Below are 143,876 nucleotides of genomic sequence, written 5' to 3'. Positions count from 1 at the left end.
TACCCACTCACCCATCCACCAACTCATCTACCATCTACCAATCAACCATCCATCCATCCATCCATCTACTCATTCATTGCCATAGTGAATTTCCACTAAGCCAGTGTTGATACCCCTGGTAATGTTCTAATCACTGATAACAGGTGGAGAGCATTCATATGTTTTTCTCCTCCTTAAAGAGGTCCCTGTGGGTTTTAATGAGACTGGAGTCACACAGAGCTAAGGCAAGCTCCGGATCAGCTAAATGCCATCTTGTGACCTTGAAGCTCATCCGGGTGGACTTATCTCCAGTTGTGGGGAGTTCATAGCCTATTCCTGGGGAGGTGTCAGTCAGATGTGTTGACATGAGAACACTGGTCCGGGTGGCTGACACTACATCTTTCTCCTGTCTGTGCAAGAACCCCCTCTTTTCCTCCTCCAACCTCAAACTCTTGCCCAAGTCGATCCCTTCTGCCTGAGGAAAACCGAGCAGTAGACAGATCCAATCTCCACCATTTTCCTGGACTTCAAGTGAAGGGCCATTATGATGAGCTGGGTTCCATGTTGGAGTCTCCTTTTATTCACCAGATGAGCTGGCAAAGACACAATGGGTGATGGATTGTTGAATGTCAGATGGTTCTCATCAAAAGTTCTTTCAGGGGTTGGGGATTTAGCTCAGTGGTAGAGCGCTTGCCTAGTAAGCGCAAGGCCCTGGTTCGGTCCTCAGCTCTTGCAAATCACCTGAAACGTTCTTCTTTATCTTCCTTCTGTTCACAGTCCTATGTCACTAGGAAGAGCTTGTCAGGGATACTGGGATCTCCTCATGGGTACAGTCTTGATATTATGAGCCTCCCTGGACTAAGGTCTGTGACAAAGATGAAGGAGGGGGTCATTAATACATGACCTGAACCCATTCACATAATGAATGTCAGGGGATAATCCGGGCCTGTCCAATCAGCACACCCCAGGAGAGAGGGTATAAAACACATGTCATAAAAGGAAGGGCCTCCAGGAGGATGGGTCCTTCATGAATAGGGGGCCCTGGGAGGAATGATTCCCTAGGAAGAGGAGTCCTTTGTGTAGGGAATCCCTAGGAGGAGAAGCATCCAGGATTCCACTCTTTCCTTACCCAATGAGAGACAAATCAGTACACAGCCCATGCTTGGGCTCCACTACAGCAATGTGCCCTCTACCACGTAACTCTGTAGTCAGTTCCCTCCCAAGATCCCTTTGTTCTGAAAGCATGCCTTGTCAGGACAGGTTGCCCATACTAAACTCACTCCTAGAAGCCTAGGAAGGCAAGGCTCCCCATATACACAGAGCCCAGCTCTCCAGACCCCAGGCCTAGGGTCCTCTCCAGAGTTCTCAACTCAGTACCACACACATTTTGTGCCACCAACTCTCCTTTCTTATTTGGCATGAAGCTACAAGGCAGACAATGCCACCTAGCCACCATCAGTCCCTCATGTGGCTCAGACCCTACCACATGCCCGTGCCGAGCACGGACCATGGCAGAAGGGTGTCCGGCCAGCCTCTGACATGGCCCACCAGCTTAGGTCTCTACCCCACCGCATTCCTTTCCCGAGCTGCACCATCTGCGTCCTCCTGCAGTCTGCAAACATAGTTTGATTTCATTGAGAAACAAATACACAGGCTGTAATGCGGGCCAGGCCCTGAGAGGCATTCTTCCCGCCCAACCCCACAGCCCTACGTGCGCTCCCGAAGCTGGGTTCCAGCCAGCCTTCAGCTCAAAGGTCCTTGGTGGGACAGCTGCCTCTGGGCCTCCATCTGAAGTCTTCCCTCCCGACCCCAGGCCGGTGAGTCATCCGTCTCTGACAACCTGGTTCTATCTTCCCTAAGATATGTAGGTTGCATGATAACGGGTTCGCCATATGGTTCCACATGGGGAGAAACAACCCAAGCTGGGGCCTCTAAAACAATCCAGATGGCTTCTCACTCTGAGTCTCCCCTCAGGCCTTCCCAGACCCGTCATTATTAAGACCAGGCTTCAGGAGGCTGCCTGCCCACTCACAGTGAGGGGGCCTCTCCTGAGCCTTTGGGCAGAAGCCTAATTGGCCTTAATCCCAGGGGGCCATCTCTCCAGAGGTGCAGTCTTTCACCTCCTTTCTATGCTATCAAACCGTTTTTATCATTCCAGCGTAAGTCTGGTCAAAAGAGTTTATGATCAATATGAGTAAATTATGGATAGCTCCCTCTCTGGTCGCCTCTCTCTTTTCCCCCTTCAAAGAGGAAAAATACTGTTTTAATAACACAAGCTATAGAACAGACCTCCCCATCCTGTCTCCCAGGATGGAGAAATCTGCAGATAATCAGGCTCTCAACTGGAGGTGCAGCCCGGGGGTCCCACCCACTCAGCCTACAGGAAAATGGTCTGGTTTTTCAAACCAAGTTGGCTCCTGCAGGGAAGTGAGGTTTATGATGGTGTGGTTTACTAAGCTGCTGCCCTGTGCTCTGGCGTCTGGGGATGCTGGTATGACAAACACATCAGGGGCGTTCTAGCTCCTGGCTTAGCTTTTGTGAAAGTCAATTCACTTCCGCTTGGGCTGTAAATCTGAGTGTTGAGCTCCAGACTCTGACCTGGAGTCACCTGGACCCACGCAAGACACCTTGAGCCGAGGAAAATCCCTGCTATTTCCCAGACATAGTTGTGACCAAGATGGATTTTTTTTTTTTTTTAGGTTTGTCGTTGTTGTTTTTAATCTGTGCATGTGTGTCTCTGTGTTTGGACATCCTCATCTGTATGCAGATGCCTGAGGAAGCCAGAAGCCTAGCACAGGGTGTTAGAAACCTCAAACATAGGGTTGGGATTTAGCTCAGTGGTAGAGCACTTGCCTAGCAAGCGCAAGGCCCTGGGTTGGTCCCCAGCTCCGAAAAAAAAAAAAAAAGGCTAGAAACCTCAAACGTGGGTGTTAGGAACTGAACTCCAATCCTCTGCAAGAACAGCAAGAACTCTTAACTATTGAGCCATCTCTCCAGCCCTGTGTCAATGCTGCTCAATGTCACTCTATCGGTGACTCTGGGATAGCTTCACCCCGGAATGAACATATAACCCCAACATTGAAGGCTTCAGTCTTGGGAAAGCCTTTTCTAACACCCAAGCCTTTGCATGCATGCATTTCTCTTTCTTTTTAGGGAGTTCTCATGATATAACTTCCCAATACCAAAAAGAGCTTCCAGGCCCCTAATCACAGAAACAGTGATGGAGCGTCTGGTGAGGATCCGCAAACAGGTCCAGAGCTGGGCGTGTGTGATGGCTATTCTAGGCTGTTGATTTGACCAGATCCAATCTGGATCTTTGCGATAGGAAACCACTCCTTCCATCAGACCTCCTGAGCTGGGAAAAGACACACCTTCAATCCAGAGCTAACCTGGACCACATCTTCTGCTGGAAGCCCATATAAGGACATAGAAGAAGGAAGCTCTTGTTCTTTGCCTGCTTGCTCTCACCCCGTTAATAAGTCCATTCCTTCGCTGGCATTAGAGCCTACTTCTTTAGGATTCTAGCATCAATGGAAGACCAGCCGAGCCATCCAGGTTCATGGACTAAGCAACTACTGGACCCCTGCACTTTGTGTTCATAGCCAGACATTGTTAGAACAGCTGGACCACAGCCATAAAGTCATCCTAATAAATCCCTGACAGACAGATAGACAGACAGAGATTCTATAAGCTCTGTTACTCTAGAGAATCCTAACTTACACAGCATGGGTGGCAGAATTAGAACCCCACGAAGACAATGATACTGTAAGTGTGTTTTAGGGTTTTACTGCTGTGAACAGACATCATGACCAAGGGAACTCTTAAAAGGACAACATTTAATCGGGGCTGGCTTATAGGTTCAGAGGTTCAATCCATTATCATCTGAGGCAGGAGCATGGCAGTGTCCAGGTAGACATGGTGCAGGAGGAGCTGGGATCTCTACATCTTGTTCTGAAGGCCAACAAGAGACTGACTCTCCCACGTGACTAGGAGGACGGTCTCATTGACCACCCCCAACAGTGACACACTTCCTCCAACAAGACCACACCTACTCCAACAAGGCCACACCTATTCCAACAAGACCACACCTACTCCAAGAAGACCACACCTACTCCAACAAGGCCACACCTCCTAACAGTGCCACTCCCTGTGCCAAGCATATTCAAACCACCACAAAGCGTTGAAGGAAAGGTAATACTAGAGCAGACCCCCAGCCTTGGCCATTACTAATCACAATACTGTGTCTCAGGACAATTAGTTCTTGAGATTTTGGTCATATCAACCTTTGAAGCGGGATTTTGTTCATTTTAGCTACTGGTATTGTGTGTTCAAACTAGCTAGGCATGTGATTCCATCACAAAGTCCTGACTTGTATCCTCAACCCTCTGATCTCCATACACCACGTCCTTTGGCACACGCGTGCAACACACACGCATTAAATACATCCATCCAGCAGGCCTGGGGTTGAAGCTCAATGGTAGAGCCACTGTGTGATATCCATAGGTTCAATTTCCAGCACCACAAACTAAAAAACAAAAATCGACAAAATGAAATGTTGATTCTTTCTTTCTCTCCTCTAACTTTGTTTGGGGACAATTCACAAATAAAAATTATGTGTATTGATGGTACACAGAAGGATGCTTCCATAAATGCAGCTTGTAGGAAAACAGTTGGCCGTTTGAAAAGATCAATGAATTTGACGGACTCCAGCAAAGGCTTTCAAAAAAGTTAAATAAATAATAACCAACAAAAACAGAGGAGAAACCGTTTATCAATATAAAGACAAAAATCAGGAAATATTTTACAGACTGTGCCCTTACTGAAAGGACCAGGTGAGAACAGGAAAGCTAGCTACACAGATGTCACCTCACCACGGAACACGCCAAAGTATGAAGAAGCACAAATTGGGGCCTGTAGAGATGACTCAGACAATAAGAGCATTTGTTCCTCTGAAAAGGACATGGTTTCAGTTCCCAGTCAACACGGTGGCTGAAGTGTCTCTAACTCCAGTACCAGGGGATCCTGTGCCCTCTCCTGACTTCCACAGGCACCAGGCATAAATGTGAGGTACATACAGAAAGCAAGCCGAATGCTCAACACGCATAAAGTAAAATTAATAAGTATTCTAAATTTTTGTCATTATGAGAATCACAAGTTACCACAACTTATCCCTTGTGAATTAGGTGATTTGGTTATCTCTGTAACCGCTGAAGATTGAATATATAATCAAATATTGCTACAAATGAAATTTCCAGGAACCCTCTGGAGTATTCTGCCAAAGGTTTAATAAGAATTGGCATCAACTTTAAACAAAGTTTCCAGAAAATGCAAGAGGGAGAACACGTTATCAGGTCAGTGTTACCCTGGCATTGGGTCATGAAAAAGAACAAAAAATTAACAGCATATGCATGCACGCACACACACACACACATACACACACACATACACACACATACACACCACACACACACATACACACACATACACACACACAACACACATACACACACACACACACACACACACACACACACACACACACACTGAAAAATTCCAACATCCACTGGGGATATAAAGACATCATTCGGCAAAAGAATTCAGTAACATCACACAGTATGACCAAGGGGAGATCATAGAAGGGATATGAGACCCTGGGGACATGTAGAAACCTGCAATGGGTCCATCCCTTCTAGTGACTAAAGAGTGGCAGGAGTGATTGCTCAAGTCAGAGGACGTTCCATCATATCACTAAGGGCCAAATGAGAGTACCCCAAAATCCATTTGTTGGTTCCTCACTCTCAAGGAAGTGTGTGTGTGTGTGTGTGTGTGTGTGTGTGTGTGTGTGTTACTAGACAGAACAACTCAAGGGCAGGAAATTTTTTTTATTTGACTCATGGTAGTGACTTGAATGAAAATGGTCCCCATAGGGTCATAGGGAGTGGAACTATTGGGAGGTTTTGGGAGGTGTGGCCTCCTTGGAGCATACATGGCATTGTTTGAGGAAGTGTGTCACTGGTCGCCGGCTTTGAGGTCTCAGATGCTCAAGCCTACCCAGTGCGTCACAGTCTTTCCCTGCTGCCTGCAGATCCAGACGTAGAGTTCTCTGTCCATTCCTTCTCCAGGACCATGTCTGCCTGGAGGCTGCCATGCTTCCCGCCATGATGATAATGGACTGAACCTCTGAAACTGTAAGCCAGCTCCAATTAACTGTTGTCCTTATAAGAGTTGCTACAGTCATGGTGTCTCCTTACAGCAATAGAAACCCCAAAGATACTCAATGTTTAAGAGGACGTGGGAGAGTGGGGTGGCTCGCAGAGAGCAAAGGGGAAAGGCACAGTGGTCCACAGGCTTTCTCCTCAGCTTTTATCTTCCCTGGGGGGCATCCTCACAGGTATACCCACAGCTACATGCTGCCAATACTGCAAACTTCTCAGTCCATTTGACGCCAGGACACATAACGAGAATGGTATTAGACTGTGATTGGGTTGTGAGGGAAGAGTCTTCATGATGTGCAATCCGTGTTCTGATGAGAGATACTCAGGGCAACCCCCACCCCTTCTGCCATGTGAAGATATGGAGGCAGCGTCCTCTTTTTGAACCAGGAAGCAAGTCTGACCCAGAACCCAGAATCTACCGATATTAGGGAGCTATTCCTTTCTCCCAACTGGACAAGGTCTCCCTGGTTTATAGGCATGGTGTTCACGTATGTTGCTACAGCAACCTAAGAGAACTGAGGCAGGTGGAATGGATGAGGTGGAGTAGGGGACCCTTACGAGGAAACCTTGGTGACGTCCCATCTGTCTGCCAAACACATTGAACTTCTCTCCCATGTCTGACTTGGTATGGTCTCTCCCTTGGCATCACCCTGACCACAGCCCATGAGCTACCCTGTCAGTACCTGTCGAAGCAACATCGTGAGGTAGTCATTCAGAGTCAGACAAGAGCATATGTTCTCTGGGTGAGACCATCAGCATCCACAGTACCAATCAAATGGCCATCCCCACCCACTGACAAGTGAACAAGTCTTTTTTTTTTTTTTAAAGATTTATTTATTTATTTATTTATATGAGTACACTGTAGCTGTCTTCAGACACACCAGAAGAGGGCATCGGATCCTATTACAGATGGTTGTGAGCCACCATGTGGTTGCTGGGATTTGAACTCAGGACCTCTGGGAAAGCACTCAGTGCTCTTAACCACTGAGCCATCTCTCCAGCCCAGTGAACAAGTCTTAATGTTAGGGTGCTCCCAACAGGGATGTGGTATAGCTCAGAGATGGGATGCTAGTCTTAAATGTGCCAGGCTTAGGCTTTGGTCCATGGTGTGATGGGTAGTTTTGATTGTTCACTTGACACAATGTACAATCACCTGGGAAGAAAGTCTATGAGAAATTGTCTAGATCAGATTGGCCTGTGGTTATATCCGTGAGGGATGTTCCCAATTGGTTTGAGGTGGAAAAACGCATCCTGGATATGGGTGGCACCATTCCCTAGGCTGGGTCCTGAATTGAATGTATAGGAGGGCCTGAGCTGAGGCTCTGGCAAGTGTGCCCTCATCCATTTCTGTCTGTGGCTATCCCGTGACCCGCTCTTTCAAGTTCCTGCTGCCTTGGCTTCCTAGAAATGAGGAACCATGACCTGAAATTGCTATCACGCATAAACACTTTCTCCCCTAGTTTTCTTTGATTACAATAGTCAAAAAGACAACTAAGGAATCTAACCTCTGTAAGTGATCCGCCTCTATCCCCTGAGAAAGCAACACCCACCCCCTACACTGAACATGCTCTTACACTCAAAGGCGTAGTTTGGCCTGCTACACACACTGTCTGATACCAACTGGCATGAGAGCCCAGTCCACCCAACCTCTAGGGCAGAAAGTGGTTCTCTTTCTAATGCCAAGATCTTTTTTTGAAAAATTAATCATTTATTTACATCCCAAATGTTGACTTCCTCCCGGTCCTCCCTCCCAGAGTTTATTCCATATCCCTTCTCCCCTTCACCTCTGAAAGGATGCTGCCCTCTCCCCTGTATCCTCCTTCCCTGGGGCGTCAAGTCTCTATAGTATTAGGTGCGTCCTCTCCCGCTGAGACCAGATAAGGCCGTCCTCTGCCACATATGTGCCAAGACCTTTTACTACAGTTCCTCATGTTGTGGTGACCTCCCGAACTTACTTCTGTTGCTACTTCGTAACTGTAATACTGCCTCATAACTGCTCCTGCTATGAATCATATTGTAAATATCTGTGTTTTCTGATGGTCTTAGGTGACCCCCGTGAAAGGGTCATTCGACCCTTCAAAGGGTCGTGACCCACACCTTGAGAACCTCTCCAGGTCCAGGGACAGGAAGACCATGGCCAAGAGGACCATGCTACCTCTACTAGTAAAGATTCTTCTTACAGAAGCCTGACCCGGACGAGTAGCATTCTTCAGGTAGGTGCTGAGTCAGGGGGAAGCAGTCCAGTATCCCGTGTGCCGAGGGAGCCAATAGGAGGGGTGATCCTGGCAGGGAAATGAGGGGGCTGGCCACAAGCAGTATGCTTGCACAATTCTCTCCCTCAGCAATCCTTGGGAACTGGGGAAGGTTATCACAAAATGCAAAGGAGGTCAGCCAGCCAGAAGCCAGGCTTTCGGCTTAATATTGAAGTTAAAATTGTGGAGACGGCGATCCTTCGGGAACGAGATTTTCAATTCCTTATTGAATCTCCTTCCTGTTTAAGCCTGGTTTCTGGCATCTGTCAGGGAGAGCAAAAGAGCTGAGAGATAATCCCCAGCCTCAGACTGCAGACAATCCAGGTGAGGTTCAGCAGCATGGCCCCAGGGCTCTACCCAAGCCCAGAAAGACTCACAACAAAGACTTCTTCCTAGTCTTGGCATCTGCCCCAGCCTGGCTATGTGGCCTCAGTTACCTCAGTAGCCCTGTCTGAAACCTCACTTTCTCTGATTAAACAACCCTGTGGTCAGTATGGGACCTGTCTCATCTCTCCATGCTCGTTCCTTTCCTTACAGCGGTGCTTCAGTTTCTTACAGTTCCCTCAGCTGGCCGTCCCTCCCCTCAATCAACCATGGATTAAGTTGACTCTATGACTGTTGAACAAGCCCTGCATCATCCGGGGCTGCGTCTCACAATGCTCAGGCCTGTAACAGCTCAGGGATAAGTCATAACACAAGGACCTCCAAAGAGCCATGGTGAGATTCGGGCAGAGAGTGTTGGGCATGGGCCCTGAAGACAAGGACCCGCCCCCACCCCCGGGCTTAAAAAACAATATAGGGAGAGCATAACTATGAAGGGAAACCCACCCTGGAAAGGGCCTTCAAGCTAAAGTGGTGACGACCCAGCATATTACAGATGGGACAGAGGACATTACGTACCTCCTAGCTCTGTGATTTGGACCACAGGTTAGCTACTCTCTGGACTGGCATCCAACACTTTTGACTCTGACCACCATCTTCCCTCTCAGGTAGCTGTTATCTCCCCAAGTTGGCTTGGACAGGACATCTAGAGACTCTGGGTTAGGGTGAGGCATTGTCAGCTGGGTAGTGACCTTTGACCCATGGCCACAGTTCTCTGTGCCTCACCTTGCTCCTGCCTGCCTTTCTTGCACACTGCACTCTGAGAACGATGTTGATGCCTGAGAGAGGAGACTAAGACCTGGGTCCCGGTGCGAGCTGCGGCCTGGATACGCACACATCTGTATCCCCCTTTAGCCAAGGCCAGCATCAGAACATTCCTGAAGAACAGCATCGTATACACTGAAAATCAAGCCGCTTGGACAAGCTGGTTCTACCCAGCACACCAAAGCAAACCAAAGGGTGGCCACACTTCTCCAAAAGGAATAATGACAGATGCATAACTGACCACTTATTGCGTATCTGGTCCTGTCCTTACAGTACCTATGGTAGGTACTACATATTAGTCAACCACAGGAGTCAGGCTGCACTGGTATCACCATCCACAAGGACAGCAGCAACCATGGTTTCAGGGAGACTTGACCTAGCTCTGGAGGCCACATATTGGCATGGGGCCATCAAAGGAAAATTGACCTGGTTGCGTAAGGGATCATATGGGTGCACCCCACTAACTATAGATGCTGGCTCAATGTGCTGGCTAGTTTTATGTCAACTTGATACAAGCTAAAGTCATCTGAGAGGAAGTAACCTCAATTAAGAAAATGCCTCCCTGAGATAAGGCTGCAGGCAAGCCTGTAAGGCATTTTCTTAATTAGTGATTGATGGAGAGGGCCCAGCCCATTGTGGGTGGAGCTATCCCTGGGCAGGTGGTCCTGTGTTCTATAAGAAAGCAGGCTGAGCAAGCCATGGGGAGCAAGGCTGTAAGCAGCACCCCTCCATGGCCTCTGCATCAGTGCCTGCTTCCAGATTCCTGCCCTGCTTGAGTTCCTGTCCTAACGTCCTTCCTTGAAGAACAGTGATATGGAAGTATAAGCCAAATAAACCCTTTCCTCCTCAACTTGCTTTTTGGTCAGGGTGTTTCATCTCAGCAAAAGGAAGCCCTAACACCTTAGTACATACTGACCTTAATATGCACCTGACCCTGTAGAGCGATGGTTCTTATATTTTTGGTTGTGAGCCTAGCCATCTCTCCAGCCCAGAGCAATGGTTCTTAACCTGTGGGTGGAGACTCCCATAGGGGTCACCTCACAGATATTTACATTACAGTTCATAACAATAGTAAAACTACAGCTATGAAGTAGCAGTGAGATAATTTTGTGGTTGTGGGGGTCACCGCAACATGAGGAACTATATTAAAGGGTTGCAGCATTACAAAGGTTAAGAAACACGACTGTAGAAAGACCTAGAGATCTCCAGCCAGGAGAAATTTGTTTCCTTGTAGAATGTTGCACTCCAACATGGACATCCCTTGGGGAACCCCACTCCAAAGTGAGCCCTGGAGAAGAGCCTAGATTTGGGCCTGGTAGCATCACCCAGCTTCTTGATCAAGCCGCTCCTGAAGTCATTGCGTTAGCCTTGCCAGGGGTGTGGCAGAGACCTCCTTTTGCTTCGGGCACGTTAGGTAGGGTGTTGCTGTTTTATTTTCTTTTGGATATATCCATTATCAAATGGATATATGAATATATCAAAATACCTGTCTGGAAAGATGGATGAGCAGTAAAGAGCACTTGCCACTCTTGTTGAGGCCCCGGGTTCAAGTCCCAGCACCAATACCAGGCAGTTCACAACTACACACACCTCCAGTTGCAGGGAATCTGACACACATTTCCGACCTTCTCGGACACCTGGTGCACATACACATAGACACACATGCACGTTAATAAACAAATACTCTCTTTTAAAGATTTATAAGAAGTCTACCTTCTGTCTCCCAGACATCCGGAAACCCACACCCAGCTTGGTTGAACAGTGTAGGTATCCCTGGTGAATCAGAACCCCAAAACCCATGTGTTCTAGATCCGGGATCGCCCATCCAAGTTGCTTTCGATTGCCTGCGTGGGAAATCTAGTAGGCGTTTCCATCTCCTTTGACCTCCCAGAGTGTCGCCATCCAATGAACTAGAGGTTCGTCACAGTTCCTTGGATCTCTCTACAAGAGGAAGACAGAAGAAAACCCCTCAGTGCAATTGCTCATGTGGCAGACACCATTGTGTACCTTTATATTAGGGTCCCATTCAGCCATGGGCACACCATGTGCTTTGGGATTGTAGTGTGCAATGGTTAATATCGATGTCAGCTTGGTAGGATCTATAATCATCCAGAAGGAAGGTTGCTGCTGGGGTTCCTAGATTAGGTTAATTGTGTAGTGGTTTAAATATAATTGGCCCAGGAGAGGCACTATTTGGAGGCATGGCCTTGTTAGAGTAGGTGTGGCCATGTTGGAGGAAGTGTGTCACTGTGGGGCGGGCTTTGAAGCTCCACCCACCCAGTGCCTAAGAGTCAGTTTTCACCTAGCAGCCTTCAAATAAAGAACTCTCAGCTCCTCTTATACCATGCCTGCCTGGATGCTGCCATGCTCCTATCTTGATGATAATAGACTGAACCTGTAAATCAGTCCTAATTAAATGACCTTATCAGAGTTGTCTTGGTCATGGGGTCTGTTCACAGCAGTAAAACCCTAACTAAGATAAGGAAGGAAATGAGGTTGGGGATTTAGCTCAGTGGTAGAGTGCTTGCCTAGCAAGCGCAAGGCCCTGGGTTCGGTCCCCAGCTCCGAAAAAAAAGAAAAAAAAAAAAAAAGACAAGGAAGGAAAAATCACTGACTGTCCCCATGGGCTGATGCCTGGGACTGAATGAAAAAGAGAAAGTGGGACTGGCAAGTTGGCCAGAGCTGGGTAAGAGCACTGACTGCTCTTCCAGAGGTCCTGAGTTCAATTCCCAGCAACCACATGGTGGCTCACAACCATCTGTAATGGGATCCGATGCCCTCTTCTGGTGTGTCTGAAGACAGCAACAGTGTACTCAGATACATAAAATGAATAAATGTTTTAAAAAAATCTAAAAAGAGAAAGTGAATCGCACACCAGCTTCCATTTCTCTGCTTGGATCCTGACTGTGGATGTGATGTGCTCCTGCTTTTGTCCCCAGGACAGCCCCACCATGGTGGACTATACCTCTGAACTGTGAGGCACAATAAAACTTAAGTCACTTTTCTTGGCTATTTTGTCGCAGCCACAAAGCAGGTATTAACACATCTGTCTATCCCGGCATAGAAAAGAGACAGGCATGTGCTCTGTGGTTTCGCACGAGTTATCAGACAGCTCTCCACGTCCCCCAAGCAGCAGACATGATCCTCATAAAGGGCACACAGCAAGAGGGATGCCATTCCTAAATCACTGAGCTTTGCCAAGGCAATTGGCGCTGTGTTCTCAAGCCCAGGGCGGCCCTGGGGATAAGGGTTTGTTGTGACAGTTACAAGTATCAGAAACAGTGACACCGCTCCCCTGTGTCACTAAAACCATAAGCTGTCAGGAAGGTAGATTCTTCTGAGATACAAACGACCGCTTTGGTCTCAAAATGACACGTCTCTGACTTCTAGATAGTAAAAGGCAGCGGGTTGAGACCATGTTTCCTGCTACTGGACACCAAGGGGGACATTTTGTCACTTGTGGGAGAGTGAGTGAATCTGTGTTCCCTGCCTTGAGCTTGTTCAGCATAGTAACATTTGGAGAGATTGTTGTATATGGAGATTAATAAGCAGTAAGAGTTATTTTAAAAGAACATGCAGGCCTACAATCTTAGCGCTTGGAAGAGGGAGGCAGAAGAATTAGGAGTGCAAGTTAGGCTGGACTAAGTCAGATCCCATCTCAAAATAAGAGAAAAAGACATTGGGGTGGGGGAGCTGGGTAAATGACTCTTAGGATAAGGGTGCTTGCTGCCAAGCCTGACGGACTGAGTTCAATTCCTCTGGGACCCACAAAGTAGAAAGGAGAGAATCAATTCCTACTGTTATCACCTCTTTACTCTCTTGAGCGTGTGTGTGTGTGTGTGTGTGTGTGTGTGTGTGTGTGTGTGTACGTGTGTGTGCATGCACACACACATGTACACACACACATACACATACACATATATACACATATACATATATACCCATACTTACACAGAAACAGATGTGTGCATGCACACACACATATATACACACACATGCACACACATGCACATGTGCACACACACATACCTTTTGGATAGAGAGAGAGAATAAGCCAAGTAGCAGTGGTGCACACCTTTAATCCCAGTACTCAGGAGACAGAGGCAGGTGGATTTCTGAGCTTGAGGCCAGCCTGGTCTACAGAATGAGTTCCAGGGTAGCTAGCGCTGCACAGAAAAACCGTGTCTCAAAAACAAAACAAAAAGAGGGGGTAAATAAGTAGAAAACCAATATATATTTACTTGCTGGCAAATTCAAAATATAGCTGTGACCTGGGAGTGGTAGTGTCTGCCGTTATTATTCCCAGCACTGGAGAGGTAGAGAGAAACAGGAGAGCTCTGTGAGTCTGAGGCCAGCCTAGTCTATAGAGCAAAATGTAACTGCAGAAGCAGAGACTGAATCACGAAACAATAGACTCCTGGTAAGATCTGCAGGGCTGTGCTAGAGAGTCTTGAACTCTAAGAGACTTCACCTTAAGACAGTCCTGCAGCCCCAGAAGACCCATTAATTAGTGGGGGTATAAGAGGTGACAATGACTTTCATGCGCCATCCCCCACTCCAGAGTATTCTGGCAGGACTGAGATTTGAACCCAAGGCCACTGACCCACAGGCTGTGGCTCAGAGCAACCACTCTATGCTGAGCAAGAAGAGGCCTCCAGGACCTACAGGGATCTGGTGAGCATGCAGGAAGCATAGAGTAAGCTATGACCAAATGCAAAAAGAAACATGATTGGCAACCCAACACCTCCAAGGATCACCCATTACCTACTTCTTATTGGACTTCTACAAGGAGGAGGGCCTTCTAGGTCCATCTCTGGCATCTGGGGACACTTGTTTCAGAACAAGTGTGTCTGAAGGATCATGGGGACACTTCACACATCACACTAATGATCATCAGGACGGTGGGAGAAACACTGGGGGCAGGGGACAGGAACTCATCCAAGTTACATACCCCAGGCCCACACCCTCATTGACGGGAATGCCAATGTATCATGACTTCCTCTAGAGCTGGGATTCCTCCTGGGCAGCAAACTCTCAGATGTTTCTATGATTCTTGGCAGGGTCCTGCTTAGGTCACATATCCAGGGGACATGGGGCTCCTGTCAGGGTTAGATGTTTCCTGCTAGGGCCAGGGGAACTCAAGACACAGGCTCTCAGATCCTTCTTGAATGTCTACCTGAACAGAACATATGTCTAGAGAGAAGACTAGGAGACAGCCAAGAACAGCATATGAGGGATATGGGAACATGCTGATGTGCCTGGGTTTAAACATATTTCCTTTGTAAATAGCGTGGATCACTGTGACCCCTGGCACGCCCCGATGCAGGTTTGACTTTCTCTTGCCCATAGGACACTAGAATTAGATCAACCTTTAGGCACAACCCCTTAAACAGTTTAGAACGGGTGTCTATTATTGCTGTGCTAACACAGAATCGCGACCTCAAACGTAATAAGCCAAGGTGATGCTCAGAATAGTTCAGAACTCAGGGCACGAACAGCAACCAATCAGATCTGATCAACACATCTGCTTTCCAATGCCCAGAGCATGAACCAGGGGACCAGCATGAAGGAGGTAAACATCAAGATGCGGTTTCCATGGCAATGGCAATGCTGAAGAGCACTTGGCCGAGAGGAGGGGCAGGCAGGATTTCACAATGTCTAGGCCAAGGGGAGATCGGGGACAGGCAAATGCCAGGATGCAGTTTCTACAGCGACCATGGTGCTGAATCAGGCATCACTACCAGAAGGATAGGGAGGACTCAGCCACCTGCAGTCACCAAGGAAGATAAACACAAGTGGAAGGTTGCTGGGGTCCCAAGAGAAGCTAAAAACTCCTGACTCTTCTGTGGGATTTTCCAACACGTCACCACTAACTCGATGTGTAGGAAACAGGAGAGAACCAGGTCCAGATCTCTCAATCTCAGAGTGTGATATGTGCATAGGGCATACTCTTGACCATACCTAAGGAGCTAGAAGAGATTACCAACCCAGGAGCCTCCATCAGTCTCCTCGAGCTACACTTGACACAGGGCAAGTCCATCCCACCCCCTCAGCAGCTCCCACAATAAAGGGTCCAAGTGAAAGGGCTATGGTGGTCCTCACATTTGCCTGAAGGAAAGACTTGGAGGCCATTTCGGCCACTCCAGGACAGATGTTTATGTATTTCCCATAGAAATTGAGTGACACCCCCTACTCCAATCCCTGACGCTACCCAGTCACCTGACAGAAGGTTGGCAAGTCAGCTAGACTGATGGGTCAGGGAAATTTGGGATCCTCTTTCTCTGTGACCCTCAAAGTGTGCCCCCACCTTACCTGGATTTTCATATGAGGGCCAGGGATTAGAACTCGGGTCTTCACACTTTTACAGGGAGTATTTTCACCTACTGAACCTTCTCCCCTGCCTCCTGCCCTTGATTTTTGAAAGTTGAAACTCCCACAGTAGCAGGGAGATGCGGAAGGTAAGAACATCCCAGTGGCTGATGGTTACACACCTTGTTTCTGAGCCTGGAATATTCTAGAAATAATGAAGTGAGAGATGGCAAGATGCAGTTACAATGGGGCTGGATCCCACAGGCCAGAGGGGCCCATGTGGCTAGAGGACAGTGATTCTCAGACTTATCTACCAGTGGGATCTGACACCACATACGTTCTTATGAGATGTCAGGAGTGTGGTGTGTAGAGGGTCCCCATTTCTATTTTATCGGGGATGGACTAGGACGGGTTCCCCAAGGCAAGCACCATTTCTCCTAGCTCAGCTATAAGCTTCTTCCTTCATTCGTATTAAGTATGCACATGTATTAAATCCGTGCAACCCGCAAGCCTCAAAGCCCCTCAGTTCCCCGATAGAAACAATTTAGGAATCTCAGGCCATGCACAAAGATGAGCTGACATTGAACTTGGACCACTTCTGGGAGGAGCAAATGCCCCCGTAGCTCGGGAGAAGGATAGCACGCACTCAAAGGTGGCGTCCTGCTCACTTGCCATTATAACTTAATCATACTACTCACATTCAAAGCTTAATGCCTCTTGCTGGATGCTAGGCTCTCTGGCTCTGACAGTGCCAGGCATGCATGGTACACAGGGTCCAGGAAGGAGTGCCAGGCATGGTACAGAAGAGATCAGGATGGCGTGCCCGGCATCATGCACAGGCGAATCTGAAAATGCAGTGGAGGCTGTAGACCTTTTTCTCTGAGTCTCCCAAGAATTTTCTCTGCAAACCTGCACTGTGGGTGGTGTGCCTCTGATTAAGGTTGTTTGCTCTTTGATCATTTCTCCCAGAACTTTCCCTAGTATTTCTGTCCTTTCTCAGGGGTCCCCTGGTTAAGAAGTGGTGGGGGGTGGTGTTTAGAAGCAGGGGTAGGCTGTGTTTTCTGGATTTTGTCCCCACCCCAGGGCTGGCACAGATGTGCAGCTGAAAGCCTGTGTCTGCCAAGGGGCGAGAAGAGAAGACGCCACACTTCATGTGAGTCCCCATGCACAAGCCCCTGGCTTTCCAAAACAATTTTCCCATCAGCAAATTATCCCTGGCTGTCATCTCGAACTCGCCAGTTGGCATTAAACTCCACTTGACTCTGGAGTGTGTCCAAGGAGCAGCTGACCTAGATGGAGACCCTGGGGTGCTTTTGCCGAGTAATGAAGAGGCAGGGTAGACCATGCATACATTTTATGTTCAAACATGTCATAAGCTGGTTGAAGACAAGGCTTTATCTGAGATTCCTTCCGGTCCTGAAAAGGCTATGATTTTAATGGATATTAAATAGACCAAGGGCAAGAATGATGGATTTAAATAAACTGTGAAATGCAAACAATGAGATTAACTCCACATCTCAGTGACTTGTCCATTCACATAGGATATGTGTGCTCCGGGGACGCTGGGTCATATCCAAAACTACAGACACACAGGACAGCAAGTACCAGATCTTAACCGTACACATTGTGGCTACCCAGCACCAGCATCAGAACCACATTAGCCCAGAGATGTTCTTGGAAAGGGTATCCAGACCTTGAAAAGTACCACCTCCTCCTCCTCCTCCTCTTCTTCCTCCTCCCCCTCCTCCTCTTCCTCTCCTCATCTTCTTCCTCCTCTCCCTCCTATTCCTCTTCTTCTTCTTCCTTCTTCTCCTCCTCCTCTTCTTCTTCCTCTCTCCTCCTCCTTCTCCTCTTCCTCCTCCTCTTCCTCCTCCTTCCTCCTCCTCTTCCTCCTCCCCCTCCTCCTCTTCCTCCTCCTCCTCTTCCTTCTCCTCCTCCTCCTCTTCTTCCTTCTCCTTCTCCTCCTCCTCCTCTTCCCTCCTCCCCCTTCTTCCTCATCTTGTCCTCCTGCTTCTCTTTCTCTTCATTTTCTCCTTCTTATCTTCCTCCTCCTGCCCCTTCTTCTTCATTATGAATGACACCAGCAGGGGTGGGGGGTAAGTCACTTCTCCATCTTGGCATCAGAGAGTAGGGATGCAAACTGTCCTTCACAGAACTTCCAAGGATTTCAGACATCTCTCATCAGCAGTAATTTTTTTTGGTTGCTGTTTATTTGTTTGTTAATTTTCATTATGCATGTATGTATGTATGTATGTATGTATGTATGTATGTATGCATGCATGTATGTATGTATGTATGTATGTATGTATGCATGTATGTATTGTGTGTGCTTGGGAGAGGCAGGCTCCTGAAGACCATGAGACACCTTGCAGAATTCATTCTCTCCTTTCCCCATGTGGGTCCCAGGGACTTGAACTCAGGTTATCACGTTCAATGATGGGCACCTTTACTTTTTAAGCCATCTCATTTCCCTCTTTCCAGAAGGCTTTGGGGGACATTATCACTGTGCTTTCTCCTATGTCCACACATCGTGACCTTTTGATTTCATTTCTAGCACTGAGCAACGGAGACTACACCCAGAGAATCAGACAACTACATGCTCTCTACAAAGATCATCGTCATAGATTAATAAATGCAGGCTGTGGCTGGCAGCCACAGCGGATGAGAAGTCACCTGAATTAATATTCCAGATGCATTTGTTCTAAATAAAAATGCCACCAGGACCTAGAGCCTTTCTTCCTTGTCAGTCACATGAGCTCTGGGGCTTTGGGAGGGGAGGGGTTGTTATTTTTTTATTTTATTATTCCATCAGCGTTTTTGCAGAAAAGAGTCCAATGGACAAATGGGATACAACTAAAAAGACATTAGAGATAGCTGTTTTATGCCATGTGGTCATGTTAAATAATCCTGGGGAAAACAATTTAAAACCTATTTATTACTGTTTAGCTTTGAACAAATGCTTCGTATCCAGTGTTTACTGCCTCGGTTTAATTTCTGTGTTGTTTCTATGGAAATACAATATTGCATGTAATTTGTTGATTCTTTAAGCCTCATTTTGGAGGCTCCTTCAAGTGTCTTAAATTGCCTTTGATGTTTGCTTTGCGTAGGGCCCAGGTTGCTAGTGCTGAACCATGTATCTGTTGAGACAGGGTCTCACTGTGTTGCCCCAGCTGGTCTAGGACTTGCTATGAATATCAGGACAGCCTCGAACAGCCTGCCCCTGTCTCCCTGAGTGCTGGGATTAAAGGTATGATAGTGGTGCACCACTATTCCTAGCAAGAACTTTGGTTCCTTTGTTTCTTGGTTGGTTAGTTACTTGCTTGCTCTTTTTCAAGACGATATTATTTTATCCACCTTAGGCTGGCTTTGAACACCAGATCCTCCTGAATTTACCTTCCAAATGCTAGGATTACAGGTCCACCATACTCAAGAAACTTCATTAAGATGGCTTCCCTTCCTAATTGGTATGGAGGCTTGAAGGCTTATTCATTTATGATATTGTACACATGTGTATGTGCACGTACACACATCCATGTGGCAAAGGCCAAAAGAGGGTGTCAGACTCACTGGATCAGGAGTTACAGGCAATTGGGAGCTGCCCAATGTGGGTGCTGGAAATTGAATTCTGGAAGACAGCTTTTAACCATGGAAATATCTCTCTCTATCTTTTCTTTATGTGGTGGAGGGGGGTTGTTTTACATTTGTTTACTTAGGGTGTGTGTGTGTGTGTGTGTGTGTGTGTGTGTGTGTGTACCATAGAGGTCAGAGAACATCTTGTGATAGCGGCTTTCACCTTGTGGCTCCCCAGCACCAAACTCAGGACATGCAACTTGGTGGCAAATACCTATAAAGGCACTGAACTGTCTCTCAGAACCAATAAGGAGGTTTTGCATAGGTCTTTCTGCTTGTAGAACCTTTAGAAAATCCCCACAGGACAAGGTGGTTTGGTCTGGACATAGTCTGTGGGTGTTTGGAGAGAACAGAATGTCTGTTCAGGAGACAGCCTCCACATGGAAGCCTGAGAGTTCCAGCTGTCATTCAGCCTACAGAAATCACTTCAGTGTCAGTGAACAAGGTCAGGATGAGAGGGCTAGTCATCAGAGAAGCTCAGGAAACCAAATCAACTTTCATCCCTTTTTTTTAGCCGGGGTGGCATACCATTAATACATCTGAAACCTGATTTGCACTCTACTCCCTCAAAGTTGGGGCAGCTCAAGAAGGACAGCTCTGGAATCCTCCTCCATTGTCAGGGGTGCTTGAGGGAGGGTGTGCCTGAGACTCTACAGCCCGGGTTCTGCAGTCCATGCCTCCTCAGGCAAGCAGCTGGTTAAACTGATATAAGATAACGGGAGATCCAGATTCTTCACCCCAAGGAACCTAACATCACAGGGAAGAAAGGTTCTTTTCTCGCCTAACACCCCGCATGGGTCTTGTCTAGCCCTGGATCTCAATAAGAGACCTTTTCTGATTCGTCCTCCCAAGAGAACTCTCTCCTGATCCGTCATCCCAGCAGAAATAACCTTCTGCTGATCCATCACCCCCGTGGAGTCCCTTGCTAATCCATCATGCCAGCACACGATAACCTTCCTATGATCCATTACCTTAGCAAGTCCTTCTAATGATCCATCGTGCCAACGGAACCCTCTTGTGATCTATCATGCCGGCAGAACCTTCCTGTGATCTATCATGCCAGCAGAACCCTCTGCTGATCCATCACCCGAGTAGGGCCTTGTCTTAGTTAGAGTTCTATTGCTATGAAGAGATGTCGTGACCACAGCAACTCTTAAAAAAGGAAAACATTTAACTGGGGCTGGCTTACTGTTTCAGAGGATTAGCCCATTATCATCATGGTGGTGTCCAGGCAGACATGGTACTGGAGAAAGAACTGAGAGTTCTACATCTTGGTCAGCAGACAACAAAAGGAGACTGTGTTTCATACGGTACATAGCTTGAGCAGAGGAGACCTCAAAGCCACCTCCACAGTGACACACTTCCTCCAACAAGGCCACACCTCCTAATAATACCACTCCCTATGGCATTATTAGCATTCGAGCATTCAAACATGAGTCTATGGGGGGCCTTCAAACCACCACAGGCCTTCAAACTCCATATCCCACCAGAACCCTGTACTGATCCAAATCCTAGCAGGAAGTCCTTTTTCTTCTTCCCTGAGTATCTCTGATCCTGGAGGTGGCCAGGCCCCTTGTTTTCTAGTCCTGTTGCCCTTCAGACCCTGACTACCTCAGCACTCGTCCGCCTGGACCTCTGTCACATGGTCCACATCTCTCCACTGAACAGGAGTCCCACCTATGACCCATCAATGATCCAATTCTGGTCCTCCAGGTCCTGGGACACACAGTACTGAATTACACCAGGGTGAGCCTCAGAGGCTACTTAGATCATAGGTAATATTTCCTCTGTACTCCAACCTAATGCTGATATTACTGGGGTTCTACCCGTCTCGTTTCTTCTGCACTGGGAAGAACCCCGCCCCCCAGCCCCTGTCAGCTGCCTGGGTCTTGAGTTATGACACTTTTAATTAAATTACTCTGCCAGAGGCTCTTCGCTCAAAAAGCAATCGTTCTAATTGCTCATTTTGAGATCTGATCTGTTACTTCCTTGACAGAAAGGCCTGTGGCTATGACGTTGGCAGAAATTAAATGTCTACATCTATATATCCTATCTGTACCCAAGGGTGCTTGTGCACACGTGGGTGTACACACACACACACACACACACACACACACACACACAAACACTGTTTAGAAGAAATTGTCCTATCTACCTGCCACATTCCACAAACCTCCAAGAAGCCACACCTCTCTAACTGTGACCAGTCTCTGGTTCTTCCACAGGAAGCCGCCATGAAACATCTCAGCACTGTGCTGCTCAGCTCCTGGAGTCCCCGACTCCCCTGCTAAGGGAAAAGACCCACCTCAGACTACAGAGCAGTCCTCCATCAAGGCCGTGGTCCCTGTAGCGTGGGCACCTCTCTACCTGCCTTTGCGTGTATTCCTCAAGGCTCCGTGAGCAGAACAGAGACCATGAGGCTGGATTCAGGTATACCCTGACCTCGGGCAGGAAGCAGCTTGGCGGCCAGAACGAGGACCACACCAATTTCATGTGTGCGAATCTGCACTGACATGCTGTGTCACTTTGGCATGTGCCAAACCCCTGTGGGCCGGTTTTCCTATCTGTGATAGACAGCTGATCCCACAGTGAGACCAGAAGGCTGCAATAAGTAGTTGAAAGCATGCCTGTGTTGTCTGTCCAGCTCACAGACCCTCCTTCATCCCCATCGTCTGGGTCCAGGTCTTTGTCAGCACGTGACCGGGCCAACCTCGCTACGGGTGGAAGAGTAGATGCAGGTGCACTGTGGCATCCAGGGGCCTGAGGTCCAGGAGTTCTTCCTTCATAAAGCAAGTTTGCAAATTACAGCTTGTGGCTGGTGCGAACAGGAATCAATCAATGTTATATTTTTTAAAAAAATGCTTCCTTTGGCCCAAGAGCTCATTTTTCTTCCAATTTTATGAGAACCTAAAGCACTTTAGTCATCCCCAAATCCTCAGCCTGGACATACTCCAGTAAGATCTGCATCCAGCCGGCACCTGCCTGCTAAGACTCTTCCCTCCCTGGGGCGGAAAGAAACCGAGGACGAATTGCAACTGGACACCTAGGTCACACGGCCATCCCTTTACCCAATGCCAGGAGCGTGGGCTGGAATATGCTGATTAGTGGGCGTGGTTTACTCTTCCCAAGAGCTGTAGCCCACTTCCTGAACAAGGGCACTCCAGCCCGGACAAACAAACAAATGAACAAAGCTGGTGACTGCCAGACACGACAGCTGACCTCCCACCTTGGAGCCCACATGACAGGATAGGACTTGTTGGAGAGCCACAGCCCAGAGACTCTTTCAAGGGCTTGCAAAGCTAACTCTAGGAAGGTGTGAAGATCCAAGCAGACACACAGACGTTGGCTTCTCAGTGTGGGGTTGTCCCCAGCAGTGCCTACAGCTCAGCGGAGACTATTGTGGTCCACCCCAGAGCCAGAATCTACTCCACCGGGTGCTGTGCCCTCAGGGCATGCGGACACTGGATCCCTTTGATCCTGAGAGGAGGAGAAAATAGTAACAACAACAGAGGCTTTGTGCTATGGGCTGAACCTCTTCTTCTTAGCTAGACCCTCCCAAGCCTGAACCCTCTCTGGGAGGGAGATGATTGGACTCCAAATAGAAGATTCCCCCAAGAGGGCATCCCTACTGTTCCTTGTATGATTCTCCCATTGGTTGAACACTGGCAGGCTTTACCCAGTGATGGAGCCTCTGTGGGCACCCAATAGTAGCTTCTGAGCACACATAGGCATGTCCTTGGGGCCAGGAGTGGTACACACACAGCTCCTGGGATGCTGATGAGACATCGTCCCAGATCCCAGAAATCACATCCAGGTGTCCCCAGAGCTCTGTCACACACACAACGCTGTGCACACACACTGTTTCCCTAGCCATACCACACACCTTGCACACAGCTTGCTTTCCTAAGCTATTACCTGGCTTCACTTGAATCTTGGAGGAAGGGAAGGAGAGAGATCAGAGCTCATAGGTCCTCTCCCACCTGCCCTGGATAGAAGAGACCAGCGGTCGGTGGAGAGAAGGAGGCCATAGTTGTACTATCAGGGGCAGAGGAAGATGGTCCAAACATGAAAGACCTTCAGAGAGCCACACAATGCCGCCTTTTATAGGCAGCATCCTCTCCCAAGCTGGGGTTTTCACACAGGAGGGGATAGGGATAAAGGTCAGCCAGCTGCAATATGTGACTTTAGGGGGGAGGGGTCACCCAGGTCTTTTTCTAGCTTCACCCATAAATGGGAAGGGGGCAGACACCAGGCCACAATGTGGGCAAGGGTGGCATTACCCGGGTCTATTTCTAGCTCTGCCCGCAAGCCACTGAATGAGACAGTTTGCTGGATGAGGCATTAGACCCCTGCAGCTGTGACCTAAGAGCAAAAGCCACAGTTCTCAGAATGGGAGGGAGGCCAAGGGCCGAGTTATGAGACAGAAAGGGGCTGAGGTTTCTTTCTGCACTGGCAAAGAGGCTCTCTCTAGGGACCGGAAGGAAGGAGCTACCTTCTCCACACTTCTTCCAGCACTCCCAGTTGCATGGCCTCCTTTCAGCCAAGTGCTTGCCTTCCTTGTGACTACCCTCAGTCCTTTCCCTCCTGTGGCCCTGCTGCTAAGGTCGAAGTCTGATGTTACCAGACAGCCCTGAGCTCGGTGCAAAATGACAAACTCCCTTCGTCAGTGGGGCTTTCTCTTCTCTGGGGGATCCAGGAGCCCACCTGAGGAATGTCGCTAGTCCTTCACCTGAGGTTCCTGGAATGCCTCCCCAAGCTAAGGAGGCATCTCAGGACCTCAAGCCTTCAGCCAATGACCTTTGCCCACCCTGGATAGTCTTGCTCCCTTCCCCAAAACCATATAACCCTCGGTTCACCCCAAATAAAGGGTGTGCATACAAGTCCACTCCAAATAAAGAAATATGCACAAGTTAATATCATCTCAGAGAGCTGTTTCATTGAAGATTGCTGGACAAGGCCTTCTCCTAAAAGGGCTGTAACACTAAGATCCTCAGAGAAGGCCCTCTGTCTGCTGCCCCCCACATTCATTCTCAGCCAGACCCAGATCCTGCAAATCTGTTCTGAACTCCGCTTCATTGTGGACACACTGAGGAGCAGGAAGGAGGGTATCCGGATCCCTCTCAAAACTATAGACCACCCTATGTCATTGTCTAAACCAGCAGCCTCCCACAGCAGGGCACAAGTGCTATCCTCTGAGCCCCAGTGCCCTGACAGTGACTGGACAGTGTCCACACTTCACAAAGACATTCGGTGAGTGCATAGAGCGGTAAGATTCATGGTGAAGACCAAGGGTGCTGTGAACAGCAAACACTGCCAGGCTGGGAAGGGCTAGTCAAGAGCCTGAGGCTGGGGAGGATGCGGTGGATGTCAGCCCTGAAAGGGATGCACAACCAGGGCCACTGTGCTCCCCTGTGTCTGTCTCCACAGAGAGAGCAGGAGAGAGAATAATGACAGGAGTCTTGAGGGGGTTTCTGGGAGAAGATGAAGGACCGCCGTGTATGCAAATCTGAGGTCAATCTCCCACACTACGCACCAGCCAGACCCTGTCACCAGGGTCCATGGTTCCCTGAGTCACAGAGGAATAGGAAAGAGGGATGCAGTTGTGTTACGGGGAAATGTCCCTCTGTCACTCTTTGAAACACTGTTTGAAACAGTGACCGGGGAAATAGGCAGTTTTTGTTCTCGTACCAGTCATGATGCCTGCGGGCTCAGTGGACCTCAGGAGGGCTTCTCAGCCTCAGTGGCTGAGCCACAGACCCTATACTACCTTGGAAAGGTTTCCCGCATGGGGACTGTTGAGATGGCTTAGCAGACAAAAGCAGCCTGCCGTTCAACCTGAGTACCCAAATCCAATCCACAGAACCCACGTAGTAGAAGACCAACTCCTGTGAGCTGTCCTCTGAACTCACGCTGTCCTGCACACACGTATACACTATAAATAAAAATCATCTTTAATCATCCCATGACGAACAGCGGAAGACAAGAGCACTTTCTACCCACCCAAGTCTCAGATAAAGGGCATTCCTGCACAGGCTATCAGCAGAAGGTCCCCGACATGTCATGTCCCTCCTGCCTTCCTGGTTAAGGGACAAGCTGGAGTTCAGGATGGGAGGCGGGGCCAGGTCTCCTGACTGACCCTGTACCCACTGAGACTGTCTACCTCCGTTGTCATGGCAACCTTAGAACCGCCATGTCTATTGAGTGTCACTGCAGGAACACAGCAGGTGCAAAGTCTCCCTGAAGCAAAGTGACCTTTAGGGAGTTTAGACCTCGACTAGAGTCCCAGGCCAGAGCCAGTTCAGAGCAACAGGGTTGAATTCATGAGTCCTTAAAAAATATATATGTCAAAGTGTCCCCAGACCACTTGAGGTGAGTGTGTTTGGGAAAGGGGGGGAGGGGGACAAGCTTCTGTGAGAGAATAGGATCCAAGCACACAGTTAGCCTAATGAGCCATGTCTTTGTTCCTCAGAGTGACCCCAGGCTACTGTGTCCCAGAATGTACTGATACTCACCCCACGCTCTTCTACAGGCTGAGCTCAGGACTCCTAACACACGAGGGAAGGGCCAGCCAGCTTCAAGTCCAGGACAATGCTGCAGCTCATATCCCAGGCTTCCTGCCTGCCCTGAACTGCCAGCTCACCTGCCGGTGTCTATGTCCTCCACAGTCCAAGGCCCATCAATGCAGCACCTCAGAGATGGAGTCTCCTCCAAGCAGGTCCAGCCCTGCCCAGCCCTGAGAAAACGGGCTCCAATCACATGAGTACAGTGAGCTATGGCAGCGTAAAGAAAATCAGCCCCAGGTCTCAGACCCAGGGTGGGGAAAGGGGGAGGGGGCTGCAGGTCAACCTGGAGCTTTACCTGAGATCACAGAGTTTCCCCATAGATGCCCCTCCAGTGTTGAGAGGAGCTTTACTCTGGGCAAATACCTAGCGATTGTTTATATATTTAACACTAGCAGGCGAAGCATATTAATAGCAAGAATCTGCCTTAGGCAGGCAGAAGGCTGCCTCTTCCCGTATCTAAGACAATCCTCCAACTTTCCCTCAAGAGAGGCCTGCAGGGGTTGGGGATTTAGCTCAGTGGTAGAGCGCTTGCCTAGCAAGCGCAAGGCCCTGGGTTCGCACCCAGCTCCGGAAAAAAAAAAAAAAAAAAAAAAAAGAAAAAAGAGGCCTGCAGGTGTCCTAGGGAAAGAAATGGCAGATCGTAGGAAGTAAGGAGCCCCCACAGGTGCCCACCGTGGAAGAGAGTTGGTGTACTCTGCTTCTCTATGGCTGGGATATCCTCCCCCAAGTCCCAGGTGCCACCTCCCTGGGATGCCGTCCCAAGCTGCCAACCTACTTTTGTGGCCCAAGCCTTATTTTCTGAGTGACCGCTCCCTTCCACTAAGCCACGAGGCTGAGACACAGCCACAGGCCTCTCGCTAATTAATGAGAGGCAGCAATTAGCCCTTTACAGCAGAGCGAGCGCTGGTAATGGGATTTCTAATTCTGGAAGGGAATAAAGATTTAAACTGTGTTCAGAGCAAACGCAAGTTTGGTGTCGAAGATGTTCTCAATTCTGGGTTCCGTTCCGGTAATTAATCACAAGGAAGTTGCTAAGCTCTACAGGAGAGACCAGAGAGAACGCCCCTCTCACAAAACATCTGAGAGATGGAGTAACTTTCTCTCCCGGAAGCACCAGGGCTGAACGCATGAACGCAGCCCCAGAGGGCACATGGCAAAAGTATAGACATCCGTCTCACCTCCCATGACCAGGGCCGCTGAACCTGCTCAGAACTGGGCTCTACATACATAGTAGAGTCCCGCCTTCATACTGGCCATCTCGGGGCAGCTCCGAGCCTCAGTTTCCATGGTGAGGTTGGGATGAGGACTCTGCTCTGTGGTTTCAGAAACACGAGCGTGGGACCTGGCACCGGTGACGCTCTCAGAGTGTTCCGGATATCCCTGTTGCCCTGTCTGCCTTCTTCCTGGGAGGAAATCAGCTGGTGGGTCTGCTCACCACCATCCTGAAAAGGCCAAACATCATGGTGCAAGGGAGCAGTCCCCAAAAGACAACTGGGGAAAGTTGTCACCTGCACCTGAGAATGTGCCCCTCCCCCACTGTATCTGCGTCTGTGCCCCTCCCCCACTGCATCTGAGTCTGTGCCCCTCCCCCACTGCATCTGCGTCTGTGCCCCTCCCCCACTGCATCTGCGTCTGTGCCCCTCCCCCACTGCATCTGCGTCTGTGCCCCTCCCCTGCCTCTGAGTCTGGTCAGAAGAGAGGTGTCCGGTCCTCCCACAGACCCACCCTCCCTCCTTTCTCCCATCCTTGCTCAGGCTCCCGGGGAGCACATCAGGTTAGCCAGGAAGCACGCTGGCCCAGTCTAGACTAGCAGGCTTCACTCCTGCTCTGCAGAACCTCTCCCAGCCTGTCGAAAGGTATCTCTGCTCAGCCTTTTGAGCTGACATTTAATATTCTTGTTTTCAATCCGGAGACTGGATGCACGGGACACAAGCCCTCCGGTTTGTCAACACTGACATTTCACACTGTTAATGGTGTCTCCTTTCCCTAGGAGCAGTGTTCCGCCCACGCCACTTTCCCTGTGGACTCCAGTCTCAGGCTCCCCTGTCAGGAAAGCCAGAGGGAAAGTTCACAGCCCTGCCTCAGACTCTCCTTCTCAGGCTGCCCCCTGTAGCCCAGGCTGTGCTGAGAGGCTGACAGGTGCTACTCATCTGTGGCACTGACTCCCCAGAGCAGGAGCTTGGCCTCCCTGGCCGATTTCTCCCTCTCCCTCCACACCTGCAGGGTTAAAGCCCCAATACAAAATAGTTCTTGTGTCTGAAAAGCTCCAAGGGTTAGCATGTTCTTCTGGATCAGGTTTCCCTGTGTTGTTATCAACACAGCACCGGCAACTGTGTTTATCTAATCACATGAATACCCGCCTCCACCGTGAGATATGTAATTTATAACACAGCCTCAGCACTCTGTGTTTATCTTATTACATGAACTCCCACCCCCGCCATGTGATATGTAATTTATGACACACCCTGCAGAGTGAGCATCATAGGTTCACGTATTTAACACTGGCGACAAACATGCCTTCCATTAGGAAGAGATTTGCAGACTTACCTCATGTGTGGGAATTTCCTATCCCTTTGGTGTGTCTGGACTTCTCGACCCAAGAGAGTTGGACCAAGTGACTTAGGGATAGGCGACCTCATCTCTTGTGCAATGCCACTGTCCCTGCAGGTCTGCTCCCTGCCTGCCCCCATATGGTGGGAGGCCTGGGTTCTCTCTCCTCTTGTTCACAGCCCGACCTGCACCTAGGGAGGGACCTGCACGTGGCACTCGAGATTCCACAGCGAGCGTGTTCATGGAAGGACGTGCTGTGGACATGTTTCCTGTAGACACGCGGAGGCCAGCATCTTCTCCGCTCTGTGGTGGGATGCTGCAGCCATGCATGCTGCCTTGCTGGTCTGTTTCACCGGTGCCAAAGCATTAGATTAGAGGCCATCACACATGGGCCCTGGGGGAATCGCTTCTTAGCCTGACTAGTGGAAGACAAAGCCCACTCTCACCTCCATCTTTAACTCCGTGCTCTGCAGCTCTTGGCTTTCTGTAAGTATAGGAGCCGTGTCCCCCACAGCCCCACATCCCTCTCCCTGCCCTGTCTCACATCCCGCAGCCCTGGTACCTGCACTCTGCCCACCGTTCCCAGCTGTCCATGTCATCAGGATTGGAACAGAGCTTTGTGAGTCTGACCTCTCTCCTTCCCTTGGCTGCTCTGACTCACTGCAGGCTCGTCCACCCTGTCCTGCCTCCACCATCAGTCCTACTCAGTGCTCAGCCTTGCCTGCTGAGTGGATGGGCCATGAGTCCACATGTAGCCACAGCCCAAGGGACATTCAGGTTGATGCCAGGGTCCGTGGCCATAAATGAAGCAGAAGCATTTTTTTTAGTTGTTCCTATGTTTATTTTGGATATTTTATTTATTTACAGTTCAACTGTTATCCGCTTTCCTGGTTTCCCCTCCACAAACCCCCTATCCCACCCCCTCCCTCTGCTTCTACAAGGGTGATCCCCCACCCACCCTCCCACCTCACCGCTTTCTCCACTCAGAGGCCGGTGTAGTCATCCATCTTTATTCCTTTTGAGTGGGGGCCTGGGGCTATGACTCTCGAGAGGTATTTAATCCATCAGAAACAGCAGGGCTTGCACCAAATGAACACCCGTGTAGAGACTTCTTATTGTCCCACAACCACAGCCCTATCGGACACTGGCATTTCCTTTTCTCTCATTTTTTAAAAAATATCCAGTAAGATGGTTCAAGCAACCCAAGAAAGAAAGGGGCTTGGGGGAAGAGGGACACAGCCCTTTGTGGTGAGGAAGCCTTGAACACAAGCAGGGAAAGTACAGTGTCGGAGCAGGAGGATGACCTGTTACATTTTATCCATGCTCAACACACAGAGAGGGATTAATTCATGCTGCTGACCATCTTCCCTCACCTATTCGGAGTCCAGGGTTTCAGGCAAGTCTTTCCACATCAACTAATGTACTCTAAGCAATGCCCATGCATGCCCAGAGATCTACCAGGTGGTATGAGATCCTACCAGGTTGACCTTTAACCCTATCAATGTGTGTGCCACCGCCGGCAGCTTCCCCCTCAGTTTCTTCCTAACTCGTGAGTCTGAGCACTTCTTCCCGTGTGCGGTTGCCACTTGTACCCGGCGGCGGAGGAAAACGTCTATGCGAAACACTTGGCAGTTAAAGAACACTGGGGTCTTTGTTTGGTTGCTATCGCGCCCGAGGTTATTTTTATGTTCTGCACACAAGTGCATTGTCACATATGAATTGCAGATGCTTCCTGCCCAGCTGTGGCTGGCCTGTCACTCTCTTAATAGAGTCTTCTGCAGAGCGAAGGATTTTAACTTTGATTTTCCTCTACGGCTCTCGCGATCAGCATCCCCCTATGCCAAGGTCGAAGAAATGGCTCCCTTTCTCCTCTGAGAAATTACAGTCTTGCATTCCACACAATGCCCTTGACGCATTTGGAGGCAGTGTATGCAGAAGGTCTCAGGTCATTTTTGCTCAACAACTAAGACGACGCAGGGTGCAAAGTCTCTTTCCTCCGACCAATGGCATGAGAGCAAACACGTGATCAATATTAATAGTTGACTACAGGAATCCTCTCAGTCGCTCCCGCTTGATGAAGGAATGAAGGGTGACTGATCCAGGAGAGACCTTGCTGTCCTTGATGCTGATCAGCATGGGCGATGGACTCTCTCTGTCTCAGTGTGGCACTGGCATCTGTGTTTCTGGTCCTAGGCAGGACCCACCAGCCCCAACACAGTTTTCCCTTGCAGTCTGAGTCATCCCTATGACCACATCTCAGATGGCCTTCGGTTTCTAGCACTTTCCATGATCCTATAGTCCCAGAGTGTTTCGGGATTGATCTGGGTGCTGACTTGGCTAAGGTCAGATCCAGGTCCTCTGCGTTGGAGCCGCAACTCCTCCCTCTTAGGCTTAGAGACCCAGTGCTGTTCCAGCATGCCTCCATGTTAATTGGACCTTTTTGGGGGGAGGGGAGGATGTTGGAAATGGCATTCTCACAATATTGAACTCTTTCTCCTCCTCTCCTCCTCCCCCTCCTCCTCTTCCTCCTCCTCTCCCTCTTCCTCCTCCTCTCCCTCCTCCTCCTCCTCCTCCTCCTTCTTCTTCTTCTTCTTCTTCTTTCTCTCTCTCTCTCTCTCTCTCTCTCTCTCTCTCTCTCCAGTCACAGAGTTGGTCTGAGATGGGACTTGAGGTTAATAGAACTCACTGCCCTGTGTATCAAGGGCATGGGTCAGGTTTGTGTATAAAAAAAATCCACACTCTTCCTCTGGGCCAAGGCTTTGACCACACGCCAGTTTGCTCCTCAAAGCCTTACCCATGAAAGGTGCTGGGTGCTGAGGAAGCACTTACACTATGCCAAGAGAGGGAAGCCAGCTGCATACACGGGTCAGTGCCCAGTGGCCTGAGTCATCCAGGACCTGGAGCACAGGATCACAATGTGAGTGTGGACACCTGAGAGAGCAGAGAACTGACAAGTCCCATGAAGTCGGGTCTGGTGTGAATTCGATGCCCCTGGGTCACAAGTCAAAAGTTACTTCTCAAATCATAGTGAGTACATATGGCAGACTCTGTCTGACAGCAAGCAGCCGGTCTGGGAGGGAACCCGGATGCTAGGTTTCTGTATCTGGGCAGATGTGTGTTCTGCCACTGGTGTAAATGACTGCGGGTGGCACCAGCAGGCACTGTGGTTGCTGCCTATTCCCCGTGCCACGTCCTGGCACAGGATTCTAATCACCGTCTATGTGAGTCCCCAGGACCGCAATCCCATGCTCCCCACAGCACAGATGCCATCACCATTGGCCTGTGTTACAGATAATAGAACCAAGCGGCTCTGAGGCTGCTGGGTCCTGAGCCTGGGCTGACTGGGAACTCTCCATGCTCAGTTCTTTTTCTCACCTAGAGAACAGCTGCTGCTTGGGGGTTTCGGGCGCTGTGCAGCTGGAGTGGACACATGTGAGGCCCTGCTCTCCTGTCCCACTCCTGGACAGCTGACTTGCGAGGTTCTATGAAGCAGCCAGCCTCTCCAGGGAGACTCTGGAAGGCTCCATCTTGGGTGGAGCATGGGAAAGAGATCTCAGCCTCAGAGGACAGTCAGGGAACATGCCCACCTGGTTTTTATAAATCAAGTTCAGGGTGAGATTCCAGGACTGAACAGTCTGTCCCTGGATGGCAACAGCAAGGAGCGACTCCTGGAACAGAGTCCTGCCCTCGATGAAGGAGATGGCAGGCCACGGGCAGGACTGTGTCAGTGCAGGGAGCTTCAGGCTTGAAGAGACCATGAACTTCCCCTCAGATCCTAGCCTGACCCTCAGGAGTCCTTTCTCCCTGGAGAGAGTTGAGGAAAAGCTTCCACTGACTTAAGGAGGCCACACTCCTGCTCTGCCCTAGAGTCTCTCCTCTAGGGATGTACTGCAAAGAGGTGAGGGGTGGGAGGATTCCCAACTCCTTCCAGGTCTGTGATACCTGCTGTTAGCATTTCTTCTAGGCTCTGCCCCTATAGTTACCTGGCAACAGCCTGGTGGGCCTGACTCACTATAGGAGGGGCCGTTTGCCCCTTCCTCTCTCTCTTGTTCTTCTTATTCCCTTCCTCTCTTCCCTCTCTGCTGCTTCTCTCCCCATTCCCCTCCCCCCTCTCTCCATGTGTTCATAGCCAGCCTCTACTCCTCCTCTGTCTGTCTGTCTGTCTGTCTGTCTGTCTCTCTCTCTCTCTCTCTCTCTCTCTCTCTCTCTCTCTCTCTCTCTCTGTGTGTGTGTGTGTGTGTGTGTGTGTGTGTGTGTGTGTGTGTGTGTGTGCTCCTTCCCCAACTCCCTCCCCATGCCCTGAATACATCCATCATATGGCTGGTACCTCAGGGGAAAGGAATGCCTTCGCATAGCGCCGCAGAGGCACCCCCTTCCCCCGAACCATACTGCACCTCTACTAAACATATCCTTGGCTTCCCTTTCTTTCTTTTTTTTATAAAACAGAAAACATGTTGTTTGGGACAACACACCTCAGGATCCTGGATTGTCAAATACAGCATGGACCAAATAGAATGAAAGGGATGGGCAAGCAGGATAGACCTGGGCCAATCAAGATGGGCCATGGGAAATACAGACTGGAGTGTGGGCCAGGCTAATCAGGATGGAGCATGGGCCCCTCAGAGGAGAGTGAACCAGTCAGCATCAATCATAGCACTCACAGGATGGAGAGTAGTCCAGTCACAGAATTCATGCCAACAGACCAAGGGCAGGGGGAGTGTCACAGGGGCTGAGCATCTTCCATGGGGCCTCATCATACTCTCTTGTCCCTCTGTCCCAGGCAAAGGATCTGAGATAAGAACCTGGAGGGTCTGAGCCCAGTCTCCCTTTATGCTTGCCCAAAAAACACCCTTTTAAGAGAGGATTATGTTAGAGAGAGGAGCAAGAACACTGAGCTATATTGGTATGTCTGTCTGTCTACCTGTCTCTATGTCTGTCTCTGAAGACCCCGTGGACTGTAGACAGCCCCAGCACCACAGCTGCCAAGACCAGATCTTCCCTGTGCTGATGAGGATGGAGTCCTAGATTAGCAGATCCTTATGGCTCAGATGATTTAGATGTGTCCCCAGGAGCTGACTGTAACTTGGTGAATTAATTTTTAATAGTCAGATGACACTTATTGTAAAGGATGAATGTCCTCACCGGTCCTCATCCATCCCATCCTTGGGACCAAACGCAGGACGTCACTTTAATTGCTTTACTGTGTGTGTTTCCCGAAGACTTTACAGTTGCGCATTTCAGTTTATCATCGGGGACACTTTTACAACACTGTCTGCTGCTCCATGGAGATCCTCAGCTCCTGGCAGGCTCTGGTAGGAAGGAAAGAGCCCTCGCAAGCATCCTTCACACCCCAGGTGTCTCCTTCCTCAGCTGACTTGTGACCCAGAGACTGGCACCTTCAAGGGCAATTGAGCAGGTGGTTACAGATTGAGGGATTCCATTGCCTGCACATTGTACGCTGTGTAGCCTGGAGATCTCTCCCCTGCCAGACTGTGCTTCTCCACAGCAAAGCAGTCAGCTTTGGGGGTGAATTCCACCCATAAGCCTTTACCCTGATGCCTATTCCAGCACCCTAAGAATGCACCCTTCCTAGAGATTGAGATCCTTCCCAGTCCAGGGGCAGACCACAGGGCCAGTTCTCAGACAGTCAGCTCCCGGCTCCTCCCCCAGTCTCATTTCACCAGGACCAATCACACGCCAGGACCAATTCCTATTGTACAGAATGCATGGTAGGTGTGCACACAGGACAGCCAGTGGGAACCCAGACAGGAGATACCTAAGAGTAACATTACCCCGGAGGCACGGCCCAGAGAAGAAAATAAATCAGAATTCTCAGTTCCTGGCCACCTACTGCTCCCCTTGGGGTTGAATAAGGGTGCTGAATTAGGGTGTTGAATTAGGGTGTGTTGCTGTTATCAGTAACAAATGATGAAATAGTCCCACTTTGGGAGATCACTGGGAACTGTGAGAAGTTCTTGGGATCACCAGAAAATGCCCAGAGCCCTGGACAGGGTAACTTAAAGATGAGGGGCTTGTTAGTGAGAGATGGTGCCTACCATTGCCTCAACTCCATGTCTGCAAAATGGAACTGGGGGAGTCCAGCAACAGAAAGCCTGACCAGACTCATCAAACGATTTTTTTATTGTGCTGATGCATGCCTTCATCCCTGTCATCATCACTGCACCCCACCCTGCATCCCGCCCTGCACCCCACCCTGCACCCCACCCCACCCTGCACCCCACTCTGCATCCCACCCTGCCCTGTACCCCACCCTGCCCTGCACCCCACCCTGCACCCCACCCTGCAGCCTGCCCTGCACCCCATCCTGCCCTGCACCCCACCCTGCAGCCTGCCCTGCACTCCATCCTGCCCTGCACCCCACACTGCAGCCTGCCCTGCACCCCACCCTGCACCCCACCCTGCACCCCACCCTGCACCCCATCCTGCACCCCACTCTGCATCACTCTGCTACTACCCCTATGCATTCCACAGACCTCAGCCTAGCTGTGATCTCTGCCATGTCCCCTTTAGTCTCCTGGTTTGCTCCTGTCTTGTCCCCCTAAGTTTGGTCCAGCTCAGCCCCTGTACTAATTCTCATCCTTCCTGCTTTCCCTTGCTAGAGGTCAGTCAGTACCATGGTTAAGACCCTTGGAGGCATTGTTGACCACACATCCAGAGGTTATCTGCTTCCTTTTGTCTCAAATATCACCAACTGGCACGCCGATGTGTTGTCTTGGTGACTGTCTTGGTTGGGGTTCCTATTTCTGTGATAAAACACCATGACTATAAGCAACTTGGGGGTGAGGGAGAGTTTATCTTGATTATACTTCCACATCACAATCCAGCATTGAAGGAAGTCAGAGCAGGAACTCAAGCAGGACAGGAACCTAGAGGCAGGAACTGATATAGAGGCCACAGGAGATCATTGGTTACTACCTTGTTCCTCATGGTTTGCTCAGCCTGCCTTCTAATAGTACCTGGGACCACCTGCCCAGGGATGGCACCACCCACCATGAGTTGGGCCCTCCCACACCAGTCACTAATTAAGAAAATGCTCCCATGGTCTTGTCTACAGGAAAAATCTTATGAAGATTTTCTTTGAGAATCCTTCTTACCAAATAACTAATTTGTGCCACCTTGACAATAAACTAGCCAGGTCAGTGACACTGTACCAAGAAGCGCAGGGAGGGACAAGGATGTGTGTTCTCTTCCCCACTTGTTTTATGGTTACATGGATGTAAATCAACGGAACTCAGGTTTCCCCGTGATCTTTAGACTCCTGCCCAATGTCCTATCTGCTGTGTCCCTCAGTGAGTCTCTTGTGTCCTGCACTGGTCAATGGAGGCATCCAGTCATGCAAGAGTAGCATGACTATGAGATGCATACTGAAGATTGGGGAATAGGGATACACGTTCCACCCCCAGCAAGCACTTGGGGGCGCCCAGCCTCAATCTGCAGGACCCAAGACAGCTCTGGCTGCTGAGCTGCTTTTCCCAGAAACCGAACGAGCATTGGAAATTACTGCAGGTTCACTGCCCAGTGGGAAGGTAGCCAGGGATAACAAGCCATCCAGATCCAACATAGCCTGCTCATTTGCATCTAATTTGCATAGAGCCCTCAGTGGTCTCTCCTCCCCTCCCTTCTCTGAGCCCAGCTAAAGGGGGAATAGTCGTGTCTCATCTGAGTCCAGATAGGCTAGAGACTATACCACAAACAAAATGGTTCCAGGGACTGTGGCATCTAGAAGGGAACTACTTCCTGCCTTAGGGCTGTCCCTAAGGATTGGGACAGAGGGATATCCTGGGCTGTGGATATCCAGACATTGCTGTGTGCTCTGCTAGGACCTGGCCTTAGAATCTGCCTGCTGAGCTCACTATTACCAAGACTTACCATGCCCACCCAGTATTGGTTAAGCCCAAGGGTATCTGAGTAAGCAATATGAGAGATTCAAAGGGCTCCTTCTTCCAGGGCCCTTGAGGATGCCTAGGGAGCTCAAAGACACCACAAAGCCCACATGTACCAGATGGAGTCCGTGAGTCCTAAAGGCTTGGAGCCCTGATAAGCCACAGGTTTCCACTGTGTAGCTGTCTGATTTCCATTCATGGATTCCTACTGATCCATCTCTGAGGGATCAGCAGCTTCCCGGGGACCTGTGAGATTCAAATCTCACCTTGAGCTGCTAAACCTGCAAGACCTGAGGAGTCACTGGTGACCAGATGAGAGACTGAAGCTAGGGAGTTGCCCACAGAACAGGCCATAGCCATGGGAGACCTCTAGGATTGCAGAGGATGGGGAGGCGCTGATGGGCATCCCAGACAGCTGGACGAGTAAGACAGTGAGAGTCAAAGGCAGGATCCCTTGAGCTCCCGATGGGCTCAAGGGTTGGATGTCAGCTAAAGTCACATCTGGAACCTGAGCGACGAGAAGGAACACAGCCCGGGGACAAGCGTGCAGGTCCACGGCAGGCTGCAAAGCACACAGAGACCACTCCGAGCCTCCATTTGTCTATTTGCAGAATGGTAGAGATTCCTGAAGGCACTTCCCGGGAGGCAATGGGTGAGTGCGAGAGTTAATAATGCCAACAGAGGGGCTGGAGAGACGGCTCAGCGGTTGAGAGCACTGACTGCTCTTCCAGAGGTCCTGAGTTCAAATCCCATCACCAATTTGGTGGCTCACAACCATCTGTGATGAGATCCGATGCCCTCTTCTGGTGCATGTGAAGACAGAACACTCATAAGTGTTTAATAATTAATTAATTAATTAATATGTAGACATAGGATGACACAGACAGATGTGGTAGCTGGGTCATGTCCCTCTTCGTGTGACACTTCCTGTGACAAAGGTGTCCACTGCAAGGCTGGGAGAGAAGGGAGATAGAGCCTACCCAGTGACATCATTCACAGCTTGGCGTGGAGGCCCATCTCAGATGGACCACGGTTCTGAGCATTCTGCTGGTCCCGGGGAACCAGGGCCAAGCAGAGGAGTGGAACAGGAGGCAAGAACTTGGTCTGCATGGCCCTGAGTCGGTTCAGCCTTTGCGAGTCAGCCAGGCCATTTGCTTCTTCTAGAGAGAACTGACCGTCCCTGTCACTGCTGAGACCCCAGGGTTTGGAATCATCCTTCCATTTGTTTGCTTCTGACGTTACCCTGGGGCTTGAGCGCCAGTGCCCTTACGGAGTCCTGGTAGCTATAAAGTCTTTGTGGGAGGTGTTTTCAATGTTGTCAAAAACGAAGGCGTATTGACCAGTCATGCATCAGCCTGGCTTTTTTATTTTCAGTTATTTTATTATAAAATGTAGCTATTCTGTTCTATTCATTCGTTCGGTCATTCATTCATTCGTTCATTCACTTTACATCCCCACCCCACCCCCAGCCTCCTTCCAATCCCATCCCACCCTTACTAACCTCTCTTCCTACTATCTCCCTCCTCCCCAGAGAAGGGGAAGCCACCTTGGGTACTGCCTGACCCTGGGACATCCAGTCCCAGTAAGCAAATCCTCTCCCACTGAGGTCCAAACAGGCAGCCCACTTAGGGTAAGGGGATCCGATGGCTGGCAACAGAGTCAGAGACAGCCCCCTGCTCCAATTGTTAGGGGATCCACATGAAGACCAAGTGGCACATCCGTTACAAACATGTAGGGGGCCTGGGTCTAGCCCCTGTGTGCTCCTTGATTGGTGGCTCAGAAGAGTGGGGGATAGAGATGAGCGAACAGGAGGGGTCGAGAAGACCACAAGAAGACACAGAGTCAGCTGGTTTTTTAGTTTGAAGAGACAGCAGTTGGATCCCTAAATAGATGTAAATCAGTAGAGTGGTGAGTATCCGTCAGCAAACATGTTCTTCAGGAAGAGAAGAGGGACCAACATGGGATGCTGTCGTAGAACGTGTAGAATGTCCAGGGAGCAGAGGTGGGAATGGAGCTGGGAAGAAGTCGTTGCATGCGGGGGACTGAGAAATGCAAGTGAGAGAGGTCTGGACCTAGAACCTTCCTGAGAGGTAGGTCTTCATTTCAGGACCTTCTCTGAAAGCTCGTCCTATAACACCCAGCTGATCTTCCTTGTAGCAACACTCACCCCTTCCTCAGGATCTTCTCTGTCCTTCCACACCACTTCCAAGTCCAATACACACACACACACACACACACACACACACACACACACCATACAAATACCACATACACAAACATATCACACAATACGCATATCATATACACCACACATATCACACACACAAACATACACATGTACACCACACACATCATACACACCACACCACACATACACACACAACACACATACCATACACACCACACATACACATATCACATACATATCATACAAACACTCTACACACAAACACACACAAGTGTACACACACAACACATATCACAAATACACACACATATCATACACTGTACATACAGACACACAAACACACCACACATCACACACACCAGACCACACATACACACACACCACAACACATATACCATACATACCACACATACACATATCACACGCACGCATAATACAAACACTGCATAAACAAACACACACAAACATATATACACACACCACTCACACTACACACACACAAACACACACAACACACATGCCATATACACCACACATACACATATCATACACACACATCATACAAACCCCACATACACACACACACACAAACATACACACATACACCAAACATAGCACACACACTATACATACATACACAACACACATACCATACACACCACACAAACACTCTACACACAAACATATACACACACTACATATCACACACACATCATTCAAACATCACATACACAAATATACACAAACACACACACACACACACACACACACACACACTCCTCTCTCTTCCTCTCCTCTTCCTCTTAGATGGGCATTGGGATTCTGCCCCTGGTGAGCAGTGCCTGGGACACTCAAGATGCACAATCACAGTGGTGCCCACCTAGAAGATGCTTCCAGTCAGAGGCTGGGAAACTTGACTTCACCCTGAGTGTGTGACACCTCCACAATCCGCAAACCTGAGGCCATTGAGATCCACAGACTGAGGGGTTGGGGATTTAGCTCAGTGGTAGAGCGCTTGCCTAGGAAGCACAAGGCGCTGGGTTCGGTCCCCAGCTCCAAAAAAAAAGAAAAAGAAAAAGAAAAAAAAAAAGGGATCCACAGACTGAGGCTGGTCACAGGAGATCATAGATAAGTTTACCACACGTCCATCAAACCTGTATGAGCATGACCCTGCACAGGGCCCTGGGGTCCTCAGAGGACCTGGAGAGTGGGTCTAACATGCTATAGAGGCTGAGAAGCTAACATGATGTACAAGGAAGTGGAGAGACATTCTAAACCTACTCACCCAGTTCTGGGTGAATCTGTCCAGCCTTCTTTCCTTATCACCAGAAATTGGGTGTGACTTTTTGTGACAATATGTGTGAATGAAATCCGAGGCCTCGTCAGTGTGTGATGTCCCACAGCCGGGAGAGAGAATCAGTCACACAGCAGGCCGTCAGAAGCAGGTTGTCAGAAGTCGGGGGGTACAGTAAAGATGCCAGGTGTTGTGGTCAGGGACATTTGGTGAAAGTTCTGGAAACTGCAGAAGACTAGAAGTAAATAACACAAACCCCAACTGGAAGAAACCCATTCACCAGCATTTGCATTTGCAGAAGACAGGGCTTTCGATATATAGATAGATAGATAGATAGATAGATATAGATATAGATATATATTGATATATATATTGATATATATTGATATATATTGATATATTGATATATATATTGATATATATTGATATATATATATTGATATATATATTGATATATATATTGATATGTATATATGTATATGTATAACTGAATTAACCAGCATCACACACAGTCACAGAGGCAAAAGTATCTTTCTTATTAGAAATAGCCAATTCAAGAATTAACTAAGATTTGACTTAAAAGAGCAGCAAGACGTGCATGTGAGCAAGCGAGCCTTGCTCCACTGTGGGGTGTGTGTGCACAGCTCACCGGAGAGAGACAAAGATGCCGGACAAAAGGGAGGAGGGACCAGCCACAAGCTTTAGCAGGAAGCCTAGCACGAAACAACGATCCGCTCTCCTCGGTGCAACATAGACCTCATTTTGAGAAATTCATACATGGATTGTGAAAGTCACTACAAAGCCATGTTCCAAGAATAAGGGGAAGGGGGGCGGATCTCAGTGACCCAGTTTCGGCTGTGTAGGGAGTGGAGAGTCTGAGAACAGGCAGGGCTACAATGGTCCTGATGTTGATGATGGCAGTGACAGCAGTGATGATGGTGATGATGATGTTGATGATGATGGTGGTGATGATGTTGATAATGATGGTGATGATGTTGATTCTAACAATAATGGGCTGCTGGTGATGGTGATTCTAGTGATGGTGGTGGTGATGATGGTGATGGTGGTGACCATGTTGACAGCTAAGATGGCGATGGTGGTGATAATATTGACACAGAGGATAATCGTGCCTCATTCCACGAACAAGAGACTTGGTGACATGACAGGGTTCGAAACTAGGCAGGGCCCACCATAAATACTTCTTGTAATGTACCAATTACTGCTATTCCTGCACCCCCACATTTAGTTCCTGTGATTGACTACTTTCCACCCCAAGGAAATATACCTCCAAGGCTAAGTCTCCTTTGCTCATGGATTCTTGTCCAGCAATAGTCAACTTGGTCACAGGGGGCCATGAAGAAGACTGGTGTGATGACTAATCTCAATTTCCAATGTTTGGTGATTGGAGATCATCTGGGAGCTGGGTGTCTGGGCATGCCTGTGATAAATTATCTATACTGGGCTAAGATAGGAAGGCCCGACCATTATGGGCAGCACCAATCCTTTGGCCTGGGGAACCTGGGTTATACAAAAAGGACAATACAAGCATTTGTCACTCTGCTTCTTGACTATGCCTCAAGCCCCCCCGCCGCCTTTCCTCTGTCACCTCCCCACCATGATGAGCAGTGTCCTTGAACTGTGAGACAAAATAGAGACTCCTTCTCCCTTAAGTTGCTTTTGTCACAGCGTTCTACCACAGCAACTGGAGATGGTACCCAGACAGTTGGGAACATCGTCCTCTCTCTAGGAATCCATGTGTCCTCCTCCCATCCCATTTCGAGTCCTAACCACCATGGCTCCCTTTGATCTCTTGCAGTGGGGGAGCTGATCTTCAACAGAGCCTCTGTGTTTTCTCCCAAGTGCCCCTCCACACTCCACGCCACCACCCAGCTGCATCTAAGCCCTCAAACCTCACTGTGCATTTGGGTGTTAAAAAGCGCTTGGTCTCCAGTTAACATATTTGCCAGTTTAATTCACACGTCTCCAGACACTGAACTTGAGAGGGTGGAATAAAGGCTTTTCTTCCCACGGTGCTTAGAAATGAGTTCTCTCACCTGTGTCTCCTTCTGCCCACCCACAACCAGTGGAGATTTCTCCACTAACAGAGTTCCAGGCGTGGGCTTGTTAAAGCAAATGCAGAGAGGCAATCTAAGTAAGCCATTGTGGTAGCAATTTCCATTTTAATGCCTTTCCCCCAGACTGCTTTGAGCTGGAGTGTTTTGGGCTCTGGGGATCTGGGGTCAAGAGGAGCTTCTCTGGCTGGGATTCAGCGGAGCTCTGCAGGTGAGGTCACAGATGGGAGGAGACACAGCCCAGCCACCTCCTGAAAATGAGCTCTGCACACTGGCAGCTTCTGAGAGTGGTATGTGGGCTCCAGCTGGCGTCTACTTGCCTTATACTTCCTGGAGCTTGCTGGATTCATTGGGAGCAGACTTAGCCCATGATGGCGCTGGAGATGCTGCCCACCAGTTCCTGGACTCCTGCACCCCAGATCACAGCCTCCTGTTTTCCCAGCCTGGGTCACCATCTTCTCCTCTGACAAGGCAGCCTCCAGAGTGATGTCTGTGACAGCAGCTCACGTGCTGGTGACGTGTGGACTGATAGCCACGTATTCAACAGCAACCCTCACTGGCTTGCTGGGGTGCTGGGAAGGTAGGAAGGCAGAAGTCCAGGGCTTAGAGAGGAGGCTGAGGTTTTGAGGTGGCTTTACTATGTTCAAAGCCTCGCTCTCTCCTTTTATATGGCTTTCCTCACCTCACTCACCTCAGACCCTGAGAGCTCCTTCCCCCAGGCATTCTAAGTCACAGTCTGTCTGCCTAGCTCCAGACTCCCGCCCCCAGGAGAACCGGGTGTCTCTGAGGTGACTTATCACATGAGGGAAATGATCTTACATCTGCATTTAGACTGCATTTGTCAAGTATAGCTAGGCAGTGGTGGCACACGCCTTTAATCTCAGCACCGGGGTGGCAGAGGCAGATGGATCTAGTTCCAAGACAGCCAGGGCTGCACCAGAAAAACCCCATCACAAAAAAAGGAAAACAAATACTGTTCTAGGGGGTCAGGTGCCATGGACGAAGATGACGAAGTTCTTGAAACCTGGATTTAGGGTGTCTCAGAGTATCTGCCCCCTCTCTGCTTCAGCCTCTACACCCCAGGACTATGACCTCAAACCAGTGAGACCCTACAGGAGGCTAGAGAAGCACCTACGTCCTTAATGGGTGGACCTTCCCCCTGCAAAAACCACCTCTTCCCCAAGGCCATGACAGCCAAGGGCAGTGCAGGGCCGAGCTCTGAAGACCCGGGTGATCAGAGACACTGGCCCACCCTGCTGGCTCTGTGTAGGGTAGGGCCTTCCAATTGCAGGACAGAAGCACAGGATCTCCAATGCTCATCTCAGAAATGTCATCCTCTCTGTTCTCTCTGTCAATCACATGTATCCCGGAAACAAGTTCATGAATCAAAGCTCTCTGACGAGGAGAGGAAAGATGTACAAGAGGCCTCATGAATTAGAGCAACCCCGTGGAAACGCCGCACCCGATTTCATCCAGTTACAAAATGAACAAGCTTCTCGGGCTTGTGGCTTCTGAGGGAGGAAGTTTTTTTTGTTTGTTTGTTTTTGTTTTTGTTTTGTTTTGTTTTAAAGAGATCAAGAGCTTCAGAAATGTCCTGTCTCCTGCCTGGGAAACAAAGCACACTCTCCTTAAACCAGGACCAAGCCAGCCCTGCCTCCCCAGACCCTCTTGTCATCCACTGGGCAGTGAAGCCCTTGCTCACACGGAACTTCAGGATATGCTGACCCTTACACCCACAGTCATTTCAGAGGAACCACTGACCCCACTGTTGTGTGTGGTGATGTAAATGAGCGCCCTGTGCTGTCCCCCTGTCTGTTCCCACAGTTCATCTGACAACTGAGACCATTGCCTCAGGGGAAGGTGGTATATATCAGTCAGGGTGGGCTGTGCTGTGCTGTAGTAACAAGGAAGCCTGTGACTCAGCTGTGTCTCCTAAGCAAGGTCTCACTGATTCCCCACATAGCGACTCAGGACCCCAGGCCAGACACTCTGCTGTCTACTCACACGGGACCCTGACAACAGCATCAGGAGAGGGGAGAGCTGGGTTCAACCCTGACTCTAACCCTAAAGTCTAACTCTCACCACAACTGCACTTTACAATCTGAAACTCTTAATGGGATGGTGATGGTGTCTCCTCTCAGCCCCCTCAGAGCTGGTTATGACCTTTGGGGACATGTAGCCTGAGGGATAGTTACAGGTGACCAGTCCCCTACAGGGAAGAACAGGGTACTGTGGAGCCACATAGGGTTGGGCCAGCCTTGCTAGAGAGGGACAAAGAAAGAAGCAACAGAAGCCCTGCCCTCCTTTGCTGTAGGAGCAGCTCCTCTCCCAGATGGCAGGACCCAAGAGAGCAGGGACAGCCATGCGGGAACATGGAACGGAGCCCCTGGGCCCAGCACCCCATGAAAGATTCATCCCAGAGCCCCAGGGCCTCTGCGCCAGCTGTGCAGCCTTCTTGGTTCAGAATCGGGTGACTAAATGGAACACAGAAGTGTCTCCCTGAAACTGTGTCCTCGTTCCTAGCATAGCAGAGGCGGCTCCAACCGGGGTCAAATGAGGGCAACCTGTGCACCATGTCAACTTCTGCCAAGCCTAAGCCACGTGACTTTTCTGTTCTCTACCGACAAGCTTGCCTCGTGGAATCCAACATTTGGAGTCAGGACAGGCCTGAGCCAGATCTAAGTAGAGCATCCAGTCTCCTGCAAGGGACTCAGAGACAGAGACAGCCGGGAAGGGGGAGAGCAAGGGCAGCAGAGTGACCCACACTGACACCAATGCTCAGCGTGCAGCTGAGCTCACCTGACTTCAGGCTGACCCAGGTCCCCAATGCAGAGGAGAGGGAGTCACACAATAGTGGGTCTTCTTGAAGGCATATTGCCTTCAAGACATCCTAGGTCAACTTGGTCCAGACTCCTAACCTGCCTGTGCCTAAGATTCCTCAACTCTAAACCAGGAGGGACTGTCCCATCCTGAGACACGTTCCTGACTGAGCACAAAAGATGAAAGGGCTCAACTGACACTTGGTCCGACATGGTGGTCAGCTCAGAAGGCTCCACCTGGAGCCCATAAATGTCATCTTCAAATTGTCTATGACTCAGAACTCCTGTGACATGGAATTCAGTATACGCACTCACAGCCCAGAAGCCAGTAAAGAAAGTAGTATGATTGCTACTCCTGGTTGTCAACTTGACCATATCTGCAATGAACTGCAATTGAGAAATGGATGGCACACCCCTGAGAGATTTTCTGCTTGGTTTGAAATGGATGAATCCATAGTCGGGACCTCAGAGGTAGGAAGACACACCTCTGACCTGGATCTTGGGAGGGGAAGACACACCTTTAATTAGGTTCACACCTGCTGGAAGCCTACATAACAACATGAAGAAGGAAGGTTTTGCTCTTTGATTGTCTTTGTCTTGCTAGCACATCCATTCATTTACTGGCATTGGAACCTACTTCTTTGGGATTCCAGCAAAAGACAGAGGACTAGCTGAGATACCCAGCCTTGTGGGACTGAGAAACTACTGGATTCTTAGACTTTCCGTTCACAGGCAGCCATTGTTGGATTAGTTGGACTGCAGCTTATGAGTCATTCCCTTTGTGTGTGTGTGTGTGTGTGTGTGTGTGTGTGTGTGTGTGTGTGTGTGTGTACACATTCCATATATATTCATTCCATAAGTCCTGTGAGTATAGAAAACCCTGACTAATACTAGCAAGGATACCCTTTGTCCCATGTGCCTAAGCTACAGCCATGTCCACTCCGCTTGGTCGTCACGTCCTCTCCTCCATCCATCACCCTTCCTGAGCAGACATAGAAAAGAAGCTGGCAGGGCCCCTCACTGGTAAGGTGGAACCCTGAAACATCTTTCTGAGGGAGGGTCCAGATGGAATTCAGAAGTACCTCTCTCTCCAGACTGCTCCTTAGGAATTCATCTCACTGAGCTGGAACTAAGACCCCCACATATCATATTCTGGGCATTCCTGACACTGCCCACCCATCATTTTAGGGTAATCTGGTACTTTGGGTTTTATGAGGCACTATATCAGAGTATTTTAGAGCAGAACAGTTCAGGGGCTGGCAAGATGGCTTAGTGGATAAAGATGTTTGCTGCTAAGCCTGATGGTGCGAGTTTGATCCCTGGAACCTACAGGGTAGACAGAACTCTCTGACCTCCACTGGTCAGACCTCCACTGACCTCCACTGGTGGGTTGCATGTGCACAGATACACGGGAGAAGGGCTTGAAAAACTTTAAAGCTGAATAATTCAAAAAGCATTACCGATGTGGAAATTAAGGTAATCACCCCTTACGATGAGGAGATGGTAATTTAAAATTGGCTCTAATCACCCAGGGAATGAGCAAGGACTGACATGATTTGTAACAAGGACACATGAGAACATCCCAGTGTCCATGACAGTTGTTCTACAGGCTCTATGGCAGTTTGCCTCCCCGTGGCTGCCGAAGTTGCTCAGACACGTGACTTCTGAGTCTGAAAGTCACGTGTGGGGATGGCAGGGATGATGTGTATGCACTGAAGTGTTAGGAAGCTCTCAGTAGTTGTAGGGTCCCTGTCACTGCGATGATCAGTGCTGCATCTCAGGCTTTGTGACATGCATTGTGTAGGTGAGAACAGGGAGGAGACAGGATGCCTGCCTCCCCACCTCCTGCCGAACAACTACTAGGTAACCTTCAGTCTTGAATCTGGAACTGCTGAATGAGGAGGGACAAAGTTCTTAGGTATGCAGGGTGGAGTAAATGCCTGGCACCCCCTCTGCTGCCTCCTCTCTTGTGCTGGCTGAGGACCCTGAGTCTCCACCCTTCCTTGTAGCCATGGTGTCCCATTTTGATCTTTTGCTCTTCCTATAGAGGTACACACAGAGCTGGACCATGTGGTTCCAACCTCCAGCCGATGTTGCCATCCACTCTATTTCTGCCTCCTGATGACCCTGGAACTCTAAATCTTCCTCATTTCTTCATTCGTATGTACAATGGCCTATGTTTCTTCTCCCACAAAGGGGAGCTCCAGGAGGAGGGAATGATAGGGAAGGGAGATTTTTTTTTATAGACTTTAGAGCTCAGAGCAGCTCCTAGAATGTAGAAGCAACTCAAGCCTTGTTGAATGAATGGATGGTTGGGTGGATGGATGAATAGAAGGTTGGATGTGTAGATGGATAGATGGATGGATGGTTGGTTGGATGAATGATTGGATGGATAGATGGTTGGGTAGAGGGATGAATAGAAGGTTGGATGTGTGGATGGATAGATGGATGGATGGTTGGTTGGATGAATGGTTGAATAGATAGATGGTTGGATGGATAGATGGATGGATGGGTGAATGGATGGATGGATGGTTGGCTAAATAGATGGATAAGTGAGAAATGATGGATGGGGTGATGATGGATGACTAAAAGCCATAGAGGTCTGAGGTAGGACTGTGACCCTGAAAACAAAGCCAAGCTAGGAACCAGGAAGAACATGGAAGAGGGCCAAGTTAGTGATGAGTACTAGGAATGCAGATATTGTGCAGCTGGACAAGCTGATGGAATTGTACAGCAAGTAGTGTATAGTGCGCTCAGGTAGTGATCCTGAGTGTGTAGCTGAATCATCCTTATGCAAAGCCAAGTGATCAGCCTTAGTGGCCACCATCCTCAGAACCTCCATATTTCAAGTCCCATCAGAAGGGCTCTAGGGAAGCCAGAGCCCAGATCTCAACTCACCCCTGTCCATTCCCCAAATCTATTACATTCTGCTGATCCTTGAGAAGGTCAACCAGTCAGGGACCTAAGGTGGGCAAGACATGAGATCCCTGTGTCCTGCTATCCTCTGGGTCCTGACTTTATTTGTTTGCATGTAGCCAGTGGACTCCCCTGAGAAATACCCTGTGTCAGTAAGCATCATGCTAACCCGTACTGACTGCATTGCTCATCACAACAGGCTGCCAGGGTGTGAGCTGCAGCTGGCACAGCCCTGCTGGGCACAGGTGAGCTCTTGTCCTATCTGGACCTTAAACCCTAGTTGCCACGGAGACTGTGATGCTTGAGGAAGGTTCTTATGCCTGAGCTGACTATCATCTTCTCGATGTTCAACAGGATAGTTTTAGGAGAGCTTCTCTGTACTGAGCAACATCTAGATTTGGCAGCCAATGTGACTTAGGGAAGACCCACCTTCCCTGGGAACACTGGGTGCTTGGCTTACTACTACAGGGGCTGCTGCCAACATCCTGACTCTTATATCTGTTGGGCTCTTGTCCTTGAGATGCAGCCCTCTCTGTTGCTCACATCTAGGCATCTGCTACGCCCAGCATTTTGATGGTCCCTAGTGACATTTGAGCCCAACAGTCCCAGTCTGAAGGGATCTGAAGGATGAGCACTGGGGCTGAATGAAAACTACAGAGATGAATGTATGGATGAGTGAGTGAATGAATGAATGAATGAGTGGATGAATGAATGACCAGTTTCCCACAACCATCATTCTGAGCCTCAAGCTTCTTGCTGATCTATCCACTATGAGATATTACCTCTAGAGACAGGACAGGGACAGAAATGCTACCAGGCACAGCTTGCAAGACATGAGTGAGTAAGGCGTCCCATCAATATGTAAAGAATTCACAGGTGCTGAAGGATGCTAGCGACAATCAAGTGTCAAAGTGTGGGGTTGAATGGATACTAGGTCTATAAACAGTGAGTGATTGAGGGTCAGCACAGTCTCCCAAGGAGGAAAACTCAATCTCCTCACCTCATCCAGTGGCTCCTCATCAACTAGTTCCTCAAGTGACCTGGGGACCTTGTGACTGCATCAGAACCCTGGAGGGTCTGTTCACTGTATAAAGTATTGTCCTGTAAGAATGGGGACTGGTGGGGTTGGGGATTTAGCTCAGTGGTAGAGCGCTTGCCTAGGAAGCACAAGGCCCTGGGTTCGGTCCCCAGCTCCGAAAAAAAGAACCAAAAAAAAAAATAATAATGGGGACTGGTGTTGGGATCCCCAGGACTCTCATGAAAGCTGAGCGGACAGGACAGGCACCTGTAATCCCATCCCTCAGGAGGCAGAGACTGGAGACATCTAAAGCAAGCCAGCTATCTAAGACCAGCGGGAATAGCAAGTTCTCGGCTAGGAGAGACCCTACCTCAGAGAATAGAATGGAGAGTGACCAAAAAAGATGCTCCAAAAGAGAGTGACATCAATGTCACTCCGCATGCACTTGTAGACATGGCATCTATACTTGCACACATCTATGTACCCATACATACATGAGCATGAATTTGTCCATGTATAAAACACACACACACACACACACATATAGAGAGAGAGAGAGAGAGAGAGAGAGAGAGAGAGAGAGAGAGAGAGAGAGAGAGAGAGAGAGAGAGAGAGAAGAATAAAAGAAAGGTCACTTGTCCTGCCTTTGAGAGGCCACCGTGCCTCTGTGTTAATGGACATAAAGAACAAAGAGTTGTAACCTGTGATGAGCTGATATAAAGCTGAGGGGACACGAGAGGGCAGAGTGACTGAAGTCGGCTGCTAATGGTTTAAGGCAGGATGTTACAGCTCTAAAGTGCTTTATGAGGTTCCCACAGTAAGTGTGAGAGGTGCTACTGAAGACACAGGGAAGGGATGCCATGGGATGTCCTGCAAAATCAACAGGACAGCAAGGAAGACCTCGAGGGAGGGAAGGAGGGAACAAAGGGACGAGGCAGAAGGTTAAGCAGCCAGGGACTGTGCACAGCTGGTGTGTTTTTGTCCAATTCTTTTGAGACATAAAAGGACCAAACTCCTTAACTAAAGGCAGAGCGGCTGAACAGAAATAAAATAAAACCCAGGCACAGGCTGTCTGGAAAATAACTTATTTATTCATTCTTTTTTTTTCTTCAAAACAGGGTTTCTCTGTGCAACCCTAGCTGTCCTAGAACTCATTCTGTAGACCAGGCTGTCCTCGAACTCAGAGATCCACCTGCCTCTGCCTCCTGAGTGCTGGGATTAAAGGCATGAGTCATGGCTGCCTGGCTTATTTAATTTTTAATTTTAATTTACATTTAGATTTACTTATAATTATTGTCTCGTGTGTGTGTGTGTGTGTGTGTGTGTGTGTGTGTGTGTGTGTGTTTGTATGTGTCCCAGTGCACGTGTGGAGGTCAGAGAACAACTTTGGGTGGAAGTCCTCACTGTCCACCTGTTTGAGGCAGGGTCTTTTACTTGTTGCTGCGTGCTCCAGGCTAGCTGCTCCCTGAGCTTCTAGGGAGTCTCCTGATTCCCATCGTGCTCTGGGAATGCAGGTGTCCTACTGTGTCTGGCTTTGGTATGGATTATGTGGATTCGAACTCAGATCCTCATGCTTGCACAGTAAACCCTTTACCTACTGAGCCATATCCCACCTCTTTTGTTTTGTCTTTTTGAAAAGTCTTTGTGTGGGGAGTATGAATGAAGACACTCACTTTATTTATTTGGGGCGGGAGAAGAAAATGTCTACTTCATCTGGCAGCAGGTGTGGAACGCTGTTGCTTACTGGCTTGACCGACACCATTTGCTCAACCTGCCTTTTATCATCATCATCACCACCATCACCATCATCATCAAATTATTTTATTTATTTACATTCCAAAAGTTGCTCCCCTTCCACTCCACTCCCCAGTTCTTCACCCTATCCCCCCTCCATCCTGCCTCTGAGAGAGTGCTACCACACCTGCCCACCCACCACTACCAGCATCCCTCTTCCCTGGGGCATCAAGTTTCCACTGGAAACACATCCTCTCCCACTAGGGACAACCTCTCCCACTGAAGCTAGACTAGGCAGTCCTCTGCTACACATGTGCCTGGGGCTATGGACCAGCCCATGTATGTTCTTTGGTTTGTAGCTTAGGCTCTGGGAGCACTGAGGGGTCCAGGTTAATTGACACTGTTATTCTTCCTATGGGGTTGCAATCCTCCTCAGCTCCTTCAATCTTTCCCCTAACTTTTACACAGGGGTCCTCGACCTCAATGCAATGGTTGGATATAAGTATCAGCATTTGTCTCAGTCAGTTGTTGGTAGAGCCTCTCAGAGAACAACTATGCCAGGCTCCTGTCTGCAAAACAATATGGCATCAGTAATAGTGTCAAGATTTGGTGTGCACACACGGGATGGATCCCAAGTTGGGCGGGTCACTGGGTGGCCATCCTTTCAGTCTCTGTTCCATTTTTGTCCCTGCATTTCCTTTAAGAAGGGACCAATTCAGGATGAAGACAATCACTTCCGACACAAGGACATTCGCAGATTTAAAAGGGAAAGACAGAAAGATGTATTCCATACAGATGGTGACCAAGAGGACAGCAGAGGTAACCACGGGTGTGTCTGACAAAACAGGCGCCTGGGAAAAACCTGCCATAGGAGGCAGGAAGGACCTGGTGTGAGAGGATTTATCAGGAGGTGCAAAGTGTGACTATGTTGGTACTTAGTACCTGCCAGGTAAGTACTGATGGACGAAGCATCCTTGACATGAGTGAGGGCGTCTCATGACTGCTTACCTCAGCAGCAGATGGAGGCAGCCACCTCCAAGATCAGGTGGGTCAGCCAGAGTGGTCACAGGAAACCCAAGAACAGGAAGAACCTGTTGTCCAGGTGGACACAGTGCCACCCACAGCCCAGGAACAAACCTTCTTCCTGAGGCAACAGACCTTCCCCCAGGACACATCCCAAAATAACCCACAGAACAAAGCCTTGCACAAGAGAGAGGTTTTGCCACTGTTCCCTCTGCCACCGAAGCAGAGGGGGACTGGGAGTGAGATGCATCTGTCCGTGACTCGATCTTACATGGGGAACACCCCAAATACCACCATAAATGTCAGGATGGGTGAAGGAGACAGCAAGGCAGCAGAACGAACAGAATGTGACAACCAGCCTTGTTCTGAGACGACGACATGACCAATCGACAAAGGAAATTAAGCAAGGACCCCACTTTCAATAGCAGCAAAGACGACGACACACCTAGGAAGGGACTTGGCGAGAGAGACTAGGTATTCAACGCTGAAGGCTGCAAGCACCACTGAGAGAAATTATAAACACACGGAAAGATGTCTGGTGTCGGGAGGCTGGTGTTGATAAATGTCTCTCTGTTACCCAACACGATCTGCAGAGCCATCCCTGCCAACATGGAGAGACCTCCTTCTCCCCCCTTGCAGATCTAGAAAATAAAATAAAATTCACACAGAATTTCAAAGGACCCATGAGGCTCTTTTTTGAAGAGAGGGGGATGTAGTCTCAGATTTTTCAAAACCTACTTTAATCAGGGTTCTCAAAGGCTTTACCCTCCCTTCTAGCCCAGCACCCACCAGAGGTAGTGGAGAAGAAGGGTTAACAGGACTTGTGGACCTGTTTAGAAATTGTTCTTTGGGGCTATTCCAATCTTTGTTGTCAGCAATCAAGTCCCCTAGCAAAACGGCGACACAAATCAGCAGCGGTAGTCCAGAACACTCGGCAAGCACCGCTCACAGAATCAGCAACAGCATTTTAATCCAGAAGAAACTGTGAGGCTCCATGAATCGGCCCAAGTCTGTAGAAACAGCAAGAAGCCACCGGAATATCACAAGAAGTTCTTTGGCGAGTTACTCTCTACAAAGTCAGGGCAAGCTAAGATCGGCAGCTCCGATGCAAGGTGAACCGAAGCCAGAGCCTCCTCCCACTGTCTGTGGGGTGGTAATTTTATTTTTTCTAAACATCAGGCATCTTCTTGTGTGTCTGCTTCAGCAAAATATCCTTTCAGCTGTCTGCCACATCAAAACATCATGTGATGGGGTTGGGGATTTAGCTCAGCGGTAGAGCGCTTGCCTAGCGAGCACAAGGCCCTGGGTTCGGTCCCCGGCTCCAAAAAAAAGAAAGAAAAAAAAATCATGTGACATAACTGAGTTTCCAAAGAAACTGTAAATTTCACTTCAGTGACAGCTGACCAATCAGATGACACCATCAAAGCTTCTCTCTCTGTCTCCCCCCCCCCCCGGAGCTGTGCACAGTGTTAAATAACAAACATTTAATATAACCTATGTGTCTTTGGTATACAGAGAGAAAGGTTAGGCAGGAAGGAGTCATGAAATGGAGGCTTCAGCCAATAGCCTGGGGCAGTCACAGTCCCTCACCCCCATCTGAGCAGTAAAAACATGGGGGAGGGGGTCCCATCAGTCAGCCACTGTCTGCAGATGTTCATAGCTACTCCAGATACCTGAGATCAGAGTGTGGGGCATCACCTAGACCTTCTGCTAGGAGCCCTGGGTCCCTGCTGCCTATCAGGCTCTGTCCTTGCAGGACCTGGGACCCATTTCACATAGCACAAGAGGCTAATGTGTGAGGTGATTGGAAGGCAAGGGGTGGGGAGACACCCCCCCCCCATTGAGCATCTCAGAGCCCCACTTCCGTGAACTCAGTACTAATCAGAGCCCTGATTGCTGTGACTGAGCCTCAGCCCGTGGGTCAGGGAGGATCGCGACTGTACTGTGATGATTAGACCCGATATAACCAGAATAGCTCCCTGCCCAGTACCCGTGGGGCAGGCAGCCACGCAAGAGCACAGATTCTCACTGTGCCTGAGCGAGTGCCCTGTGAGCTGTGGGAGGCAGAGGTGTTCAGGGATCCAAAACCCCTGTCCCTTCCTAACCATGACAACCAACCTTATAATCCATGCCAGAGCTTGGTGGCCAAGCTCTTCAAAGACCCCCTGCGCTGTGACCTTGTGATGCTCCCGCTCTTTTTCCTTCCACCAGAAGCCCCAGGGCTTTTGCACGTGCTGTTCCCTCTGCCAGGAAAACCCTCCACACACCCTGCTTCCTTCAGGTGTCTAGGAGCATGTCACATCCATGACCCTGTGGCTACAGCAAGGGGTCACTTCATAGAGGAGCCCTACATGAAAGGCTGGTTTCTCGTTTGTCTTAAAGTCTCTGGAAGTGGAAAGCTGGGTGACGCGTGACCTAGCAACCCAGTCACGCCATTACGCACTGGCTCAGGTAGAGTACTGAGCTCGGCCTGGTTTGATGACACACTTACCACCACTGGGTCACCTTCAACACAAGGCCAGAATGTCGAGGTTTAGAACCAAGAGGCTGGTCCCCAAGGGCTGCAGAGAGACAGGGATTACACAAAGACAAGACACCCTGTCAAGCTCCATCAACATCTGCAGTCATGGGGGAGGGGGGTGGCCAGAGGAGCAGATGTGTGGGAAGTTATGAGTGGACAGGCTGGCACGCTGGGCTGCTCAAATTTAAAACAAACAAACAAACACAGACACATGGGGGCTGACACAGGAGGGAGGGTTGCCATGAGTTCAGGTCCAGCCTGGGCTATAGAGTGAGACACTCCAAAGAGACAGTTCAATAGGCAGAGGACTGGTGTGAACATGAGAACCTATGTTCAGATCCCCAGTACTCATGTCTGGAGTGGGAAAAGGCCAGCATGTACTTGTAACCTCCACCCTGATGTGACAGAGAGACAGACAGATTCCTGGAGTTCACTGAACAGTCAGTCTAGTCAAATCAGTGAGTTTCAGAGGCAATGATGACCCTGCCTCAAAAAATATGGTGTCGAGCAATCAAGGAAGACACCTGACATTGACCTTTTGTCAATGTACACGTGATAAATGCACCAGTGTTTAGGGTACATATCCTGGACACTGTCCCATTAAGCTGACCCAACCCCAGAACAATGTCTCTTCCTCCTGCCCCAACCCAGCTCGACTTGCTCTAGGACAGTGGTTCTCAGCCTGTGGGTCGAGACCCTGCGGGGAGAGGGGTTGGAATGACTCACATGGTTCGCCTAAGGCCATCGGAAAACACGGATGTCTACATCATGATTCAGAACAGCAGCAAAATTACAGTTGTGAGGTAACGATGAGAATGGTTTTATGGTTAGGGGGTCACCACAACATGAGGCACTGTATTAAATGGCCCCAGCGTTAGGAAGGGTGAGGATCGCTGCTCTAGGCTCTCTGGGTGGGTGGATATAGAAGGCAGTGGGGAGAGGGAGAGGTCCCAGACAGCCTCAGACTAAACAACGGCACTGTCATCAAGGGCACAGACAGCCATGTCAGCAGCTTCCTGCCGAGACAGGTCCACAGTGGCTAGCACGGGGCCACCAAACTCCCTCCTAAGAAGCCATAGCGATGCCCTGCTAACTGTCTGTACTTCAAGAGGAAAAACTGAGTCTGAGCAACACAGTAGAGCCCATGCCCTTCTGAGCCCTGAGATTCCTGCAGGCTCTGGAGACGGTGGTTGGGCTCTCTCCTCAGCACTCCGGTATGCAAAGACCAAGGTCCATTTGCTCCAGTCCAGCCAGCCCTAGGACGTTCCCTTCCCACCCCAGAACACGGTTTGACTCCCTTGCTGAAGGAAAGTCATTATTGTGTCGTGAACACATGGCCCCACCGGAAGCCACCTTGCTCGCTGTAAATCAACGAGGAAATGGTGCGGCATCAATCAGGGTGATAATTGCTGCAAACCCTGCTGGGGGAGAAATGCAGGCACCGTTGCAGAGCCTCTGGTCTCAGCCTGAGTGATGGAAGCTGTATTATTCGAGCCTCATCAGGAACCCACAGCCTAAGCTTGCGCTGCGCAGCTGGAGTCTCCACGGCCAGAGGCTTAAAGTGTCACTCAGGTGAAACAGCCCATGGCTTTCCTCATCTCCTCGTGCACACGCGTGGAAGGGAGCCCGTGGTCTCTGAGAAACACATCTCACATAGGCATCTAAAACTCCCAGGACCAGCGGTGGGGATGGTTAACTCTTTCTTCCTCTAACTACCACCCCTTCCCAGCATCCTTCTCCCCTCCCCCAAACCAGGGCAATCATCACTTCCGAATCTCCGTTCCCGTACTCAGATAAAGCAGTGCACTGTCTGGTTAAGGACGTTAGAAACCCAAGGAGGATCTCCTCGTAAGGGAGGGGCTGATGGACCAGTTCCAGAAGTTAGAAGGAGCAAAAACAAAGATGACAAGCCAGTGGCTATTGGGAATAAACCAGGATCTATCAGGGAGAGCTGGCATGATGGCTAATCTCTGTTGTCGATCTGACATGCTTGGGAAAGAGGGAACCTCGACTGAGGAACTGTCGCTGTAGGATTGGCCTGTGGACATGTCTATGTGGCATTTTCTTAATTGTTGTTTAAGTGGGAGGGCCCAGCCCATTATGGGCGTTACCATGCCTGGGCAGGTGGTCCTGGGCAGAAGGTATCTGAGCTTGAGCCTGGAGCAAACCAGTAAGCTGCATTCCTCCGTGCTCTCTGTCTCGGTTCTTGCCTCCACAGCCCTGCCTTCAGTTCCTGCCCTGGCTTCCTTTGGTGATCAATTGTGACATGGTCAAACAAACCCATTCCTTCCCCAAATTGGTTTTGGTCAGAGTCAGGAGACTAATGCACTGTCCAGAGCTGGCCCCTTACTCCTTCCTTTCATCTTATCCTTCTATTTCTAGGGAAATTGGAACATGAAGTATAAAGACAGATCTCTCCTAGCGGGGCTGTCTTTGCATTCGATAAGGAAGGGTCTTCCCCAACGCCTGATGGGTCTCCTTTCTACCCTGGGAGATTCCCAGGTCTCTGAATTTGTCTTATGTCGGTCCTCGAAAGGAAAAAAATAGTAACACAACTTAAGCGGGTTTCCTCCGACAGTACTGCCTAGGCTTTAAACTCTTAGAACAGAAGGAACGCCTCCAGCCACATAGGAACTCGGACACTTCCAGAACATCCCACTGAGTGTTGGAGAGGCTTCAGGATGAGTTACCAGCTTCTCTGCCTCATCTCGGGATTCTGGATCCTGGACTGGGAAGACGGAAATGTCACGCCCTTTCTGGCTGCCACGCCCCTTCTGGCTGCCACGCCCCTTCTGGCTGCCACGCCCCCTCATGCTGTACAGGCAGTGGTGGGATAATGAGAGGGATGGAAACTGGGTTGGGACACGATGCTGATCACTGGTGTCTTCTCAGACTCTAAGCACTGTTCTGGGGGTGAGCTGGGAGTTCTTGAAAGGCTGTTATTAATACCCGCAACTGGTAGCTACTTAGGATGGTGCACTCCAGGCTGCTTTCAGATAAGAGATCAATGAAATGGAATCTAGTAACAAGATCCCTCCTGAGCCATTGCCCCAACTCACCCAGTCTCTCCATTTTGACCTCAACCCTGTTCCCTATCCAACCTCTCCTGGCACAGCACAGACAAGAACATAGCACTGATCACCCCCGCTCCCTCTTGGTTTCTCTAATCTGCCAGAGTCTTTGAGCATCAGGAATGTGGGGACAGTCACAACCAAGAGGCACTCAGGTAGCAGAATCTGCACTGTGCAGGGATCAGTGGGGGACCCTGGGACAGGAAAGAGGCTTAAGAGACTAGTGATGAACTTGGGGTACTGTGTGGCGAGCAGCCAATCTGAAGGGAGTGTTGATGAGTGGCCTCTGTGTGCACACTGCATTCCTGGATCCAGCGAGCCAGGGAACCCACTGTTCTCAACAGCTACAGGTTCCTGAAGATGCCGTGTGTTGATGCTAACTCATGTCTGTAATCCCAAGGCAGGAGGATTACCATGAGTTTGAGGCCAATTTATGCTACATAGTGAGGTCCGAGCCAGACTGGGCTACAGAGGGAGAACTTGTCTCAAAAAACAAACAAACAACAATAACACACTCTCCCCGCCCCCCAAAACAACAAAAACAAAAAAACCCAACAACCTATCCGTGAGAGGACTAAACATTCAGAGATGAAACATTGAGGACCCTGAGCAGCATTCCCACCTTGGGTGTGACACTCAAGGGGACATCTGGGCCCAGAGCTGGTAGCCTTCCACCACAACCAAGGAGCTTGCATGAGCTTCTGGCTCTGCAACTGTTACACTTTTATTTTATTTTTTAAGTAGTTATTATATACATTGTAGCTGTCTTCAGACACACCAGAAGAAGGCATCAGATCTCATTATAGATGGTTGTGAGCCACCCTGTGGTTGCTGGGAATTGAACTCAGGACCTCTGGAAGAGCAGTCAGTGCTCTTAACCACTGAGCCATCTCTCCAGCCCTGTTACACTTTTATTTGTCGCTTTCACTCACCACCCTCACCCCCGAAAGAGAGGCCCAAGGCTCAAAAGAATGAATGGTTATAATAACAAGGAGGGGGAAAAAAAATCCTTCAAGAGGATTTTTTTTTTTATTTCTTTGAGACATGATCTCACATAGCACAGGCTAGCCTCCAACTTACTATGAAGCTGAGGCTCGTCTTGGACTCCAGATGCTCCTGTCCCTACCTCCAAAGTGCTAGGACCACAGGTCTGGCCACCATGCTCACTTGGTACAGTGCTGAGGACTGAACCCCGTGCCTCTGTCAGCTGAGCTACAATTTAAATAAAGTTTTATTTGAATTTATGTGCACGTGTTCATCTATAGGAGTCCTGGGGGTGGTGGTGATGAGGGGATGCCTATGGAGGCTAGAATAGGGGGCCAGATTCCTCAGAACTGAGGATGCAGGTGGTTGTGAGCACCTGCTAGAGGGCTGGGATCCGAACTTGGATCTTCTGGAAGAGCAGTAAGCGCTCTTAATAACCATTAGCCTTCCTGCAGCTCTCTCCTACATTGTTGCTGTTTTGATCTCACAAAACCTTGCTGGCCTATCTGAAGACAGCATTGGCCACCCTGTCCATAAGGTCCGTTCCAGAGAGATTGTTTATGTAGTCAAGTACGTGCAACCTGCCCCTCCCCCATACACACCTATTCACACCTTCCCCTCGCTCCCCCACACATGCACACACAAACGGCGGCGTTTTTAGCACATTTTTTATATATTACATGATCCTAAATGGCTACATTTCGGTGCCCTCATTATTTTTAATGGCTCTGCCTCTCATTGTAAGATGTTTCATAACTTACTTAAGTAATTTCCCATCTCCAAACATTCATCTCGGTCTTTTATCCCGCACAGCACCGTAATGAGTATCTTTGTTCCAGCGTCTCTGTATACATTACAGGGTTTTTGAATGCCTGCTTGGTATGCGGCGAGCATGATGTACACTCTCCTACAAACTGCATCCTCTGTTTCCCACCACACTTACCTTGCCTCCCGAGTTGCCACCATTCTAAATAAATTTTTTATGCCATGTGTCTCTGCGAGCACCTCTTGATCCCTTTGGAGGATGAGTTTCTACAAGGGGAGTGCTGGGAAAACCGTATTTTAACTTTAGCTGGTTTGAACCCGTTTCCTCAGATGTGAGTCAAGGCCACCCTGCATGGTGGCGTAGGTTGAATTTACACTGTCTAAAAGGCAGACAGAGGTGAAAAGGAGCCCATTGTTCCTTCTCAAAGGATGTCACAAACAGTAAGTGGCCTTTCTAGGTTGCACAGAGGCAATGTGGTTGGTAGCAGGGTCCAGGCTGAGTTATCAAAGGAAGAATCTGATCAGAGGAACCCAGGAGAAGCTGAAGACTCATGGGGTGTTTGTCATATGGATAAGGTCAGTGAGTGTCATGTCTGCCTCTCTGTCCTCACCCGGGGCTGCTGGAGAGGGTGGAGCTTGGGGTCTTCCTTCTTGTCGCTTTGGATGGGCTCTGAAACGCTCCCCCAAAACTCATGTGCTGATGTTTTGGTCCCCACTGTGGCAATGGTCTTAGCTAACTAAGGTTCTGGCCCTACTGGTGGATTAATCCATTAATGGATTCATAGCTTAACTGTGGGCTACCGGGAGATGGAGGATGCTTTGGGAAGTGAGACCCAGTTGGAGAAAGTAGGCCATATGGATTAAGGGATATAGTTTGTTTCCACTCCACCCCTCTGTGCCCCACCCCCACCACAATCCCAAACACTATGAGGTGCCGTAGCTCTGCCCCTCCCAGCACCCTCCCTGCTATAATGGTCTCACAAGTGCCAAGAAACAATGGATTAAGTAGCCATGAAACCCCCGAACTATGAGCCCAAATAACCCCCTTCCTACCTGAAGTCCATTTTTTCGGGCATTTTGTCACAGTTACGGAGAGCTGCACATCACAGACAAAATGTCTCTAGAGGAATCTAAAGAACGATCTCTGGAGCTAGGCACGGTGACTCTATGAACCAGCTCTGATCCTAAGTTTGGGGCTGTCTTGTCTGAGGCTGCATTGGGCTATATAGTGAGATGTGGGGGCAGGGCACCCTGGGTCTACTTGGAGACCCAAGTGACAATCTTGATGTTGGCGCTTATGTGGAAGGACAAGCCAATTATAAATTCACTAGGGACCGCAGTCTCAAAGACACATTTGACCCAAGACTTGCAGGTCACAGCATCTCTTTCAGCTTTTCTCCTCCACCTCCGCTATATAAGTAATGGAGCTTCCTTTATGATCTGACATGAATTTAATTCTCTCTATGCTTCCAGCTCTGGTACTGCAGCTAAGTTGGAAAGGGACCAAGGGACTTAGTATAATACTGTCAGCAAAAGCGGAAGATGCAGCCCCACGCAGTACCTGGAAAGTTCCTCAGACAACTTCCTTCAGGTGAAAATGAAGTTCTTGGCTTTGCCCTAGAAAAGGATGTCTGGTATAAAGCAGAGTTGGAATTCATTCAGAAAGGGGTGGCAGGACAGGCGAGTCTCTGAATTCAAGGCCAGCCAGGTCTAGAGAGCGAGTTCTAGGACAGTCAAGGCTACACAGAGAAACCCTGTCTCAAGAAAAAAAAAAGAAAGAAAAAGGAAAAAGGAAAAGAAAAGTCTTTAAGGGGCTGGGGAGATGGTACAGTGGGTAAATTGCTTGTGGTGCAAGCCTGAAGGCCGGAGGCTGGCCCTCCAGAACCCACGTCAAGCCAGTGGTAGTGGCACCTTCACTGGGCTGTAACCCCAGTGCTTCAATGAGGAGATGAGAGGCAGAGGCAGCTGAACTCCCTGAGGTTCATGGCTGGCGTGTGTCCTAGTGAACAAAAGAACCCATGTCAATCAGGACAGAAGCTGAGAGCTTTGACACCCGAGGTTGTCCTCTGACTTTCAGACTCAGGCGTATGCATATATTTATTACACACACACACACACACACACACACACACACACACACACACGGAGTGGAAGGGGGAACCTTTCAGAATGGATTTGAAAAGGAGTGGACCTGTCCTGAGAAAGCTACCCTTGACTTCACACTGGCTGTGTATATGGTCTTACTGACTTCTGGAGTTACATCGTTCAAAGAATCGTTGAAAAACGGTTGTTGTGATTTCCACAAATGAGACCCACGGAGTGGGTTCCGAGGAGCACGGAACAGGATTGCAGGCCGATAGATTAAAAACAAGTCAAAAGAGTCAAGGAAACTTGTCTCATATGTAGGTCGAAAGGAAGTTAAGATGTGTGTTGACTGTGAATGAGCTTCCTGCTCTTGTTCGTGAGATTCTCAGAAGAAAAAAAATTACAGGTTTACAGATGAGGAAGGAGGAAAGCTAAGAGATTTCACACAGTTCCAATAACTTGGCAGACCACCGTGCAGGTCAGCCTGAAGCCAACTAGTTTTGGGGTGGTTATTATTATTATTATTATTTTTGCTTTTAGTTTCTGGAGACAAGGTCTCTTTGTGCAGTCCTGGCTGTTCTGGTACTTATATTGTAGACCAGGCTGGCTTTGAACTCACAGAGATACGAATGCCTCATAGTTCTAGATTAAGGGTGTGTGCCGACATCATCCAGCTAGGACTGCTTAATTATGCATACCTCCTCTTCCCCTCTATTTAGACCTAAACTTCTTGTCGATGGCCCAAAGATGGAGTGCGTGGGTGATAGTTAATACTGACAGACAACTTGGTAGGCTTTTAGTGGCCTAGGAGACAAGTCTCTGCGCATGCCCAGATGACTGACGATACCCCAGCTCACCTGTGGGTGGCACTAACCCCACGGGCTGGGGTCCGGACTTCACAAAAAGGAGAAAATGAGCTGAGCACAGGCTTAAATTTCTACCCGCTCCCCACCCCCACACACATTTTGTCATTCCTGAACGCAAGGAGCAGTATTGGAAGAGCTCTCTTAACAAGTCTGAACCGCAAACATGGCTGCACCTGCATGTCTTGCCCACCCACCTTCCCTCTCCCTTGCTAAAGCATCAGATTACATTTCTGAAACTAGCCACCAAGGTCTGTTCTTTTACTTAGCCACTTCCCCGTGCTTGACTGACCCACCGCAATGAAAATTCATTATTTGACTATCCTGGCTAACATGTTCAATCGGGATTTACCAACTCATCCTACCACAGACTTCTCTCTTTTTTCCTCCCTTTAAAAACCATGCCCGCAGCAACACTTGTTGCTGTCTTGTCTGACCCAGAGCCAATCCCCACCCCGCTCCCATCCCCGCAAACGCGATTGCCCCTCCAGAGTAATAAATGTCCTTTGTGCTAAGAATTTTGTGTCTGGGTGTGTTCTCTGCTGACTCCGAGGCCCCCCCGTACGCTCACTGGGGATGAGGGGGAGGAGGAAAATTTAAACATAATTGTTAGGACCTAAAAATTGTTGTTGTTATTATTCTTTTCCTGAGGCTCGGAGCTCTCAGAAAAGAGAAAGGGGGGAGGGAGGTGAAATTAATTGTGAAGATTTGAGATAAGCTCCTGTCTTTACCTCAGAAATAAAATCCCCCCTTTGCCAGCCAGTGTGCAGCCACTGCATCTGGCATGGTTCCATTTCATTCATCTCCAAACTCAGCTGTCAAAATGCCAAGCTGAGGAAGGGAAGCCTGGGGCATACTGCCACCAAGGCACTTTTATTTTAAGGACACGATGGTGAGTGTTTGTGGTGACATGGGTTTCTGAAGGCTGAGGCTGGAAGGTCAAGGTCATCCTAGGCTACTTTTGTTGAGAACCCTGTATCAACAAAACAGTCAAACAGGATGTTGGGACTTAGCTGGTGAAGTGCTTGCCTAGCACACACAAAGCTCTGGGTAAGAGTCTCCTCCCCGAACGCCATATAAAGGAGTGGTTCTCAGCCTGAGGGTCAAGACCCTTTTGTGGGGGTCGAATGACCCTTTCACGAGGGTCGCCTAGGACCATCAGAAAACAGATAATTCCATTATGATTCATAACTAGCAAGATTACAACTATAAAGCAGCAACAAAAATAATTTCGTACCCAAAAGATGCTCCAAATTAAAACAAGGACACATGCTCCACTATGTTCATAGAAGCCTTATTTATAATAGCCAGAAGCTGGAAAGAACCCAGATGCCCTTCAACAGAGGAATAGATACAGAAAATGTGGTCCATGTACACAGTGGAGTACTACTCAGCTATTAAAAACAATGACTTCATGAAATTCATAGGCAAATGGATGGAACTAGAAAATATCATCCTGAGTGAGGCAGCCCAATCCAAAAAAACAAAACAAAACAAAATAAAAAACCTATACATGGTATGCACTCACTGATAAGTGGATATTAGCCCCAAAGCTCGGATTACCCAAGATACAATCTATAGACCACATGAAGCTCAAGAAGAAGGACGACCAAAGTGCAGATGCTTCAGTCCTTCTTAGAAGGGGGAACAAAAATATTCATAAGAGGAGATACGGAGACAAAGTTTGAAGCAGAGACTGAAGAAAAGACCATTCAGAGACTGCCCCACCCGGGGATTCAGCCCATATACAACCACCAAACCCAGACAATATTGCTGATGCCAAGAAGTGCCTACTAACAGGAGCCCTGATATAGCTGTCTCCTGAGAGGCTCTGCCAGAGCAGGACAAATACGGAGGGGAATGCTCACAGCCAACCATTAAGCTGAGAATGGGGTCCCCATTGGAGGAGTTAGAAAAAGGATTGAAGGAACTGAAGGGGTTTGTAACTCCATAAGAACAACAATACCAACTAACCAGAGCTCCCAGGGACTAAACCACTACCCAAAGAGTACACATGGACAGACCCATAGCTCCAGCTGCATATGTAGCAGAGGATGCCCTTGTTGAGCACTAATAGGAGGAGAAGCCCTTGATCATGCCAAGGCTGGAACCCCCAGTGTAGGGGAATGTCAGGGCAGGAAGGCAGGAAGGGGGTGGGGAATGGGTGGGGGAACACCCTCATAGAAGAAGAGGGAGGAGGGCTGAGATAGGGGGGTTACGGATAGGAAACTGGGAAAGGGGATAACATCTGAAAATGTAAATTAAGAAATCCAATTAAAAACAATAATTTCGTGGTTGGGGGGTCACCACAGTACGAGGAACTGTATTAAAGGACTGAAGAGATAGGAAGGTTTAGGACCACTTGACATAGAGCCAGGCATGATGTGTCCCACTTAGAACTCAGCGCTTTGAGGCAGGAGGATCAGAAGTTAAAGGCCTTTCTTCTCCACAGTTGGAGGCACGCCAGGGAAACACAAGACCATGTAGCTGTAAAATGTTACAACGCCCATTGTTTGGCCTATGTCTCCCTAGCTTGACTCTAAGCCTTGTGAAAACAGAGACAATGAGCTCTGGTTTCTGTGTGGAACATGATCCATGGGGCTTCCTTGGCCACGGCAGAAGGTTCATCCAGCTAGTCGAGATCTGAGGCCTTGAGCAAGCTTCTTAGCCTCTTCCTAGGAAGTCACGTCTGTGTATACCTTCTTTCTAAGTCCACGGTGGAGAACATGTTAAGCAGGAGGACACTCCCACCTGCCCCACCCACGTAGCTTAAGTCTCTGGATATGTGGGTGAAGATGGCAAAGGCAGAAGTTGTTTTCAGGATCTTTGAGCCGTTCAAATCGCCAGGTGAAATCACCATTCCTTCACTGTGTCAGTACTGGTTACTGACCGATGACCCTTTGGTGTCAGAAGGTCACCTATGTATGTATATACCAAACTTCCTTTGAGATAGGTCCCACATTCCCGAGAGCAGCAGCCTCAGAAAGTTCCATGGGTGTGGTTTGACCCAGGGGCCTCTAAAGTTGGCATTAAACCCAAGTGTAGGGCTAGGGATACAGTTCAGTGTGTAAACTGCTTACCTAGCATGTATGAGGTTCTGGAATCCATCCCCAGAACCATATAAACCAGGTGTACCCCTGGTTTAATCATCGGCACTCAGAAAGTAGATGCAGAAAGGTCAGAAGTTCAGGGTAATCCTTGGATACACAACAAGTTTGAGGCCAGCCTAAGCTACATGAGATTCTGTCTCAAAAAAAAAAAAAAAAAAAGCGAAGCTGGAGTTTGCCCACTGACCCTGTAGTTCTCATGCACATATCAACTATGAGCACCACTAGACAGAGTTCCACACGGAAACATTCTAACCTCCTTGAATCAAGATCAATCTATAATTCCAGGTCTTCTTGGTAATTTTACATACCAGAGGTCCGATAAACCCAGCCAGGGTCTCATAAGATAAAAACAGTGCAGTTGTTAAGATTTCTGTATTAGTTTGTAACTTCCCCCAGCCAAACAAACAAACAAACAAACAAACCAACAAAAAAAACAGTTCAAATAAACTGAGGGAGCACAACATAAACTGAACACCCACGAGGGCTTGCCAGCAGTGGCCTCTGAATGCAGCAAGCCACAGAGGTCACACAAGCTCAATGCGAGGTGCATTCAGTACGTGCCTGCTAGCAGTTTGCCTCAACCCTGTGAGGCAGAAAACACTCCTGCAACACGTTACAAGAAAACCATTTACTTCTCACAAATAAAGCCTACAAGACAACACAAGCCTAGATCTCACTGTGAGCCAGTCAGCCAAGGAAGGCTGGGATAGCAAGCCGCCTGGGGCAAGAAGTGATACTATATGCACCAGCTACATCACAGATGTATGTGGTCCCAAACGACAGCCTTCAGTAGGTCTTTACCCAGCAGGTCAGGAGTCACTGACTTACAGTGTAAAAGGGCAGTGGGTTCCTAGGGAAGACTTAGATGAAACTCAAATAGCCTGTGTAGGGGCCCGAGAACACTGGATGCCGTTTCTCAAGTGCCACCTACCTTTTGTAATATAGGGCCTTTCGCTGCCCGGAACTCACCAAGTAAATCAGGTTAGCTGGCCATCAAACCTGACACCTCAACCTCTCTCTGCTTCTAGAGCTCCAGGATTCTAAGCAACCACCATCACACCCAATACTTTTTGCATGGGTTCTGGATATCAAACTCAGGTGCTTCTGTGTGTAAGGCAAACACTTATCAACTTATGCATTTCCCCAGCCCCAACTATTTCCCAAACTGTGGCTCTATGTCCCAAATGAGGTCATGTAATTGAATGTCAGTGTCAGAGACCATAGTAAACGTTTCTGAGTACAAACGATTTTATTTTGAAATTCCAAACCAAGTGTATAATGGGCCCAGGTGTTTCTGGCAGTGCTCAGCTGTGTTATCGTGTGACTTTGCTGCAGCCTTGGTGGCTTCTGAGCACACCGTGCAAACTGCACTTGGGATCATGCCCTACAGCCTAAAATGTCACAACTCACAGCTGAGACTACTATATGGTAAGAACTGCAGTGTTTTTTATACTACATAGAAAGTTTCCTGCTCTTATAGAAACATAGTAATTATGGCAAACAAATATTTTCTTATCATTCCTCATTATGTATCATATTAATGTCTAGATTTTTTATGTTAGATTAACTTTAAAAATTGCTGATGGAGTCGGGGCGCTGGTCAAGCAATGCCTTTAATCCTAGCAGTTGTGAGGGAGAGGCAGGATGATCTCTGAGTTGGAGGCCAGCCTGGTCTACAGAGCAAATTTTAGAACAGTCAAGGCTACAAAGAGACACTGTCTGCTGGTGTGTGTGTGTGTGTGTGTGTGTGTGTGTGTGCATGCTTGTGCGCCCTGAGTTACTTTACTTAAAAATCATTAAATGTGTGCATGCGTGTGTGCCCTGAGTTACTTTACTTAAAAATCATTAAATGAGTTTTGGCTTGAGGTTTAAGACGTCTCTGCAAAGTAACCTTCTCCACATCATAATTGTTTTACTTAGTATACCTTCTAGTGCGTGTACATGTTCATATGTGTGTGCGCAGTGTGTACACAAATGCACATGGAGGCCAAAGGCCAATTGTTTCCCTAAATCACCATCCACTTTTTAAAAACATAGTTATTTATTGGGGGGAGGGGCTCCGTGCTCGAAGTCCTTCTCTCCTTCCATCATGTCGAATTCGATCTAACTCGAGTCGCCTACACACATACACACAAAATAAATAAGTTAAAAAATATTAAAATGTCACCCTGGGAAACTAAGCAAGACCCTATCTCGAAACTAAAACGAAAAGGGCTGCGGATATAACCCAGTGATAGTGAGGCCCTGAGTCTATGTTCAGAACTGAAAGAAATACAGAGATTTTTTTCTTAAGGACCATTGGTGTTCTGTCCGGTCCCACTCTGAACCAATCATCTGGGTCAGACACCAGAAAAACTGCAGCCCATTAGAGTTCACGTCGATAATACTAGCATCTTAACTGAGCTAGGACTGCCAGAGTTCGAGGCCAATTTGGGTCACAATTGACATCCTGTATTTTAAAACAGAAAAAAAGGATCTGCTTCCCAGAAGGAAACACCCCGTCGCGCTGTTTCCTAGCTGGAGTTTTCCTCCGCCACTGAAGCCCCTAGCCATTGAAAGCCCGCCACCTCGAATATTTAGGGCTCACAAGTCTTGGAAGCTTTCTCAGTCAGATGACTAGGGCTAGGCTTCCTAGTTATCTAAAAAACGGGATGTCAGAAATGAGCAAAAGCCCGTTGGTCTCACTAAGAAAGCTGAGACGCGCTCTCAACGAGACCCCACTTTGCCTACACACCTCGCAGCCGCCTTCCAGCTACAACGGAAGTTGGCGCGCGGCCACAAACCGCACTTTCGCCACATCGTAGGAGGTCTCCAAAAAAAAGCATAAGTAAAATTTTCTCATAAACACAAATTACTATCTCAAGATAAAATTGTACAACGAAAACTAAGGTCTACGTATTTTTTAGCTATTCAAACGGCTTGTGATCGTGGCGAATCTACCACTACTACTTCCGGAAAGTGCGGGCTTCCTACCGGAAGTTGCGTTTCCTCCATTTTGTGGCTCGCTATGGCGGCTGTGTTGAAGTTGCGAAGAGGATGCGGCGCCTTTGACTGAGAGGGTAGGCCAGGCGAGGCATCAGGGACGTTGTTCGGCACAGCAGCAGACCGGCCCAGACGTCGTGGACGCTGTCATGTACGGTGCCGGCGGGGGCCGCGCCAAGCCGGAGAGGAAAGGCGGAGTGAAGGAGGAGGCCGGGCCCGGTGGCACCGGCACTGGGGGCAACCGGGTGGAGCTTCTGGTTTTCGGCTATGCCTGCAAGTTGTTCCGCGACGACGAGCGGGCTTTGGCCCAAGAACAGGGACAGCACCTCATCCCCTGGATGGGGGACCACAAGATCCTCATCGACAGGTCGGTTCCTCCCCCCACCCGTCGACCCTCCCCTCCCTCGCCCGCTTGATTTCGCCTGATGTTGACTTGATGGCCAGGACCGAAAAGGGGGTTTTGCGGAGCCCGGGGACTCGGGGGCCTCCCTGCCCCCACGTTCCCCGGCGTCCGGGGGGAGGGGACGGTGAAACCGGCCCTAAGGCTCCGGCCAGAGCTGGCGCCGCGCCGTCGCCGGAGGGATCGACTCTGCTCCCGCAACCCCTCGAGCCCGGGCTGCTGCTGGCGACTCAGCGCGGTGGAAGCTGCCCGGGCCTCCCGCCCGCGCCGTGGGGCGGGTGCCGCTGTCCCTCCGCTGGCTGTGCGGGAGGGAGCCCGGGAGTGCGCTTTTGTTCCTCCGAAACGCCGCACGCCGAGGCCGTGGGTAGAAGCTTCTTTTGGACCCCGTGAGTTAGCCTGAACTGTCTCTGGCCGGCTTGACTTTTGGCGTCCGGCGAGCCCTTCCCCGCGGTTATGCGACCATTTGACCAACCGCGGTAGTGGGTGAAGTTGCTGTCTGTTGGAAACCGGTCGACCCCGTGCGGACCTTGCTCTTAGGGGTAGCGTGCTTAGAGCTGGTTTCACTGTTTTCTAAAGCTGAAGGGTGGAGCTGGGTTTACCTTTGTGTTGTTTCTTTTCAAATCACATCCACTGAAGGGTGCCCTGAGTTGAGGGAAAAGGGGTGGGAATGTGGATTTCTGAAGGTGTTTGATTTGAAAAGAATGGCATTACATGATTGGGTGGTTTGCTCCCCACCTCTCTTCTCATTTTTTCAGTCCCTCTTTCCTCCTCCACCATCCCGGGTTTGGGTATTTGTCCTTCCGTTGGGCAATAGTGCTGGGCCAGGACTGAAAGGTTCACTTGAGCAACCATTAAGCTGTGGAGTGGTTTTCTCCAAGTAAAGGAAACCCATCGTTTGAGACAAGTAAAACTGGATTCTGCAAAGACTTGGAACTTGCATGACTGTAGGGATTACCTCTGAGCTGGCCAGAACGGACAAGTTAATGACCAGTAGGCCTTTATGATCCCTGACATCTCCATTTGGGGAGAGATCTAGGAAGAAAGGACTTGTGAAGGGAGTGTTGCAGATCAGATCGGCTCTAGGTCTGATGGTCCTCTCTGCTGGAATGTGCTATGCCTTTGAACCTCGGTTGATAGCAAGTGATGATCCTTGCCAGGCTCTGGTGGTGACGTGTACTGTTAAAAGTTGGGCAAATGCTGAAACCTCTACTCCGTATGCAGTTCCCGTATCATTCTGTGCATGATTTGAGTTAGATCTCCCAAAACCGGTGGGGAGCAAACACCACACATGTATATGTGTAATATTTGAAAATAATACATTTGTAAGTTAAGGAGGTTTACAATCAAAGATAAACAAATTTTGATAATAAAATGAAACTGTTGGGGTTCCCAGGAATTTTTGGCCTTTTTCCTGTGGTGTACATTTTCCTTCCCTAATTTAGTCTCTATCACAAAAGTCAACATTAATAAATCATGCAAACTTTGGTTTGTCACTCCACATTCACCTATGCAACCTAAATTTGAGATTTAAACTTCACTAACTCATTTATTGTCTGGCAGTTGTACATTGACAGCATCTCCATTGAGTCTTATGTTCAAACATAGCAAAAAGTGCTCTTCTTAATCCTAATTTGGTAAAGTACCCATTGGTCTTCAACAATGCGTCTTCATCCTGGGACTTAAAGGGATATACTGATGCCTTCCGATGGTTTTGCCATGTTTGCAGTGAACCTCCTTAAACTGCATGTATATGTCACTGTTCCTTTGTATGTGTGTCTCTCTACCACATAACCCAGCACTTCTCTCCTCAGCCAAGTGGCTAGGGGCGAGCCTAGCCAAGATTTTACCTCCAATGGACGCAAGTTTCTTTGGTGAAGATCTCTCCTGAGAGTTCGGCACTAGCAGGAAGAAGCGAGGAAATTTCGCCCGTTTGGTTCTGTCGGATAGGTATTTATGGACTCGGTCTGTGTGAATGTAAGCTGTAATATTTAACTACTGAGAACAGATATTTTTTGCAAGTGGCATTGAATGGTTGGCCAAAGCATACATGGTAAGAACTGCTAGCAAGGGGGATACGTTTTCTACCCTAAAGGATTGTCTGTCTGCCTTTAGCTCTAAGTTCTGTTGTGCTGTAGAGAGCTGCTTAGACTTTGTTATGATTACTCCAGTTAAAAGTAGGTGAGAGATGATTAGTCACGTTAAGTATAAATCTGAAGCTTTGCATTTGTTTTTAATATTTTTTATTTTATTATTTTAAGTATTTGGTAAGTATGTGCATAGAGTGTCACACACAACCAGCATGGGTGTAGACTTCCCTCCAGTGACCAGCCTGTTCACATTACAGATACGACGGGCGTGGTCACCTGCATGACCTCTCCGCCTACGATGCTGAGTACGCCACGTGGAACCGAGACTACCAGCTGTCCGAAGAGGAGGCGCGGGTAGAGGCGCTGTGTGATGAAGAGAGGTATTTAGCCTTGCATACGGACTTGCTTGAGGAGGAGGCAAGGCAAGGTACTGCTCAAGAAAGACTTACTTCAGCCACACCTTTTTAAAATTTTAAGTATTTAAAAAGTTACTCCCGTTCATTTTTATACTCACTCTTTCTGATATTATCTTGACAGTACCCAGTGGATTGGAAAAACAGGAGTCTTTGCGTTCTGAGAGGACCTCAGGATAGTTTATATATAGAGCCACAGAGAATTTTCCCAGCTTTTGAGGGCAGACTGGGATTTGAAAAAAAAAAAAACAAACAAAAAAACAAAAACAAAAAAAACCAAAACTCTTTAACTGTTCTTCTTTAACAGTATCGTATGAATTAAAATCGATGTTCTTGTGTTTGCCTTAATGATCTTTAATACAGTTCTTAATCCCAAAATTTCCTCAGCAGGAAGAAATTTTCCATAAAAGAGGTGTATTCTTCTATCTGTGGGTAAACACGTACTGGCAAAAAAGTACATGTCAATAGATACCAAGTGTCGTTTCCAGAAACATTTTCTCAAAAAAAAAAAAAAAATTGAAAAAGTGTATCGTGCGCTTCACTGATAGCTGCACTTTAGAAGTGTATGAAGTTTTCCTCAGTAAACTTCCATTTTTGTTGATAAGATTCTCATTTTTATTCAAGAGGAAGAATACAAAAGATTGAGTGAAGCGCTGGCGGAGGATGGGAACTACAGTGCCGTAGGGTTCACTTACGGCAGTGACTATTACGACCCGTCAGAGCCCACAGAGGAGGAGGAGCCCTCGAAGCAGAGAGGTGAGGGAAAGGAAGGCCCGTCCCTGATGGGCGGTGACATCTGGGACACTAGTGAGGGCCCTTCTCTTGTTGGAGCAAAGCTAGAGACTAGGAGCTGAGCTGTGAGAAGAGTGGAGAGACAGTATCATCACAATGGGGAGCACGTCAGCCTGCGGGCAGGTGCTAGGGCAATGGCTGAGAAGGACATACTGATCCTTAGGCAGGTAGGCAGACAGACACACAGACAGACACACACACATACACAGAGAGAGAGAGCGACAGAGAGACAGAAACAGACTGGACTTAGCAAAGGCTTTTGAAACCTCACACCCTGCCACCAGTGACCCTCTTCCTCCAACAAGATCACACCTCCTGATCCTTTTAATTCTTTCAAATGTTATAGGAGGTGACTTTAAGCCACTTCCTGGTGACTAAGCGTTCAAATACATGAGCCTATAAAGGCCAATCTTACTCTAACCACCACACTTCATAGTGTTGGGTGTCCATTCTGGAGACATCTGAATGCCAGTTTTGCCTAGCAATTATTAGTATTCCTATGTCTCCTATGAATCTTCCTGCAAATCCTTTTTCCAGCAGAAGCATCCAGTGGAAAGACGCCTAAGGGGCTTGTTGACACTAAAGAGAAGACAATAACTGTTAGTATAACATTAAAGCTTGAAGTCAGTGCCCTCCCTAGGCTAACGTGGCACCTTTGAATGTAAAAATCGCGCTGTCAAAACTGCAAGCACTTACTAGAGTGTAAGCAGAGTCCTTCTGTGAGCCCCGAGAGCACCATTGCCACATTAGCTGTTCTCAACTTCAGAACGCATGTGGTGACTCCCACAAGTTGTTCTCTGACCTCCACACGTGTGCAGCCACACACAGAAAAATGAAATTTTAAAAGTCAATAAAGATTCAGTTGGCTATTTAGTACCTTAGAAAAGGTGTAGTGTGTAGGACTTTGTCTAATATATGACAGACAAACGTTAAGTGGGTGCGATAAAAAGAGATTTAAAAATGTGTCTTGGTTACTTTTTTTAAAGAGGGTGGTTTGCTTGGATGGAGAGGACATGATTGGTTTACAATTTTGTGATCAAATTTATTTTTCCAGACTTTAGTTACCTTTGTTGCTATCTGGGATCCACAAAAATAGTTGGAAGCAGTTTTGCCGACAGCTTAATGTAGCTGTCTTAAACATGGGCCTGAGAGAGGCAGATGTGGCTGAGAGGTAGAGAAGATCTAGGCGTTATCCCCAATGTGCTAAGGAAATTACCCAGTTAGCACAGAGCAGACCGAGACTCTGGGTGGATGGTAATATCAGAGGACATTAATGACTTTAAACTCACTCATCAAGGAAGTTGGTAAACAAACACATTAGATGCACATCCATGAGGATCCATGTGAAAACTGGAAAGCGGTAACGGGCATCTATGGGAGGGGGAAGTGGAGGAGAGTAGCCTGAAGACTACAGACACAGCAGAGATGTCTTCTGTCTCAGGGTGGAAGGCAAGAACTGACACCCAAGGTTGTCCCCTGATGGTCACATGTGCACTGTGGCAAGCCCTTGCCTACATTTACTGAATGTCTTTAAGGCTTTAAGCATTGTGCTCTGGGGGAGGTAGCCATGTATATTAGCTCCTGTACACTAGGAAAGTGAGCTGGGTTGCACTAAAGCAGACAGACGGACGGAAGAGAAGCCTGTGTGCTGGGGATGAAGAACACCCAGGCTGGAGTTGAGATTTCCACCTGCCCCAGAAACATGCTCCTGTTGTTGCATCTCCCCCCACCTCTTTGGAGTCTGTGAATGGGTGGAGCAGGAAGCTGGCAGGGGGTAGTTCTACTTGTAGAAGGAGTAGTTCCCCAGTACCGTGTCAGGAAAAGCACACACTGTGTCCTTACCTGCTATTGGTTGATCATCATGCTGACATTCTTCATCTTTTTTTTTTTTTAACAGAAAAAAATGAAGCTGAAAACTTGGAAGAAAATGAGGAGCCTTTCATCGCCCCTTTAGGACTAAGCGTCCCGTCTGACGTGGAGCTGGTACGTGTGCTTCTTCACTGGCCTCCCTGTGGTTGGTTGCTGTTCTCTGTGGTGCATGAGGATGTGGCGTAAAACGCAGCTGCTTTGAGATGCTTTGTGCTACAAGATCATTTGTGAGTTAGAGGGAAGAGAGCACAGCCCACTTAACTGAAGAAAAATGGGTGTCTGGTGTGGCGCACAGCTGTCGTCTTAGGGCTTGGGAGGCTAAGGCAGGAAGATGGCAAGTTCTAAGCCAGCCTGAGTGCTCCAAACTGGGACCCCATCTTTGAAAATGAGGAGGAGTGCTAGAGATTGCTTTCTGCCCTTGCAGAGAACCCTGGTTCAATTCCCAGGGCAACTGTGTTTCAGTTCAGGGACCCCATGCACTCTGCCCCCCTCAAGCTCCTACTCACACGGTACAGGTGACTTCATGAAGATACACACGCACATACATAAGATACGTTTTAAGAACCTACGTTTTAGAACAAGAAAAGGAAGGGCAAGGGAAGAGGAGAAGTGCAGCAGCACGAGCAGCTAGCCAGAGAGTTGTGTTGGACCTGTGTGGAGTTCCATGGGGATCTCGGGTCTCCTAGGCAAGTCAGGGTCTGCCCTGCTGAGGTGCGGAAGCAGTTGTGCTCAGGGCAGTCTTGTGGTCAGCGAAGTTCCTGCTTCTGGCTTTGTCGGCTGTGAGCTGTGGAGGCAAATTCACTGGACACTCTTGGGTCCGTGTGGTGTGTCCTGGCCATCCTCCCACGGATGAGGAGGGCAGAAGGAAGGCTCTGAATTCATCTGCTTGTCTCTGTTGGTGCTCATCTGATGAGCCATCTTACCAGCACCCTTTTAAATTAGGTCTGAAACTGAGCCTCAGGTGACCCCGTCTGCCCTTACACCTAGTGTGTAGCTGAGGTTGGCCTTGAACCTCTGCCCACCCCAGCCCAAGTGCTGAGAGAGCAGGCATGTGTCTCCAGCCCACTGTTTCTAAGTCATGTTTGGAAAGGGTTCCTGGGGGTGCATGTCAGGAAATGTTGTCTTTGCCATTGTTTACACTCAGTGCAAGTGTCAAAGGAATAACTGCTCCAGGCTTTGTGCTTGGCACAGGAGGTCATCAGGTGGGCAGGAGACTGACCGACCCACAGTCCTCTGACACTCTCTGCCCTGTGTGGCCACCCTCAGTTCAGCATGGACTTGAGGTTCTTGTTCTTTTCCTGCATCCTGTGAGGGAAGAAATTTCTGTTATGTTTTCATCCCTGTCTCCTTCTTTTAACCGTTTTGCTTTGGTGAGAGCTGAAAATGTTTACCTGAAGAGTTAATATTGTCAGTTTTACAGTAATACATATTTTAGGTTTGGTTTTGCTTTTTTTTTTTTTAAAGATTCATTTTAAATTCCGCACATCAGTGGGGATTTGTGCACGTGAGTGCAGGTTCCCTCTGAGGCCAAAAGAGGGTGTGAAATTCCCTGGAACTGGGTGTTGGAGATCAAGCCTGGCTCCCTGAAAGAGTTCTTAGTCAATAAGCCATCTTCTCCTTCCATATTTGTTCTGATTTGTACTGTTTCTGCAGTTCCAAAGCAGACTAGTCTATTCTACATTAGAAGTCCATTGACGTTGAGCCTAAAGAACCATTTGCTATATTACCTATATTTAATACTAAGTACATTTAGTTAAGATTAACTATGGAGTCCATGCTCCCGTCCCCATTTTGTTTTATTGGTTTTGGTTTCTTTGAGACAGTCTCTATATAGCCCTGGCTGCATTCCCTATGCAGACCAGGCTGTCTTGGAATTCGCAGACATATGCTTGCCTGTGTCTCCCAATGGGGTTAAAGGTGTATACCTCCACACCTGACAGGTTTTTCATGGTGTGTATGGGGTGGCGGTGGCATTGTTCACATGGATGCAGGTACGTATGGAGGCCAGAAGGAAGAGTTACAGGCAAGTGTGAGCCTGGAGGTGCTGGGACTTAAACCCGGGTCAAGAACAGTATGTGCTCTTGAGCTAAGCCATCTTTCCTGCCTCTGCCACATCTTTTGAGACAGGGTCAACTTATATACCCTATGTCGGCCTCAAACTTGGGGCTTCTTTCTTTTATCTCCCAAGTATGAGGTGGTGTGTGTGCGCGCTCATAGGTGCTTCTGCAGCAGAGACCACAGGTCACCCTCAGGTTCAGGAACCATTCACCTTATTTTTTGAGGCAGTGTCTCTCACTGGGACCTGAGGCTCAGCTCTTGGGCTTGATGGTTAGCCCAAACCCTTGGGATTGGTTCTTCGTCTTCTGTCTTCCCAGGCATTTCAGGCATGTGCCACTGTGCTCAGCTTTTCACGTGAGTGCAGGGGATTGAACTCAGGTCCTCATGCTTGTGCAACAAGCTCATTATCCACTGAGCCTTCTCAGCCCTTTTGTTTTTTGACACAAAATATTTTTTTTACTGTCTGTTCAAATATAAAAACAAAGGGCCTGCCTTAGGGTTTTCCTGCTGTGAACAGACACCATGACCAAGGCAACTCTTATAAGGACAACATGTAATTGGGGCTGGCTTACAGGTTCAGAGATTTAGTCTATTATCATCAAAGCAGGAGCATGGCAGCATCCAGGCAGGCATGATGCAGGAGGAGCTGAGAGTTCTACATCTTCGTCTAAAGCCAACAGAAGACTGGCTTCCAGGCAGCTAGGATGAATGTCCTAAAGCCCGTGCCCACAGTGACAGACCTACTGCAATAAGGCCACACCTACTTCAACAGGGCCACACCTCTTAATAGTTGCTTCTCCCTGGGCCAAGCATATACAAACCATCACAGGTACAATAGAAAGTTGATAGCTAGGCTGGAGAGATGGCTCAGCGGTTAAGAGCACCCAACCCAACTGCTCTTCCAGAGGTCATGAGTTCAATTCCCAGCAACCACATGGTGGCTCACAACCATCTGTAAAGAGATCCGATGCTCTCTTCTGGTTTTTTCTGAAGACAGCTACAGTGTACTTATATATAATAAAAGAATACATCTTTAAAAAAAAAAAAAAAAAGAAAGTTGATAGCTTAGTTCCTGTTGTAGGATCTAACATCTGTGTCCAAGGTAAATATCTCTAAGCTGTTGGACCCACGGACAGTTAAGGGAGCCTTGTTCTGTTCCCACAGTTCTCCAGTATCATGGTTTGAGAGGTCACTGAATAGAGTGTCTGGTCCCGGTCCACCCCTCCTCTCCCCCAGATGGTAAAACTGTGGTGTGTTGATGGCAGTAGACTGAGTACAGCCTTTGTGGTGGCGATGGGGAACCTAAGAGCAGTATTCAGCAGTAGTTCTGGTTGGTGACTAAGCATAGGTGGTGGATTGCTTATATGGGTGAGTGTTGCTGTGGCAGCTGAGGGTGGGAGACCTTGACCTGGAAGGCTGGGTTAAAGGCGGGTAAGGAGGTGTGTGCTCCTGGAGCTCTTGCTTTACTTGAGCTGTTGGGTAGAACCTAGTGAGCACAAGGCACGTGCTGCCTGCTTCCTGCTTTTACCTCCCAGCTCTCGTACCGGCATGACTGACTCTCCAACCCCTGATCCATGCCTGTGACCCTGCAGACCCAGGCCTCTTCAGGTGACCTGACCATGGATTGCACAGGGTGGGGTGTGTTGTTTTTTGTTTGTTTGTTTGTTTCGATTTGGTTTTTGTTTCCCTGGCTGTCCTGGAACTCACTCTGTAGACCAGGCCGGCCTCTACCTTCTGAGAGCAGTATCTACCATTTTAAAGTTATTTGGCTCCTGAATAAAGTAGGTTCCATGTTAAAGGAAATCCAGTGTGTACTGGGACCCAGGCCCTGATACAAATTTTCACCAGCTCTGGCTTAACAAAGATTCATTTGCAAAATAGGCCATTCTCTAAACATGTCAAGGATCAAGGATCCCAGCACTCCTGGCTTTGCTTTTGTTTTTTAATGGTACCTTTATGGATCGGTTTTTCTGCTCCAAAGGAAGAAAATCAGAAAACCTATTCTTTTCTCCAAATATGTATGTATCTTGTGTCCTGACATGGTATAGTTATGTATCTGTCTCTTTCCCAGGTTTCTAAAACCCTGTGTCCTTCCCTGAGTCCCACACATGAGCTAGCCACCTGTTCTGGCTGGCAGTGTTGCCCTGTGGAACCTTGTAAGGTGAACTGCTGGAGTCCTTTGTTCAGCCATCTATTCCCTCTCTCCTCAGTCCCAAGTCACTAGAAATGGCAGACGTGGGTGTCTGCACCTAGTGTGAGAAGTCTTGAGCTGTGAATGATGTCTTCCAGGTACTCATGGACTCATGGGCTTCCCTGGGGGTATTATATTTTACTGGGTTCTGCAACCCACCACTAGCCAGGCCTAGGGGCCCAGAAATTCTGCTGCTTAGCAGGCCTGTTAGAACATGTTTCTGGAAGAATACAGTGGGCAGTGGGAAAGGAGAGAGGGGACTTATTAGACATATGTAGCATTTTAGTCTTTCATGGGGAGCTGGTTCTTCTGTGGACATGCGTGCCCCAGGCCTGTGTGTCTGTGCTTGTTTGTATTCTTCTCTGGAAATCCCAGTCTGTGACGTAGGAGAAACCCTGGGCTTTCTTGTCTATTGTCCATTCAGCTGTGTGAAAAAGAAAGGGCCCTCCTCCCCACCTGTGGGTGCTGCTTTCGCACCAGGTCTTGTGTTTGTGTGTGATTCTCCAGCTAATTTCCACACCCTGCCAAAGTTGTGTGTCTCTCCTCTCCTTTGTGCCACAGGGTCTGAAGCTTGGTTTGGGAGAGTTCGTTTCCACTCCCAATTGATGGGAAAGTTGCCACATTTCCTGCTAGTTCTTCCGTGATTGTGCCTGTCTGTCCTGTGACTGATCTGACATTTATTCCGACCTATGGGCAAAATGTTTCTTTTCTTTCTCACAGTGAAGATGCACCAACTCCTTCCTACTTAGCACCTTCCTACTGATCTGTCCCTTCCGGTTCTCCTATCCAGAACTTCTTACAGCTCTTGGGAAATCTATCTTTGGGGGCTTCCTGTCCTGTGGCTGCCAGTGTCCCACTGCTCAGTTCTTATTCTGAGTTTAGGGCCAGGCTGATAAGAGTTTCCAGGGAAAGGGCTCTCAACATAGGACTCAGGTCTAGATGAGACCAGAACATTTCCCTTCTGCCATGCAGACTTGGTGACATACATACGTGACAGGTTTGTTGGTTTGAGTCTTTTGCTTGTTTGCAGGTGGAGGGAGTTGGGCTTGTATGTGATTATTAGTGCCAGAGCTCAAACCCAGAGCCTTGTGGGTGCTAAGCATGTGCTTTGCCATTGAGTTGTACCCCGTCCTTATTAGCTATCGTTGATGTTGTTTTGGTTTTTTGTGTTGTTGTTGTTATTTTGTTCTGTACTTGAGATAGGGTTTTAATATATGGGCTTGGCTAGCCTGGAATTAAGTGGAAAAGGGCTTAATTCTCACACCCAGTTCAAGGTGCAGTTGATCCTGGCAGGGAAGAGAGGGCAGGAGCGTGAAGCTGCTGGTCACATTGCATCTGCGCTCAGGACAGAGAGGGGTGAATGCTTGCTGCTCATCAGCCCTGCTTGTCTCCTTAGCAATCCGAGGTCCAAGCCAGGGTACGGTGCCACCCACATCAGGCAGACCTTCCACCTCTGTTAACAGTAATCAAGGAAATCCCCAGTAGGCATGCTCAAAGGTCCATCTCTCAGATGACAGTAGGTTCTGTCAAGGTGACAATTGGAATTAACCATTACAAATGGCTTTCTCCGGGAGAAATAGATTTTATTATCGTGGTAGAGGATCATGAGGTATGCTCTACGGTAGTTTGGGGCTGGCAGGTGAAGGCACTTGCCCTCTAGCCTGACAGCCTGACTCTTGCTCCTGGGACCCGTGTGGAAGAGGAGAGCTGACTCTGCAGCGTGTCCTCTGACTTCCTCAGAGCACCCACACTCAAAAGAATGAAGGGTATGCAGAGTGAGGAAAGGACAAGAACGGAGCCAGAGCTAAGATGCTTGGTTGGGCGATGATCGGTGCTGTGTTTGAGCCACTGTAGTCACAGCGCTATCATGGCCTCCGCTTTTAAGACACCTAAGCCAGTTAGCTGACCTGGTCCACCAAGAGCCCGTGGGGTGCACTCACGCCTGCCTCTGGAGGGCATGCTGAAGGGATCCTTGATCCTTAACATGTTTAGAGAATGGCCTATTTTGCAAATGAATCTTTGTTAAGCCAGAGCTGGTGAAAATTTGTATCAGGGCCTGGGTCCCAGTGCACACTGGGTTTTCTTTAACATGGAACCTACTTTATTCAGGAGCCAAATAACTTTAAAATGGTAGATACTGCTCTTCTTTTCAAAAATGCTTTATTACAATTCATTTGTTTGGTGGACACCATGCACCACTGCATCTATGTGGGGGTCAGAGGACAGCCAGCAGGGGTCACTGATTCCACCTTGTGGGTTCCAGGGGTTGAACTCAGGGTATCAAGCTTAGCAGCAGACACCTTTACCCATAAGCCATCTTGCTGGTCTGGACATTTCTTCTTTTCAAGGTGAGGAGGACATTATTTTATTAATTAGCCGAGAAATTAGCCACTTTTATTTTATAAAGGTTGAGGTCCTGAGGTTACAATAGCATTTTTTCCATGCAATTTTCTAGTGTAAACTCTCTTTGTTGATATTATAAATATTGTACATTTGCTTGTTTGGGGACATTGTGAGCACATGTGCCACAATGCACAAATGGAGTTCAGAGATCAGCTCTCAGGAGTCCGCTCTCCTTCTACCACGGAGATTCTGATAATTGAATCCAGGTTGTCAGACCTGGTGATAAGCGTATTCACCTCCTTAGCCATCTTGCTAGCCTTGCAGTATAACCAAGCCGTTTTATTAAATCATGTAACTTATTTGTGTGTGTACGTATGTACGTAGACTGACCACATGACTTTTTCCTCAGCCACCAACAGCCAAAATGCATGCCATCATCGAGCGCACAGCCAACTTCGTATGCAAGCAGGGAGCACAGTTCGAGATCATGCTGAAGGCCAAGCAAGCACGGAACTCGCAGTTCGACTTCCTGCGGTTTGATCACTACCTCAACCCCTACTACAAGTTCATCCAGAAAGCCATGAAGGAAGGACGGTACACGGTGCTAGCTGAGAGCAAGAGCGAGGAGAAGAAAAGTACGTGGACTTGTCTCCGGGTGGGGAGGGCGGTGTGGAAGTGTGAAGGCCCCCATTCTCAGAGGAGCGTGACTGAAATCCAGACTTGAATTCTTGTGCTGCTGGTTGGCTCTGCTGGTTCACTGGTCTCCTTCCTCAGTCCCTATTTCCCAGGTGGTTGGAATATGGTTAAATATCGGTGAGAGCCAAGTGGTCATCTGGGCTGCAAATGCTTCCTCTCAATTGGCTGTTTAACAGTTTGCACTCTCAGGTTTCACTCTCAGGTTATTCTGCAAGTGCCTGCAGCACAGTGCATAGAAGAGAAGTTAGAGCAGACATGTTCACAGGGTGCTTCCTTTATCTTGGATTACCTGTCTGAAACTGTTGCAAGTGTCTCCATTCTAGACTCTTAGGAAGCCAGGTGTCCTTTTTGAGTGCCTCCCAGGGGCAAGCCTCCTGGCCACGTCTTCCCTTGCACTTGCTTCCTACCCCATGGCCTTGCACACCAGCAAGCATCCGCAACAGCTGTGCCTCCACCCGAGCCCGCCCGTGTAATCCTAACTGGACATTGCTTCTACTCCATCTTTGTAGACATTTTGGGGTTTGTGGGTTTTGTTTTGTTTCCTCTTGGTGATGTTTTGCTTTCACGAGTGTAGGTTTTTGCTCATTTTGAAAATAAAACCCATTATAGCATTCCAGTCAATGCCAAAGGGAGGCTGGGAAGTTGAAGAGGAGGCACTCCCTTCTCTCTAGCTTTTTTTCTGAATAACTTGTAGACCCATGAGGGATATTATCCTGTGGGCTTTGTGTACAGATACCCAAGGGAAAAAGCTCTGCCCTTGTTGGCCCTCAAGCTTTTCCACAACTCATTTGTATTCATTTCCCTCCCTCCTTCTCCCTCCTCTTCCTCTCCCCTCTCCCTATGTAGACCCCAGTGCCTCAAACTCAGACAGCTCTCTGTGGGTGCCAGTGCTGGGAGTGAAAGCCTGCACCACGCATCCAGCCCCCATGCTCTTCTTTAATGTTTACTTGTTTGTATGTATGTGGGCCTGTTCTTACCATGGCATACATGTGCGGTCAGAGGATAATCTGCCGGAGCCATTTGTCTGCTTTTACCATGTGGATTCTGGGGATCAAACCCACTGGCTCCCAAAGTTAGTCAGTCTGTCTTTTAATTTAAGATTTATCTGTTTGCTTAAGATTTATTTCTTGGGGTTGGGGATTTAGCTCAGCGGTAGAGCGCTTGCCTAGGAAGCGCAAGGCCCTGGGTTCTGTCCCCAGCTCCGAAAAAAAGAACCAAAAAAAAAGATTTATTTCTTAAGGCAGACAGTAGTGATGCATGCCTTTAATCCCAGCACTTGGGAGGCAGAATCATGGTGATCTCTTAAGTTCAAGTCTAGCTTGGTCCACAGAGCTACACAGAAACCATGAGAAACCTTGTTTTGGAGGAAAAAAACCTTATGTATTTACATGTATGTATGTGTTCGTGTCTTTTTGAGTCTGTGCCACATCTGTTTCAGTACCTATGGAAGCTAAAGTTTTGAGCCCCTGGAGCTAGAGTTACAGGCAATCACGAGCTGCCCAGTATAGGTTCTCTGGAAGAAAAACTAATATTCTTAACTGCTGAGCCATCTCTCTAGCCCTGTTTTTATTTTGGTCTTTGAAACTGTGGCTAATAAGCCCCTGGCTTGCCTTGAACTCTGATCCTTTTGCTTCCACTTCCCAGTTGCTAGGATTAGTTATAAGTATCTGCCACCAAGCATAATCTCTTTAAATATGATCTTGATGAGCATATTTATAAGAATATAGTGGTAATTTAATACATGTTACCAGTTAAACCAAAATGAAAATTTTAGAAGGTAGAGTCTCAGGCTGGCCCACAGACTTGTGGCTCTCCTCCTGCCTCTGCCTCTCAGATGCCTGGATTACAAGTGTATGCCATCAAATATGATAGTCAACATCTTGAATTCAATTCCAGAGTCTGGGCCAACCTCCGACAATGAAGAGGAAGATGATGAGGAAGATGGGAGTTACCTTCACCCATCTCTCTTTGCTTCCAAGAAGAGCAGCCGCCTGGAAGAGCTGATGAAGGTCTTTATCTCCTCCCTCACTAGGCTGTGTTTACACTGTCCCGAAATTGGACACACGAAGCCTGCCGTTTCCTGTGGTACAGCTGTAGCTTTTTCTTATCACTGAGGTGTCGCAGTTTTCTGTTCCATGTGGTGAGGAAGCGTTTGCTTTCCTCCATGCCTACATTGAGGTCTTGCGAGCAGACAGTTGCTGTCATATTATATAATAGGTCGGTGAAGACTTGGAAACTGTTTTGTTGTGTGGATTGGAATTTAGTAGGATGGGATTTTCTAGGTTTTTAAAATGTCTGCTTCTGAAGCCTTGGTTCCCTTCATAACAGTTTCTAACTACTGCTTTTACCTCTCATCTTTATGAGACTGCCATGTGTGATGTAGAAGACAGAGTCTATGAGGGTCTCCATAGTCACAAAGTGTAGTTGATGTCTGGGAGGAATGGCTCTTGATTAAGGGGAGGGTGAGAGCTGTTAATGAGAAGCTCCACTGAGAAAGGAGAGAGTTCAAAGTTTGTGTGAGTTTGTCATGCACACTTTGGTGAGCTGCTTCTGACCTTCTCTTTTCCTAGAAGTTGTTATGGAGATGAAACCCACTTACTTCCTCTGGTACTCATAGCCAGCTGGAGCACTTGTCCCTAATTGGACAGGACCTCTCTGTGTGTCCCCAGCTTAAATAACAGTGGCTCTTGGCAAGAAGGTTGTGTTTGGGTGTGTGCTTTCACAGATGGTGGCATGTTCAAGAGAGGGATTGAGCATGGTAGTTTTCTGAAGCAAGGTGGAGAGTTAGGGGAGCCATACTGGAGCCAGTAGGCCAGCACTGAGCAGGCAGCATCAAAGCAAGTGTGCTTGTGGGAGCGCTCTTGTGCTCAGGCGTGGTTCTGACACTGGACTCGTGCATGGAGTTGTGCCTCCATGGCCTCCCGGCTCCTGTAAGTGATTCTGCTTCTGCAGTGGCAGCTCTGACTAAATCTGAGTGTGGAATGTGCACTGAGGTTTACTAAGGGGCGCCCACAGTGCTGTAAGGTTGAGCCTCTTCTCAACGTGGTTCCGAACGTAGAAAATGCTAAGGCCACGTGTCTTCTCTGTCCTCAGCCCTTGAAGGTGGTGGACCCGGATCACCCTCTAGCAGCCCTTGTCCGGAAAGCACAGGCTGACAGCTCAGCCCCGGCCCCACCCACTGCAGATGGCACTCCTGCTCAGCCCTCCCAGGTGGAGTACACGGCAGACTGTGAGTACCCAGTGTCCTGTTGTATGTCTCGCTTGCAGCCACTGTCTCACTCCTCATGCGCTCCCGCATGGGGTGGAGCCATCACACCCCGACCACCTCTTTGGTCCGGGAGGTAGGGACCTGGAGGGCATGTTTGCCCGGCCTGTGGCTCTGCACTCCTGAAAGGAAGAATCAGGCAATGGCAGAAGAGTAAGCAGCAGCCAACCGCACTTCCCAAAGCCACTATGACACCTCCTTTAGCTCAAGATTGGATAGAGCAGCAGAGACTGGGAAGTGGCAAAACCTTTCTGTGCTAAACAAAAGTCAGACCGGTTAAGACTGGCAAGAGCAGGGACTGGGAAGATAGCACAGCATCGTCTGTGCTGCAGAGTAGTTTGGTGCTCTGAGAATGCCCTGGTGTCAGCACAGGATTAGGCAGACAGTTTTGTGGAGAACGGCAAGGAGGGGTGAGAAAATGTGGGGCTGCTTCTCACAATTGCTGTGCCTGGACAGTCTGTTTCCTCAGGGCTTGGTTTCAGTGATCCACTTGCCCCCAACAAGGGGAAAGTCCAAGGTTTCTCTCACAGACTCAAGAATCCTACATGGGGAACTTGTGATAACACTGTGAACGCTATGTTAATAGTGTAAATGCTGTATTGTTCCAAGATATTGTGATATGGAAAAATTCGTGCCTGATCGATACAAATGCACCCTTTCCTTGAGCTGCTTGAATAGGGTGTGGGACCTAAGAGTAGAGAGATTTGTTTGTAAGATGCAGGGGATTGTGTTTCTTTGGAATCTTGTAGCCGCTGCTCTCTTGTCTTTCTGAGCATTGAAGGGAGCACTCGGGAGAGTGATCAGAGTACCTGGCCTGGGGTCAGTGTCAAGCTTCATTGCTGTCCTTAGGCTATGCAACGGGTGAGTGTTGTGTGAAAGAGAGCCTTCAGCAAAGAAGGGTCAGCCTGTGCTGTGGTGCCCTGCTGCAGACTGCATCCCTCAGGGGAAGTGAGATGCCTGTGGGTGGAGTCCTGTACTGAGAGGGAGCTGCCATTGAGGACAAACAGCCTGTGTCTATGCTAGCTCCTCTGTGTTTCCACACCGGTCAGCACAGATGTGGCATTTTGATGTAATAAAGTGACAAAGTTGTATAAAATCAGTTACTTGCCAGACATGGGGACACAGGCTTTTATAATCTCAGTATTTGGAGGCAGAGGCAGATAGATCTCTGAGTTTAACGGGAGCCTGGGTTACTGTACTGAGACCTTATCTTTTAGAAAAAAAGAGTCATCAATTTTTGAGTGAACCTTGTGAGCATATCCTAGAAAACTGGGCTGGAACTTAGACCGTTTCTTTGCATGATGAAATTAATTGATCATGTTGCTGGCCTTACATGTTCTACGTCCTGCTGCATCTCCCCAGCAGCATTCCTCCTTGCAGCATTCTGGAGCAGCAAGCTGGCTCATGTGCATGCTAGGGAAGGGGTCCAGATGCAGAGCCTGCCCGTCTGTCATGCCCCACGTAGCCCCAGGGAAAGCTCATGAAGGACCTGATCAGTGGCAGCAGGAGGCCTTGCCAAGCAGTCTGATTGTACTCAGAGAGCAAATGCTGTGCTGACACCTACCCCACCTCACGGACACTGCTTTTCTGGGATTTTAAGTGTGCATTCATAGAGTTAGGGAGGTAGGAGTGTCTGTCTGGGAGGTGTGTGTGTCTGTCTGTCTGTCTGTCTGACTATGGCGTGTATATCTGTCTGTCTGTCTCTGTGTGTCTGTCTGTCTGGTGTGTGTGTGTGTGTGTGTGTGTGTGTGTGTGTGTGTGTGTGTGTGTGTGTGTGTGTGTGTGTGTGTGTGCAGGTGTGGACGTTGAGTTCCTTCCTGGATTGGATTACACCTTACCTTTCTTAAGACAGCATGGCTCACCGACTTAACTACACTGGCTGGCCAGCAAACCCTAGGAGTCCTGTATTTACCTCCCAGGCACAAGTCACGTAACCCAGCTTTTACATGGCTACTAGGAATCCAAAGTCAGATCTTTATGCTTTTACAGAGGCCATCCATCTTGTCCACCACCCCGCATTCCTGTTCCAAGACTGTCTTGAATTAGCTTAAAGCAAATGCATTGTCTAGTCATGTTCCTGTATCCTTTTAGAGCCATAGAAGAGAGCAGTAGAAGTTGGGGATAGTGAAACTAATTCCATCATTAAAGGGTGAAGAGGTCAGCTGTGGTACACTGTGCCAAGACCCTGTGGCCCAAGCAGGATGGTGGAGCAGGCCGGCTCATCACAGCTGTGTGGTGGCTCATCATGTCCAGTTCAGTGAGAACAGTGGCCTGAGGCAGACTTGCCAGTGTGGGATATCAGAGGACCACGCAGATTCAAGACAGGGCCCTAGGACCCACAGTTCTTCCTGTGGCTCTGAGGTAATCCCGGGCTTGCTGTGTTCTATTGAGGGCCAGTCCTGCTCACACTGCCCTTGACCAAAAAGGACATCAGGCCATAAGGAAGAGTGGGTTGTTTAGATATCTGGATTTGGTGAGAGCAAACAGATTTACATAGGGTTGGCGGGTTTCAGATATGCTCCTATTACCAGCTATAAGGACCACAGCCCTCAGAACTACACAGCCCTCTGCCCAGATCAAGAAAACCCTGGGTACAACAAGTGGACTGTTTTATAGCAGAGCCAGGCCAGTGGCTAGAGCATAGAATCTGGGTCTCAATGAAACTGCGCAAAATCCATCAGAAAGATCCCAGCATCCTTAGCTGTGGGGCTGCTGCAGATAGAAACAGCCGTGGTCCCTCCAGGGCTCCAGTTCTGCCAGGTACCTGCCCAGAACCCTTTCCTTTCCTCCCTCTGTACTTTGTCTGTTGGGTATCTGCTTCAGCTTGTGTCTCCTGTCTAAGGAGGCTGTTAGAACTGCTTGAGTCCGAATCTCTGGCAAAGGCTTTATCACCTGCTGTGAAGTGGCCAGAATACGGAATTTTTGGTATTTCTTTGGCCCGTTGCTGGTCATTTGCAGCAGCGCTAGCTCTGCTCAATTGGGTGGAAGTTGGTTTGTTGCCAACCATTAGGACAGCACTTAAATGCAGCCAAGTAGAGGAAAACCAATCATGGCTGTTGATTTTAGTTCCTTTGTGGTAAATTCATCCACATACAGAGACTTGGTTGCTTAAGTGTAAACAGAGAAAACTGCTGGGTCCTGTACAGAGGGTCGTCAGCCTTTCCCACTGTTCTTTTCTCTCCCTGTCACTACTGTGTGTATGATGGAGTGATGCATGTGGAGTCTGTTCTCGGCTACCTTTTCTAGGGCTGGGGAGAGAACTCAGGCTATCAAGCTTGTACAGGAAGCACTTACCCACCAGCCCTCATATTCTGTCAAGTGTGTTTTACTGTTAAACTTTCACAGCCGGGTAACTGATTGTAATGTTCAGAACCTTGCCTACAGACAGTGGCCTATGGCTTGTCCCAGTTTGTATTAAGGTCAAATCTAGCAGATTTGTTGGAGTTCCTTTTTTCCCACAGTGTTCCAGAGAGGGGTGGAATGACACTTGGAGAGAGACTCATGCCTATATGTGAATGATCACCATCACCATCATTCGATAAGCTTGCTCCTGCCTTGGCAAGTGGCCTCCAAGCCTTAACCACTTAGCTGACAGGACCAGGGAGCGAGCGCCTGTGACTGTGGGGCCTTGGGTAGCAATGTCAGGACTCGGCACAGAGTGAGTGTGCTGGTTTTTGCTGCAACATGTCTGGCTGATAGAGAGGCTGACAGAGATTTGTTAATGAATATAAAAGATGTGTAAGGCTCTGTGGTCAGAGGGGCAGAGAGGGTCATGATGGCTCTCTAGGCCCATATGTGCCCTGCTTACCAAGCTGGCCCACTTTGTGTTTGCTGTACTGGTGTGTTAAACTGCCATGCATCTGTACATGTGGATCTCCCTATGGATAAAGGTCAGGCCTGACCTGCTCCTGTGCCTTCTTGCTTTACTCTAGGAATGCACAAGTCTCTCGGTTACTACTGAGTAACCTTTAAAACGTTACAAAGAAACCTGAAGAAATGGGCCACATATATAGTTAAGAACACATATACTCTTGAGAGGACCCCAGTTTAGTTCCCAGCACCTACGTCAGGAGGATATAACTCCAACTCCATGGGATCCCACACCCTCTTCTGACTACTGCAGTCACAAACACACATAGACACACCATTCATATACACATACATGAATAAAGCAAATCTTAAAAGACAAGTCTGATGATAGCTTGCACCTTTAATTCCAACACCTGAAGACAGAGATAGGTGGATCTGTGAGTTCAAGCCTGCCTGGTATACACAGTTCCAGGCCACACAGGGGTGCTGCACGGTGAGACCCTGTCTGCATGAGTTGCTGTACTTCTGCAGGCCCTGGTTTTGCCATTTGTACATACAGAATGCTAATTTATTATATTCTGAATGAAACATCGAAAATAGTTATTTCTATTGTATTTTAAGATTGCAATGGTCAAGTAAAACCTAAGGTGACTTGTGGAGGTCTTGTCTTTTCTTCCTTTTCCTAGTTAAAATATTCTCTAGTTATCTAAACAACTGTAAGGTAGAATATGAGAAATTTGAAAAGAAGTCTAATACAGGAGATATTAACAAAATGTGACTTTGCTATTGGAAGCCCATAAAATAGTTGATGCCTTAAACAAAACAAACGTAATGGGGAAAAAAAAAAGATCTATAGATGGTAGTGTGGATCTGACGCCAGTCGTCAGAGAGGAGAGTCACTGTCACCAGGCTGACCAGCCCTGCCTGCTGGGCTTGCTCTTTACCCTTTTAACATTGTTTTATTATCTGTGTGTGTACGTATGCATGCACACACTCATGCACTGTGAGCACACACACATGCCACAGCACACACGTGGCAGTGGGAGAGAAACTGAGTGGAGTTGGTTCTCCTTCCTGGGTCCTGGGACCAGACTCTGGTTGCCAGGCTTGCAGGGAGGGAGAGCGAGGGCGGGGAGCCTTCGCTGTCTCACTGACCCACCTTTGCTCCTGTGCGTGCTCTTCTCCACTTTTTTCAACTGGGCCACAGCTGCTCCTTGGCTTCCAGCAAAGCTTGTCCCCACCTTGCTCATCCTCCATCCCAGTCAGGGTTTCTGTTGTGGGATGCAGGCGCCCTGTGCTCCGCCCTGCAGTGGGAGCTTTTACTTGTTATTTGGAGCCTCAGCAGTTTCCTTTCCTCCTGTATTGCACAGTAGCTCTTTAAAGCACTTGGCTTTTTATCCGATTTTTCCAAAGCATTCAACTTTAAATTCACAGAAACAGCAATTCTCTTCTTATTTAAATTGTGTGTTGGCATAAAATTTAACCAGATACATAATTACAGTGAGTTTAACTGAAAAGAAATTGTTTAAGAGAAAATTTGGTAAAAAGCAAAATCTCAACCTTCCAAAGAGGAGCTCGCTCTACCTGTGTGTTATGGCACAGGCTGCCTGGGTCAGGCGGAACCACTGCCCCTCGGGGAGCTCCCACAGTCTTAGCACAGAGAGCCTGGCATTAGCTGACCCTGCAGAGGAGAGCTTGCAAGCAGGCATAGCCAGGGGTCAAGAGCATTGTCTGGAAAACAGAGCCAGCTAGAGCGCTGTGGCTGTCCAGCAGCTGACTTCCGAGTTTGAGAGCTAGGTGGGGTGGCTCTCCTAAGGAGAGACGATGTCAAGAGGAAGAGCCCTAGTCAACACTTGGTTATGTCTACTGATGCTTTTTTGTTTTTAATGAAACTATTAAGGAAATGAGGGAGATGTTTAATGTACAAATAAGTTTCACAGTTAGATGAGAAATAAGTGAAAGTCCCCTCGGAGCCACTTCAGATAACTGAGGTGAAAATGAGTGTGTGTCGTTTCAAAGGTTTTGCTCCCCAACTGCTGTGCAGGGACCTTACCTAGGGAGGCCCCACAGTGCATCAGGGCAAAGTTGGGTTGGAGGCCGCAGGAATGTCATACACACAGTCGTGGGCATCTTAACCACAGGGCCTGACTGGAGAAAACACATCCTGCAGCAAAGAGGAAGCTGACAGGCAGTGGTTTTATCAATGGGAGTATGGGGTACGCAAGCAGTGTGAATGATATAAGACTCTAACGTGCACATCCAGAGAGTATCCCGTTCGTCTCCAAGGACACCATTCTACGTAAGACTTCAGCAGTAGCCAGAGGCTGAGGTGCCTCTCTCCACTGGAGCATAGTGGCAGCTACGTGGGTGTTTTGCTCCCCTGCCCACCTCTTAAGCACTGGAGCCTGAGTAGAGCTGTGTGTACTGTTGGGGGACCCTAGAGTGTGCGGCTTCTGGAGAAGTGGAGATGCTGGGGCAGAAGGCCAGCATGAGGTGGAAGAGAGGACATCTGTGGAGGGGTCTGAAGATGCACAGCGTGGTTGAGAACTGGGGAAGGAAGCTGAGGTGGAGCAGTGGCTGGTTTCCCTGCCTCTTTGAACAGCTCCTTGCCAACAGACATGCAGTTTTTGTCTTGTTTTTTGAGGCAGGTTCTCATGTAACGCGAGCTTTCCTCAAACTCAGCCTTGTAACAAGGATGGCCTTAAACTTCCTGCTCTCCTGCTTCCATCTCCACAAGCTAGGGTTGCAGACATGCACTGTCACACCTGGTCTTAGGTGGTGTTGGGGACAAATGTGGGGCTTCATGCGTGTTAGAAAAAACACAGTACCTAACTGAGTGTACTCCAGCCTCAGGTGTTCAGTTATATCTGGAGTCCCGCTACTGAGTGAGGTTTTCGCAGCTGTGACATTCGTGTGCAGCTTTAGAACTGCCTCCACAGCCAGCTGCTGTCTAGGCTCACGGCCCCGTAGGTGTCTGCAGCAAAGCTGGGGCCTCTTCTTTCTGTTGGTGTCCACTCAGGAGCTCAGGAGACACCCAGCTCCTGTGGCTTGCTTCTCACTGATTTTCCCAGATTTGGACAGCCTGGGAAAAAGAATATCTTAGTTTTTATTTTATGAAATTTCTTCTAGAAGCTCTTTAAGTGAAGATGTATAAAATTAACATTTTCTTTCATTTCTTAACTTGATGGTGAACCATTTTTCAAGCCTGATTCTTTATTATTTGGCTACTTAGCAATAAATCCTTATAGAAGAGTATAATTAAATTATGTAAGAGGCATTACTGCTGAAATATTGTCCACTGTCAGAGCCAACAATGCTTTGGGTAATATTCTATAAATAACTAAAGTTAAAGTATTCCTTGGGCTAAGTTTTCTGTGTACACACATGATTGCATGTGAGCAAGGATACACATGTGCTACCGTGTTCTTGTGGAAGGTCAGAGGACAATTGTGTGGAGTCAGTTCTTCCCTTCTGCCTTGACCTGGGTTCTCAGAATCAACCTTGGTGCATCAGGCCTGTTCACAAACAGTTCTACCTGTTAGGCCATTTCCTGAGCCCTGTCCTAGTTTAAATTCTGTTACTATATTTTAAATTTTATTTTATGTATGTTACTGCATGTGCTACTCAGCACATGCAGGGCGTTCCAAGGATAACCTGTAGCAGTCAGTTCTGTCCTACCATGTGGGGCTCAGGAATCAAATTCAGTCGTCAGGCTTGGCAGCAAGCCTCTCTACCCACTCAGCCACCACACCGGTCCCTGTCCCAGTGTTTAACAGGTGGGCTGCTGCTGACTGGCATTTTCTTTCGTAGACAGCGTAGTTATTAGTCAAAGAGGTAGGAAGAGGCAAGGAAGGCACAGCATTTCTTGGCATTAGTGAGCTTCCTTGAGGAGGCCCAAGCCCACAGAACTACTTTGCAGCAGAGGAGAGGGATGGCCTGCAGCTGCACAGTAAAACCTAAGCAGCGTGAGTTATGGCGGGAAGATTTTACTGGGGCTCAGTCACAGCCCCTGTGGTCTAACCTCAGTGCTGAACTGCAGGCGTGCTATTCACTGCTCAGGAAGGCAGCCCTGAAAGATCTAGTTCAGGTTGGCGATCAGGGATGTAGCTTAGGGGTGGAGCACTTGCACGGCAGGCACAGGACCCTGGGTTCAGCCCTAGCCCAGTAAGGACAGGAAGTAAGTTATATGCTTTTGTATGAGAGGGAATGAGTGCCCAGAAATCATTTCCTTCCCGGGGTTTTATAGCTCAGTAGTGCAGCCCTTGTCCAGCATGTCCCAAGGCCCTGGGTTCACTTTTCTTTTGCTAACCCCTGACTCGTGGTTTTTTTTAGGAGTATTAGCTTCATGTTGGGAGGAATATGTGCATATGAGGAATGTATGTGTTCTGTCTGTAACTGTAATTCCCTCTTGCCTAGCCTCAGTTCCGGGGCTGACTAGATTGTCTTTTTCCAGCACAATATCCAGTTGAGTTCCATATTTGATTAATCTCTGGGCCATTTTGAGTCTCATAAGCTAGGTTTTTAAAGGGTTCTTCAGAGGTTTAAGTGAAAAACAGATGTGCACTGGTAACTGGTTGAGGATACCTGGCATCTACTGGACTCGGAGAACTCAGGAAGTAGAGGCAGGAAGCTCTTGCATTTAAAGTCAGCCTATATCTATGGAGTCAGTCTCATATATAGAGTGAGACTGTTTCAAACGAAAGAAAAAAGCCAGCCTTCAACCTCTCTATAAAAGAAGACCGTGTCTGGGTCCAGGTGGGCGAGAGGTTTTCAGATAACAGCTTCTGTCCCTTGCAGTCATGTGAGCCAGAACCCAGTGTAACCCCTGACACCACAGAGAACCCTGGGCTGGCAAGTACCGGTGTTACAGTTGACTGGCTTTTGACTGGTATGTCTGATGCTGTTCTCTTAAATTCCTTTATGTTTGACCGCGTTGGCTGCCTTTTGCCATGCATAGCAACACAGCATCTACTGAGCCACATGCACCTACAACTTAGATACTGACTCGGGCCTAGCAGTGTCCAGGAAAGGCTTCAGCATCGTCTTCCTGCCCACTGGCTGTGTGCTGTGGGCACCTGGGGATGCCTCTGCCTTCAATGTCAGTTGCTTATTCAGTCTGCATTTCCCATGTGTGCTCACGGCCCCGTTTCTCTGACACTTTTAGTACCACTTTCTGGCTGTTGGTGTGCGCCTCCCTTCCCTGTGAGTGTCCTATTCCCTGCTTGTGGCTTGCCTCTCTTCGGTGTCAGGCGATTATTTCTGTTTTCTGTGGTCAATCCTGTTCATGCTACATTGGTTCTGTGTTCGTGTCAGTCCTCTTTCTAAGCTGTACAGTAGGGTCAGGGCTAGATCTTCTTAGAACTCAGAAGTAAACATTTTCAAAGATGCCACCACAGACAAGATAGTTGGACAATAATAATATTTTGGTATAAGCCAAGAGATAAAGGCAAGAGGATTACAGGATCTACATGAAACACCATCAGAGAAACAACATCAGGATTTGAGAACCATGTATTTTCCTTATTGTAAAATAACTATTTTCCTTGTTTCCCCACCCCCCTTGTGTTGTTTTAATATATGAATGGGGCTTGGGGCCTGTGAAAAAACAGATGGCAAGCCCACACTGACCCCTGCTTGACTGACTGCTTAGCTTCTGGCATAGCTTGTTTCTGTCACTGTGATAAGATATCCTGGCACAAACCACCTGGAGAGGGAAAGGATTTGTGCTGCTCACTGTTGCAGATCATGATCCATCACAGCAAGGAAGGCACAGTGGGCAGAGCTTAAAGCCGCTAGTCGCGTCCCACCCACCACGGAACGAGCCGGCTACGCTTAGGGAATGAATAGGGCTGCCTGTGAGAAACCCTGTCTCAAACGATACGGGGGAAAGCAGTTGAGGAGGACGTCAACTGAGGAAGGTACATGGTACTGACTTCCGACTTCCACATGTGCTCACATGCTCTCGTTAAGTTTTAACTTAGTTCACAGAGGCTTTTCTGGAGGAAATCCAATCCAAGAAAAGAGATCTTTCTAAACATGTTGGGTACTGAAGATGTATCTGGTGGCCCAGATGTGACCTTCATGCACCACTGCAGAAGTCATTCCAGTTCCCATTTTCAGGCTGATAATGTCAAAACCAGTCTTTTCTTGAAAACACTCTTAAAAAATCACTGTGTGTGTGTGTGTGTGTGTGTGTGTGTGTGTGTGTGTGTGTGTGTGTGTGTGTGTGTGTGTGTGTTTTGTGGGTGGTTCTGTGGTTCTGTGTGTACATGCATTTGTGTGATGGCCAGAGGATTTAGAAATGCCTACACAATCAGCCCCTTTAAGACAGAGTTGCTAATAGCCCAGAGCTCACCAGTTAGGCTAGACAGCCTGGACAGAGTCCCAGGGATCCTTCCTTCTGGTACCACTTTCCCAACCGTGGGCTTATAAATATTCACCACTGCACTATGCATTCTTTCTATAGGTTCTGGGGCTTGAACACAGGTCCCCATGCTTATAGCAAAAGCGCTTCATAACAGAGTCATCTCCCTGGCCATGGAGACATTTTGTAAGACACAGGTTGTCTGGAAGCCTCAACAGGGCAGATAAACTAGTGGCGAGTGGTGTTTAATTAACAGGGCATGTGCCCTGTAGCAGATGTTGGCACTTGTCTGCTGTGATGGGATGTCCTCGAATCAAGTGTAGTGAGCCAATCGTCAAGTTTCTTATGCACTTGCAGAGATGAGAAGGACAGAGACATTTCTCTATTTAAAAGCTGTATGTGGTGTATTATAAGGAGTTTGGAGGCTCCTTGACTTTATTTTTACCCTCTGCAATGGAAGATTCTGTATTAGAAAGTGCTGACTACTTTAGACTAGGAAGAGGTCTTTTGGGAGTTCCTGAGAGTCAGGTACCTGAGTTCAGAGGATGGAGCAAGGAATCTAAAGAACTGAGCTGACAGCATGAAAAAGACAAACTTGGGTTCTCGGCTCTGTTTTCCTCTCCTCCACCTCTGGAGACCCTGAAGGTTTGCAGGATCCACTCTGTGACCTTTGCTGTCCTGAGAAGGAATGACTCAGCAGTGACAGTGGCTGTTGTTGGTACAGCAGATGTGCTCAAGGCACCGTGACCTCCCCGAGTGTGCATTCTTAGTGTGGAGGCAAGGGAGATACACTCACCCTGCAGAACCTGCTGCAGCGTACAGATAGCAACAGGCCTCTGTTGTCAGGGAGACAGGAGTGTGGAGTTGCTGCTCATTGACTCTGAGATTACTATGGTAATAACCATCCTGACACTGGTCCTGGCCAAACACACCCATGAGAAATGACAGTTTTTAGCAGCAAGCCAGGCTGTGGTCCTCCAGAGCGAGCCTTCCCGGCCAGTCACCCACAGGTTTGCCCGAGTTACCCTTTGTGACAGCCACCTTGTGGAAGCGGCTACATGGTAGATAAAAGGGAGGGGGTGATGTAACTGGTGTTGGGACTCACACTCTGGATCGACAGTTTGGTTTTGCTGAGAGTGCAGGAGATGAGCAAAGCACACTGCTGGCCTGCTGGAGAGTGTTCCAGAGAGACTGCAGGGGATGGTGAAGGGCACCATTAGACAAAGCAGTGGTTGTGTGGCTGTGTCTCCACAGTTGAATGGGTTGACAGGTCTCTGATCTAATCTGGAGTTAGACAGTTTCTTGATGACTATGAATATGACAGCATTATTGGGAGGGCTAGAAAGGAGAAGATGAGGCCCTTGAAGGACGTGGTGTTTGTCCCGGCTTCTTTCCGTAGTCCTTGCTCTGGTTCACCATAGTGTGAACTAAGCAGCTCTGAAAGCAGGAGCCAAGGTGACTTCATTCCTCTCCTGTGGACTCTATGCCTGGGATTCTGGTCACAGTGGTGTGGGTGAGTACAGCACTGCAGTGGGAAGAGGTAGATCCGTAAAATATCGGGGTACAGCCACTGACATGAGGATAGCAAAGAGCATGAAACCCGAGGGAAGGATTGCCACAAGTTCAAGGCCAGCCAAGCCTACAGAGTGAGACCCTGTCTGAAAACAAACAAAATCAAGCAAGTCACAGTTGGGGGATGAAGAAGAGCTGTTACTCCACTGACTTCCTCTGCTTTCAGGAAGACTGAAGTTTGCAGATACCAAGTGTAAAAGCGCTTTAACTAGTTTGTTAGATAAAGTTGCCTTTGTGAAACAGAACCGGTGGTCTTGAGTGTTTCCATAGAGAGGGCCAGGATTGCAGTCCTTGGCCAGAGTTGTCAGCTGAGCTACAGTGAGCTTCAGTAGCCCATGTCTGCGAAAGATGTGTGCTGGGTGTAGCCTAGGGTTTGAAGATGATTCCTAATGGGCACCTAACCTTGGGTTGGGTGAGGCTAACCCAGGAAGAGTTCAGCTTCTCTCACTAGTATACCCAGGCTGATGGAATATTGGTCCCGTGGCAGCAGCTTGGGTGATAGTTTTAGTTCCAGCAAAGGGGACATTTGGAACTGAGCATATCAGCACACATTGTCTGAGTTACCCAGCAGTGGGGGACTAAGATGGGCAGACTACAAGGAGGGAAAGCTGGCTGTTTTCCTTTATCTCACAGCTTGTAAGGAACTACATAATGTCATCAGTTTCCCCTGGAGGTGCAGGGGAACACAGTGTGTCTTTTTGTTACATTGTAATTTGTTTTGTGTATCCGTATATGTGTGGGTATGAGTGTGTCATGGCATGGAATGCAAGTCCAAGGAGAACCTGCAGGAATCAGGTCTCCTACTGTATGGCTCTGGAGATCTGACTCAGGTTGTCTGACTGGGCAAGTCACTTTACCCACTGAGCCATCTTTCCAGTGCCCCAATATCTGACTTTCTGCAGGTGTTTACCAACCTTTACTCTGAGTCCCGAATTGTGAGGTAACTTAGTAAGTGTCCATGCTCACTTACCCACAGGGATTGTCTGAAGACGACACTATCAGGAAATGTTTACATTATGATTATATCTTAGTGTGTGTGTTCACTCACTACGAGGGCTGCGACATCTCTGGTGACAGTCTCATAGAACCCTCGTTGACCTAAGCAGTGTGCAGTTACATTCTCCTTTCCCCTGTTTTTATATGGAGCCCTGTACACTTTAGTAGAAATCTGTTTTGTTAAGAAGCTGGCTGTGCAGCATACCATTCTCCTTGGGAAACACACGGTATTGGTTTTTTGTTCTGTATTTCCATAAAATGTTATGCTGTTAGCTTCATGCAGAAATGCATCAGTGCATTTTGGGTGACAGAGGAGAGTTATTACAGAAATCAGTAAAAGCCAATGTCTGAGGGCAAAATAGATAGATGGGTGGGAAAGGCAGGGTGGGGGTGGGGGAGCAGCAGCAGAATTAGCAGTCAAGCCAAGGTTGCCAATGGTGCTTGCTAAGAATCCACCTAGGAATGTGCCAGAGGGTTGTGTGTCTGGATGAACTCTAGGTGCTGCCGAGGTCTTGTCGGCCATAAACAAGCACAACAGTTTTCTCAAACAGCAGCAGGAAACCTTCCAGCACATTCTGCTGCTCTGCTGTCAGTTGGCAAGAGGCAGTCAGGTGCTCATTCAAAGGATCTCCTTCGTGGTGTCTGCTTTCAGAGTGGATTGATTTGTCTGGGTGGAAATTCTCAAGTACAGCTGTGTCTGCCAGCCTATTCCTCGTCACAGTGCTGTGTCAGCAGCCATGTGCCCCACACATTTAGTGGATGGTTTTTTTAGTTCTTCACATCTTGATAGGAGCAGCAGCCTCACCACCATTTCACCAAGGGTCCTGATCCCACGGCTCCATCTTGGAAACTGTCCTGTTGTTCAGATGACTCACCCTGTCGGTTGCATGTACTGCTGAGTCTATAGTGCCCAGATGACTGACACACATCCTTTACAAATGGGTAGGGGACAGAAAGTAACTGAGAGGGAACATGGAACCAGGCCTTGTGATCCAGGCCTTAATGCCAGCTATTCAGGAGCAGAGGAAAGAGAATGTAAGATCAAGACCTACCTGCTCTACAGAGTGAGTTCCAGGCCAGCCTGGGCAACTTACTGAGAATTTGCTTCAAACTAATAAAGACATGGGCAATGGATGCCTTAGTGGTTAAGAGTGCTTGGTCTGGAAGCATGAGGACCCAAGTCTAAATCCCTAGTACATGCATAAAAGCCAGACATGGCTGCACATGTCAGGAACCACAGTATGGAAACAGGAAGCTCGAGGAGTTCACTGGCCTCCAGCCTAACCAAATGGTGAGCTTCTGACTTAGTGAGAGACCCTGTCTCAAAATGGGAAGGCAGCAGAGGCTGACACCCTCATTCTCACATTCTCACATGCATGTAATGCATATACACCACACATACCACATACAAAAATAAATAAATCAGGAAGTGTGCTGGAGATGTGGCCCAATTAGGTGCTCTAGGATCTACACACGCACACACACACACGCACACGCGCGCGCTTTCTTTGTTTAATCACTCGTATTGGTGGAAAGTATCAGTAATGTGCTTCCTCTTTGCTGTAAGTTCAAGAATGTGATAAATAGGGTAAGATGATTCTCGTTTCTTTGATTATAATTAGTATATGCTAAGTTTTTGTTTTAATCAGAGTAGGGCATATCTATACTTTGAAAGTCAAATGCACACTTGTTAAGAAGAGTATCTGCACTCCACCTCCCAGAGCCAGTCTGGGTTCCATGATTACATAAAACATTAGTCTCTGATGGTGGGTAGGCTCTACCCACCCTTGCTATGGCTACACCTCTGTTCCTTCGCATCCTGAAGTTAGGTGCTCTAGGATCTTCTTCTGTGACAGACAGTAATCTGACTTTATCGCATGTGTCCCTCAAGGTTTCTCATGCCTAGAGTTTCACACTCCAACCTGGCGGTTGTTCTTTCGGTTGTCTTAAAGCTCTAGAGGAGCAGAACTGGTAGAAGGTATGTACATGAAGATATATTCTAAAGGGGTTCATAACAGCCGCCTGTGCAGTAGTGGCGGGGTGGTCCAACAGCTACTCTCAGCGTGCCAGAGAACTCAGTCCACTTGAGTAACTTGGTAACTGCTAAATGCATGTGGCTGGATGCTCCCACGGTCAGTGTGGGGCTGAAGACCTGGAAGATTTCAGAGTTTAGTCTTCAGTATATATTGGAAGGCCAGCGTAGCAGGAGTCTGATAGCAACCAGATGCTGAGATGACAGCCACAGCAGTAGAGTTAGATCGACTTAGCAGCAAGAAATGAAGGGAAGTGGTTGGAGAGACGCTCGGCAGTTAAGAGCAGTGGCTTCTCTTTCAGAGGACCCAGGTTCAATGAGCCACCTGTAACTCTAGTCTTAGGAGATCTAACATCTTCTTATGTCTTCTGGGGGTACCAGGTACACATTGATGCAGAGATCTACATATAGGCAAAACACTCATCCATATAAAAATACATAAATCTTTTTAAGAGAGGAAGAAATGAAGGCACATAGACATGCAACACTATTTTGCCTCAAACACCTTTATGTATCTGATAAGAAGGTGCTGCCCACTCGGTGAATGGGTCACCCCTCAGTTAATCCCCTCCCAGAGGCATGTTGCTTACTTGATTCTGTCAAGTTAATTGCTATCAAGTTGACAAGATTAAGCATCACAAGTCCACCCCTAGACAACTTGACCCACAGCCATTTTTTGTGTCATGCTTAATTCCCGAATTAAGACAATACAAACTTGGAGCTGGAGAGACAGCTCAGAGGTTAAGAGCACTGACTGCTCTTCCAGAGGTCCTGAGTTCCCAGCATCCACAAAGTGGCTCATGACCACCCGTAATGAAATCTGATGCCCTCTTCTGGTGTGTCTGAAGACAGCGACAGTGTGTGTGTGTGTGTGTGTGTGTGTGTGTGTGTGTGTGTGTGTGTGTGTGTATTAAAAAAAAAGATAATACAAACTTGTAATTCAGCATGACATGATGTAAGTGTACTATGTATAACTGAAAACATATCAGTTCTTCCCCCAGAGCGGATGTCTTCAGGTTATACCCTGTAACTTTAATATGATAAGTTCTGACATTTTCTTAGTGTTATATAGTAGTAGAATAGGAAAAGAAGGAAAACACAAATATCTGCTTATTAATGCACACATATAAAGCCATGAACATTTTAACAATATAAGACAGAATGATGATGGCAGTTACATTCCTCATTTCGGTCATTGGTTACTTGGTCATAGTTGTTTATATTTTTCTACTACCCAGCACATATATTCAACAAGTCCTGTCTCTTTATCTGTGGGAGCAGCCTGAAACTTACTTCATAACACAGGAAGGTTTAGAATTTATGTCCTCCTGCCTCAGCCTCCTGAAGGTTTGATCATTTACCAGCCTTCCTGGATTGAGTTGTTACTGTTTCAGACTTAACTCAGAACATGGTCACACCTAGAAAGTCTCTACTCTTTGTTCTCCATCGCAGTTGAGTTTCTCCATGATGTCTGGACCCATTGTTTCTAATAACACTGTAACTCCTTTCTTGCTGTTGACTCAAGGACATCAGGAGCCAGAGTGGCCAGGAAAGTCTTAAGTTTCCAGTTTAATTGAATCCATGTAATGCTTCTCATGCCTCCGAACAGAAGCACTGAAACCAAGACATCTAGGCTTACCAGAGCATAGAACTGTAGGAACAGAAAGCAAAATGTTGCTAGTGGGCCACTAGGGTAGTGTTGAGTGGTACTGTTCCCATCTCTTCCCCTTGATTCTTGAATCCATGAATCCCGACTACAGGAGAAACTACCATAATCTGAACACTGGATCAGAACATATACAGTGACTCTGCCCCAGCCCTTCAGGCTACTGCTACCTACCTGGTCATAGCTGTGTATTTAAATGGCCATTCCACCATTTTGTCAAGCCAGATGCTTTAGTTGCCGATCTCATGTATCCTTGCCATTGTGACCACTTTGTTCATGAGTCTATTGGGCAATGACAGGAATGGCCAGGAAAAGGAGTTGACTTCTGTCTACAAAACAGACCATCCTGCTTACTTGTTGACATTCTTCTCATTTACGTAGGACACAAGTATCACTTCATTTGAAGAGATGTTTATGTTCCTCTTCCCCAAATGTCTGTATCACCGATTTTCCAATCATACTCTTTGCAAGTCCCCAGCTGTTCATCCAGACTACTGGGAATCCCCTATGTGTCAGTGTATAAACTATACATCTGTCCAAATAAAATGTATATGGCCAGCAAGATGGCTTATTGAGTTAAAGGTGCTTGCCACCAAGCCTGATAGCCTGAGTTCAATTCCCAGGACCTCTATAGTGGGATGTAGAGAACTATGTCCCACAGGTTGTCCTCTGACCTCAGTGCACACCAGTAGCATGCATGTGTGCATGCATAGAGAGAATGAAAATAATACTAAAAATATACAACTCTGTCCTGCCCAACGTTGTGCCTACCACAGGATTTTCCTTCACTGTGTCCTTCAGGGTTGTCCCAGAAAGGTGCTGTAATACTACAGCTAGCTATCTACTTCTGGTGGATGGTCTCTACAAAGGGTAGCACTATTAGTAAACCAGGCCTTGCTTTGGTTCTCTGTAGTCATCCAGTCACAGAGCATACCTCATGAGGCAGTGCTTGGGGACAGAAGGCTTGTTGAAGTTGTACCAGGCATTTGGGTAACTTCATTTACTACCTGTTCATCTCAGTCACATAACTGTCACTTCCAACTGATGTTGGTTTGCTGCTTTGCACGTCTAACTTTATGGCTTGGTAGGTAATGCCTAGCCTGTGATGGGCAATTCAAATCACGTGGTAACTTAGTAGCCCATTGTCAGATTCTCAGTTTCCACCAAGCCCCCATAGCAGGCCAAGAGCTGTCTCTGAAAATCATTGTCTGTAGGTGAGAGCAAGGCCTTGCTCCAAAGTCCCAAAGGCTTCCACTGTGATTCACCTGTGTGGTCCTCAAAGACCCCAAACATCACCCCTCTTTACCACTGACACCACAGTAGCGTTGGCTTTGCTAGATTATGTGTTCCATGTGGTAGAGCAGCTGGACTTGTTACAGGGATTTTTTGCTGTTATTTTGGACCCATTCCTGGTACCACAGTCTGTATTAGGCATGGTTCTCTTGGCAAAAGAATAGTGTGTGTATGTTACAAGATGATTCACAGGACTGGCACAGACTAGTCTGGTTGACGTCATTTTAGCCATCTACCCACAGAAAAGACTGAGAACCAAATATAGGAGCACAGTCCACTAGGCTGCTAGATGCCTTTGGAGTCCGCACAGAAAGCCTAGAGGAGTACTGGGGAGTCATTGGCCCCTGCTCATGTAGCAGGGCCAAAGAGGCCAAGTCAGATGATGGATGGCAGCGCTAACAGGAGAGTGGGATGCAGTCATGAGCAAAAAGCAAAGGCCGGAGAGCAGCACTGCCCCTCTTGGACATCCTCTTCCTGATTGCTCTGCTGCAGAAAGGTGTCACCTACTCTGAGGGAGGCTCCTCTCCCCTCAGTTAATCCTTCCTGGAAATCGCGCTACAGGTCCACCAGTCAGGATGTGTCATGTACATCTAATAATTCCATCTTTCCAAGCCTCAGCGGCTGCTGCTGAAGCCAAAGGCAGAAGCTGGTCCATCAGTCACTGTGCCCCGTGTGTTGGCTGTTGGAAGCTGCCTGCCAGTTGGTCACTCTTATCTGGGGCAGTGTTCTTTCCTGTGGCTTCTCCATCACTCAGCTGTGTTAGCTCCTGTGTTTGTCTGTTTGGGGTTCTTGTTTGTTCGCTGGGGCTCATCCTCCAGTAACGTGCTACAAGAGACTTCGCTGGAAGCTAACGTTTCTTATTTCAGCCCTTGGATAGTGGGGAAGACCTAGAAGTATGGTGTAGATGTGTTTTCCCTCCAGTTTTGTTAGAGTGTTCTGTGCTACCACTTCCCACCCTTGCCCTCGGCTGAGACTGCCTGTTCTCTCCTGTACAACTGGAGCATTTGCCGAACAGCGCGTCCATGCCAGTGCTATGTCAGGAATGCCTGCACAGGATCTTTCCGTTTGGCACCGGCACTCTAGAGAACAAAACAGATGGGAAAAAGGGAAGAGATAGCAGGCCCTGCATCTGCAGTTTTGCTTTCCGTGGGATCCAGTCTGAGGATGCTCAATGGAAAATTCCAGAAATAAGCAAGTCAAAATTTTGAATTGTGCACTGTTATGAGTTATAAGATCTTGAACTGTCAGACCTTCCCACTGAGACTTGAATTGTCCCTTTGCCTAGCTTATCTGGGGTGTGTACGGTACACTACGCTCCTGCTAGTCACTTAGGAATCGTCCTCATTGTTGTGTCACTCAAATGGCCCTTTTAAAGTCGTCTGGCACTGCTGCATCCTTGTGCCCAGGCCACTCATCACAAGTGTATTGTTTCCTGGATGTTGGGTGAATAACCCTGTTCACCTAACGTCTATTACTTCAACTACTGTAGTAGTTTAATTCCATTGCTAATTCCTGTTGTCACTGTTACTGTGCCTGACTTGCAGGTTAGATCTTTATGAGTATTTGTATGTAATAATAAATAGCTATGCAGGGCTCAGTGTTTTCAATGGCAGATATTCCCACAACACAGCGGCCATACAGGGGTTTCCAACCAAGAATCCTAGGAAGGGTAATCAGGGGTTGACCAAAGACTTAGAGAAAGCTGGCATGAGCTGGGGTGATTCTCACAGAGGCCCCAGAAGATAAGGAAGAAGGAGCTTGTGGGAGTGCCTCCCAAACAGAAGCTTGTCTGAATACTGAGCAGAGGCATAGCCGAGAGGCCCAGGAAATCTGACAGGAGGCATGGCATTTCCTAGAGCAGAGCTACAGGACGGAAGGGTATAGATGAAAGCCCAATGCAGTTGGAGACACAGTTAGTTTGGAACATGAATGACCTCTCTAGACAAGAGTGCCGAGTGAAGAGTTCTCGAGAGGTGCAGCCCGGGACTGGAGACAGGAGGAGGATGCAAGCCTTTGGCCTGAGAAAAGGCTGAGGAGTGCCTGTCAGCCAGCTAGGGGTGGGAAGGAGGCTGAAGGACAGGCAGGAATAGTACAGGAGGGGGCTGAAGACAGGTTGTGAATGGTGCATAGCCTCAGGGCAGTCAGTGGCCCTGCACCTTCCTTGAGGGTGCAGCACCAGGGACAGCCAGAAGGTGGGTCACTGCTGCCTCTCAGAAGCTCTCAGCTGGTGACCTGTGAGTTTTTTAACATGGCTCCTTTAATGTCAAAGCTGTGCCTTAGGAAAGTCTCGGGACCCTCAGCACACACCTGCGCAAGAGCGAAGGGCTCTGAAGATGGTTAGACAGGGTTGGAGTGTGGTTCTGTTGGTAGAATGGCTGCCTAGCAAGCATAAAGCCCTAGCTTCAGTCTCCACCACTGCATCAACTTGAGTGTGGTGACATGCTGAAATCCCAGTGCTGGGGTGGTGAACTGGGTGATGAGGAGTTCAAGGCCATTCTCCACAAAGCAAGTTCAAGAGTTAAAGATGGTCAGGCAGACAGTACCAGCCTTGCCAGGGGTCATTGCGCAGTAAACTTGTGAATAGATGGAAAAGTGCTTCCAAGTGTGCCTCTGCGTCAGCAGCTCACCCCTCCGTGTTACTGTCTCCAAGTGTGCCTCCATGTTAGCAGCTCACCCTTCCGTGTTACTGTCTAGATGGCCGGCACCTGGGGGAGTTTCTCTGTTGGCTCACTTGGTGTGGGTTTTTGCAGTACTCATGAAATACAGTTATTAGCATGCTGTCACCTATTTTTACTCACTTAAAATCCCAGTCCTAGTCAGGCATGGTGCTTTGTTCCTGTAGTCCTGTCTCCTCAGTAAACTGAGGAAAGGCGCTCACTTGAGACCATGGTTTAGAGGCCATTCTGGGAACAGAGCAAGACCCCATGTGGAGATGGAGAAGCAAGCAGTACCCTGGAAAGTTCAGTGTACCGTGTGAGGCAGCAAGGCCTTGGCTTGTCCTAGGGATGCAGTCTCGCATCAAAGAGCACAGCAGCCCTGAGCCAGGCACCTACACTGCATGGCTACACTACCCAGATCTTCTGCAGTAGGTGCCACTTTTTAAAAGGTGGTGGTGGTGGTGGTGGTGGTGGTGGTGGTGGTGGTGGTGGTGGTGGTGGTGGTGGTGGTGGTGGTGGTGGGTGGTGGTTTGGGGTTTCTTTTTATGTGCATGAGTGTTTTTCGGCATGTGTGTGTGCGGTGCCTGTGGAGGCCAGAAGAGGAGTTGGATCCTCTGGATTAGAGCTTATATCTGGGTAAAAGCTGCCCGATGTGGGTGCTAGGAACCAAACCTGGAACCTCTCCAAGAGAGCAATATTGACTCCTGTCCACTGAGCTCACTCTCGAGCACTCCCTCTTTGTCCTGTAATAGATAGCATCCTGTTCAGCCTCATGACTTGTGTATTCTGGTGTCTCTTTGGATAATGTTGTGAACTGTGTTTGAATGGACAGCCCAGTGCATTAAGTACATCTAATGGTTATTTGACTGATCTCTGGGACCTTTTTCATCTTGCAGAATATGAAACTTTAAATCATTAGGTGGCTTTTAATGTAAACTAAGTTTTTGCAAAGATATTACAAACATAATACTTAAGTTTTATGAAAGATTTCTACCATAAGGCTGTAAGTAAGATTATAAAATGTCAAATAGTGTATTTGTAATTTGCATTATAAAATCAGATAGCCTGTGAGTAGGGGCGTTTTCATGTGTATAAGTGTGTGTGTGTGGTGACACTTGCTCTTAGTACTGATAGGTGCTTGGGAATCTGCCTGGGCTCCGCTGCTGACAGGCTGTGGAGTGCCTGAGCTATAGGCTCCACCACTAGAGTGGGTAGCCATGGAGACTCTCAGCCAGGACTGGGCTAGTATGAGCTGTGGTCACTGCAGAATTTCAGCACTGGGTTCTGTGAGAACACAACAGCTAAGCTCTGCTCACTGAGTGTATGAGGAGCTGCCAAGAACTTGTCACTGATTCTAAAATGTGCCACCTTTGGGACAGTAGCAGGCCCACAGTCTTAGCATTGCAGGGAATTACCACAGGTGTGTGTACCCCTGTACACATACCAGAGGCAGAAGTGACAGAGTGGTGGCCTGTGTGATTTTGGGGTAGCAAGACCCAATATCCAAAGGACTGGATGAGCTACTAATAGGCTCAGGATCATCGAGAAACCTGTCTCTCAGGCCATTGGGGGGGCCTGTCCACCGCTTAGGTGCCCCTGACAGGAAAGGGAAGATCCAGCTTCCTTCCTGACACTGTGCATGGGGCTTTGGGAACAGCAGTGTGGAGAAATGGACACATGGTATGGGTATCTTGAATCTGTGGTGCCAGGATATAAGGTGCTTTATGCCCACACACTACCTCCTCTCTGAGGTGTGAATTGAAGTCTCGAGTGTCATGTGGAGTAAGAGGTCCAAGGGAGGCAGGTGACCGAAAGTGTTGTCGATTAATTTGTGAGTGATACTGTGTCCAGAATTATCAGGTGTTCCTAGAGTGGGTCTCCAAGTTACTAAGTTGGGCATCTTGTCGGCACAATATGGTGTTTCTTGACCAAACACTGAGTGCTCAGTGCTGGGAAACAGGCACCAGTGAGGCTGTCTTCTTGCCAGCCCTGCTATCTGAAGAAATGTAGGAGTCTCTGTGCACAGAGGTGGAAAGGCACTGTGCCACATGCCCCATGCACATTCTTAGTTATTACTGCTCCTCTGTGCCAGAGTCTGCTATGTAACACTGCTTCGGGTTGGTCCTGGGACTTCATATGTGTGACATGCCTGATAGAAAGTGAGTCAGTCCAACCACAACTGTGTCGACAGCGTGTGGGGACTACATACATACACATCTTCCCAGTGTGAGCTGGAAAGACTGTCTCCTCCCCTCTGAGGCATTAGTGTTCCACTGTGTACTTACCTCAGTAGCAGCCATGTATTGCCCAATCCACGGTGTTTTACTCTGCCACTGTGAACAAGTGAAAGTCAGATTCCTTCATTTCTATCCTAATGAAGAGGAAATTAATTCCCTGTGTAGCCAGCATTGCTATTTATCTGCAAGAGGATTAGAAATGAAAACCCAGTTACTTCATTGAGCCTCCTGTGCTCAGTGCTGGGTTTGAACATTTTTTCAAAAAGATGAGAAGAGCTAAAGAGTTGGCTTAGCAGTCACGAGCACTTGTTCTTGAACAGGACCCGGGTTCAATTCCCAACACCCACATGTCAGCTCACAACTTCTGTATCTCCAGTGTGGGTGGGAATGTGACCTTCTTGTGACCTCTGCAGATGCCAGGCATACATACATGCAGGAAAAACACGTGCATATAAATAGTAATAATAAAAAGAAATGTTAAGAATTTTAAAGAAGGGGTTGGGGATTTAGCTCAGTGGTAGAGTGCTTGGCCCAGGGTTCGGTCCCCAGTTCTAAGAAAAAGAAAAGAAAAAAAAAAAAGAATTTTAAAGAAGATGGGTACCTTTCAGGACTGTTGTTAGCACATATCAGGTTGCTGTCCTTTGTGCATAAAGTGAGCTGGAAGTTGGTACTGAGCACTGCTGACCTCAGGAAAGGCCAGAGGTAGCTGTAGAGACGGCAGACTTGTGAGCTGAATATTGCAGCCCCATGGTACACACATGGACAGCAGTTTCTAAAGCGAACAGGAGAGAGAAAAAACACTCCAAAAACTGTCGTCGGTGTTGGAGCGAGGGAGAGTTAGGGAGTTCAGCTGTGTGATCACGGATGCCTGAGCAACCGTGTGGGAGAGGGCTGTCTGTCCGCCAGTCATCCCTGCAGGGCGGTTTCCACTCTGTGTTAAGTACACGAAGGAAGAAGGGGTTATTCAGGAAAGTCCACATTGTTAACATTGGCTGTTCTGTGCCTGCCTGCTACTGTCCATTGTCCAGATACAGAAGCACCGTGGTTGGAATGGGAGGAGGGATGCTGCACTTGGTCAGGTCCCTGTCTTAGCCGTCTGCCACCCTGTTGTATCAGTGATTGTCTCTGTGCTGTGATCAGTTAACTGGCAGGAATGGCGTTACGTCTGTTGGAGGGTCTCAGTCCATGGTGGAGTGCGCGCCTGAGCCAGTGGCTGTTCATACTGTGGACAGGAAGAGGAGAGCCTGGCAGGCTCCACCTCCTTAAAGGTTCCACAGCCTCCCCGAATGGCACCGTAAGCTGGGGAGCAAGTGTCTAAAACATGATGAGCCTGTGAGGGACATTGTCGCTGGCTTTACCTGTCGCTGGCCTCTTGCTTACAAACCGTGTTTCTTACAGCAACCGTGGCAGCCATGTACTACAGCTACTACATGTTGCCAGATGGCACCTACTGCCTGGCACCACCCCCACCCGGGATCGATGTGGCTACTTACTACAGCACCCTTCCTGCTGGGGTGACTGTGTCCAGCTCACCCGGTGTGACCACGAATGTACCGCCACCTCCTGGGACCACACCTCCTCCACCCCCAACCACAGCTGAGTCAAGCAGCGGGGTTACCTCCACAACCACCACCACAAGGTACGTGTGCCACCCTCAGTCAGCACGGTGGCTGCCGCGGTGCACCGGTGTTGTTGACCTGGGGTGAATCCGGACTGCATACCTATGGCTGTCATTATGTATTGTCACCACACACCTGGACTTGCAGCTTTGGGAAGGCTGAGACAGAAGGATTAAAAGTTTAAGGCCACACAGCCAGGCCAGGTTAGGCATTCTGTGAGGTCAAGGCATCCTGATCTGTATCATGAGTCAGTCAGCAGTACACAGGGAATGCCTGTCTCAAAGGAAGAAAGTTCAAAGCCAGTTAGATAATCCATACAGTTGTTCCACTCCTGTATTTCTAGCCCTGAGGAGGATGAAGAAGGGCCATCTATAAAATGGGCTACAGGGCAGGACCCCGTTTCATTACCAAAAATGGTTCTAAAGCAGGGAAATCTAAGCAGATGTAAATGTGTCTCTCCGGACTGATCCCATATCTGCTCCTAAATTCTGCGCTGCTCTTGTGTCGTGTTTGAAACCTCAGCTGGGCAGTGTTAGACAGAGTTCAAGTGAGGTGGACTAAACTTGTCAGAGCTCAAAGGGTTTCATACTGATTGGGGAGGGGAGGGCTCCAAGATCTCACATCCTACAGTCACACAGCATCTAGTGTAGAACCAACAATGGCAGAGGGACAGGAGCGCTGTGTGTGCGCGCGCGCGCGCGCGCGCGCGCGTGTGTGTGTGTGTGTGTGTGTGTGTGTGTGTGGTCTCATAAAGGCTGCTGAAATGCTTGACTAAAACCTCTTTCTTGTCTGTTAAGATATCGAATGTGGGCTAGGGTGTCACTCAGAAGCAGATCAGGGGCCTAGCATGTGGGAGGGGGTGGGGAATGATTTCCAGGGCCACTGCTGAGAAAGTAAACACAGTGCAGGCTGTTGAGCCTCGTTCCCATTTTACTGGCTTTTCCTTGTTTTGTTACTGAGAAGTAGTTCATGGTTGAAGGCAAACGCTACTTAGGAGGAAGACTGAACCCAGGCCTGGACCTCATTCTCCACTGTCCCAGTTGTTTGTTTTGTTTTGTTTTTTGAGATAGGGTCTTGCCTGTTGGACTTACAAGGTGTCACCCACACAGCTTCGTGCATTCTCACCCCAACAGTGGTGCTGGGCTCTGCTAGAACCCAGGAGCTGGCTTCATTAGGTTAAGGAACGTCTTGTCTTTAGACCAAGTCTTGCTCTTACATGGCTGAACCGAAAGGACCCTCCAGCTGCCAGCGCCAGGCTCAAGCCATGCTTCTTTATTAGTTCAGGGTTGCTCACCGCCTCTTCTCCACAGTGCGCTTGCTCCCGTGGCCATCATACCCCCGCCCCCTGACATCCAGCCTGTGATTGACAAGCTGGCAGAGTACGTCGCCAGAAACGGCCTTAAATTTGAGACCAGTGTTCGAGCCAAGAACGATCAGAGGTAAGGTGAAGGGGTTTAAGTGTTGGGCTGGGGTGTGTTTTCCTGCACTTGTACATTTCAGTGGCAATGTCTGCTTGGCATTTATGAATTTCTAGGATCAAGCACCATTTTGCAGAGAAGTCAAAACCTTTAGGCATGTCTGGTATCTGAGGTTGGGGTTTTCATTTAACATTCTTTAACCCTGTCAGGATTCCTTTGTGCTTTCATCTTCCCTGGAGTATCTTTAGGCAGACATATTTTTATCTTATTAAAATCTCTAGAGTTGGAGAGGGTTTTTGTGGTTGTCTTTATTGTGCAGTGACAACATAGATGTTTGAAAAGCCGGAATTCACACTTCCCAAGGGTCCTTATCCCCTGTGCCTGGCAGTGTGCATAAAACATGGACGGCATCTTCCCTGTGATATGACCCTCAAGGGTGGGTTAGCCCTCTGCTCTGTTCACATGTCAGTGGATAGAGCGGGACTGAAGCCATGTACAATTTATGAAGTTCTAAACACTGAGGGCTGCATGTGGGTCATGTTGAGACACCAGATCCTTCCCTGTTCACAGATTTGAATTCCTTCAACCCTGGCACCAGTACAACGCCTACTACGAGTTTAAAAAGCAGTTTTTCCTGCAGAAGGAAGGAGGCGGTAGCACACAGGTATGTGCTGAAGGTGGAGAAGGCACGGAGCTCTGATGACAGGTGCAAAAGGACTTCCTCTTTACACTGAGGTCTACACTGTGTCTGGCCTATCCCTTCAGGAGGTGGAAACTCTTGGATCTGCCTTAGTGATCATTCGTCTAGTGTAGCATGTTCTCAACAAAAACACTGTTGCTTCAAGCATCAGAGACTACTTTGACAATATTGAGGAGTGTTGAGACATGGTCTCATGTAGCCCAGGCTAGCCTTCAGGTCCTGATTCTCCTACCTCTGCCTCCAAAGTGCTGGGGTTAAGGTGTGCCACTGTGACAGTGTACTTCTGACAACTCTGTAGTGTACCTCATGGTGCATGTACTGGAGCTGTTGACTGCCTTCCAGGGGCAGAGCTAGACTCCGGCTGCCACAGCACGCAATGCCTTGCACTGGGGGTACTTTGCCCTGTCCTGGACACTCTTGAGCTTATTCTGCCAGAAATACTTGCTAAGACTGACATAGCTTGTCCTTCTGCGGTCAGTGGTGATTGTGATGTGAAAAATACAAGTGGGACTGGGGATGTAGCTCAGTGGCAGAACACTTGTCTAGCATACCAGAGGCCATGGGTCAAAGCCCCAGTCATGCACCCATGCACGCACGCATGCACGCACGCAGGCACATGAGAGTGATTTGAAGTTGAAATGCAATTATTGCAGGTGGGTTGAGAGATTGAGAGTTTTGATTTTTTTTAGAGATTCATTTAGCATAGACTAGCCTCAGACTGTTGGCCCAAGGATGCCCTTGAACTGGTCTTCTTGCCCTTCATGAGTGCTGGGATTACATGTGTGTACTGTAGAATACAGCTACATGTAACTGTCACGTAACATTGCTCAGCGATGTTTCTCTTTTCAGGCAGCATCAACAGCTGAAGAGGCTCCCACAGAAACCGCTGTTGAAGAGTCAAGTGAAGCTGGAGAGGACGGCGCTCCTGAGGGTATGGCAGAGACTGGGGGAAGAGGCAGCGGGAAGAAGGAGGCTGGGTCCAGCAAGAGCACCGTGGACGGGAAGCTGGTAAAAGGTGCGCTGTCCTGGTGAAGCCCAGGCCTCGTGGGCTTCCCTCCTGAGGGACAGGACTAGGTACCTCAAACCAGGGGGGCTTGTTGGGCTTGCCTTCTAGAGGTGACAAGTTCAGACATGCTCACTTGCCCTGCTTCTCCAACATGGTGTTTGGAACCCAGTGGGTACAAGCTAGCCTGAGGACCCATCCACTTTTAGCTTACGTCATTTAGTGGATGTGTTTCTAAATTTTCAAATATGTTTCATCGTCCACCTAAAACTGCTGAGTTGTGATCCTGGGCTGGGCAAGTGCTCTCCACTGGCTTTCAGCTCCGGCCCCTGTACAAACAATTGTGATGAGGTTTGTTTTCTTTGTCCAAGAGGCTCCCTTGAGCACCCTTGTCAGGCAGTGCTGTGCTCTCTCACACTTGGTCTCCTTGCCCTGTCCCTGACTAGATGAGTAGTCTAGCAGGAAAGATGTACATAAGTGGCTGGCACAATGGAAGACAGGAGAAAGGCTCTTCAGACTGCTTAGCAGAGCCCTGTGGTAGAATGTGAAGAAGCCATAGCTCCACGTGCTGGAAAAGAGACCGCAGAAAAGCGTGTTCAGAGACAAGTGAGGTCTCTGCAGGTTCTGGTGACAGGTGGCTCTGGTCATTTTGTCTGGAAAGGTGGATTGTACAACACGTGGGACTTGGCTTCCCCTGGGGCCTGTGGTTACTAGCAGATGCTTTCTCTAACGTTGGCCTTTTGAGATTAAACGGAGGATGAGGAGCCTTTGGGGGGCCAGTGGTTAGTGCAGGAGTGGCAGCCGCAGAAGACGAGCCTGAGCAGAAGAATGGCAAGGGCTACAGGCAGCAGTCGCCTGCCTGACCTGGACTGGCCTCCATGTGAGGTTGGAGTCACAATAATCTGACTGTCACTGGGACCACACCATTTAGAAAGTCGGGTGACTGGCTACCTCCAGCCCTCGCTGAAATAAACAGAGGTAGAAACCAATCAGAGCAACAGTTTCTGCCCCAGAAGCCATTCAACACGCTGTCCATGCTGGATAGACAGGCAGTCCACCTGGAACTGGAGGAAGAGAGAGGACAGTGAACCCAGGACAGCTACTGCCAGCAAGGAGAAGGTGGGAGACTGGGACTAGCTAGGGGACATCCATGGCGTGACTGTTACCCAGGAGGCACCCTCCAGACTGGTCTTGCCTGGGCTACCTGCAGAGCCACAGCATGCCCTCCCTGGCCAGAGAAGCCTGAGATGGGAGTGCCAGCTGCGCAGCGCTCCTGCAGTGAGGCCTGGAGGAGACCAGCCTGCTGCTCTGAGGTGCTAAGCTGAGCCTCCAGCCCTGAGTATGGGCGGGTCCATAGGTCACTTAGCCGCTGATAATCTGACAGCCCCGGAAGACTGCTCAGACACGCTGTCAGGTTAGCATGGTAAAATCACCGGGGTCAGATTGCTAGAAGACAGACCAGGAAGTTCTCAGAAGTCTCAAAGGAAGGGACAGATGTGGAAGAAGTTCATCCAGGTAGAAACAGTTCTGGAAGAGGAAAGAAAGCAAGCCAGTGCCTTATTTCTCTGCACATCTGGATGCTAGAACAGAAGATTGTAGGCATGTCAGCACCCTGAAGTCCTGAGTCCACGAAAGTAAGGACGTCAAGGACATCAACGAGCTTTCCCCTGGATTCTATCATCTACACTGCCGGGGGCAAACAATTAGATAAAATACTATTCTGAAACAGAATAAGGTGAACAGAAAAAAAAAGATTGAACGGAAGAACCTAGGAAGTGAGTTGGGTTCAGTACGATGTGGCTTGAGTTTGTTCAATCCTCAGCATGAGGGGAAGGAGGGCATAGGAGGCAAAATGGAAAAAAGACAGAGCTTGGGACAGAAGCCCAGTCAGTGGCACAGGCCTAGAACCCAGCCCTGCACAAGTTTAGGCGGGGTTTCAAATACAAGCTTCCTGATGGAACCCCTCAGAAGTCTGTAATGTTCATAAGGAAAGCAGAAACAGGGGGCTGACAATTAAAGGAGAAATTACTGAGTAAGTAATTTTTTAAAAAGATCAGTAAAATATGTTGTGTGTGTGCAAGAGTAAAAAAATGCAGATATGAATACAAAGTTGTAAATCTTTTTTTAAAATACACAAAGCATGCTCATCACCTTAAATGGAAATAAACTCAAGTCACGGAAAAATACCATTTTGAAGAAAACATAAATTGCCAAAATTAATTTCAAGAAGAGAAAGAAAACATGACAGATTTTTAGTCTGGCAGATTTTTTGAAATACTGGTTGGTTAGCAGCCGCTAGGACCAGGCAAGAGGCCAAAACAAATTAAAGTCTGGTGTAATTCCCCCTGGAGAACCAGACCATTTCTGTCAGGAAAGCTCCTTCAGAGTGGATGGGAGATAGGGAGTTAAGAAACTCTCAAGCTCAGCGTTCTGTAGACCTCAGCACTGAGAAACATGATATTAAAGTGTTGAGTGGAATCTGGCTGTGTTCTAAATCAGTGACAGGACATGGGCAGTGGGACCTGTTCCAGAGTTCTAGTGTGGTCACTCCTTCACCTGTCTGCAAGCCGACTTCCGGGACACTGAGAAAGCACTGTGCTTTTGAAACTTCTGTACTGTAATGATAATTGAAGCTGGACGGGCAGACTTTCTCTCCACCATGCGTGTTCAAGGGTCAAACTCAACCTTGTAGCAAGTGCGCTGTCCACTGACCCATCTCAACAGCCCCTGCAATTTAAAAGATTTAGTAAGACTAAGGTATCTAACAGCAGTGATCCCAGAAGTTCAGTGTCTAAGTGCAGGTCAGTGTGGGCAGTGCAGGCCCATGATCCCAACACTGGAGGATCAGGAGCTCCAGGGTACAGCCTCATGAGCCTAGGTAAGACCCTGCAGAGAGAGGAAGAGAGGGGAGCAGGAAGAAAAGGAAAGGAATTGTTAACAGACAGAATCTTAGAATCAGAGACTTACAGGTCTAGGGAAGCAGAGCCAGAATAAAGTTAAAAGGCAAATATCCAAGGACAATAGGTTGGGAGATAAAGGGTTAATGTCCTTCCTATAGAAAGCTTTTCTAGGTCAGAAAATGGACTGAGGGCATTGGCATTCTTGAGAAGAGAAAAATCAGAGGCTAGTGTGCTGGGTTTGTTTACACAAGGCTCTGGTTTCTCTTCTCAAATTGGTAGTTGGGCCTGAAGAGAGACAGCTCTGTATGTAAGGGCACTTCTTGCCCTTACAGAGGACCTGGGTTCATTTCCCAGAAGCCACATAGTGGTTCACAGCCTTCTGTAACCACGGTCCTAGGGGATCCAGCACACTCGTCTGACCTCCAAGAAGGTGCACATACATTTATGCAGGTAAAACATTCATGCACATAAATAAAGAAATCTAAAACAAAAGTCTAAGACTAGGTGTTTTTTGGTTTTGTTTTGTTTTTTAATTAGTATCAGGGCTAAGGAGAAGGTTCTGTGGGTAAGTGCTGACTGTGCAGAGTACGCTAACTAAGCCAAGAGTGGCTGGCCCTCATGTTTGGGGTGAGGAGGAATAGGCACAGCTCTCGGAGCTCACTGGCCATCCATGCTACCTACTGGTAGATACCACTTCCACATAAGACGGAGGATACAGAGGAAGACACCAGCCTATGGTCTCCACGCAATACACAAGAACAATATACAGTAAATAATAATAATGTTACTAAACTCAGCTGGAGTTTTGGGAAGTGCATTTACCTGCATTTCCACCTAGTCAGGAGTTTAAGGCAGGGGAGTTCTTTGAGCTCAGGAGTTTAAGACCACCCCAGGCAATATAGCTAAGACCTCATCTCCAAATATACATATGTGTGTACACACACATGCAGCTATTGCCCACAGGTAGAAAAGGCTGTAAGGCCATGGGTGTGCTTCAAAGATGCACTTTTGTACCCAGTCCTGAAGGTCGGATGTACCAGAAGGATCGGATCCTGCAGGCAGCAGGTATGGTGGCCATCCCAGCGTGAGCACAGTGCAGAAGGATCACACCAGGTCTTGGCCCTCTGGAGAGAGCGTAGGATCAGTGGTAATACAAGCTGCGGTGTGCTGCTGAGAACTTTGGTTGGTATTTGGTCAGCATTACCACACCGCAGCAGCTTACAGTGTGCTGTGCAGCGTAAGTCTGCTCTCCTGACTCTCGGGCATTGAAAGGGGTGTGTGTCACAGTGTGTGTTCTGTTTAACCCACACAGGGGCGTGGAACATAGAGCAGTAGGTGAGGAGACCCTCAGCTCAGCACATAGCCAAGTAGCCTGCCCTGGGAAGAGCAGAGCGTAGGCGAGGGGAGGGAAGGGCACTGCAGTGAGTCACATCCCCCACTGTCCTCAGTCAGCTGGTTTTCATCGCACTGGAGCTGCCCCTTTGCTGTAGCTTCGTGATGCCTGTCCTGAGTGAAGGCTATAGCATTTGACTGCATCCAGGTGGCCATTAGGAGTCTCAGCAGAGCGAGTGACAGAGGAACTTGCTGTTGACAAGCAGATAAAGCAGAAGACTTTCTCCTTTAAGTGTTCAGTGTGTAGGGCTTGGGCGTGTTACACCTGGGGTTTTGTTACACCTTGAAGTGTTTGTAATGGGTGTAGAGCGAGGTCTGACATGGTGCTTGCCATGTTGACTGAATAAAGAAATGAATTCTGTGTTTGTTTGGTTTCAGTTGTTTTGGTTTGGATTTTGCTTGAGGAAAAGGCTTTTTTTTATGTAGTTGGAGGTTTTCTAGGCCTGATTCTTAAGTCATGCCACGTGCCTACTCATACCAATTCAGCTGCATGCCAGATTCTGTTAAAATTCATATACTTAAGAAAATTAGCGGACTAACAAGCTGGCTCAGTGGGTAAAGACACTTGCCACCAATTCTGCCAACCTGAGTTTTATGCCCACAGCCTGTGTGATGGGAGAGAGCCAATTCCCAGTCGTCTTCTAACCTTGACCTGCACTCATGGGGTGCTCTAAGTGTGCACGCTAAATAAATACGTTTAAAAAAGGAAGATGACGGGGCTGGGGATTTAGCTCAGCGGTAGGCGCTTACCTAGGAAGCGCAAGGCCCTGTTGATCCCAGCTCGAAAAAAAGAACCAAAAAAAAAAAAAAAAAAAAAAAAAGGAAGATGACAAAAACTGACCATTTAAGACTGAAGGTGACCGCTCTGTGTTCAGCAGGTACATCTGCTGTGGCAGTGCTAAGATGCTGCCCGTGCTAGGCTTCAGACTGCTCGCCCAGGCTGACGCCTTACCAACCGATGACATTAAACCGGACTCCTTGCCTACATCCCCACCTGTAGACCGCACACTCACACACACGTGTGCATACTCACGCTGTGCCTTCACAGCAGATGCCATCTGCCCGTCAGCCAGCCCTCCTGGAAGTGGTAGTGCCTGTGACAGTGTCTGCGCATTCTGCCTCTGGTGCCTAAAAATACGTCACAATTGTCACCTTTTCCCAACAGCTTCTTTTGCTCCAATAAGCTTTGCCATCAAAGCCAAAGAAAACGACCTACTTCCCCTGGAAAAAAACCGCGTCAAGCTGGACGATGATAGTGAGGAAGATGAGGAAAGCAGGGAGTGCCAGGAAAGCACAAGCAGTGTGGCCAACCCCAGCCCAGCCGCAGCCCCTCCCTCTGCGGTGGTGGAGGAGAAGAAACCGCAGCTTACCCAGGAGGAGCTCGAAGCTAAGCAAGGTTTGTCGATAGCTTTTAAAGTTCTTGAAAGAAAGAAGACAAATGTGAGAGTTTTGTGCTAAGACTGAACTAAAGCCTGGAGCCATGCAGGGGCTTTCTGCAAGTCCTGTGTGCAATGCCTTAGCTTGATGCAGTGCCCTTGGCGGTCTGTACTCAGAGCAGCCTAATGCGCTAAGCGGGCGGCTCTAATGGAGACGCACTTTGTACTTGGACGACAGCCCCGGGGTGAGACACCAGGCCTGGACTCCCAGCTCTGGTTAATGCACCACACTGGGAGAGGCCCTTTGTGGGAATGTCTTTCAGCAGAACCGTCAGCCGTTAAAGATGATGCCTGCCAGAGCTGATTTCTCAGTCCTGGTTCATCTTCGGGGGTCACAGCATGGCCAGTAGCATATGGGCTGGGGCTGGAACAGTGCTGCAGAGCTTGCCCAGCCTTTTGGGGACCTCTGTGTCTCCAAAATAAGTTGTCTTCCTCAGTGAGGTGGCTACGCGGTGAATGCATTTGTGCTTTTCTGTTCTAACTGCTTTTCTTGGCTTGTGTTTCTGGGTACGCATGAACAGACCATACAGCCCTGACTAAAGGACTCTTGGAGCCAGTGTCCTCCAGAGGAGAGCATGCTGTGGGCCACAGGTGCTCTCCCTCAGTGCACTTTCAGTCACACTGCTGTGTTTGCGCTGCTCCCTGTGTGCGAGCTCAGCAGTTTGTCATGCCCTCTGGACTCAGACACTTGTACAGGGCATCATTCCTTGCCGACTTGGAGTGTGCTGGGCTCCTGTGCATGAGAGCCATTCTGTGATTTCCGGTGTCCAGCCCAGCTTCTGCCATCGTGGAACCCCTTCAACCTCGCTGCCTTTGAAAATAAAGTGAACCTCCCCCCAAAAGCCATAATAAGTTTATTTTCCTCAAAGTGTTGGTCTGTCCAGGTGTCTACCTGCTTTGAGGTTAGTATTGAAATGGCAGTGTTATAGCACCAGAAGGTGCCTATGAAAATCAGAAATAAAATGCTGCTTGCTGTAGACTCTGCCTTCCTTGTTTTCCTTAGCAAAACAAAAGCTGGAGGACCGCCTTGCTGCTGCCGCCCGGGAAAAGCTAGCTCAGGCGTCCAAGGAGTCGAAGGAGAAGCAGCTTCAGGCTGAGCGGAAGAGGAAAGCTGCTTTGTTTCTGCAGACCTTAAAAAACCCTCTTCCAGATGCAGAAGTTGGAAAACTTGAGGAGAGCACTTTCGGAGTTGAGGTACATAGGATGTCCCGATGGCATGTGTGGGTTTGCAGTAGATGAAAGTTGGTCTGGACTCACCTCTGGCTTTTTAGCCTGAGTCAGAGGCCAGCAGCCCAGCACCTGCCTCCAGCACAGTCCAGACTTTGCTAATAGCTTTGAGTCTGAAGAGAACCTGAGACCCTATAAACAGACCAGACTCGGCTGCACTCTCAGAGCACATAGGTGTGGGTCCTAATCAGGAAGCCCAGCTCATGGCCACCATGTAGGGCCTCAGTGGTTGCAGCCACATTGTTGAGCTTACACTTGGGGGCAGAGATCTCAACACCAGCACCTAGATCCTGTATTGTACTGTAATTTTAGAAAGGTAAAGCAGCCACCCATGACTTCTTTGGGTGTAGCTCTGAGGTAGAGCACTAGTGTGTGGGAGGCCCTGAGCTCATCCGCAACACCAAGAGGTCATGGAGAACCCAGGCAGCTCCTTCCTAAGTGCGGACCGTGAACAGGATCCTCACATGGTACCTTAGGATGCTCTTGAGTGGAGGGATGGGAAGCAATGCCTAGCTCCCGGAACCTCAGTGGACAGGGTTGGGGGTGGCTGTGTTCAGGGAAAATTCTGGTCATGCCTGTCTGTCTCCGAGTGTTTTTAAATAGCCTTTATGCTTGGTGTCTTAGTTAAGGTTGTATTGCTGTGAAAACCAGCATTTAACTGGGGCTGCCTTCCAGTTCAGAGATTTAGTCTCTCATCATCATGACAGGCAGCGTGGTGGCTCTTAGGCAGAAATGCTGGAGAGGAGCTGAGCGTTCTGAGCCCACCCCAACGAGATACTTTCTCCGAGGCCACACCTCCCCATAGTGGCACTGCCTGTGGGCCTGTGGAGGCCATTTTCATTCAGACTACAGCACTTGGCTTTCCTTCTTAATGTAGGACAGCCCTTTGCCCTTGTTTGCTATTGCTGGAAAGAAAAGGGGGGGCTAGAACTCACACATTTTAGGGTTGCAGGCATGTGCTGCCGTGCCTGGCTCCTTCACCCCTTTTAACTTTAATTACATTGATACTTTAGAGTCTGCAATGGTTAAAGTTGCCCATCTCCTGAATGTCCAGAGCTGCTGTTTCCATAGTCCGCCTAGCATCTTTTTAGTGGTTCTGTCCTCGGGATAACCTCTGCACTGCCCTTCTCAGAATGAGCTTTTCAAAGAGGTCACAGAACCCCACTAGGGCACCATGACCCCCATTTCCCAGAGCCCCAGAGATAGGCTGTCTTCTGGTTCCTCAGACAAAGCCTATTCCTGCAGAAATGGAGGAACAGAGTACACACAGATGGGGCAGCCATTATGCACTATACCCTTGGATGAGGGATTTGGGAGGCACTGTGGTGTGGGGTTTGCAGGAGGGAGTGCAGGAGCATGAGCTCTGCAGCTATGGAGAGACATGGACATCAAGGAGAGAACGCTTGGTAAGGGCGTACTTGGCCTGACTGAATCTCTTGTTGTTTCACCAGCCTTTGGACAGTGAACAGAGGTTGACACATCTGTAAGGCTGGACTGTAACTCAGTTGGTAGTGTGCATACCTGGCATGCACAGGGTCCTAGGCATGTCCTCGACATATGTTAGCATGCTGTAATGCCAGCAGTACAGAGGTAGAGGTGGGGGTTGAGACGGTCTGGGTCATCCTTGCGTATGACAGGGTCAAAGTCAGCCTGCACGCCATGAGACCTCGTCTGGAAGTTGGGGGAATGCTAAGGCAGGACAGTGTGGGGAGGCTCAGTGGATAGGGACGCTTGCTGCCAAGGCCAACAGGCGTGGTACCCACATGGTGGAAAGAGACAGCTGACTCAGAAAGCTGTCCTCTGACCTCCACTTGCACACAATGAGAAACAGATAACGTACAGTAAATAAATAAAGTATGTAACCACAGCTACAGATAGAGAAAAACAAGTCGTGGTTGCAAGGTTGACTCTGTGTTCTCAGAATCTGGCTGTTTTTGTGAGAACTCAGTCTATCAAAGTTGTTTGTCGTCAGCCTGCTGGCAGCACCACAGTGCTGACCCAGCTTGTACCTTCTCTCAGAGTGGCTCCATTCTTGTCTGCCAGCCTTGGCCCTGTCTGTAATCCATGGATGTTTGATTGGAATGGTCTCCCTGGTTGCGTGTGCACACAAAGATTATCTCAGCAGAGCTTTCTCAACAGAAAGGCTGTGTGAGGAGAGCAGTTGGTGATCAGTGTCTGATTGCTTTGAAACAAAAGGGCCCATAATAAACAGTCTATAAATGATAGTCAAACCCAAAATGTTACTGATCTCAAGAACCTTGGTGGAATATACTTCCCTTGACTCTGCCAAGTACCTTGATATATATACTTGGCCTACAGATGTTGGCACATTCACCCAGTTACCACATAGATGTAGACAGGAGTTCTTACAGGCTCCAAAAGGTTAGGAGAGAAGGTCACAGGTGGTACTAGTAGATCTGTCGGGGCAGAGACTAGCCCAGCCAGCTCCTCGGGACGGGCAGGTGCCCACAAGGCAGCATTCCACCATGCACGTATAACATGGTCTGCCCAGTGCCATTGGTCATAGAGATAATTTTACATATCCAGGTATGATTTTAACTGATATCTTTAGTGATGTTACTGGATGGATATGGTGGCCCACACCTTTAATCCTAGCACTCAGGCAAATCTCTATGAATTCCAGGCCAGCCAGAGCTACATAGGTGTGACCCTATCTAAAAAAAAGGAAGAGAGAGAGGTCAATGACATGCTAAATCTTTAAGCAGTCTATACAGCAGCCAAGGACAGTGCATCAGTGGTGGTGAGCCTGTCTGTGGTTCAGCAGAGTGGCCTAAGCAGCAGGGAGCTCAGTGAGAGGCTGATAACTGCAGGGAGCCGTCTGGCCTCGGCTCAGCCCACTGGGCAGCTTTTGTCACTGTGAGCTAGCAGTTCTGTAAGAGTCGTGTACAGGGGATACTCACCAGCTGCCTTGGAAGATAGGGCCCACCTCCCTACAGTTGCAGGTTTACAAATGCATGTGCACACCACTTCTGTCCCCATCCCATCCCATCCCAGGGCTTCACACAGCTGGGGCAGTACGGGGTGCTGATCACACAGTGTCTGCCTTGACATTTTCCATAAACCTACTGGTAAATCTTCCAGGCACAAAATGAGAACAATGTAGTATTCAATGACTAGTTAAAACTACATTTCTCCTGAAAGGCCAGAGAGATTTTGTTTGTCTTTTGAGACAAACTCACTCTAACCCAGGCCAGTGTAGAATTAACTTTGTAGTCCAAGCAGGCCTCAAACTCAAAGAAGTTTTCTTATCTCTGCCTCCCACATGCTTCAATCACAGGTTTGATCCAGCTCCCACAGCAAGGGGATTTTTATATATAACCACGGAAAGGTGGTCTTTCCTCGGAGATAAGAGCTGTCTACCCAAAGTGTTGTATTCTCTATTGACACCCACACATTCACTTTTCTGTTTCCAGGAAACTGGTGTCATGCCCTGTCCTCTGCTGGTTGGAGGTAGAACCCTGCCCATGTTGGAAGGGAAGCCTCCAGAAAGACCTTCAAGTAGATGCAGAGACCCACCAAGAGAAGAAGAAAGAGAGAAGAAGAAGAAGAAGCACAAAAAACGGTCTCGGACGAGGTCCCGCTCCCCCAAGTACCACTCGTCTTCCAAGCCCAGGTCTAGATCCCACTCCAAAGCAAAGCACTCCCTGCCCAGTGCCTACCGGACAGTGCGGCGGTCGAGGTGGGTGTGCTGGTACTCGTGCTCTCTTGCTCCTTCTGCCCTTCACTCTGAGCCTTCTCCTGGCACTCTGTAAAGCCAGCAGTAAGATGAGCACAGGCTGGAGTGTGTGTGGGATGTGTGTGTCTGCAAATCCAAAGGAGATCTTTCATAAACCATTGTCAGGCTTTTCCGAGCTCACCAGTCACTGCAGGTTCAATGATTGGTTTGTGCTTCTTATCTCTGCATAGCTCACTCACACTTCACTCGAGGTGGAAGCAAGAGGAGCTCCAGTTCAAGGCCAGTCTCAGCTACACCAGGGTTATAGCTCAGTCAGTACATCCTGCTGCAGAGCATGAGGGCTTGAGTGACTAAGCCGGGCATGGTGGTGCATACCTCTAATTCTAGCATAGGGAGGTGGGGGTAGCTGGGGCCCATTGTCAAGGCAACCTAGCCTACTGAGCAAAGTCCAGGCCAGTGAGCAATCTTGTCTTAAAATAAGGTGAATGGACTGGCTTTGGGGGCATAAAACTTCCTCCTAGTACTCAGGAGGCAGAGGCAGAGGCAGAGGCAGGTGGATCTCTGTGAGTTCAAGGCCAACCTGGTCTAGATAGCAACTTGAAGGCTAAATATGGCTACATAGTAAGACCACTCTCAAAAATCAATACTCAAACAAAAAACCCACAATGAATGACTGCTGCCTGTGATCCTAGTGCTTGGAGGGTGGAGGCAGGAGGATCACGGTGTTCACGACTATCTTTAGCCGTATGGTAGATTGAGAACATGAGGCTGCCTCCTAGGGAGTGGGGAGATAGGGCTCTACAGATTATAAAATGAGCCTGGCACACGTGCGGAGTTGTAGACATTCATAGGCTGCCATGCTGGAGTTGTCTGTGTGAGTGGACTTCCTGTGCTGAGTGCTTCTGACTGCAGGGCAGCCGCCCTCCGCTCAGGCTGTGCTCAGACTCTGCACAGAGCCTGAAGTGAGCATGAGTGAGGCCCCGTGTGCATGTTTCCTCTTCTCCGTCTCTGCTCTCCAGTCTACCCACAAGCTCTCGGTGTAAGGCGCGAGGTGTCCAGGTCAGCATTGCTGGCAGCAGAGTTAGTAAACGTGCACTTGCAGGATGCCAGAGACACCCTTAGTTTTGGAGCTCAGCATTCTGTGGTGAGATGGAGACCGAGAGCGTCAGTCTTTAGTTCTCAGCCTGCCCTGGGTTCCCATGGTGCCTGGACTCTGCTCGGGTGACCTCACACACCCAGCATTTAACTCCAGGTGCTCACCTTATTCTGGGATGGTGTCAGCCCTGTTCATAGACACTGGTGTCCTATGTTCTTGGATGCACAGTGTTCTCTCAGATGTGCTAAAAGTACTCCACACCAAGCCCAGGACTGACAAATGTCTGACCTCCTGTCTTCATTAGGGGTAGACTTGTCTTCATGGAGAGTCTTTGTCTCTAGTTCTTAGAAGAGCAACACTTTGAACCTTTACTACACACACGCAGAAACCTTGCTATTTCTTTATTAAATGAACAGTTTTTCAGTCGTGCTTTAATTTTTTTAACACACCTAAAATTTGTGTTACAGATCCAAACCGCACAGGCACACCAATCCATCAGGCTCATGCAGGCCAGTCACTTCTCCCTGATTTCCTCTACTCCAGACAAAGGGAAGAGCAATTCCCTCATGGTTCCCAGGCCTGGAGAGAGGGCTCCCAGGCCCTTGCTCCCTGCACCTACCCATGCTAATCTCAACGTGTGGCACAGACTGCCACTGACTTCTTACCTGTGCTCTGTCTGTCCAGCCTGAGTTTACAGTAGACTTAGATTTGCATGGTTTATACAGGGGCATTATTTATAACACTGCACCTTCAGTGTCTGCAGGTCCAAGGAGCAAAACCCTACTCCTTAGTTTAATTCTCAGTTAAAAGACAAAATGAAGCTGAAGTTTTTCTGACCATTATTTCTTCTCTTACGGTAGGCTACCAGTCTTAATTTAACCTTCAGTGAAAATGTTTTACAGTGTCAGGGCTGGTTGTTCTCAAAGCCCCAAACATCGGTTTCTGTGGCCAAGGTGGGATCAGAAAAGAAGCTTTTGGTTTGTCTGGTTAAATAACCCAGGTACTTTATGGCCGAGACAAGTCCATCTTTAGTGTTTGGTTTTTACAGTTTAGATAAGGTACCAAGACAAGGTATAGGCTTGCTACAGAGTAAGAGTATTTGCACTGTGGCCCCCTTTTAGCTCCTCTGTCCACACAACACCAGGAGCTGGAATGCAGGCCCCGGAAGGCACCGGCCTTGGCTGCACAGCGGACCTGAGGCCTCTATCCACTTGTTCTTGCAAGAGGCTAAAATAGAGGCCTGTGCTTTATGAGACAGGGTCATGTTTTCCCGAGCTGAGAGCAGAGCTGCTTGCCCACCGCGGGCCCTGCCAGCACTCTGGCTCCAGGATAGAAGCAGTTGGAAAGCCGTGGGTATGGCAGGTGCAGTAGCTGTGCCTGTGATCACCGCACTCAGACTTCAGCAGGAGCGAGCAGTCTAGCGCCAGCCTGCTGCCATACATGCTAAGACAGGAAAACACCAAATAAAATGTTGCAGTTGTGACTGAAACAGGCGAGCAGGCTCCGTCCTACTGTGAGCTGTTGACATTCTAACCATAGTGAAGAAAGTGCTGGCGATGCTGTCATCATCTTGTCTTTAACTATCCTTTCAGGTAAAGGAACCCATTACCATGGTAACATCTACAGTAGGACATCCTTACCAGGCCTCACACAGCCTAAGTGGTCAAAGTAAAATGCTGTAGTTGTTGGCCTTCTCTGGTGGTCGCATACTGCAACCGAAGTGCATAATCCTCTCTATATTAAGTGTCTCTGGTCCCACTTAAAATGCAAGACAGTATGGTTTTTGTTTACTGTGTGATCTGCTCGTAGGACAGAAGCTTTGCTTACTCCATATGTCCAAACTGTAGGTGGCTTTGGATCTGCAAAGGCAAGTTTTTCGTAATAAAAATCCTTAGTTTCATAACGCTCAGTACCTCAAAAAGCGTGGTGGTTATGAGGATTTGAGTCAGCTCTCACCCAGGGGTAAATCTTATCCCTGGTGTGGCTCCTGCTCGTTCTTGTGCTGTGGACAGCTGTCACTCTTACCGAGGTGAAGCAGCAGGCACGCAAGTAAATTGTGTGTAATGGCATGGGTGTTAGTGAACTGACTTATACCAGGGAAGCATGAAGATACACTTACCTGTTAACTTCTGAAGTCACTTTCCTTCAGTGTTCGAGTCTCGATCCATTGGAGAGGATCTGTATGATAAAGATATTCTTTATGGATAACTCCATAATCCCTTCAAATGAGGGAGGGGTGCACGGCAATGCGATTCTGTTTGACCCTGCTAGTTTCATGTAGCATTTGGTAAGAAAGCTGGCATGGTGGTGCACACTTTATTCCCAGCCATCAGGAGGCAGAGGCAGGCAGATCTCTGAGGCCAGCCTGGTCTGCAGAGCAATTTCCAGGACAGCCAAGGCTACCCAGAGAAACTCTGTCAAAAAAACAAAAACAAAAGAAACAAACAAAAAAGCCACAAAGCACTCGTACAGGCATTGAGGTTCTATAACATTGGCGTTCTAGTTTGGTTTTAAATTGGTGGATGAGTCTTTACTATTGTTTCCCAATAAACTGTAACAAACTAGCAAAGGAAATTCAATCCCCCAAGCCTGTCTTTTAAAGGAAGAAAGGGGATGGTTGGAACTTCCTGTGTTCCTGCAGGGTAACCTGTGGCCAAGCCAGGCAAGGCTCAGATACCTGGGCTTCACAATGCCAGACCTGTGAATGGGACGAACCCAATGCAGTTAACCTTCACATCCGTAGCCAGTTCCCACTGGGTTAGATCCACAGCCTGGCTGCCGAGTCACCTCTTGCTATCAGTCCCACAGCTGTGAGAAGCCCTGGAGCAGGGAGAGGAGCAGTGGAATGGTTTGTGTAGGTGCAGACACTGGTGTTCAGACAGTAGTTGGAGTTTTATCATTAAGAATTTCCTGCTTCCAAGAGCAAAAAGCATTGTGGTCATTCAGAAAGGGATGTCTTGGTTGTACTATGCCTGGAAGTTTTTAATTGAGACCAGTTTGTCTTCTTTAAGAAGGCCCATGGTGACGTCACACTACTGATTTACTAGTAGGCTGGGATTCCTGGCTCTTGCCCTGTCCTGTCGTCAATATTAAGAGCCTGGTTAACAGAATTAAAAGCATTAAGGCTTAATTAAAGTGAAACCTACAGAATTACCGGCTGCTATTTGGTGCCCTGTTCTGAGCAGGGCTTCCTTCCCAGAAGAGTTGAACTGTACTGGGAACAGCCACTGTGTTCTGAAGAATTCATAATACTAATGGCCACTGCAAAACAGTATTGTACTTCAACGTTTTCAATGTGCAGGCATTTAAACTAACTTATTTTTCCTAATTGTTGAGTTTATTGTAGAATTCTATGCTAAGCATCCATAGGTGCTAAAGCTTTGAGTGAGCGAGCGGAGCTTTCTCACGGCTCTGGTAGCACCCAGCCCGGCACATTTCATTCTGAGTGTGAAGTATGTGCCTCCGACCGCAGGCCCTCAGCCTCCCCAGGGATCTTGAGTGTGGAGCCTTGTCCCAGCAGCTCGGCAGTGGCGGCAGCACAGCAGGAGAGTTATCAGGCAGCCTCGGCCTCGAGCAGCTTTGACTCCTGGAGCTCTTTTGAGGGGAAACCTGGTAAACCGTCAAGGTGTCTGACTGCCCCCACCTCTGTAGTCTTTGTAGCCTAGGGAAGGTCTGGGGAGGCGCCACCTAGACCAGCCCTACTGAAGAGACCAGCATAGGTTCACTGGGGCCAGGATGCGGCCAGAACTTGATTCCTCAACAACTCTGTGTCGTTGTTATTGGGAGGGAAGAATTTGTTCTGCTTAGAATGAGTCAATGAAGAACTTTTTCAAATTTTGGAATCAAACTGCTCTCTCAATACTGGTTTTTAGTAGGTTGTCATGGAAACCAAACAAAGAGAGAAGTTTGGGTTTGGTAGGGCTTTTTTTCCCCCCAAAATTTCTGCTTATTACAGATTTTCCTGAAATAGCAGATGGTTGGAGAACTAAAATAAGTCTCAAGCCATCATTGAGGAGCCCTTTATTAAGGACCTCCATACACACAAGGATGAGAGGGACTCGAGGGTCTGTCTTGCCATTTGTGGAGTATGTCCCGGCATGAATCAAAAAGAACAAGTATTCATAGCTGGGGTTTGCTTAAAGTAGTCAGGCCGGCATGAGGCATCGTGTTCTGAGCAGGTGCAGGGTTTGGGCTTCATGCCAGTGGGTCTGTAGTGTGTGTTCCTGATACCTCCTGCCACACGGCCTGAGATGAGTGACAGGGAGGGCAAGGTGCAGCCTGCAGGTCTTGGCTTCTCAACCTTTAGTTTCTCCTGACTGCCAGTATCCAGGCACCTTTCCCTGCCTGAGGGAAGGAGCAGCCTCGGGGAGCTGAAAGCCTCAGGCAGGAGAGAGAGAGCACAAGGCAAGCGGGGAAGCTCGAGCACAGCCTCCTGGAGACCCAAGCCTTGCTGTAGTGCAGGCAGGGGTGGGGAGAGGCGCTGTGCCTCCAAGCTGGTGTCAGGATGCAGGGCCCATCTGCACAGCCTGCGTCTCAGACAGGGCCTCGCTCGCCTCATGCTAGGGAGGTGCACACTACTTAGACTCGGCCTTAAACAGAGCTAATAGTCCACCTTGTTGTCTGTCTAGGTCACGGTCTCGGTCCCCAAGAAGGAGAGCTCACTCTCCAGAGAGACGACGGGAAGACAGGAGTGTCCCCACAGCCTACCGGATGAGCGGCAGCCCTGGAGTCAGCAGGAAACGGACCCGTTCCAGGTAGGCTACCATGCCTCACAGGGAGAAAACCTGGTCTTCTGAAGTCTTGGTGTCTGTCGCCTGAGTGAAACAGTCGCAGATTATGGGAGGGCGCAGTCCCCGTCTTCAGTAGTAGCGTCTCTCAGGATCACGTGAGTCCAGAGCACAGTTGTGTCCATGCCTGTGGAGCCCTCACATGGCTTTTCTCTGGACTCTGTTCTTCCTTAACACTAGCCCAGGGCTCTTGCTGTCTCTGCTGGATCTGCCCCAGGCCCTCTTCACTGTCTTCAGGGAACAGTCAACTAGGAAAATGCAAACATCTTATCTCAGTGTCCTGCTTTGTCTCCAGTAATGACCACTGGACCTGGGTGCTATGTGATGGATGATGAGTGGGGAAGAGAATAGGTCCAGGCTCTGGCTTTGGGCCATTTCTAGGTATCTATCTCCATTGTAAGGACAACAAGGAGGTCAGCCAGCATGGTTGTAGAGCAGAAGTCCCAGCCATAGTTTACCTGTTACCCTGTGAGCCATAGTTTCCTCCACCTAGTGAGAACCCCAGCTGTCCTGCCCGCACATTCTCGAACACTCTCTCTGGCTCTTGTCTAACTTTGGGAGACCCTGCCTACACTCTGTGGTGCCTGCCTCTGGCTGTGTCGATCACCTTCCATCCCTGTAGCACACTTTCTGGGGTAAACCGCTTACAGAGAATGAGGAGTTATTTTGATTAGCGTTGGAGGTCCCAGTCTATCAGTCCTGTTGCTTCGGGCCAGTGCTGAGGCAGTGAATTGTTGTGGGAGCACATGTTAGGGCCAAACCCTTTGTCTAGTTACCAGGCAGCAAAAAGGAAGGGCTGGTCCCTCTGCAGGGCATGTCCCTACTACCTTCCTCTACGTCCCTCTTGAAGGCACCAGGCCATCCTGCAGCAGCACCTAGGGACCAAGTGTTTTAGGCCTTGGGAGAGGCTGGAAATCCAGTGGCAGGGGGGTAGCCACTCCATAGGAGCCATGCTCCAGCTTGGGTGCTGCCCTGGAACATCTTCCTTTGTTCCTATCAACTAGTGTCGCCTAGTGGATTGCACTAGTTCCCAATTGGACAGGACTGGTCAGCCCTCCTCCGGTCATGGGAAAACACAGCCAGAAAGGGCTAGAATCTTTAGAGGACAGACCCTGGATTACAGGTGAACAGGGCACTTCGGAGCCCCAGCTATTTGGCCACCATGCTACCTACAGGGCATGAATAGAGTGGTGACCACAGAATCCTCGCCTCTGGAGGCAGTAAGGTGAAGTAGCACAAAGCAGCCTGTCAGCTGGTCACAGGATAGGTGTTGATTGGGGAAAGGAGATCGCTTCTGTAACCTGAAAAGCCAGCAGAGGAGCTTTGAGGCTGATGAGTGTCAGTAAAGGTTTCGATACAAGTTCACATTTATAAATCACATTCTAGCCGTCGTAATCCTCCCAGCTATTGCAATACACAGAATTCATTCCTGAAGCAAGTGGTTTAACATTTGAAGTTCATCATCACCTTTGGTATATGTAAAGGGCATGGTCTAAAATTAATTTTTACAGCAAAAGATCTTTCTCAACAGAAGAATTCTTGCTTTGCCCTCAAATTAACCTTTACATTCAAAGGGAGATGATGGGAGAAGGTGGTAGAGGGGCCGCTCCGCTGTCCACAGTGCAGGGAGCGATCCCGGTCTTAGGCACGGGACTTCTGAGGCCTCTGACTCTTCTGCTGGAGCACCGTCTGCCTAAAAAAAAAACGACTGCCCCGGGGGCCTCAGCTGAACCCCGCTGCTTCCCCAGGAGCACAGCCACTGAGAGCGTGCAGCTGCTGGCCACCGTGTTCTCCACTGCAGGCCTGGAGCTGCTCCACTTGCCGTCCGGCACCTTTAGTCCTGTCTCAGTCTCCCTCCACACTGCCATCTCAGCATATAGAGCTGAGGCCTGTGCTGATTCAGTCACTCTGATACTTGGCATCCCCCAGATAGGGGTGCCCTGCTGCGCTCTACTGCAGTGGGAACCAGTTTCCTGCAGACTGATCACCACCTGCTAACTAAGGTGTTGGGGAGTTTTTCTTTTCATTTCGTTTTGTTTTTCAAAACAGGTTTTTTCTGTGTGTCCCTGGCTGTACTAAAACTCACTCTATAAACCAGGCTGGCCTCAAACTCAGAGATTTGCCTGCCTTTGCCTTCCTGGTGCTGGGAACATGCGTGCGCCACCACTGCCCTGCCCAGTAACTACGTACGGGTCTTAACATGATACTGAGAGCACCTCACACATTTGGTCAACAGCTCACTAGGCTGCCTGTCCCCTCCTGCTTCCCTGTGGCTCCACCCACTGCCCTTCCTTCCTACGTTGCAAGAGTACAGGCCAGCAATCCTGCAGGACCGCAGTACTCGGCATGGAAGGACACCTTAACTTAGGATGTCCCTCAGCTAACGGTGCCTCTGCCTTGACCTTCCAGTGGGCCCTGCCACAACCACTAGTGACAGCAACAATGGCTACGTTCTGGTCCCCTCTCTCCTCTGTTGTTCCCGGCCCCTCCCTTGCTCATCACTGTGACAGACTCCAGGAGCCTCCAAGCCAGTTGTCACCTTGTTCTGTGTCTGGCCTTGGTGCTTCTCCAACCCCAGTGTGCAGACTCCCCACTGCCTTTCCTGCCCCGCTCTTCCTTTCTGCTTTATTTTTATCCCATTATTATGTGCGTGAGTGTTGGCATGCGTGTGCATCCCATGCATGCTGGGTGCCTGCGAAGGCCGGAAGAGATCCGGAGTTACACTTGGTTGTGATTTGCTCTATGGGTGTGAAGAATGGAACCCGGGTTCTCTGGAAGAGCAGTCAGTGCTTTTAACCTCTGAGCCATCTCTCCAGCCCATCCCACTGCCTTTTGGCGAAGGTTTGGAAATCAGGCTCTGAGCCTGGTGCACATTTTCAGAGTGCAGTGTGGTAGACAGGGCGTAGCAGTGTACACCTGTGACCTCGCTGTTGAACACTCGGAAGGTGGAGAAAGAAGCTTCAAGAGGTCCAGGTTATTCATAGCTAAACAGGTTCATGAGACACTGGCTCAAACAGCACAAGAAAATTGGTAAAGCATGACCGCACACAGCAGCATCCAAGCACAGACGCCGTGAGCGTGCGTCGTGAGCCGTGTTTCCCTAGAGTCTGGAATTCCCACTGCAGTCACCTGGATGCGCTGGCTCCTTACTGAAGGCAGGAACGTGTCCACAGGAGTGGCTGCTTCCCATTGCAGTTCGGCTGCAAAGCCCTGCATGCAGCATAGCATCTGAAGTTCATGGCTGAAAGGCTCGCACCGTGTGCAGAGGGTTACTCATTCAACGGGACCTTGCAAAATGAGAAGATGTCTGTTACAGTTCCTGCAAGAACCGGGGAAAACATAGCTGGAAAGCAAGAGGGCGGGGATGGCACCTGCTGCCACACTCACCAGCCTGAGTTTGGTCTCTGAAGCCCACATGTTGGAAAAGAGAACCGACTCCCACAATCTGTCCTCACACACACACACATACACACACACACAAGTATGTGTGTGCACACACAAAATAAGTAAATAGAAATTTTTAAAAGATGTGAGGAAGCGGGGATAGTACACACGCCTCTAATCCCACACTCAGGAGGTAGAGGCCAGCCTGCTTACACAGTTCCAGGACAGCCAGGCTACATAGTGAGACCCTGTCTCAAAAAACAAAGCAAAAAATATTTTCTCAAGTAAATGAACAAAAGCTGAGAAGATATAAAACAATAAAAACTTCACTCAAAGAAAACAGCAGCTCAGGAAGGGAAAGGAAAACAAACAAGGCAGAGGGTGGGTGGTGGGCAGGCCAGGCAGTCCCAGGCTTGTTTATAAAAAGGTGGCCTCGGAGACCCTGGGCTGCCAGCAGTGCTAGGGGCAAAGCCAAGGCCCCTCATGGCTAAACAAAGCTCTCTGCTATGGAGCTGCATCCCGTCTCAGACAGTTTAGGGCCTGGCTCAGTGGGTAGAGGACTCAAGACCCTGCTTCAGTCGAGCATGAACGGCCTGCCTATAGATGGCAAGTGACAGGAGCAGAAGGGATCATCTCTGCCACATGGCTAGTTTGAAGCCAGCCTGGACTAAGTGGAACTTTTGTTCCCCAAAAAAAAAAAAAAAAAAAGACACTTTAAAAATAAATACACTTACAGGAGATTTTAAAAGGCAAGGAAGATGTACTTCCCTGTTCTCATGGCAGGAAAGTGATAGCTGACTCTGAGGCAGGATGTGATGCTCAAAATGTGTGCAAAAATGCAACGATGGCTGTTCAGTGCTTTGAAGAGAAACAGCAGTGCACACACAGAGCAGACACCAGAGACTCCCAGCCATGGCCAGTGGCCCAGGGGCACAACACTGACCAGGACAGTGGTGCTTGGTATTCTCTTACACAGCGTGGTGTGCAGAGACCTGTGACAGTATGGAGAGTCACAGCACACGCCATGCACCCTGGCTGAGAGGCGATCACTGGGAAAGAGTCAGCCATGCTTGGAGTGTGTGATGTGAAGTATGGCCTTTCTCTTGTATGGGAGCCACCTAGGAAAAAAGTCGCTCTCTGTGAGGTCTGCACTGTCTACAAGAGGAACAGTGTAGGGGCGTGGCCAGAAGCAAGGAGAGCGGAGCGTGAGAGGAGATGGTGGAGATGATGTGAACGTGAGAGGAGATGGTGGCAAAGAAGACAGCAGTGTAAAGGAACAGCTAGAGTTGTTCACAGGGCATAGTCGAAGGATTGGTTGATAAGCAGGAAAGGCCTACAGACCTGGATAATAAGGAAATTCTGTCTTTCTGAGAGATGGACAGGGTCCCAAACTGACAGGAGAAGGACATCATTTGATTGGTCCTCGTTGTGTTTAGGAAAATCCAGTTTAGGAATTGGAATTTACATCTTAGAACTTTGCCCCAACTCCAGCCTGTTTTTCCCTGCGAATCCAGCTTGCAGGAATCAGGGAACTGCTCACTCTTCCACCTTCTCCATGGAGAGAAACGCACTCCCCACTCACCGCCAACCATACTGACTAATCCCTAAGCCGGCAATGACGCTGTGCGTATGCTGTGCGTATTCGTGTTCAAGACAGTACTCTGAGAATCAGCCTCTCCTCAGCTCTAGCAAAGCCTACTACTCACAGCTCCTGTCCTCTCTGCTCTGTGGATCCAACCAACCCCAGCACAGATCCATCTCCAGCCTTCTGAGGAACTGGCAGACAGACAGAGACCATGCCAGTCAAAGAACAAAGCCAAGCTTCATGATGAAGCACTGACTGCAACTCCCTCAGAGCCCACGCTGCGGCCTGGGCCTGTGGTTAGACCACAGCACTGGAGCAGTTCATTGGGACCAGAGAGGCCCCCAGCAGGATGAGAAAGAACAAACTACACACGTTAGTTCAGTTTAGATCAGCATCTAAGTGCACAAGCCAGAACCAGAAAACTGTGTCCCTGAGACTGCTTAGGGCGTCGAGAACCCTGCTGTGTTGGGGAGATGGCTATGTCAGTAAAGTCCCTGCCACACAAGCAGGAAGACCTGAGCTCTGTGTGCAGGATGCACATAAAAAGCCAGACTGGTGGCATGTGCTTGGATACCAGGACCAGGGAGACAGATAGGCAGCCCCCCTAGGACTCCACAGGCAGGCAGAGCTCTGAGTTTGAGGCCAGCCTGGGCTTCACAGTGAGGACCTGTCTCCAAAACGAAAACAGAAAACCAAAATGGATAGCGACTGAAGAATGAAGTCTGAGGGTGTCCTCCACACACTTGTGGACGCCACCCACAAGAGGACAGAAGAGACTTCACCAAGGGAGGAAAGTGCAGTACAGTCGGTGTCGTTAAAGTCAAATACCTTCCTCCAGGGATAAGTAAGAGACCAAGTGGTTAATCCTCCTGTGAAAAAGTCACCCATGGTGCCTGGGTCTGACCCAGAAGCCACTGATGACAGAGACACATTGGTTAGCAGTGTGCACTCAGATGTTGCTGAACATTGGCGTTCAGGAGTAAGGGACACACAGCGGTTCCGCTTTGCTTAGTGTGAGCGCGTGAGGGCTTGCTGACCCGTTTTCACAGTTACAGACACCGCTTAGTTTCTTACAAGTTACAGGTACTCCTGCGGGACTTCAGAGCTGCTCTCCCCAGAGTGCACTGGGAACATTTGGTCAAGAAGCAAGGAGAGGTGAAGTGGCCATGCGCAGTTTTACAGGAGACCAGGAGCACTGCAGAGCCACACACACAGTGGTATGGGTTGGTTCCTACAGAACGGAGGTCACGATTGAGTGTGAAGGATGGCATAGGCTGGAAAGTATACTGAGGGAATGTTCTAGAACAACAAGCTGCAGTGTTGCATTGGCCACTCAGCAACAGCACAGAGGGCCAAGTTGCAAAGTGCACCTCAGCAACTTCAGAAGTGAGCAAACTGCTTCGCTCCTGCAGAAACTTGACTTCTTCCCATGTGCGGTCAGACTGTTGAGACTAGACGGCCTGGTGAGATGGCTCGGCAAGTAAGGGCGCTTTGCTATGCAAGCCTGGCAGCCTGGGTTTGATCCCCAGGACTCAGGAAAGGGTGGAAGAGTGGGAAAACTATCGACTGTCATCCTCTGACCTTCGTATTTGCACACACTCTTCTCTTTTTTTTTTTAAATACTATTTATTTAATGTATATGAGTTCACTGTAGCTGTCTTCAGACACACCAGAAGAGGGCATCAGATCCCATTACAGATGGCTATGAGCCACCATGTGGTTGCTGGGAATTGAACTCAGGACCTCTGGAAGAGCAGTCAGTGCCCTTAACCGCTGAGCCATCTCTCCAGAACCTTTTTTTTTTTTTTTTTTAAGTATTTGCACATTCTCATGCGAGTGTGCACGCACGCAAGCACACACACACACACACACACTAAACCAAGCTCACAGTTCAGGTTAGGAAGCTGTTCACTCTTTTTTTTTTTGGTTCTTTTTTTCAGAGCTGGGGACCGAACCCAGGGCCTTGCGCTTCCTAGGCAAGCGCTCTACCACTGAGCTAAATCCCCAACCCCGAAGCTGTTCACTCTTACTCAGCATATAGCTACAAAGGCTTGGCTAGCTTTGTGGTCCTGACCATCCTGGGCTTCCCCCTCTGAAATCCAGCTTGTCTGTGTACACAGACACCCCAGCCCAGCAGCTCTCCCATGTGTCCCGTATCTGAACCATTTCCACTTAGATCCATGTCTCCTCGCTAAAGGACACCGGGCTGCCACCCACAACTCCAACCCAGGGACACTGCCTTCCAGGAGCTAAACCTCAGTCACAGGCTGCTGTGCTGGGCTCCCAAGGCAGCTGTGCTCCTCAGGCCTGGCAGTCTGCTCTCACCTGGGTGGTACACAGAAAGCCAGGCTGGAACACTGGGGTGACACGGCTGGCCTTGTAAGGGCCTCTGTGCTGGGTCTGGTGCCCATGTGGGGCTCCCTGACCCTCTGCTGGTGCTTGTCAGCCTGAAAGCACCTGTGGGCACTGGAGAGTATGGGGACAGTTTGTGTCATGGCACCAAAGAAATACGGGGCAATCACACGGCCTAACATGAGACGGTACAACCCAGTGTAGCAGATGATTCAGCCTTGTTGATCAGTGGCTGTGTGGACAGGCTTTGGTGGGCCCTCCCTGGAGGATAGAGGGCTGGGCCAGGTTGGGAAGGGGCTCTGATTCCTCTGGAAACCCAAATACCCTGGAGCCAGGTTCCTGGTGATCACAGAGAGAAATGGCGGGCAATGATTTACCAGTGTTCCCATCCTCAAGTGGACACACTGTGAAAGATACAAGAGTACAGGGGTTGGGGATTTAGCTCAGTGGTAGAGCACTTGCCTATGCAAGCGCAAGGCCCTGGGTTCGGTCCCCAGCTCCAAAAAAAAGAAAAAAAGAAAAAAAGGAAAAAAAAAAAAAAAATACAGGAGTACAGGGAGGCTGCCTGGTAGTGTCCTGCAGCGCAGGAGAAAGGAAAGGGCCCAGGAGTCAGAGATAAGTTTGCAGATCATCTCAAGACAGACTCAGTGGGAGGCGACTCAGGCTGGCAGTGATGCTGTCCTGTGTGCTGGGGGTTCCAAGTCTGCGTCCTCCTAGTCTGCCCACCCTGTGTTCATGTGTGCACACATCTGTACATGGTAGAACGAGCTAGGCATTTTCAGCAGATGGACCCATGTCTACAGGATTTGGCTGATAATTTCCTCTCGTTTGGCATGAATGAGAAAGCAGTATAGACTTTTCCTAGAGGCTTTTCTTTGGTGGTTATCTTGGCATTTTCAATGCAAATAGATTGTTCGTTGTACATTAAATGCCAGACGTTTCCCTCGGACTAAGCTTCCCCTGTGCAGAGGCTGGCTGCTGGATGGCCCTTTAACACCCGGCACCCTGTGGATGCACAGGCTCAATTGACTGAAGGTTATAGCTGTCTACATGCGTGTGAGGCTGGGGATGTGCTCAGCTGCGTGCACGATGCCCTGGATTCAGTTTGCCTGTGCCACGCAAACCAATCGTGACTGCATCTGTAGTCCCAGAACTTAGGGGGTAGAAGAAGGAAGGTGAGGAGCTTAAGGTCATCCTCAGCCTCACAGTTAGTTCAAGCCATCCTAGAGTATATGTCCCCTGTGCGGAGAGGCTCCTGACACGTTCACACTGCCCTCTTGTCAGTCCCTGCGTGTGCCCTGACGAGCACGTCCCTTTCAGAAGTCCCCATGAGAAGAAGAAGAAACGGCGCTCACGCTCTCGCACCAAGGCCAAGGCCCGGTCGCAGTCGACTTCGCCGAGTAAACAGGCAGCACAGCGTCCCTCGGCCCACTCAGCCCACTCGGCCAGCATCTCTCCTGTGGAGAGCAGAGGTTCCTCCCAGGAACGATCCAGGTAACCATGACCTCTGGGTGGCTCAGTAGGAAGGAGCAAGGGGAGGGCAGTGAGGCCTGGACGGCACCCACTGTGAGTGCCTCCACCCATCCCCACCATCTGCTGTGCAGGACTCAGAAGGTCTGAGACAGACGGGATTTCAGGAGGTTATTCCTATTGGGATTGCCTTGAAGTCTGGGGGTCTTGAGTGTCCATGCCTGCTCCATGAGGAATACAGCTCACCCAAGGGTCAGCATCTGAAAGGCCCCATCCTAGACGGAGTGTAGAAAGCCCCAACCACCAGGATGTGGGTGTTATCCACATCCACAGAAGCCTTACATGGGAACCAAAAGCCACTGGGGGTGTTCTGATCCTAGTGGCCTTACCGTGGGTGCCTCCGTCCTTAGCCTCTTCTTTGCAAGCATTTACGTAATGGCGCTGTTAGAGTGTGAGTTAGTTTCATTTTGTGAGGCACTTGAAGTGGGTATACAAATGCGTGCTCCTGGGGTGGGAAGGTGGCTGGGTGGGGCAGATGCTCACCATGTACGCACAGGGACCTGAAGCTGTACTCTACGGGGCATGGGAACTGCTCTTCAGATTGTGGGGGATGTCTGACCCTCCATTCTTCCCTCTGCATTTAGGGGGGTTTCTCAGGAAAAAGATGGCCAGATCTCCTCAGCAATCGTCTCCTCTGTGCAGAGCAAAATAACTCAGGTAAGATGGGGTGCTCTCGTTCTTTCCACTTTTTATAATTTTCTCCTGATAATTTTCCTTCTCACCCCATGTTTCACCAGCACTGACCCAGTCAAAATCTTGGGCTGGTTACCTATTGACTCTGGTTCTGGCCTGCCACAGCCAAGTACTATGTCAGAGCCTAGCAGGAAAGAGAAGGAGTCACTTCCTGGGGAGCCGCACCTCCCAAAGGAAGCTCATGTCCCTGTGGGGTGGCCATGCTGTGGAGTCTCTCTCTCCACAGGTGACACATCCTAGGCTCTGCCTATACCCTCAGGCCACATGGGGTCACAGATGTGGGAGGTTCATGACAAGACAAAGAGGTTGACTTTGGTCCCTGTGTGGCCTGGAAAGGTTTGCAGCTGCATACATTACTTGAAGGCATGGCTACTGGAAGCTCTGCCTCCTGTCCTCACCACGGCCCCCTCACAAATCTGCTCAGCGGGAGGCTCAGGTTTCCTTCATGTCTCCCACACAGGATCTCATGGCCAAAGTAAGAGCAATGCTCGCAGCTTCAAAAAACCTGCAGACCAGCGCGTCCTGAGAGGGCAGCCACGGAGCCAGCCCCTGGCGAGCAGCATGGCTGTGGCCCTGGCTGTGGCTACAGGTGCTGGGCTACTGCTCAGAGCAGCCCCAGTCCAGAAGTCAGAGGCTGAGCTGCAAGCTCTGTGCCGACCTCCATGCGGCTATCCAGGTTCTCCAGCCCGACTCCCGGGGTCAGTCGGTGGCTTTTGTAAATTTTTGGTGACATTTTCTGTTTCAGATTTTTGACCAGCAGTCTCTTACCTGTATATATGTAAATATATCATGTTTCTGTGAAAATGTATTATCAAATAAAATGGGAAACACCTTTTCTAGCTAGCAGCCTGGGGCAGCTCCTTCCTTTGGTGTGTCTGTCACTTAATGTGCCTGCGTGTGGGGAAAGCCCACCTCCCTCCAGTGGTGCCGCCGGAAGGGATGTGCTCTCGGATGTCCCACCTGTGCCCCTGAGGGGCTCTGCCAGGCCAGCCAGTCAAAGGTCATCCTGACGTCAGGCTCCTGACTGCCCCGGGAAGATGCAGCTTTGTGTGCCCCTCCGTTCAGGACTCCATGCTAAGCACACAGGGTCCTGACACCGGAAGTGAGACCTGCTTGCCTAGGCCGACACCGGAGCCCCGGTCCATCCGACACTGAGGCTTGCTCAGGACTATTCTATGTGCTCAGGCTTCTCTTGCAGGTTCTGCCGTGTGCCCGGCCAGAAATGGGCTCCTTTCCTCCTCGCAGTGGTCCTCAGTGTGGGCCTGGTGCTTCCCCTCAAGACACTCAGAGCCTCCAGAGGCCGGTGTGGGCAGGGCAGGTGACAGAGGTGACAGGACAGGAAAATGGGTGTCCATGAGATGCCACCCACGACAGAGAAGACAGGCTCACCACCTCTGCTGGGCTCTCCATTCCATACACGGGGGAACCGGGGTACCTTGCCATCCTCAGCTCTGTGCTTCCCTCAGATGTGTCAGGTTGTATCAGTGCCCAGACCTCTGCCTCCCCATCCTAGTGACCGCAGCCACAAATGGTGACTTGTATAAACCTATGTGCTGCAGATGTCCTCGGAGGACTCCTGACACTCAGCTTGCCTGATCTGAGCCTCTGGTTCCCAAGGAGCCACGCCTCCCTGTTCATAGCACAAACCTCAGGAAAAACATCACAGGCATGTGCGCATGTGCACACACGAACACGCACATACACGCACACGCATCCCCCACCTGCCCACAGGGACCACAGAGTACAGGGTAAATCCAGAGAGTGAAAGTGCTGACCGAGGGTGACAAACACTGCCACACTCACGATTCTAGACTCTTACAGAAGTCGGATGAAAGGGGTTTGTTTGTCGGGAGTTGACAGAATCTCCTGGCCTTGAATTCAGAGATCTTGCTTTTCCCTCCCGAGAGCTGGGATTAAATGTGTCTGTCAGCACCTGTCCGTTTTGTTTGTAGAATTCTCTTTACGTTTGTGTTGGCCTCTAACTGTGTATGTAGTCAAGGATGACTTTGAACCCCTGATCCTCTTGCCTCCACATCCCAAGTTGCCAGATGGGTATCACCATGCCAGGCTGAAAGGGGCTCCTTTTAATTTCTTATTTTTAATGATCAATAAAACGAAGTGGCCAGTCTGTTCTCGTTCAGACCAGTCAGGGCCGCAGAGTGACACCTCGTCAGAAGGATAGGAAGGGGCTGGAGAGATGGCGCAGTGGCTAAGCTCAATCCCCATCACACAGATGGCAGCCCCAGCTGACTGCAATCCCAGGGGTAGGGGATTCCATGCCTTCTCAGGCCTCGGTGGGCACCAAGAACACACGGTACATAGACATCACACACGCAAGAAGTCAAAATAATTGCAATTTAAAAACCCCTGATTGTATTTATGTTGCTCTGCCATGGTCTGCTTACTGGCTGCTTATTGCTGAATCGTGCTCTGCATACGGTGACAGTGAGGCAGGGCCACCGCTCGGTACCAGCCTGTGGTCAAGTGTCTTGTCTTTGGTGGTCCCATGCAGTTCCCTTTCGCTGCTGTGTCATTTTTCCACTGTGAACCAGGATTAATAGTGTCAGTGGGGAAGGTGTCACTCGGGAGTCTACATCAAGAGCAGCGCCAGCTTCTCTGATATGAATGTGCCCGTTCTGTCACAGGAGGATACAGTGGGTGGAAACAACTAGTGCTCTTCTTTTGCAATTCTGTGTGGGATTCTGTCAGCTCTTGACTGAATGATGAACTACACATATCTTTGTTTTGCGATGTCCAGGATCTAGGGTGGTGCCACCTGGGGACAGGTTTAAGAACTCAGCACTCAGGGAGCGTGTGTGTTGTATTTGGGGTACTTACTTGAGAAGGGCTCCAAGTGGCTTCTTCCTATAAACAAACATCAAGCTAGGTCAAGCCCTTTTCAGGTCAAAGCTGTCCCCTGCACACCCTCCTTTGTGACCTTGTCTGTAGGGAGCTGATGCAGGCTCTCACGGCTTCGGGCTGCTGGCTGTTCCTGTGGTGAAGCCTCCTCCCACTCCCCCAGAGAGATAGACATAAGCATCAGTGGTCCTGCTGGCCCCTAACAGCCAGCCATCTCCTCCCTTTTCAGTTGTCGGGATTCAAGGAACAGCTTTCAGTGGGTGCATGTGTCCAGCAGGGACATTGAACCTCAGAGGTGGTGAGCCAAGAGGTGCTGTTACCCAAGAAATCACAAGGAGGTTAGGTACAGTTCACTGCACTCCATAAAACAAGGGCTGGTGATTACACACATGCCCCGGCCCTAGACAGGGTCAAAGAGCCTATGTCTCCAGCTCCCCTGTGCCCACTGAGGTTTCAGTCATCCTAGGCTGCACAAAGTCCCCTGAAGGACAGCTTCCATCATCTCAGCGGCATGAAAAGTTGCTTTAATTACAAGTTCATAAGCTGCTCAGCAGACGCGGTTTAGGAAAGCAGGAACATGCGAAGCAGATTTGAGAAAGCATTTGGGGGGCTCCCCACTCACCCACACCTCAAGGCAGAACAGAAGCCTCTGTGTCCTGCCCAGGATGAGGTCAGGATGGTCCCCTCGCTGACCTGGAAATGACCCAGATTCCTGTTTTGGGTACGTACAGTCCTCCCCATTCAAAAGTATATGCAAAATGAGTGGAATGGCTACACTGTGACCCCTGGGCTTCTGAGGGTGCCTCCATTGTCTACGTACAAACTTGCAGCTCCTAGGAGAACATAGCACTTGGCAGCCAAGGGCTCAGTGTGTCCGGAGGAGGCCTCACCAACCTGACCACGGCCTCTGCTCAGTTTCACTGGCATCAGCCAGGAAGATCCTTCCCACAGAGATGCCTCGAGGGATGGAGACGAAAAACACAGCAGCCCCAGGTTTGTGCACGCCTCAGAGAGCCCCAAGAGGGCAGTGGGAGGCCAGCATACAGTAAAGTCCATTGACCACTGAAGCCTTCAAGAGCGCTCGGCAGGTGTTGGGACTGAAGAGACAGGAGGGTGGGGTGGGGCGTCAGTAAGAGCTAGCATTCTGCTGAAGAGAGATGAACACGGGAGGGAAAGGGAGAGAAGGACCATCTTGCCCCCCTCCCCCATAGCCATTAACACCCAGTGCCCAGACTGTGGCCCCTGAGTCCATTTCCCAGTGACTCCTTAGAGAACCGGCTACCACCAAGCCTGGGCAGGAAGGGCACAGTGGAAGCAAGGCTCAGAAGTGCCCCAAGTGACTGACATGCTGGGTAGGCGGAGCTTACCAGAGGAGCCAACCAAAGAGCCCTCCCAACAGGAGCACATAATTAACGCCATCGCAATAGATTCTAGCGTGTGAGTCAATATCCGTGAATCCATGCTGATGCCCATAAAAGACAGCAAAGTAAATGGGAAAGAGACAAATGGGGAGCCATCATCCCTCACACAAGGAGCACTCATCCCTCACATGGACACCTACTGTCCTCAGGTCAGCTCACAGGCAGGGGCCAGATGGCCCTCAAACCCTCACACATCACTTAAGAGGCTTCTTCCGAGCAGTGTGTCCTCGGTCACTTGTCACCATGTGAACATCACCGAGCATGTTTAAGACGGCTAGCTACATCCCTGTGCAGCGGACTCACCTGGGACACTTGGGAATTGCTTCCCCTGCCCCCACAGGTGGTGGGCTCCCCCCTCACGGGGAGTTTGCAGCAGCTCCTTCCTGAAAGACCCAGCTGAATAATATCACAGAGCAAAAACATAAACACTCTGACCAGGTGATCAAAGTTACCGAGGTAAGTCACAGATTCTCTCCCCTCGCCTCCCCAAGACAAGGATTCTCTGTGTAGACCTGGCTGTCCTGGAATTCCCTCTGTAGACCAGGCTGTCCTCGAACTCAGAGATCTACCTGCCTCTGCCTCCAGAGTGCTCCACCGCCCGGCTCAATTACAGATTCTTGCCTAATGGGATATAAATTTCTCCATGACTTTTTTTTTCTTTTTCTGCAAACTCATAGACATGGCAGTTCACCTCAGAAGCCGCCCCTCCATGGGCTGATGGTTAAAAAAATATGAGTCAAGTCCTAGTTAGCAACATTGCACCAGATAGCCCCTCATCCCAAATCTTGTACTGCCAGGAGGAGACCGTCACTAAACATGTCCTGCCTGGATAAAATCTTTGGACCAACATAAGGAGAAACACAGGTGTTAGAACCATTCATTAAATAATTTCAGTTTGGTTTTGTTTTGTTTAAGACAGGATCTCACATGGTGAATTCAGGCTGGTCTAAAATTTGCTATGTGGCTGAGGCTGACCCTTGAACTCCTGACCCACCTACCTCTATCCTCTAAATCTTAAGATTATAATCTTGGCTAAATCTGAGGTAAGGGGCCCTTAACGCCCCATGAGCAGCGGCAGTATAAGTGGTTATGGTAGAAGTTGGTGACAAATCTCGGAAGACACTATTCTGTCTCCACAATATTTCTGTGACTCAAATACCCTAAATTTAGAATCTTATTAGAGAAAAAAAAAAAACACATGAAGACAGCCTGCACATTCCATGCCTGTCAAGCAGGAAGGCCGGCGCTCTGACTGCCTGAGACAGGAGCGTGACCCCGTACCTGTCACCCATTCCGCTTCCTTCCCTAGCCACCTGACCTACTCACAACCTAGACCCCAAGAGTGCATCGGGAAGGATGGGTCATGGCTTTGCTGAGACACAGGGCCTCCGTTCCACGAGAGTGAGGCAGGCGTGGCACTGTTGGCAGTGAGCCTGGTAGGCGTCGTTCTGCCTCAGAGCTCCCATGATTGGGTTTCAAAGCTCACTTCCAGAATGTCTCATGATTGATATTCTGTTATTTCCTCCACAAGAGATAGCAGTAACTGGGGGGACGGAACACTTGCAAAGGCAGTATTTAGACATTGACTTTAATAAAGGCAGGCGGGCGGCCGGGCAAGACATTTCCTTTCCTGCTATTGTTTGCAAAGAATAGTTCTGGAATAACATGTTAAGAGGCATGTAAATGTGCTGGCCACAGTTCTGGGTCAAGAGCTCTATCAGGTACTTGGGTGGTAGGGGGAGGGCCACTGGGGTGGGAAGCCTGGAGCTTGCTTGCCAGGGGTGTCCAGGAAGCCTAGGAGAGATTAAACTGAGGCCAGTGCAGAAGGTTGGAGGGGGCAGAATGGGTCCCTGGATTAGAAACACAAGGGGGGAGACCTTCAGGGGTTCATGGGGGGTACGAAGAAAGTGCAGGGTCATAGAGTGAACACAGAGGGTAAACACAGCCCACATGTGCACCCATGTCCACAAGAGTAAACAACATATGGTCCCTGTAGATGGTGGAATATTATCCAGTCTTTAAAAAAAAATAGGAGGCTCTGAC

The 143,876-nt window shown here is 48.9% G+C and overlaps 1 protein-coding gene across 3 annotated transcripts; it reads left to right on the top strand.

The window, feature by feature from the left end:
- The first annotated feature begins 68,003 nt into the window (after positions 1 to 68,003).
- Positions 68,004 to 138,399, top strand: Sfswap (splicing factor SWAP). Of its 3 annotated transcripts, XM_032887154.1 has the most exons (19): positions 68,004 to 68,360; positions 70,738 to 70,907; positions 71,518 to 71,649; positions 73,583 to 73,668; positions 80,556 to 80,781; positions 82,739 to 82,851; positions 83,936 to 84,071; positions 108,133 to 108,373; positions 109,664 to 109,792; positions 110,342 to 110,435; positions 111,321 to 111,486; positions 116,932 to 117,162; positions 118,206 to 118,396; positions 121,864 to 122,129; positions 126,695 to 126,847; positions 127,851 to 127,976; positions 136,651 to 136,824; positions 137,445 to 137,517; positions 138,014 to 138,399. In XM_032887154.1, the coding sequence occupies exons 1-19, from the start codon at positions 68,143 to 68,145 to the stop codon at positions 138,077 to 138,079; spliced, it is 2,991 nt and encodes a 996-aa protein (XP_032743045.1). In that variant the 5' UTR covers positions 68,004 to 68,142; the 3' UTR covers positions 138,080 to 138,399. The 3 variants fall into 3 exon arrangements, with proteins under 3 accessions (XP_032743045.1, XP_032743046.1, XP_032743047.1); XM_032887155.1 differs by lacking the exon at positions 126,695 to 126,847; XM_032887156.1 differs by lacking the exons at positions 68,004 to 68,360; positions 126,695 to 126,847 and having other exon boundaries at positions 68,626 to 70,860.
- Positions 138,400 to 143,876: the final 5,477 nt, after the last annotated feature.

The sequence above is a fragment of the Rattus rattus genome, chromosome 16, assembly GCF_011064425.1.
Source record: "Rattus rattus isolate New Zealand chromosome 16, Rrattus_CSIRO_v1, whole genome shotgun sequence".
Taxonomy (NCBI): Eukaryota; Metazoa; Chordata; class Mammalia; order Rodentia; family Muridae; genus Rattus; species Rattus rattus.
This window is presented reverse-complemented; position numbering and strand designations above follow the sequence as displayed.

Coding starts and splice junctions, on each gene's coding strand:
- Sfswap (XM_032887154.1), top strand. CDS start 68,143: ATGTACGGTGCCGGCGGGGGCCGCGCCAAGCCGGAGAGGAAAGGCGGA. Junction 70,908..71,517: donor TGAGGAGGAGGCAAGGCAAG/GTACTGCTCAAG, acceptor TTTTTATTCAAG/AGGAAGAATACAAAAGATTG. Junction 136,825..137,444: donor TCCTCCCAGGAACGATCCAG/GTAACCATGACC, acceptor CTCTGCATTTAG/GGGGGTTTCTCAGGAAAAAG.